At 38.6% G+C, this 121,896-nt stretch overlaps 1 protein-coding gene across 13 annotated transcripts; it reads right to left on the bottom strand.

Annotated features, from left to right (window-relative positions):
- Window positions 1-362: 362 nt before the first annotated feature.
- PEX5L (peroxisomal biogenesis factor 5 like) lies at window positions 363-98,684 on the bottom strand. 13 transcript variants are annotated; one of them, XM_021543354.4, is made up of 18 exons: window positions 98,335-98,353; window positions 97,357-97,451; window positions 36,316-36,381; window positions 34,434-34,538; window positions 33,077-33,115; window positions 22,535-22,646; window positions 20,519-20,728; window positions 19,344-19,470; window positions 18,738-18,834; window positions 18,235-18,309; window positions 12,749-12,844; window positions 6,207-6,323; window positions 5,150-5,293; window positions 4,221-4,291; window positions 3,264-3,461; window positions 1,764-1,929; window positions 1,221-1,378; window positions 363-598 (listed from the first exon to the last, which is right to left on the bottom strand). In XM_021543354.4, exons 2-18 carry the CDS (start codon window positions 97,375-97,377, stop codon window positions 394-396), a joined length of 2,007 nt encoding a protein of 668 aa, XP_021399029.1. In that variant the 5' UTR covers window positions 97,378-97,451; window positions 98,335-98,353; the 3' UTR covers window positions 363-393. The 13 variants fall into 13 exon arrangements, with proteins under 13 accessions (XP_021399029.1, XP_085444111.1, XP_021399073.2 ...); XM_085587985.1 differs by lacking the exon at window positions 98,335-98,353 and adding an exon at window positions 98,114-98,128; XM_021543398.4 differs by lacking the exons at window positions 20,519-20,728; window positions 98,335-98,353 and adding an exon at window positions 98,506-98,684.
- Between the last annotated feature and the right edge of the window lie 23,212 nt (window positions 98,685-121,896).

Below are 121,896 nucleotides of genomic sequence, written 5' to 3'. Positions count from 1 at the left end.
CAATGAGCTCCTAAGCAGGTTCCTTGGATGCACTGCTTGCCATTCTAAGGTGCAATAACCATTATCTAGGTTTCTTCTTAAGATACTTTTCTTTTTACTGCTGTATGTATATAGAGAGAACTAGCTTGCATGGGATGAAGATTCTTCAGAAATTGCTGTTTCATGTAGTACAGGGCTTTGTCCAATTAGCCACAGCTCATTTCAACCCTTTGAGTTTGAATTTATTTACACTACTTTTGTGCTTTTGAACTTTCCCTTTATGAATAATGTCTGAAGGAATTCCCCTACTGATCTACAGTCATGATCTTTTGGAAAATGTGGACATTTGGGGATGTGTAGTAAAAAAGTTCTCTATTTCCTAATACAATTTAATCAATTCTTGAATCCTTTTTATTACGGCTCTAGATTAAAAGCTCTTAAGAGAATGTCTAGATCACCCACATTGGCAGCTTGAAATAGTTCTGGCTGGTCCATCATAGACAGAGCAATCCGAAGTGCTGCCCAAATATTGCCTGATAGAGCAGGGTGGGGAACGTGCTGTTGATTCCTGCTTTTTCTTTGCAAACTGAGAGCAGTGAGGAAGTTGCTGACAGCCTCTCTGTAGGGAAGAAGAAAAGAAAAAAGAAACAAGCAATATAATTTGCTTAAGGACTACAGGCAAACTTTCTAAGGTTCCATGTCAGGATTAAATACACAATTTTACAGTGCAAAATAATAAAATATGTTGTTCTTCCTTGATTTTCATCAAGCAAGAGGGCGTGGCTTGGAGTAACACAAAACTTAGTCTACCCAAACATTTTGGGGGTCTGTCTTCACTGCAGCAAAACTCCCCTTCATCTTCCCTGTCTCAACCTGGCAGCTGGGACCCTGGAATATCACCTTCATTCCTGAAGAATGTTTTTGATGCCATGAACTACTTGAAGCAGTTTAACTCAAGTTTCTCTTTAAAAGACAGGCTCTTACATTTTCTTTTACAGAGACTCTTAAGAGCAGGATTATTTTAAGTGCAAGAACAATCCCACTGATTATGAGTACTTGTACTTAGAGCTACAAAGCTGCTTTTTAGTTCTTTGTAAAAAGTGATGACAACATTTTACAATAGCTGAGATTATGTTGCTATATTCTGATAACTTTTTTCTTAGCTACCTCCAGCTTGAAAATGGATCTTCACTTGGCAGCTGTGATGCCTGACTTTTTGTTTACACATCTTTCACACTCACCTGTATGCCCCTAGGTTGATGCAGCTTATCCCCAGGTTGTATCTGGACCTGATGAAGCCAGGTTGAATTTCCAGAGCTCGTGTGTAGGCCTCCACAGCTTCTTCACTGCGGTCCCCGTTGGCCAAGGTCGCCCCAAGGCGGTTCCACAGCGTGTAGTCCTGGTGAGAAAATGACTTTTCTACTGTAGGTGTCAAAAACCAGACATAATGTCTCATTTTTGCTTGCAAAGGAAAGAGGACTGCATAAAATATTAGTATTGTATCTCAATTGACAAGGAACGTGAGGTTCTGCCTCGTGATCAAAGGCAACTTTATGTACTTAATACCATTAATCAGCACACAGGTAGGAACTGGACATGCATAAATCTGCTTCGAAACAGAGGAATGACGATGTTAATTACATCTTGTAATTAACATTTCTATTTTGTGTCTTAAAATTTTAATGTCAGAAGTGGCATGTCATTAATAATAGCCTGATCCAGACAGGAAAAAGGAAATGGCCTGTAAAGCTAAATTTAAAAAAATAGAAAAGTTTAAAATGTACCTCTGGTCGAACAGTTAAAGCAGCACTAAATGCATCTATTGCTCTGTTAAATTCTCCATTCAGGTGAAAAAGAACCCCAAGTCCTGTCTGCAGGTCAGGGTCTATCATATCACCATTCTGGTGAGCAGCCTCCAGGTACAAATCCTTTACTTCTTCAAGTAATGAGCTAGACAAGGGAGAAAAATAAGTTAAAGATACATCATACAGTTATTTACAAATTTTCAATGTTGATTTCATAGCCTGAAATTAAAAACTTTGTAGTGGATTTATCAGAAGTGCTATATTTCTAAAATTTGTGAATGAGCTTCTTCATTGTGGCAAAGTTGTACTTCAGGGTGCTGTTGTAAACTCTTGTCTGAAATAAAAAAAAAGTTCATCTATGAAATGAGGTCAAAGTACAGCCATGAACCCAAGTGGAATGACATGAAAGTTTATTAAAACTATTCAAATTAGATGAGTTTTTCAGACATAAAACAGCTCTTTACTTGCAAAAATAGTATTTTTAAGAGGAATAGATGAGGGACCAGCCAAGACCCTTGAAGAAAGTTCCCAAAGCATAAGACTTCTGTGCCCACTGTAACTTCTTAAAATCTTTGCACTGACAGCACCAGATGTCAGCAGGATGAAGCCAAAGTAGAATAACACACTTAGCAATTAAGCAGAACCTGCATATTTTATTTTTGCTCATATGAAATTATCTTGTCAACCCAGGACTTGTAAGTGATGAGGGTAAAACATAAGGCCTGTCTTCAAAATGACAAGCAGTGAGCTAGCCTGAGTTGTTTGCTTCTCTAAATCATGTTTATGCCTTTAATGACTTTATTCTGCATCTCACAGTCCAGAGGTACTTGTTTATTGTCCTCATGAAATCATAATGGAGGGCTGCCAAATCATGATTTTTTTGTTATTTAAGATGGCCAAGATAAATCAAATGGCTGTGTTGTCTCTTGGTTAGAACCACAACACCTTTTAAATAAGCAGGTTCCACCTCCCAGTATTCTCAGAGAGCTCATGTTGCACTGCAAAATGGCTTGTTCCTGGATTCTGCTGGGCTGGGATGTGGGAAAAGAGCAGGAACAGTGAACAGTAGGAAACACACACACGTGGAGCTGGATAAAGGCTTAGTATGGAAGTGGAAGCAGCTGAAGGATGAGGGTGCAGGATGTGGGAATAGAAAGGCAGGAGACAGGGATGGAGGAAAGTGATGGGAGTTGAGGGGATACAGCTTCATTTAAGCTGTTTTTTTTTTTTTTTTTTTTTTTTTGGGTTTTTGTTTGTTTGTTTGTTTGTTTTTTAAACTTCCAGGGATGGCATAAAAGACAAAGCCTTCAGTAATTAAATCAAATGTTCTCTATTGGCTTCCCTCTCCTGCTATTAGAGACCTGTTCTTCCATCACAGAGAACAGGCTGGACTTCTAGAGAGCACAGGGACACAGCAGGCACCACCAGTTCCAGGGCTATCATTAGCATTTCCACTGTGAGGATTTCCAGTGCATTTACCTTTCATCTGCTGTCTTAGACATCCTCCTGGTAAGTGCTGGGGAGCCTTTTTTGCTTCTCACAATGTACTTGTATTTTGGATTTTGCTTTATCCAGTTTCTCAGGGATTGGTAGGCTTCTTGTTGATGGCCAGTGTTGGTGTAACTCACAGCCAGGGCCATCAGAGCTTTCAGGTTGTTTGGCTGCAGTTCCAAGCACCTAGGCAGAAAATAAAAAAATATATTGAGATATTTCTGCAGCCAAGCACAATGCTTGAATTGTTCCAAAATAAACCCTGTGAAGAAAATCACAATCATCACTGTGGCTCTTTGAAAACTGGGGATGAGCAAGATCCTAAATCAGAAAATCCCTTGGATTTCTATCCAGGTAAGCTAATAAGGGACATATAAACAAGTTTGAGTGTCCGTAGGTGAAATAACTTCATGGTTATCAGTGTTGATGCAATTGAATATTGCTTCAAATAGAAACATAAAAAACCATTACAGAAAGATAATAATAATGCTCATATTTTGGAGCTCACATTTTATGTACAAGAATTCTGTGATCTTCACATCTCCATCAACCTAAAACTGTTGGCAGTTTAGCATTCAGCAGCTGAAGGGAGCTCACTCCAATTAAGAAAACCTCTTCATTAAAGGACAGACTACAGAAAATATGCCAAGTGGCTGGAATGTAAAAAAGGCACTTCATTTGCATCATGCCTAACTAATTTTTATTAGGCGATGTAACTTTTGTGCATGTACGTAAATTACTCCATGAAATATTTCACTTACTTAATAAAACAGAAATATTAATCACTGGTCATACCTCTGAAGCCACTGGAAGTTTCTATATCTGTGTTAATGCTCTACTCTGCTAAATAAATGCTTCTCATTCCAAGGTAGGAATGGAATTAAATATCCCCAGATCTCCATTGCCCAACACTCATCAGAGCCCAGATTTAGGACTGATCTCTACCTTTGTAGGGCCACGATGGCTGCCTGCTCATTTTCATTTTCTGCCTGTGTTATACCCAGGAACTGCCAGGCCTGCAAAAATAATAATCATTTAGTTTGTTACATATATTCAGCTGCAAACAGAGTAAAACAATATCACTGTTAAACACAGGGGTGAGGAAAAGCAGCAGATGTGTCCAGCACTAACCACAGATTTTTCTACAGTGTGCACACCAACAGCCCAAATCAATGCAGTTCTAAATATCTTTGGGCCTAATAAATATTTGTAGTCAATGAATTCATGGGTATTCTGTCAGTGTATAATCACAAGCTGATTTCTTAAATTTGAGTTATTGTACATTTTAAATTTTGCTGCAATTTTATGGAAAATAGAGAAGAACAATTATTTAGTTGTATATTATTTATAGGGGTTATTATTTATATATTATATGTATATTATATATTAGGGGTTTCTAGAGAGCTTGGGATTCTCCAATTTTTTGAAGTAATTTAATTTAATGTAGGAGGAGATTCAAAGAGTCCTAGATACAGCATAAATATTTTTAATATTTCACAAAAACCAGACTTTAAATATAAACTAGTTAAAAACAGCAACATGGAAGAAATTTATATAACTTTAAAATTTTTTTCAACAGTCTTGTTAAATCAAAAATATTCACCTTTTTGATAGCAGTGTTTACAAGACAGTTTGAAAATACCAGGATGTGAAGGGAAGGTTTAAAGTACTTCAAAAACAATATTTCAGAACCACATTCTCATCATGTGAAGAACTCATTATCTGTTTAAAGGCACCCACAAATTCATAACCCTTAGAATCCAGTGTTTCAGTCAGTCATGCCTGGCAGAGGTTTGAGCCCAGGAATCATTCCCTCATTCCATGCTGCAGGGAGGTCCCTTTTCCTTTGCCAGAAAAGGCACAGCAGTGAATACCTCAGCATCGTTGGGCTCTTGGAGAATTGCAGCCTCCAGGTACAGGATTGTAACAGGCAGGTCACCTTCTTTCATTTTTTTCAGTCCTTCCTCAAAAGCACCAGGCCAGTCTTTGAAGGGGTTGTCAGTGTGGAAATAATAACCCTGGAGCAGGGAGATAATGGACCCGTGATGAATGACGAGTTGCAGGGCATGACAAGTCTAAAAACGCAGCGACTCACTGTTTTCCAAATGGCTGCAGACAACCTTTCCTCTGTGGAAATGGCACGAGCTCCCCCCGTGGAATTTCAATGGCAAAAAGTGTAAAAAGTCACACCAGGGGGTATTTATGTTTCTGCTCTCTGTATTTTTACTTCAGCTCTGGAGTTAAACCTGCCGGTACCTGTGCTGGGCTCTCCATCAAAGGAAATGCCAACAGGTCCCAGTGCCGGGTAAGAGCAGAGCGCCCAGAACATCCAAAGTGGTGCTAAAGGAACACACCCAGCAGCTGGATCCCTGCAGCGCTCAGAGCCCCACGGCTGCTCAGCTCAAATCCTGAAACCCTCAAGTAACCTTCCAGATGCAGAGCAGTGCTGCAAGCACCTGAGTTGATTTTAGTACTCCTTTAAGTTTTGCCTTTTTCTCTTGCCACTGCAGTGTAAAGGGTGTGTGGTAATATCAGCTGCATAATAGAAATCAAATTAAATACAGAGCGGAAGGAATGAAGAAAAGAGATGGAATCACCGTAATTTCTATCATCAACAGTGTTTGAATGTGCCAGCCCAGGTATTTTTGTTTGGTGTTTTTCCTTATGTGCTTGTCTTCAAAAGTGCTCATAAATCCAGCAGTTGCTGTGATCCTTTCAGCTGAATTTAGGCTGTGTGCAAGCCTAAACCTATTCTCCCTGTGGCAAGGTCGTCTAAACCTGCCCCACCCACAGGCAATTAAAGAGGATGAGCTCTTTGGGATAAAATTAAAATTCCATGGCCAAAGAGTTTCCTTGGGTTCCCTGGAAGAGCTGAGGCTCATCTCAAAGCTGCACAGGGGGGATGTACTGCAATAAAAAATCTGGTGTCACCTTCTCGATGGTTGAGATGGTGACTTGCCCTGGTGCTTCCTGGTTCTCTGAAATCCAATTTCTGCGAGCCATTTCTTCCCATTCTGCTTGCATTTTATCCCAAAACTCTGTGTCAGACTAGAAGAAAAGGAGGAAAAGATAAAATTAACAACAAACTTTAAAATAAATGTGTTTTTTTTTTAATTTTGAATTTCTTTCTACCAGTGGTCTGTCAATTTTGCTGAGCATAATTAGTTCTATTAATAATCACACAGACTGAAATGCTACAGCTTCTGTTAGAAATTCCATATAATTAAAGCTCATCTCTTATATTGGAATGCCATTTGTCAACAGAAAAGTCTTTATCTCAGAGGCAGTGTATGTCCTGTTTGAAGCAGGATTTGCAGCAGTTTACACTGCATCTTATTGATGCTAACAGCAAATTGTTACATAATATTTGAAAGTAATCAATGCTGCAGCTCCCTGGACAAAGAAAAGAAAGGAATAAAAAAGAAAAATCAAGTAAGTGCATATGCAAAAGAATAACAATAGATAAAACAGTTTGAAAGAGAGCAAGCATTGCTAACTTTGGTATATTCAGCATAATTTTCAGCTATGAGAAAGAGAAATGCCAAGCTTAGACAGAGGGTGTTTGTGCAAGGAATGTAATACAAATTGGGCTTTTTGACATAGTGGAGAAATCTTAATACTGCATTGTATGCTCTGCTAGTGAGAGGAATCGACAAGAGATTATAGAATCATACAGTAAGATTACTATTCAGCTCAAAGATGAGGGGAAAATGCACATACAAGGGAAAGAGAAATTATGAAAAACAGATGAGATTTAGGATGACGAATGAGATTAGCAACGACCAGAAGGAGGGAACAAATGTGGCTACTAGAAAATGATGCCAAGAAATAGAAATAGAATTATAGGACAGAAGCCAAATTAAGGTGCTACTTTTTCAGCCTCCACACACTAGTCATGGGACTCTGCAAAGGAGATCCATAGCAGAGTATTTGCAGAGCACTACGAGTCTTTCCAAAATTCTCCAGTTCCTACAAGGACATGGCCAGTGTTTCAGTGAGCACACAGCACTGGGGGCACAGTTTCTCAGCTTATTCACATCACACAAAACATCACAAATAAATCTACTGAGATTAAGACAGAACCATTTGAGAGTGATTTGATTAATTAATTTTAATTAATCAGATTTGATTAATTAATTTTAATTAATCAAAATTAATTGAAGGTTTTATGAACTGGTCCAGATAGTTTTGTGTGAGTCTTTATTATAAGGCTGACAACTCTGGTGCAGCTCCACAGCCAGGCATGATTGGAAAAATAGAATTTAGACTGTGATTGCATGGCTTGCTGCAACCCTGCTTAGGTGCTGGGGAAAGGAAAGCATACTGCCCTCCATTCAGGAAGAAATTCAGAATTGTATGAACTCAGTCTTCAGGATTGTCTGAATTATGCAGTTACTGGATCTGTGAAGGTATCTGCTATGTTACTCCATGGAAAAGGAAATAAATTGGGAATCATTCACTCTTGGAGAGGAGACTTCACTCCAGGTAATAGCAGTGAACTGCCCCGACCTCTCTGTTACACCACTTCTGAATTTGCTCTCATTCCAGGCTTGAAGAAAATACTTTCATATAAAGAGTTGTGAGTTTGTACTGAAATGCTTATTTAGGGTCTGAAAAGGCTGGGAAAATAAGTCAGATCACTCCCTCTTTAACTCTTAGCAGCCATAACCAGAGGCAATTGAATCTCCAAAAAAATCCTGTTCAACAGATGCCTCCATCAACTGCTTCTCATTCAGCACAAATCTGCCCAGCACTGAAATAAAAATTATGTGATCATGTTTTAACTAGCAGTAATTTTGAGATTCAGCATGAAGTTAAAATATGGAAATTTCCCTTTCCTTCAGATTAAAATTAATAAAACTACTGAAAACTAATTAGTAATGGCCCTATTTAACCAGATTAATTAATAGAAATACTTAATTTATAGAAATAATATGTATGATATTTATATTAGAATTTTTGCTTCCTTTTTTCCACAAAAATGCCTTATTAATCAATGGTATGGAAACATCAAATCATATTTCTGCAGATAGTAAGCAAGTGGATTTTGGTCTTAAATTCAAATTCTGCTGTTTAATTATATATTTATAATTCTCACAGAAGTTCACTGTGTTTACACTCCACATAAAAAGCCAGTGAATTACTGTGCACTCAGGTAGCCACCCTGAATGTTCATTTACAGAGCCAAAGGAGGGAGGACAATGCAATGAGAGCAGCTTTGCTGTAATTGCTCTCAGCTCATCCTACACTAGCTGGACACAGGACCCAGAGTCATTTTGGGTTTATTTTTTAAGGAAGGTTTGGGCTGGGCTACAGAATTCTGAGGATGCTCAGCACGAGGAGTTACTGACACTGCCACAGCAAAGCTGCCCTGAGCTCCTGGACCAGGCTCTGACCCAATGTGGTTCCAATGTCAACAGCAGAGCAGTTCAGTGTCCTTGAGGAAGAGAATTATAAATATTACACACATTTAAATATTGTAAATATTACAGTCTTTGCTGAAGGCGTAAGTCTATTTCAGCTGCCATTTTTTCATTGAATTCAGTAGCAGGAGGGTTAAATTAGTATTGAGCCTTTCTGAGAACCTGGCTTTGGATCAAGGCTCCTAGGTCTAATTTTAGCTCTATTTGCTACACCAGCAGTGCCTATTAACCTCATTTCAGTGTTTTTGCCACATTAAGCCTAGTGAAGTACTTTGATAAACCAAAAGTTTTCAGCCCAGTTGAACACATTTAACACATTCTCAGATCATCTGTAGCAGTTAAGAGGAATGACAACCAGGATAAATGTTCATACCATCTGACTTCTTCCAAGCAGAAAATTCTGCATTTTGTCAAGGAGGCTATTTTTATTCTTAGTATTTAAAGATATGTTCAACCAGTTAAACAAATGGGAGGCAAAATATTCCCAGGCTCTTTATTTCCTATGATCCAATGAAAGGAGGCAGGGGAAGTATTTATAAATTTACATATTATCATAACTTCTAGAATTTTGCCTATTCTGTATTGCCAAAAATTAATTTGAACATTCCTCATTGACCAATGCATAAGCAAGGCTCTGCCATTGTTCTCTAAATTACTGCATTACCATACTCTTTGATGTGAAAAACACAGTAAATTAAACTTGTGTACTTAACTAGGTAAGCTTTCCTTGGCTGATATAATCTTGAAAAAAATTCCGAAAATTTTCCCGAAGTTTAGTGATGAAAAATGTTTATCAAAGCAAAGATTCCCACTGTGTTTGGAAAGAGTATCAAATGAAATGCATCTGAATGACTCAAGTTCCTGGTTCCTAAGTTAACATATGGTTTGGCCAGTTTTAGGCTCATCCAAAGAAATGTCTAAATAGTGAGACAGGAATGTTGTAGGTGCAGAAAGGATCCAAGCAATACTCATGGGAACCACAAAGCTGATGGTCCTGGAATACATTTTCCTAGGCTAGAACAAATTAATCCCATCTTTTTCCTCCTATTGTCACATAATTTAGCTGTAATGTGCTCTGATGCTTCAAAGCAGTACATTATACAGCAGATGGTTCATGTGACATTGTGTTGTAAATAAAAGGATGCTGGGAAGGACAGCTCAAAATTTCTTATGCATAAGCTCACAAAACAGTGTGGCATCTGCAGTTTAATCAGAGAAATGTGGAATAAGAAAATAAAAAACCAGGTTTTTTTCCATCTCTGAGACTGCTCAGTTAGAAGTTTTTGCACCTTCTTGCTTTTATTTTGTTTATTTTAATTCATCACCAGTAGGATGGTGGTTGATAAAACAAATGTTTTAATGAAATATAAGTACAGGATGGATCTCAATCCCCATCCTGGCATTTTTAAAAAAATCAAAAGTAAAAAATTTTGGTGAAACAGAGCTAATTATCAGAAAGTTTGTGTTAAAACATAGTTCTTATAGCACTTGGAAAATATTGAGACAAAAAATCATGAGGCAAAAATCAAATCCAATTTCCAGATTAACAGAAAAGGTAGCAAGGTCTGCAAGCACCCAAACACTGCAAAGGAATCAGGACCCTCTCTAGTCAAAAAGCTATTTTATTCACCACTTTATTCTTAAAAGATTCCCCAATGGCATAGACATCTTTAAACCGTCTTAATAAAGAATTACCTCACAAATCTTCATTAATCTCAAAGTTTGACATCTTAAAACCATTCCCAAAGTGCTGAGGTGAATACTGGGTGGAGGATAAACTTTGGTGTCTTCATTTACTGAATTGTTAATTAATTCCTTTTGAACTAGGCCACCAAGAACCTGAGACTTACTTCCTTTTCTTGATAGTTTTCTGGCTAATCTTTCTACTTGGAGCTTTCCCAAAATCAAAGAATATTACAGAAACATCCAAAGCCCAAAAGATGAATTTTTGACCTGTATCTATTCTCTGCTTAAGAAAGAACTAATCTTTCTGAGATGGGTTCCAATTTATTTCAATCACTCCAGCTTTCTTACTACTTCATTTTAGCTAGGATGAAAATTCAGCTCTTTTCATATGCAAATGGGAATAACTGCTCTGTAAGGTCTTGAAGGATCCTTTCCTTTACATTTTAACTACCTGGCCCAAGGTTCTATTTTAAGCAGAAAGAATAACTTAAGGCTGCCAGCTACAGCTGGGGAAACATTTAATTTGATTCTTTTTAATAGCCCTTTTGGAGAGTATTTTCAAGTATTTTAACAACCTGTCTCTGTTACCTCAGAATGACCTTTTAGTCTGTAGGGTTTGGGATTTTTTTTTTTTTTACAATATATTCTCCTCCTTACTTTACTCTGCACAGTAATTCAATAATGTCTTGTAATCTGTTGTTGGACTCAACTGATTCTTCTTTCTGCTGAGTGTCTGGAAACTCCCCATCACACAAGTTCCTGGCAGTTGCAGGAGTACTGACATCATTTGCTCAACCACCAGCACTGGGATGTTCAACATGAGATTCCCTGTGCTGCCTGCCCAGGTCACAGCACAGCACTTCCCACCCTGAGGATCAGCCTGCCCTGCAAGTGGGAACATCTAAAGCGTTTCAAGCAGTGCCAATTTGCAAGCAAGTTCCCTCCTTTCCTGCCAGGAGCGAATGTGTGTGATGTGTGACACCAGAAACATCTCCTCTGCCCCAGCAGAAGTTGTTTGTGAAAGTTTATTTGATCTGGAAAGAAAAAATGCCTTTGGTGCTTGGTTTATGAAAAAGCTAATTTACTGATTTTGTCTATTTTGGCCTTGTATGCTGAGACTAGATTTTTTTGTGTGTGCAATAAAATCCCAAGAAACCATGGTAGAAACCCTGCATCTTACCATAGCATATAATGGAAAAAGCCCATACAAATCAGATTAATTACTTCAACAAGAGTTTCTCTTTCTAGCTAGAAGCCAGTATCAGACTTAGGCATAGTTTTTTTTTCTCATCAGCCAGTATTGAGCTAGAGTAGTTCAGCTGTCAACACTGGCATTAGAATGGTACATAACTTGAGCTACAAGAGTATTAAAATACATGACTAAAATTTAAATCTAAACTCAAACATCCCTAAAGTGTTTCTAGATGGTTTCAAGACTAATGAGCCTGCAGTGCTAAAAATGCTAAAAATAACCAGTTTAGAGGAACTAGTTTCACAGCTTCATCCTCTGCACCCTAAGAACTCATTTCAGTGGCTGTTACATAATTTAGCCTGAAATTCTGTCCTTGCTGGCATGGAGCTGTCTTGGCTCTTTGTGGTGATGGGATTTTGAAGGGCTGCCCATGGAACCCCTAAGAAGATAATGAAAATAATGATACTCCAATGCTTACATCCAATATTTTTGTGGAGTTCTGCTAAAAAACCTGTGTTCTACTTTGTGTCTAGACAAGGTTAATTTGAACTAGTGGTGTAAGACAACACTCAAGAGATGCTTTAGATGTTGGAAATGTAGTAGTGAGTGAAAAAACCCCAGAAGTGCAGTAGGAGAACTATCCAAATACTTCTGTCTTTTCAAAGCAGATAGATTTACCAGGAAACAAGAATACTCCTGTGCTTAGCATTCTGCCACTGGTTGGAAAAGTGTGCAAATGGTGCATGGCTGGTGCCTCTGTACAGCTCTGTCTTACAGCAGGTAATTGTGCTGCTCATCAGTGATTCTGAGCTCTGGTTTCACAGGGGAGACTTGGTTTGAGTCTGGGTGTAAAGAAGTGATGGCACACAATTGCTGGGAGAAATGTTTCCCTCTTTTACTTGTGGTTTGGAATTAGCATTTACCCATTTGCTCTAGCAATAAAAACCCAGCTTAAAAACTTGGTTCTCTCTAATGTTTTTTTTATAGATAAGTGTTTTGAATTTCCTTTTTTTAAAGAGACAAGCTGCTATTTTAAATCAATCTCTCCACAAATTGCACATTTTCTTTGTTTTAAATAATCCAATTCCAACTCTCTCCTCTGCTTGTGATGCAGATAAAAAAGAAATCCGTAGAACATCAGCTGAAAATGAAAACAGAAAATTAAATAATACCTCAACAGCTGCCTTTGCTCTTTCAAATTCCTCCTCCAAGGAGTGATTTCTGGAGAGAAGAGGTGTTCCCCAACGCTGCTCCTTACTTGACCGTGCCTAAAAAATAAAAGAATAAATCAGAAAGGGATGATAGACCCTCTGTCACACTTCTGAGTTATTTCCTTAATTGCCTAGAGCCCCAAATGGCCTTTTTCTTGGGGAAAACTACTTGTTTCCCTGCATGAATTCCTCTGAATTCTCTTATGCTGTAGCAGAGACCACTTCTCATGGGAAGCAGAGTAATTTATCTTTTCCAGACTTTTCTTTTCACTCAAGATGTGTGAAAGATAAGAGACATAAGAGAAAAGGCAATGCAAGGGTTGGACTACAAAAGGAGAGAGCTGACTATATTGTATATGACTTTTACTTTCCTTGTTCCTCCTGCATTATGATTGTGGCAGTGCTTTCCACTGACTATGAGCCTGGAAGAAAATATTTTATTTCCTACATATTTTGTGTTTTTCTTTCAGGTTTTCTTTTGGGATCCCATTGGAGAGCCAGGTTTGCCCTGGATACCACTGGAAGGGCAAATAATTTTCACAATCAGCATCTCTTTTATGTACCATAATATTGGTCAATCCCATGGGAAGCACATAATAACTTTTTCCCTGTTCTTTTTCTAAAAACAATGGGATTTTTTTTTTTACAAAACGCACTGTACAAGACCAAACAATATTTAAGCATGACAGAAAAAGCACAAAGTGGCCTAATCTTGCTAAACAAGGCTCTGACTGCTAATCCCTTCCCCAGTGTTTGTCAAGAGGTTAAACTCATTAGCCACTTGTGTGCCCGTGCTTCCATGTGCATTAATTTCCCTGATTGTATTTCTGATGACTGTACTTGTAATATTAAATTTATGTGAACCACACTGCCAAAAGACTAATTTTGATCTGATCAGACTCATTGGGCTGTCTCTGTTGGAATGGGCTCTGCTGGGATGGAACATCTGACACTCATATATGTCACATGTAATGTATGGTCAGACACATTTCTCTGTGGTCCTGAGGCTTTGGTCTCTCAGTTAGTGAAATGCACATTGAGTGGATGGAACACATGAGGTAAGAAAACAAAGATAGAGCACAGTTGCTGTGAGAAGCTTGTGGTGGTGGTGGGCACTGTGGGTGTTCTCCTGTGCTGACCTCTGCACTTGGCTCTGACAGGAAACTCAGAGTGTGAGGGAATGTCCACACTGAGGATCTGTTGCTTTCACATCTTCTACCTCTAGCCCATGTTTGGAGAATACTATTTTCATTTGGTGAGGCCTGGAAGAGGTTTCAGGCTGTCATTGAAAACAAACCAAAACCCAGTCCTATACATAAAACAGTTCTTTTACTGATTAATAGAATTTAGGGCAGAAGAAATAACTGGTTCAGGTAATTCCATTCTTTGAAGAACATAATTTTGTCTGTGTATCACATGATGGCATTTGTCACTCAACACCCATGGAACCAAAATTTTGTTCTTCAGAGAATAAGCTGAGGTTGTCTGGAATAAATGTCTTAGAGGAAGATGCTTGAGTTTAATTTAAAGTTATCAAGAGACCTTAATGTTATCACTTTGTTTTCAATTTGTTTCACTGCCTTCCTTGTTTCTCTTATTAATTTTAATTTCAGTTGTCCTCTATTACTTCTTTTTTTTCAAACTTTTTAATACTCATTTTCTCTGTAGAAATATACTGATGATTTTAATCAGATTTTAGTGATATAAAGACATTTAATAATATAAAAGCATCAAAATATTAAATATTCTCAATATGAAGCATTCATATTTTAACCTTTTTGTGTCACTTTTACTCTCCCCCTTAATTTTCTCTAGTCATACAGACAATCAAAATGAACCCTTTATTCCAGCACCTGTCTTGCTGCTTCTCTATGCAGAGACCAGGTGATCTCCTGTCTGCCACTAATTGTGTTTGCTTCTACAGACTCCTCTTCCCCCAGTACTGCACAGGGAACACTCCTGTTGTTTCAAACTGCCACAAAGCACAGTGGTGTAAGCAGAGCCCGTGTTCTTGCTCTGAAATGTGTGATTTTCTAAGGGACTGTGTTGCAATATGTATTTATACAGTTGCCTTGCTCACCAGCTTCTTTTTACATATCTCTTCTTTTCTTGTTTCTTTTTTTTTTTTTTTTATTATTCCACTCTTGCATCATATGGAAATTCTCTGAGGGATTTGCTTGCATGTTTATTTCATTCTTCAAACAATGAAGAACATTGTTTGTCTTTGGAATCCCAGAACAATCCCTATGTGATTACAATTCCTAGTAAATAACTACTGCTCCTGAGAACTCAGGTTGGCCAGTTTTAATCTGTTTAACAACTGCTTTATTCACAACGTGTTGTGCCAATTTTACAATCAGAATATGACATATTAATTCAGAACTCTTGTAGAAGATCAGACATCAACATTTATCAACTCGACCTGTAATCCGATCAAAGAATTAAATTTGTTTTTCTTGACACAGGACTCTATTGATAGGCTCTAATTATGTTCCTGGCCTTTTCATTATGTATGACTTGGCTCCTGCAAACAGCTTGATTACTTCTGCTTTTTACCCATTTGTTTCCAGTGGCTGCCATTCCTCAGGTCAAGGACAGTGCTGTAAATGAGGATGTTCAGCCTCAGCTGTACTGCAGAAGGGCAGGGTGAGGGGGCAGAGGACAAGAAGCAGAGGTCCCCTCCTCTGCCAGTGACACTTTGTCCCCACATCATCCCCACAGAAACAGACTTCCCCCTCCATTAAATGAACATTACAAAAGCCACATCAGCTGCATTTGCACACAGGGCAATGCAGAGCTGCCCTGTGGGTTGTGACACCCAGAAATGAAAAGCCTCTTAAAAAACCCCAAATTTGCTGGTCCAGGGAGAGGGGGTGGGAATGGAGGGGCAGCCTGGAGGGCTCCAGAGCTGCAGCAGGTGATGGGGTGGGGCTCTGCAGCTGCCCAGGTGGGCCAGGCTGTGCCCAGGGCTGGACACTGCCCAGGTTTGGTTCTCCCCTCTCTACAGTGCAGGTGCTGGAGCTGATCGTGGCTTCTGTGTTCAGGGACAAACCCTTCCCTTCCAATGCATTTGCACACACTTTCCTGCACTTGTATTCTCCTTATGTGCTGTTGGACTTTATTGGTGAGAGGCTTAAATTATCCTAACTTTTGATCAAGTCTTCAAATAATGAACTAAATCTGCCCCTTGTAACTCTTCATTTCCTTAGAATAAGTGGCACATCCAAGGGAAGTTAGGGCCATTAGTCTTTCTGTGATTATTTGGGAGAAGTGGGCAATTAATTTCACATGCTAAATACTCTTGCCTCAAACTGGAGATTTTTAAGTTTTGCAAGATTTGCACTATACCTTTGTCTAAGAGCACTGACATATTAGAATTAGGTACAGATTTTTAGCATGTCAGGGGTTTTGTATACTCTGTGAGCAATGAAATATTTAAAATGCCCAGGAAAATATTTATTTAAAAAGTTAAAACATGAACAGACTTCATGAAGAAAATGGAACATATTCTCTTCCTCTACAGTTTATAATTTTAAGATTAAAATAGCCCTTCAAAATCCCCCCCTTCCCCCAGACACTGTAGGACATCTCAGTACCAGTAAAAGCATAACGAGGAACTTTTCAGAATGACAGATAAAAGAAAGAACAAGGGTACTTTGGGCCAGTATAGTTTAAGAGTTAATAATATGTAAAATATGATGTGAGTAAATGCTGAGAAGCAAGACAGCCACATCCAGTGACAGCCACCAGTGACCACTGCCCATTGCAGCCTTCACATTTCTCCCTTGTAGTTCAAAGCTTGTCTTTTGGAATTTGTATTGGCAAAAGTGCTGGTAAATAAAGGATTTTGTTAAGAAGATTGCATAATTTTAATGAAAATATGACCTAGTTACTTGACATTTCACTCTGAGGAGCTAAATCTAACATGTCAAAGATGAGTGATGAGGTGATTGGGAAACTGCTGATGGAAAACTGCAGCAAGTTTGACAAGATGAAATCTTTAGGGTATGGCAGAATGTGTTGCATTTGCAAAGGCTACCCTTAAATGAGATAGACAAGACCTATAGAGGACAAAGTATGGAAGACATATGCTTTGATAAAGGCTCTAATGTGATTTCTTTTGCAAGCAGATTAAGAACTCGGTCAAGACAGATGAGCCTGAGTGTTGGGAGCTGACAACTCTGACAGCCCAAGTACGAGCAGGATGAAGGAGGCAGTGAACAAAACCACATATCTGAGTAACCTACCTAGCATGAGAATACAATCTCACTTCAGGTCATTTCTGTGCATTAATAATTACCACTTTAACACTTTGTTGCTCAAACGGACGACAAGTTTGAAACAAGCAGGCTACGACAAACCACAACAAAACATGGAATGTACCAAGACAACAGATAAGAAATCTAGTCTCTGCTCTTTTTTCAAGTTGGCTTATTCAACTTCATTATTTTTTTTTTTATTTTGAAGTAATAGTCATTTTAAAAAACATTATGGAGCCTCAACTGACTGAATTTAAACTGAGTGAAAAATGTGGATTTTTGCTTCTGCAGTTATTCTAGTGGAAGAGAAAAAGGAAATAGACCTAATAGACCAAGTAGAAATACCCTGCACTTGCAATTGCTTTTACAGAAAGCCACAGCATTTAAATCCTGTGACTGTCTACTTGGCTAACACACGTCTTGGTTGAGCACAAATGTCCTGGAATTTAGATTTGCTGGGCTGAGAAGCAGCTTCCTAAAAGAGGGTCAGAAGTGCTTCAATATGATCTCAAAGCACATGAGAACACATCATCCATTTCAAGTGGATGGCACTGTGTAATAGTATTTTCCATTACTAAGATGTACAAGTCTATTGCAGAGAAAGGGAAGATATCATGCATCACAACTAGTGTGAGGCGTTCCAGAGGGGAAAAAACCTTGCTTGTAATGTAGAGATGGCAGTGAAGTAAAGAACATGTTTTTGCCTAAGAGAAACCCAAAAATGGATCTGATAACTGGGTTCTGTTTCTAGTTTCTGGGGAAAAAAAAAAAGGTATATTATCTCAGGATATACATTTGGCAAGTAGTATCTATTTTTTTCATTTTTCCATTTTCAAATGAGGCAATTATTTTTCATTAATTTCCAGATTTTCTATCTGACAGAAGGTTTTTGAAGTCCAAGACTAAAAATAGCTGTGGGAGGCGAGAAAATTATTTTTAACTAAAAGCTAATCCATCAGAAAACTCTCTCTTCCCCCTTCCAGTGGCAATGGCTGAAGTCTTCCAGTTAAAAAGTAAGAAGCAGCAAAGAAGGTGTGTGAACAACCTGATCTATCAGAATACACATATAAATGTGCTTGTATATCCCTGTACCTGTGCATGCATACATACATGCAACCCTCAGTAATAATTTCCAACAAGACCTGTCCAAGACACAATACAACAGTGGAATTGGGCAAATCTACAAACCTTTAGCCCAGAGCCCTCCGTATTAGAGTTCCTTTTCCAGCAGGAAAAAGTCCTGTGACCACACTGCTCCCCCACCTGTGGAGATAAACTGCTAATGAGCATTGCTGTAACCATTGCTCCCTGCTTTCCTCAGCAATTTCCCACTTCTGGGGCTCCTGCCTGACCAAGAGACCTCAAGGATAGAATTTAGCATGGGTGGGGAACCACTACAAGTCTGAATTTCAGAACTGGGGTGAGGGAAAAAAGATAGTGCTGTAAATGGTAGTGTGAAGTTTTTCCCTCTGTACAGGAAGGCCATAGTTCACTGCAGCATTAAACTCTGAATGTTTCGGGTGCTGACATATTTTATTTCATAACCTATTCATTTCAGAGGTGTGTGAAGATATTTTCTCTAATGATCCTGAAAATATCCCTTGAACAGTTCTCCCAGGATGTCAGTGATTAGCCAGTGGGAAGTCACTCCTTGCCTTTTTATGGTTAATAAACCTACCAAATCCTCTTACCTGTATTGCAGGTGCAAGTTCTAATTCTGATGCTGAATCAGAGTCCAAGGCACTCTTGACATTGGTCAGCTCAGACTGTGATCTGTTTTCTGTGGACCTGGAAATAATGCATTTACACACTCAGCACTGGGACAGGCTGCCGAATGTCTTTCAGGTTCACAAGCACACAGTGATTAATCAGGCTATTTCTTTCAACTGAATTGTTTAACTTGCAGTAATCAAAATTGCCTGGACCCTTCTTTATGTTCTCACTCTTCTATTTCATTGACAGGGAAACTGAGGCTAGACAAAGACACAAGTGTGTGCCTCAGTCAGTGTCTAAAAATCAACCACCACAATAAAGGATTGCACTGCATGTCCCTGTAGGATTCTCACCACCCTTTATTAAGTAATTGCACCTGCTACTTTCTACAACATTAAAAATTGCTGGCAAAATGGCATTTTATAGTGCACTTGCTTATGATACATTGTCAAAAATATGTGCTTGAACACATTTAATGTCACCATAACAGGTTTAAAATTATGATTTGTTATCAAGCAAGTATTTCTGTGAATTAAGAAAGCTGGGCTGGAAATATTTTTTTTAAGGAAAGCAAAAAGTTGTACCATAAAATCTCTTTTGATGGAGCTCTGGATGATGATGATGTTCTCTCTGCAGAAGGGTGGACCTTGCTACTCCTGTCTCCATGAAAACTGGCATCATCCCATTTCTCTATCTGTGTCTGAATATCAACTGAAAAATGAAAAATAAATATGAATCTTTTAAAGAAACTACTGCTGAGAATTTTATCTTCTCTTTTAAGTGGGTTTTATAGAGAAAATATTGCCACCAAAGCCTATATTTTAATAATGGTCCAACATAAAAAAATATTAGTTGATATGGTGTGAAAATATTTGGAAATTCACAGCATTTTTCTGAATCTGTTAGCATTCATGGTCAGAATGTCAGTGTAACTCTTGACTTAAAATCAGTGATTTGTATGTAATTTAAACAAATTGTAAAAATGAAGCTTCTTTTAGAGACTAACATGTAAAAATGACTATGTAGGCAACTGGTGTTATTCAGTCATGTCAGACTCACTTTGCAAAGATCAGATGTTCAGCTCCTGTTTGAAGATAAAGGTCTCTGAAAGAATTTCTGTGATGATGAATGGAAAATTTGCTGCCTTGGTATAAATTACATTTACCTTGCAAATTTCTCAGTTGCACTGCAAGTAATTTAGTTTGGATGGAACTAAATCAAATTCACCTTTTCCAAAGCTTGTCGATAGATCAGGCTTGGCAGGAAATTGAGTTGTTTTGGAGATTTTTTTTTAGTCTGTATAAATATATCTTTCTTGTCAAGAATGGATTTTTTTTTCTCTACTATGCATAGATAAAGCATTATTTACAAACATAAATGTGCATTTCTGACACCTGCAGTTCTGAAAAGGGCATCAATATGGGCTGCCTCTCATTTGTGTCCTTTACCAATTTCTCATCACACCCCTACAGATTTTTCTACCATTTTACACACCCTGACTAAATTCCTTTTCCAAAGAAGTTTCAAAACTTTATTAGCACACTTAGGGTCAACTTAATAGGCATAATGGCAGAGGCAAAATGTAAAATGTGTTGACAGTGTTTGAGGTTTAAAGGGCCTTGGGTAGTTTATAATGGGGAGCAAAGGCTACACTGCTGAAACGTGGTGCAGCAAAATTCTGGTGTTGCTCATTATTTTGTGATAGTAGCCAGGAGCTAAGCAGGGCAAGGGAGCACTGATAAAACAGCTGCACTCTTACCTAAATCTAGAGAAGACTTGTCTGCAACTCTGCCAGCCTGGACTTTCTGCTCAGAATCCACACTGATCAGGTCAGGATTCTCTGTCTTCTTTCTGTGGGTTGAAGCTTTTAAGCCTTCAGTTCTTGAAGGATTCTCTGATTTCTTTGCTTTGTTTTGGGTTTGTAAGACAGGTTCACTAAGATCCAAGAGATCCAGACCTGTTGATAATACTTAGAGACAAAATGTTAAAATTCAGTGTTGTTTTAATTCAAATAGCTCACTTCTAAAGTTTCGTTTTAACTGGGGAAAAAATTATTGCTGTGTTTGCATTTGGTTAGAGTGAGTGTGTATTTCCTGGCTAAAGATGATGACCAGTATATTAAAATATGCCTGGGGATTTCAAGTGCTTAACTGAATGTAGTTTAGTGGATTTGCAAAAAAAGCTTTTAATCTGAAAATCTTAAAGACATCTGGGGTCTTCACAGGTTTTCCTTTTTTGTGAGGGCTCCCTGTTCAATTGAGCCTTTAGAAAATATTTGATTTATTCTTCGATCTTTAAAGTCCTGGTAACAGCTGCTTAGGGCAGTGTTGTTGTGCCACAATTCTTTTGAGAATAGCTCTGGGAGTGGACCTGGGTCAAAAACCAATGAACAGGTTTATTAATGTTATTTTCTATTGTTGTTGGTGTTTGTCCTTTGGGCCATAACTACTAAATACAAAGTCTAATGCCATTTCTATTAAGGACTGTATCAGTACGAAAGAAATGTTCCATTTCAGCTCTTCTTTTAAAATTTGCCTAAAGAGTAATATTCACAATTCTTTAGCATGTAAAAGGTAGAAAAATTCCTTTTTTATCAGCATGTTACAGAGCAGGTGTTTTTGAAAAATCAGTTTGCATTACCTCTTGCAGTGCTTTATCTACGTTCTTGGAAATCATTGAATTTCATCAGTCTTCATAGAATTTTTTTTATTTTATTATTAAATAAATCTAATTAACCTCCCCACCCCAATCTGATAGATATTCAAAGCAGGTGTAAAATTTACAGGTACAAAAACAAGCACCATTCTTGAACAATCTGAAATAATTCTATTCATCCCTGTAATATCTTCAGCTATATCGCTTCAAGGGAAAAAGCATTACTTACAATTTTTATTTAATTCAGTATTTCAGTTTCTGTCACTAGAACTTGCATGCTGCTTTAGACGCATTAATTGATGTGAAGATAATTATTCAGCTGTCAATTATTCATTTAATAATTTTCATGGATATAAATTTTAATTAATTGGCTTCTAACAAGCCAAGTCCTTTTCTGAGAGAGGAAGAGAGCCCAGCAGTGCAGTGCTGATATTATTGTCTCAGCTGATCTGCTCAGCAGCATCGATTACCTCTGCACAGATACTGACTAGGTGTGGGTTGTTTTCTAAAAATACTTCCAAATGACAATATACTTCAAATAGAATTTGGTATAATTCAAAAGGTTTTCAGGATTCACTCTTAGATTTTACTACCTTCTCTGCTACCTCATTACAACACAAAGAAGGTAAGAAATATATTAAATCCTTTCACTAACAAAGTGTCTGAACTCAGCCTGGATAAAATATTTTGATATCTCCCTCCTTTTTCTCTCCAACATCTTATTCAAGATTTCACTAAAAAAAATCTTTCTAGAGTAAGGAATGTGTTTGATTAAACCAAGACCAAATGTGGGTTTTCCCATAGGTTAAATTGTGCTAAACCAAATACAGAGAATTGATTCAGACTCATATGTACATCCTGTGGGACTTAAACAAATGGCATCGATTTCAGCCCCAAAGATCTGCTAGAATTTATGTGATTTGAATCACATCAGTTTTCCCCTAAAATGTAATTAACAAAGTTTTTCTTTTAACAGGTCAGGCAATTAAAATTCAATGCCAGCTTGCGGTTTTGTGCAGAGAGTAACAAACCAAGAAATCACTTGACAAAAATGGGCCATAATGAAGCCAAAACGAAAACTTTTTTTCTCTAGTGAGGTGTAGTAAAGAAGATTGTTTACCTGCAGTATTCGATGTTACAGGCCTTGCAACAGCTTCTGGCTTAGTTTCACAGAGAAAGTCATCAATGGAGGGGCTCAGGAGGGGTCTGCTCTCCTGTTGCTCATTCACCAGCTAGCAACAAAGAACCCCAGGTCACAGACTGTTCTTGGGATGCAGAATTTACAGAAATAAAACGTATTCTCACAATATCATGTACTTTATTTTTAATTGTGAGAGCAAGACATTGCAATTAGATGATGCACAAATAGCACTGGGATGAAAATAAAATAAGGTTTAGATACTCTTTTGGGGCAAAATTATATTCCAGTTTAACAAATCACACAAAAAATAAAGCAGCAAGATGATTTTTCCTCAGCAGTTATTGCATACTATTGCTTTTAGGGCTAAAGTTACAGGGCCTGATGCAGCTCCCTTCAAATCCGTGGTGAAGTTGAAGTTGCCCTTCTCTATCACCAGGAGGCTAAGCAGGGCTTTTTTTTTTTTTTTTTTTTTTTTTTAAGTGGCCTTTTTTTTTTATTTTGCACAAGTAACATGCTTCCACACAGAACTTCCACAATAGCATTTCATCTTGCTAATAAGCATTAGCCCACTAAACAATAACCTGCTGAGACAGGAAACACTTCTCTGCCATAAAATGATGTGTGAATGACAGTGGATGGAGCCTGGTGAGTGTATGAACTTCCTGCATGAGTTCTGGCTGTGGGAAGAGTCATAAAATGCTTTTTATTTATGAGCAGTTTTCCATTTTTAATTGGATGAATGCAAGGTGTTCTGTTGCCTGTCAGAAATCTCTGTATTACAGGCTATTTAATGTATCAGAATTAAAAAGGTAAAACTGTACAATTCTCAGAAATAAAAGTCTCCTCTTTGCCATCTATCTCTGATTAGAGGATTAAGACCTAAATTGAGCTGGAGAGATGTCTGATGGTGTGCCTGCACTTACTTTATATTAGTATCTTAATTTCTTTATCTGAAAAAATGCTTTCCCACTGTTGCTTTTGTCTAGAGCTTTTTCAGCTTTATTTTATCCTCTCCATCTTCTTATCAACCTTCTGTCCTGACTCTTTTTCTATTGTTGAATTTTCAATGTTTTCTCTCAGATATGTTAGAATTTTTAAATTTAGTATGCTAACATGGACTAAAACTGGCCAAGGAGGGTATTTACTCGCCATCATATTTGTTAAGTACTGGCTGTGAACTTCTCCAGCAGCAGGATTATCTCTAAAGTTATTACAGCAAACCAGATTAGATTCACTGCTGTTCAGTGCTTGATTTGTGTCTTGCAAAGCTGCAGCAAAATACTGGAGCTACTGAAATAACAAGCCCACTATTTCAATGGATCAAACATTTGATATCTAGCACTGATTGCTGTGCTGCAAGTCCTGCACAAATGCATCTGCCCAGGACCTCAGAGCTGTGCACTCAAATACAAATTTCCATGGAGGACAGAGGAGTGACTGCCTGCCCAGCTGAGTGCAGCACAACGTGCAAATGTGGCTGAATTTAGAAATCTGGCAGTGGTGCTGTCCCAAACTCAGGTGCTACCCCAGGCTGCAGATGCACCTCACCAGGGAATTAATCATGGGGTTTAACTCTGGGTTGCCTGCCCAAGTTATTTTCTCATTCGATGCACAGAAGGCACCTGCTTAATTTGGTAAATGTCAACACCTTATTGGAGATTGCATTTATATCAACTGCACACCTTTGATTTCCATTATACCCTGGTCTACAAATTTACTTAATGATTATATTTAGGAATTAAGCAGACATATATTTTCTTTCTATGATTTGGTGACAATCCTTACTCATGACTATTTTGAAAAACATGTGGATGACTTAAGTTCAGAGTTGAGTCTTTTCCAAACTACTTTAGTATTTTAAAATTTTATCCCAATATCAGCAAAAGCTGCTTGTATATATTTTTCTTTTTCCATTTACACGGCATAAAGAAAAGTCCCAGACCATTTGGAGAGGGACAGGAGGGGAAAAAGAATGGGTTCTTTAGGAATCATTGAAAATATAAAAACTTTATAGGAAATACTGTGTTTCTATGTGAGTAAGACTATCAGTAGGGTACATTATCACATAAGATTCAGGTGCTTATCAAATTTCCCATTCCATTCCATGGAAATTTTCTTTGATAAGAAAGATTGGGGGAAGGATGAAATGAAGAAAGATTATGAGAACCAAAGTACCCAAGCTCACTTATTGCAGACAGTGAAGAATAGAAAACCTGAAGACCAGCTGGAAAGGCAGTTTATTGCCCAAACCTGCTGCAGAGGTCAGAGGATAAACTCTGGGAAGACCAGAAATAATGTTAAGAATCAGAGTCATGGAGGGGAAGGAGATAAAACTTAATAAAGAGCTGAATTTTACCAAGGTCTAACTGAAGTATGAGGTCTGATAATTATTTTTCCTTTTCAAAGGTGGTTATCATATCCTTAGAATTTTCTTTATTGTGTTCATTAGATTTATTACATTTTAGAGGAAGACTAAAAGAGTTTGACTTTCTTAGGCTAACAAAATGAAGATTGAGTAGGACTGTAGTTATTATAACAGAGTTCTAAACTGGGCGTGAGAACATCTGGACTGGGAATTAAAAGAACTGAACTATCACAGCAGTGATAGTATGATATATGAACACTTATTTTTTACTGTAAGAGGACAAAATGCCCACCTATTTAAAATGGCTTTTGCCAAACCTTCTACACTGCTGTTTATGATGTGACTGTGACCCAGTGGATCCCTCCTAGTCCTGGGTCCTGTGCTCCCATGGCTAAGGACTAAAAGCTGTAGGAATGTCTTATTGAAAGGTTTGTTCCTGTGAAAAATAATCTGCTTTCAACTCAAATATTTTTGTCAAAACAGATTGCAAAAACATGACCACAGCCACTAATTCAATCAACACAAACTATGTATGTATAGCAATAGAAAATATTAGAAAAATACTATTTTGGCTTGAAGTTGACATTTAATGATTAATTAAGACTTAACAAGTTAGAATGCTATGAGATTATACTTTTTCTGTAGAGAAGTGGGCAGTGGGGTAGGTTTCTAACATTACTCTCTGAGAAATGCCACTTGTTAAGCCTTTGGTCTCACAGTTGGAATTTCATTTTGCTGCCTCATATATTGTAGAAAATTTATCCTTCGCTTAATACTGAACAAGTTATTAGAGTTATATCAGGCATGAATTTGGAGTAGAACATAAAAGATTTATGAGATGAAAACTATGATCTATATTAAACCAATAATTTATGGTTCTGAAGCACCTTTCAGACTGAAAATCACAGAATGCCTTAAATCATTCATTAATCAAGCCTGGCACAACCACAGAGCTGAAGAATATTATCTTTTCTGTGTTGCAGAAGAGGGAAACAAAGTGAAATTAGGGAAGTGACCCAGCATCCCTGGGTGTTGGAGAAGCAGCACTGGGGGCAGGAGCCAATCCCACACCAGATTTATGTGCCCAATATCTGTACACATGCCAAATGGTGCAGACTCAGCCTGGGAAAATGGAGGTATCTCAGTACTAATTTAGCCAGTGGGTGCCATAAATTCTCATAATGTCTCTAGGAACTTAAATTCTCTCTATAAGATTCACTTTAATTAAAGAAGCCCACGCACTCCTTTAATTGAGGGATATGTGAAATCTGTGGAGGCTGATATTTCCTACTACCAACACATCTGAAGACACTCATCCATAGTATAAGATACTCCTAAATTCAAATGAGTCTTTGGGGAACAGCACAGCAGCAAAAGCTGTTTTTTTACTCCAGTACTGCTACTGTAATTTTTCATTCCAAAAAGCATATCAGTGGGGCTTTTGGGTGCTTTAGGAGAGATACGGGGAGAGTCAAAAGTGGTATCAGCCCCACTGCTTCAAAATATGCAAAACAAGGATCATTCAGCAGTAATAAGGTGTGGTCCTTCCACTCCACTTCATATTCCCTCTTACTGTATTCCTGATCTTGATCTGTTAGCAGAGCACAAAGCATGGTAGTTTGTTTCTTTTTAAAAATTTTACTAGGACATAACATAATGGTAGTCTTTAAGATAAATTATTTAGACTCTAAATTGGGAGGGCTTCCAGTCAGGCATGGGCAGATAATTAGCACCTATGTTTTGGGCACAGAGTGAACTAGTTTTCTTAAATTAAGTGCCTAAATTCCCTCCATGTTCAGTAGGGAGAGATAAATGCCTAGAAAAGCTACTCCAGAGGGAGATGGTGCCTGCCCAATTTAGGCTGTCCCTCAGGAGGCTCTCAAAGGCACCTAGCTTTCCCCCTGCTATATATGGGATTTATTTTAGAAGGACTGGCTCAAAAAGCATCCAAAATTTAGATTTAATTTGCTACTGAAGTGAGTTGGATTGAATTTTGGATTGGATCCATTCTGTTGCCTGAGCCTGATTGAATTACTCACGGCACTAATTTAGGAAACCCCAAACTGCTCCTGGGTAATCCCTGTGCAGTTCAGCATCAAAGCTGCTCCTGGGCACTGAGACTTTTTCCTGTGCTGCCACTCAGAGGGGTGAGAGGGTGGCAGGGCTGCTCAGTGACATGAGCTGCTCCAGAAGGCTCAGAGCAATAATGAACAAGGGGTCACGGGCATGGGAGAAGGCAGGAAACATTGAACTCAGATTTTCCATGGAAAAATACTATATTTGAACTTTGCTCCGAGAAACTTGTCTGCTCTTTGGGTGACACTGGAAAAACAGGTGAAAGAGTCAGATTGTTTCCAGCAGCTTGTAAGTGTTAGGCTTAGGCAGAGACACCAGCTAATTTCAGTCACTAATTATTTTTGTGATACACAGCAATGGTTTCCTGACAGACAGGTTCCCTGCTCACACCTGGGACTTTGGTGGCACTTACTGGGGTAAGAGCAAACAAATCAATTGATTTCTACTACTTGGCTCTTTCTAAAAATTGATAAACGGGAAATCCAACTAAGAATGTAGGCTATTGTTTTCTAGAGCATAACTGGAAGTATTGGTCTGACAGTCATGTCTGTGGATCATTATCTTGGCAGAATAAGAACTGAAAAAACTCCTTTCCTGGTCGCAGAGAGGTGTTTGGAGAGGGAACTTCTGACAAGCTCAGTAGTCTCATGATAACAGTTAATTGCATGAGTTTTGTTTTTCTTTTCTCACTTTTATAGTAAATCTATAAAGATTTCACATTCATAATGAATGCTTCACACGCTTTATTTACTCTTGTGTAGTAAGTGTATTACTTCTTGGCTTTTTGCCACATCTTTGTGCCAGAGTGATACATTTATTTTTCTCTGTCACTCGACTATGAATGTATGTCCCAATGAAGCTGACACGAGAGCCAAACATCTGGTTTTCACCAGAAGAGAGAATCCATGCACATGGCACATGGTATAACTGACTTCTGCCTCCCATGAGCTGTGGGAAGCTCTAAAACTGAGATGAGCTCCTTGCACCCTCCTCAAAGAGCACTCAGGTGCTGCTGCCTCTCTGAACACCAGCCCTGCTCACCAGGTGATGAGCAGTGCTCTCTTGCTGGGTAGTAGGAGGTGTGTGGTGTGAATCAGAGGTGACAATTTCTCACCTGAAATCACACAAGCTAAGTCACCCCAGCTCTCAGGGTTTGTGTGAAGCAGAGAAGCTGTGGGAGGGTTGCTGTAGATACTGCATGGGATATTTGAATTCCTGTGCCAGCTGTGTTGTTTAAAACCTTTGTTTATGTTGCATCTCCATAAAGTTGCTGGGTGACAACTCTTGCTGCGATCTCTGTGTCACACCAACACCCTGCCTTGTTTCTACGTGCTGACCCGTGCAAGTTATGGTGTATTATTGTAAAATCAAGCATCTCACAGCTCAGTATCTCCTTCCCTCTGTTCAACCTGGTCTGGTGAAAGGAAGTTGAACATGGGAGTTGTGTCTGGCTCCTGCGTTTTGGCCTGGCTCCAGCTAAGCACTCAAACATGCCCTGCAAAACTCAAGGTTAAGCACGTGCTGCACTGTCCTGCTGGATCAGAGCTGTGGGGGAAGAGGAGGAAAGGTACTCTTGTCATACTTTAACTGTGACTGACAGTTTGGCCTTTGCCCAGACAGAAATGTGATTTATTGTAAATCTGCTGGTTGCATTCATGCCTCCATGCACTTCTTTATGTTAAAGGAAGCTGTTATCAAAAATGGAGTGCCTCTTGCTCCTGGGTGTTAGATTTTATTTATCACTTGGCCATGGGTTTTCTTTGTGATGTTACCTGGTGATTTTTCTTTTAGCCTCTCCCCTGCCCCATATAATTATCTAGGCTGAAGATCTACAGCAGTGATCAAAGACATTTTGTCATCACCAGAGATAATTTGAGATCCCTGCTATATTTTTGCATATGGGCTGTAATTGCTTGAAAACCACATGGATTTTTTTTTTTTTTCTTGTCCTCTCTGTGGACTTTTCTTCTCAAACAAAGTTCTGTAGCATATCTAGAGGTAGGCTCTGTTTTTGGATGTGTTACTGTGTCTGGTCATGGGAACCAAATCATAAATGGTTGTGATTGTTAAATGGCCTTTCCCTGTCATGGCATGTCGGGTTGCTTTGGAATGTTTTCAGCAGATTAGAGAGCTTGAAACTCATAAGCTGTTTGTGAATTGCAATTCAGTAGAGCAGTCTCACTGAAAACACAGCAAGTTCAGTGAATCTAGAACTGTAGCACATGGTTTGCAACTCTTTAACAAAGCAGTATATTCATATTTGGAGTGTTCATGAATGAAGAGCCAAAAAGTTTCTGAAAAGTAACTCCTATTACTTAATATAAAAACCACAGCGAAACTTACGTATTATATTATTCACAAAAAAAAAAATCTGTCCAATCTTTCTGTCCTTTAGGAATAGTAAGGAATTTTACAGTGTATGAAATGGTATGGTTAATTTTTTTACTTTATTAAAAAAATACACCATCAATTCCCATGGTAATTTCAAATTAAAATTGTAATTTTGTGAAAAATGTATTTAATTTATGTGACAGAGCGATCTACATAATTTTAGGAGAGCAGCCAATTTATGACTTTTAAGCATATTGTCAAGGCAATTTTATTGTACTCAAGAGAATATTTCTGCTGAAATTATGCATACAGCCCTAAAAGCAATATTTAACTTAGAGGTAAAGAATAAATTAATATTTGTAGTGCTAAGCATGCATTTATTAATTTTTGTATTTCTTTTTTTGTTTTTGCTCTTCATGTATTTACCCTGTCCTAATAATAGATGAAAAAGAGTTATCAATAGGACTTAGGATATGTCCCCTGATAAAGTACTCAAAGCTTTTGTAATAAATCAGATATGAGATGTATAGTACATACTGCTAATAAATTTATCATTAATCCTTTAAAAATTATCCAAAAAATAGGATCTCAAACATAGTTATCCTAAGATCAGTGAGGAAATTACCACTGTTCTCGGAAGGCAGATTGGAATCTACAATGAATTCCTGCACTCCAGACTTTGATAATGACAATAATTAAAACTGACATGATTTTTACCTTTTTTACCTGAATGTATTCCATTTAGTTAAAATGAAGTGAATTCTGGTTTAGGTTGGTGTAAAAGAGAAGGGAAGCTAATTACATCCCCAGGAACATCCCACCGTTCTGTTTTAATCTTATTGAGAACACATTTATGGAGTGGGCTGGAAGTCAGTGCAAGCCTAATGCTAAGAGGCTTAGAATGAACATGATTGATTCAAATGGGACTGTTAAGTTTGTATGGAAAACTGTGATTATGCAATCAAATTCATGTACTGAGCCCTTGATACACACATCAGAAAATCTACTAACAGCATTGGGAGCTGAATAGTAGCTTTAATATGTTTCCTTGATAAAATTGAATGGAAGCATTTAAAAATCTCCTGCTAGAGACTTTAAAAACCCCAGACAACCCACCAAAACCCACAAAAAAGCCCCAGAACACAACAAATAAAAGCCTAACAGAGCAAGCAAGAAAAGAAAGCTAAACCTAAGCAGAAACATACCACCACCACCAAAATAAGTAAATAAATACATACATACATATATACATACATACAAACATATAAAAAAGCAAATGAAAACCAAATCACCAAAACAGTGGAATTTAGGCAGTGGAAATGTTGGAGTATTTTATTCACAAGCCCTTAAGCAAATATAAATGTGCTTATATCAATTAAGTATTGGCATGAAAATGAAGTTCCCTTAAAAAAATAATAGTTCCTACTTTGAATACTAACTAATACCTTATAGACCATAAAAAAAGCCTTAAGCATCTGGTGCAGTTAATTGGGGTAGTACTGAAGCATATGTCTTTTTCTGACGTCTGCTCTAGCCTGCATTTTTCACAGGGGAGGATGAATTTCAGCATGTTTCTTATAATGTAATTCCAGCTTTTTAAATTTCTTCTTTCCTATTCAAATTCTAAACCCTAAGTGGTTTATGGGTTAACTTTTTAAATTCTAAGTGCTCGAGATTAAAACTGCTCTGAGCAATGTCTGTGTGGTCCCATAAATTCTAAGTAGGCAGCTCCTACATATTTCAGTTAAAAGCAGAAGTGGGGAATGGCTTTCAAGATATACTTTGCTTTTCTTTTTCCTATTGGTGAAGTTTTCATGGACTCCCATTTCTGTTCTGACAATTCCAGAGTGTTTTGGCCACAGGACTTTCATGGACCTGAATCCCCCCACTGCAGATTTTGTTTCTTTCTATTGCCTTTATAGGGATCCTGCCCCGAATCTCTTCCCAACCTGTGTACTCTAATAAGGAATCTAAATTAGGTGTGATGGATCTGGGACAAGTAACTCTGGTGTCACTGTGAGATTTCTTTTGTTTTTGCTGGCAAAGCATTTAAGCATGAACTTTTTTACTGCTCAATAAAGCAGTTAATCATGTTTTAAAGTATAAGTCTGGGTCAAAGTATGTGATTGAATCAGATCCTTTGAAGTTCACTGACCTGTAGTAAATTGGGAATTTCATAGCTGGCTGCACAATTAAACTTTGACTTCAGGGCATATTTAGGTTTAAATTTCTCATTAGGAAGTAATTCTGAAGCAAGATTTTTTTCTCCTAACAAATGCAAAGAAGTTGTGAAGAGGTTAAGCAAAAAATTTATTTTGCAATTAAAACCAAATTTATGCATGATTTTTCTCATTTATTTCTCTGCTTCAGGTAAAAGTAATTGGTTCATAGCTTAATATGCAGGTAATCTTTGAACCTTCAGCAAGCTTTCTTACATGTTTTCTAGGTTCAATTCATATGAAATATTACCTTTTTTTCATTTGTCCCAGTCCCTTACAAATTATCTTTTAAAAGATAAAGGGAGACAGCAACATGGATAGAGTTATATTCTACAAAATCCTATTAGAACTGAAAGATCACTCTCTTGATGCTTAAAGTATTAAATTTTGTAACTACTGAATCCTTTTTCACACCAATAAGTGTGAGGAAAGTGACTTTTATGGAAGGTAATTGAGATAGGAAGACAGGATTACAAAAAATAGACACTGAAAGGTCCATTCAATTACCAGGAATACTCCTCTGCCTACTGTTGTACACTCATTACCCCTGGAATGATGATTGAGATTCCCAGTTGCCATATACTGCCACAGCCCCACAGGAGTCTTCAGTACATTTGTCATTTGTGTTATTTGAAGATTTGCCTTCAGTTTTGATGATATAAAACCATATCTAATGGTATCAAATAATCTGTGAGTTGGAAATATAATTTGAATTTAATTCACAGTACTTATTAAAAAAATAGGTGTCATATTTTAAAAGCTGGGCTTTTTTGCTAGGAGAATTACAATAAAATGGGACTATTTATCTGTCTTGTTCTGTGCTGGATATGTTTTTACCATTTTCCATAGGAAAAGAGGAAAGAGACATATTTTAAATTACAAATGCAGGGGCGTGTGTACATTATCAAAAAGCAGAATTAGACTCTTCTTTGTGTATCAGATTCCAATTATGCTTCCTGTGGAGTCTGTCTCCACAGTCAGACAGATTAGTCCTCTATTCATCAAGGATTTTGGAAGTGGGGGATATCACTTTTTTTGTCTCTTGGAAAAGCCAGTGCTCTGTCTGGGCTTGATCCTTGCATTTCATTTGCAGATTTTTTTGCTTAGGTAGCTGTAAGGTTGGAGCAGCAAGGACACTCAATGCATTAAATTACTCCCTAAGACATGGACCTGCCCACACTGGGTTTGGAGGTGGCGAGAACTTTGGAAGGACCAGGCTTTATTCTCCTGACCCATCTGGCTCGGGAAGTTTGCAGTCAACCTGGAATTTGTTCCACCCCGCGAGCAGCAACTACATCCATCTGTTTCATCATGTAAAGAGCAGAGACAGACACTGGGATGGGGATGGTTGGCACAGCAGAGCGTTTTCCTACGTGGATGAGGATGAGGGGTTCACACGGACACACTGCGGTGACAGCATCCCAAACCAACACTTCAGCCACAGTCAGGGGACAAACGATGTATGCAACGTGGTCGTACAGCTGCACATCACACATACATGATGCAGAGATGGCTATGGAAAATACTCACTTTTTCACTTGAGTCTGCTTCCTTTTGGCTTCTGCACCCCTTTGGTGCATAGCAGGGAAGTAGGTATTTGTGTTTAGTGGAAGAAATTACACTGACTAACAGACACAAGCATTTTACTCATAAATTTATCATAGGCTATTGCTGAGGAGACTGACAGACAGCCACTACAAATGGTGAGTTAAACATTTAATGAACCCAGGCTGAACTCCTGGCCCTGTTGAAGCCAATGGAAGTTTTTGCATGTCAATCTTTTTTGGGGTGCAGTGAAGATTTAGAGAGGGTGGCACTTTATGTGGGTTTCTTGTTTGTTAATCACTTAATGGAAAATTAGAAATGATGCCTTAAGCAGAGAATCTTTTTCCTCTGTGCAATTTCTTCATAGACATTGAAGCTCACCATGAACAAAACCTGGGTTCAACAGGGGCTGAGGAGAGGTGCCAGACCTGGTTTCCAAATTAGTAGATGATATTTCTAGAATGTGTATTAGTGCAGCATATCTACGATGCTCTGCTAGAGAAGTATGTGTTGGTGTGTGTGCATCTTAAAACTTTCTAAGTACAGTAGCTGTTATCCTAAATCATGAGAGGAATAAAACAGGACTGTGGATTTCATTTAAGGCTCTCATGTAAAACCAGATTCCAGCAATTTCCATTCCTGGTGATCTGGGAGCATTTGTGTGCAGTAAATATCGGCAGTAAACTAAATGCACATGCTGGGGAAACAAATTCATGTATATGAGCAGAATGAGGGAATAAAATCCACTCTCATAACAAGAATGCTGTGGTTTACAGTGGTGTTCAGTCACTGTCTTTAGGAAACTAATGGAACCACCAAATTCTTGATGGCTACTCCAAGGTATGTGTAAGGGTTAATGTGGGGATGTACATCCTTCCTTGGACTGAAAGTGTAGAAATGAAAGCAATGAGATATGCCAAGTCACATATTCTGATCCAGACCAGGAGCAGAACCCCAGTGAGAGCTTAGGAATGGGATCTGAGATATCGGAAATGACACGACTGTGAACTGGTTTTTCTCATTTTACATATGCACCGAATGGGAATATTTTATGTATGAATTGCAAATGAGTATTTATGGCGTGACGATGGCATGAATTAGAACCGAAATTTTAAACTAGCTTTAAACAACTTTCTGTTAACTGAACTGGCGGGGAAAAAAAAAAAAAAAGCATTTTTGTTTAAATTTTCATGTCAAAACATCTACACCCCCAATATTCACGCCAGGCTCTTTTCCCCCCTCAGTGAAGCAGCGGGACGCCGCTGGCACGGGTGGGTCACCCAGCGGGGCTGGGGACTCGCGCAGCGCCCGCGGCCCCCTCAGCGCCCCGCGCTCCGCCCACCTGGGATGCCACAGTGAGGAGGGGCTTTTCTTCTGCAGACTCCTCCCTCGGAATCTCCTTCATCACCATGGCCACAGCCTTATCGGCCGCCCTAGCGCCTTTGCCCTACAACAGCGAAACCAACAATGGCGCCAAGTCAGCAGCGGGCTCCGACCGCCTCCCGCGCGCGCTCCCGACCCAGCCCGGCGCCACGCCGCCCGCGCCTGGAAGCCAAGCTCGGTTGGAAGCAGAACACACACACTGGTTAAAGATAGTAAAAATAATAGTAATAGTAATGACAATAATAACAAATGGTCCATCAACCCAATGGTTAAGGAGGCAGCTGGGGTGCAGCCGTGGTCTGGTGGCTCGTTAGAGTTGCCCCAATGAAGTCAACAGGAATCCGGCGCTTTCCTGCTGGGCCAAGGCCTGATGGAAGTTTCCCGTGCCAGCCTTTTGCAGGATAGGATCCCCAGAGCAGTAGGGGTTGGAGGATCAGCCCGTTGATTTAATTTTAGTTATCCAAGTTTTTACCCAAAATACGTCTTCGTGGGTTTTTTGGTTTCTTTTCCTTAAAAATAGCATCAAGTGGAGTTTTCAAATAAAGCACAGTTCCTTGTTGTTCACTGAGGCAAACTCTCCCTGAAATTTGAATGTATAATCTGGACCCACAGAGTTTATAGCTCTAGTAACATTTTAAAAGCAATTTACATCATATAAACAGTCTGGGTTGTTGCTAACAGAACATACGGAGCCAAATTCTGCCATCGTAGGCATTGCTACAGCTCTCCCTAAAATGATCGTTGTAGAAATTGCTGTAAGGATTTTTTTTTTAACTACACTTGTCTTAATCTTCTCTTTGTAAGTTCTAAATATTCTGGACAAGGTTAAGATATTTCGGCATTATTTAATATAAATTAACCAAACAAAACTGCACCAATATTATGTGCCGTGCTGTTTGATGCCATTCTTTTTATTTAATGAGGGTCTTTATCATCTTGAGTTCACATGGGTTTCTGTATCTTGATCTTTGGTCCTATTTTGATCTCTGCCTCTTGCCAGTGACAGAGAAGGTTGGAGCTTACACATAAAGCATCACAGCAGAGCTGTATTATGCCAGTGACCCTGGGCAGGGTCTTATTATTATACTTTAGAAGCTCCCATTGATTTCTATGGAAGTTTTAGCTGTGCAAAGACTGCAGGATCTGGCTCCATAAAATAAGTATTTTACTCTGGACTTAAATATATTAAAATCATTAAAAGTCTTTTAACAGAAGGGGTTCTTTGCTAAGACATCATATACAAGAATTATCTTCACTAGCAATGTATTCTGTGTCAAGTAAACCCCCACTATTGCTTATACCAAACTACAGATGGTTTCAGGAACATTTCATCAATTGCAGGTAAAACCATTACATACTACTGCAGGTTCTCAACGGGTTTTATTACTGGTCAGGTCAATATTAGATTAGCTTGCTTGTGCAACACATCACAGATACCCTACAGAGAGTTCTTTGCATGCTGCAAGAAATTCTCAGAGCAGAAGTGTCATAAATTATAAGCATGCTGGACTTGTGATGCCTTTGATATCCAAAGAACTGCAAAGTCATTGTAAAATTAAATATATTAAGTTCAATGAGAATTACATTTAATTGGTAAGCATATCAAAGGTTCTGGGCCAATTACGTGTTTGTTCATGATTCATATGACATATTCCAGGTCTATGAAGCTTGTTTCCAGTATGACACATGAGCTATCATTAGCTAGCACTAATAGCATGCTATTGGTCTTTGGAAAATGTAGTCCTTTTGTGCTGAGTGCTAGAACAAAATCGTTTATCAGCTAGGAAGGATGCATTGGAAAGCATGCAGTGCTTTTTATTTCTTGCAGAGTAAAAACCCACCAAAGCAAAGGTCAGGTCACTTTTTTGAAGACAGAGCCACTTTTTCTTCAAGGTTTCACCTACTGCCTGAAAAGAGTCATGATACTCGTATTAGTGCCTGCTGTTCATCCTCCACACAAGTAACTGCAAAGCCCTGGGAGTGGCTGACACCAAAGATAAAATCTGTTTTACCAGATTAAAGTGGCCATGCTATAAAGGAGAAAAGCAACACAAAGGATACCTCTGTGATATTTTTAACGAGAAAACTTAGTTTATTTGCTGGGCAAAGCAAGTGGTTTCATGCTACATGCTACCTTTTTTTTTTTTTTTTTTTTTTTAAAGTTAGATCTTTAACATTCCTAAAAGAAAAACACACTTTCCTGCATGTAAGTCAGGTTGACATCTCTGGCTGCTCAGCCTATGCTGTGTGAAACATTTTGAAACTAGAAGTTGGTAGCAATTTCCTGGATGCCAAAGAGAAAGCCAGGGCATTGGAGTAGCTTAAATTGTCAGATTCTGCTGGAGAGGTACACAGGGGAGGAATTCACTGGAAAATGCAGTGTTTTATTCTGTTGACTAGAAATTAAATTGTCCTATGTAAAGTAGAGAACCTTGAAAATTTTGGTCTCTCTTCCGTGCAGTGACCACTGTGTAGCCAGTTCTTGCCTGTGGAGCCATTAGGCTGAAGAATTGGGGAGAAATAAAACCAGATTTTCTATGGTCAGGATGACCTTGTTACTGTTGTCAGCTGTAGCTGAAATTAAAATCTCCAGCACATATATTACAATAACCATTAAAGAATTATTTTTTTAAGGTTCTATTTATTTAGCCTCTTTTGATATTAAATATTGTTTCTTTGCAAGTCAAAGTGCTATATAAATTTACCTGGCACAGCAGTTTATTGCTTAAACCCTGTAAATCTGTAACAGCTAATTTTAGGTATGCCACGACTTCAAAACAAACAGTTTGTTGGTAGTCCAGGTTTGCAAGGTAAGTTACTTTCTCATGTAAACCACAGTTTAACAATTTAGTTAATAAATTTCATCATTCCCTTTTGGTTTTCAATATAGAAATGGAAACAATTGTGATGTAGAACATGACAAGCCATGTGCAAATGATGAAAAATGTGAATTGATGAAGGAAAAATGTATTATTTGTTTTAATGGAACATACTGCTTAAGAGAAACTGAGAAATGTGTCAGTGTTTCATTATTTGGTACATTAAAAAAAAAGCAACCGTTCCTTTAGGTAATATCTCCAAAGCAAAATAAAGGGTAGAGTTCAGAGTATTCCCCTGATGCTAAATATTTAAAACACCATTGGGTTCAAAACTTAATAACAATTTCTCTAAGCTTATCCTTTGGGATCAGATAATGGGTAATAATAGACATTTCCATAGGACTATGCTGATATAGCAGGATTTTGTAAGGAAATACTTTTATTCTGCTGCTCTTTTTGAATAGTTCCAAATTCAATTGTGTAAAAGTCACACTATTTAAATGTGGTACTTAATAATGGCTATTTAATTAAATTACTGTAAGAGCATATTAATGTAAATTTCTAGTGCAGCATAAAGTTGATTTTTTTAGTAAGTGATGCATATTGCATTGTAACCATGGTCATCTATGATAAAGCTTTAAGTACTTGGGACCAATGGATCACCTTCAGGTCCTGATGGGCAGATCAGAATGAGCACATGCTAACACTTGAAACATTACTATTTAGTGCAATACTCTATAATTCTGTAATTATTTTCTTCATTATAGTGATTTGCAAATTTGTTCTTGCATATGAAAAGCCAACAACCAAATGCTTTGTAAATGTTTAACATTTTGACAACAGTATTTAAATTATAATTATTAATTGCAGAAATTCTTTGTTGTCATCTATGCAATAAAAGGATTTTATCTAAAACCATTTTATAATTATAAGTTTGATTTTGACAAATATTTAAGGCACTTGAGTCCTAAATTCACTTTTCAGGAATATTTATATCATCTGTTCTTGTGAGAATATAAGCAGAAAGAAATTGAGTGATCAGATTTTCTTTTTTTTTTTAACATGCATTCATGAAGAAAGTATTCCTTCATTACACAGACCTGTGCTGTTCCATTTAGTTTTCAAGGGTCCTACCAAGCTGTTTCAGCTTTAATTGACACAATTACAATACATCCCTATTTACAGAAATCATCTCAGCATAGGCATGTTTAAGCTTCTCTAAAATAGAAGTTTTAAGACAGCTTTCCTTGTAAAGAAATTTGATAGAATATTTATGTCCGGACACTGCTGGTACAGGTATGGCAGGATTACTGCTTTCATGGGCATCTCCCTATCTAGCTGAGGAGAAAAAGAATAACACCTTGCTGCATTTATAAATGTAATGCCAAAAACATGGCCAGATGTCCTGACCTTTCCCACAGGGCTGTTGAATTGAAGTGTTTGAAAACAAAATAAAAACAAAACCCACCAGTTCAGGACATCTTGAAGTACTGGTCTGCACTTTACATAACCTTAATAGGTTGGAAGGGCCTTTGTAAAGCAAACTTTATGAAAGATGCATTAGTGAGAACTTGGAGTTTTAGGAGCTGCTGTTCTCCTGTGCTGGGGGGAAGAACAGGAGAGCTGCTGAACGTGTTGGTTCTGGGGGGCTTGGCTGCTCTCCAGATCCCCCAGCAGCTGATGTATTAGAGATCCAGCTGAGCAGCCTATTCCAAATGGCTTTTTGCTCCACAAATCTTCCTGGTTTGTGCAACTTCAAAATAAAATTAAGGGGAAAACTTGGCTTTATTTTTTAAATTGTGCAGCGCTAAGGATTTTACCTCTCAGAACGAGCACACAGAGCTATGCAACGGTACCTTGGAAGTTCCAGTGTCCACAATACAGCTGTGAGCTCTTGATTTACATAGGATCAGTTTATGACTTCAAATTTTTCCCTTCTCAGGCTTTCATGTTCATGTTTTCTGTATATGCCTTTCTTCTCATCTATACTTTTCTATTTTTTTCTGGTGGTGTTATAGATTACATTATATAAATAATTAAAAATCATGAACAAACATATGGTGAGGCAGTTTTATGGATGAATACAAGATTGATATTTAAAGAGAAAATTCTGTTCCATCAAAGCTCGTGGTAGTTTTTTTATTATGAGCCTAACAAAGTCAAGTATATATCTAAGATAAATGGGAACACAATTCCGTTAGGCAATGCACGGTTGACCATGGTGAGGAAATGAGAACAAGCTCTCAGTCCTGCACTGGAAGTAGCATTGTCAGGGTAGACCAGCTTTCAGAACATGAGCTATTATTTTGCTATTGTATTTGCATCATTTGGAACCTCTTACCAAGCTCTCTGTTAATGATTAGCTAAACTCTTTTGACTTGTGATCTTCAGTAGCTCCTTCTTACAAGATTATGATGAAATACAGTTTGCTACACATGTGGAAGCAGCTATGGGAAGACTTGTCCGAGATGTAATTTATAGTAAATCAGATAAATCCATATTGGCTGAGTTCACAGTGTTCTACTCCTCTTTCATCCCTTTCCCCATCTTTTCATTCTTACGCTGATGGAATAACAGATTTCAGCTTTAATATGGGAAGACTTTACTGCATTCAAGAAAAATGGCAAAGAAAGGGACAAAAGCTTATAAAAGGCAATCAGCATAAATATTCACATTTAGCCTCTTTGGGTTGTCTCTTATACCCATTTAAATGTCGATAGGGTGGTTAAATTGCACTCCAGTTTGAGAAGCATTTGCATTGAAATGGCACTGTAAGGTTTTCTGTTTATTGACTCTCAGTAACATTTGCATCACGTGTGCTCCCTTGAGAAGCTGTCTCAGTCTGAAGCCTATGGATTCATTCCCAAAGCCAAGTGGGACAGCTTCCAAAGCATCTCTGGTGGAAGCTCTGCAAGGCCCATTTTGCTCTCAAGAATTTGTGCGAAGTTACTTGACTTAACACATCTGAACACAAATTATGACTGGAAATTTATAAACAATTCTTCCCATCTCACTCATTCTCTATAAGCTAATATGATTCCTGCAGGCTAAGAGGAGGAGGAGGAGAATGTGAAATAAGGTTTTTTCTCTCTTAAGTCAAAGAGTTTTATGTAGGGCACAATAGGGAGTGCACAGTTTGAGATACCAGTGAGATAACAACACTGCAATGTTGGAATGATAACGATGATTTAACTGTAAATAGTAATTCCAGCTGGGAATATAGAGCAGGGTTGGGAAGAGGAAGGAGGTCTGGGATAGAACTAATACTTAGAGGTTGTTTAAGGTTCTGCTCCTTTTACAAACGAGTTATATAACATATCTCCTTGTGATAGAAGGCTTGGATGAGACGTTTTGCAGTCTTTTCTTTCTTTGCAATTGTCATCTTTTAATAGGACCATTGTGAATATCTAGAAACTATTTTTTAGCACTTTTTTGATTGACTTCTTAATAATTTGGAATTGCATTACCAAAGGGATGAGTGCTTTGCCTGCACAATGGTATATGACTTCAAAAATCTTAGGGAATAGCTGCAGGATTTCTTTCATCTCTGCTTAGTCTGTGACAAGGAACTTTGTGAAATCATTGGGTTTAGCAACTGGCAATTTTAAATGTGGAAGTCTTCAGCAGAGAGTTAATACTGAAGTATTTTCTCTCCCATAATTTGAGTTCCTTTTATGTTGACTTCAGTATCATGATCCCCAGTCACAACAGAATTACCTGCTATTATTTGCTATATTGCCATGATGATGCATGTCCTGAATTAGAATAAGAGATTCCTCTGGAACCGGTTCCAGTGAAATTCCAGGCGATCAGGTAGCTTTCAAAATAAATAATTGTTACTACAGTGCTGTCTATTATTTAAATGTTTACTGCACATGATGTGCAAATGATGAATTTTGCTCCCTCATTTCCTCCCAGCACATGATGTATTGTTCTTTGAAGTGGTAGGGGTTACTCACCTCTTGATACACAATTTTTATGGTTTTGTTTCATGAAACATTCAGAGAACTCAGACTAACTCTGCAGTCTGTTTAGGAAAAGCAATGAAATAAACTGAGAAGTGTGAAATTTTATGTGGAAAAATCAGAAGCTTATCAGTGAGCACAAATACAGGATAGACTTTGTAGGAAATGCAGAATATAAAACATTGTTGCAAGTTAACTGGAACAGGCAAGCTTTTACAAGGCAGCTGTTTATTTTACACTTTATGTGTAAAAGACAACTGGAAGTATAACTGTGTCTTGAATATAATGCAAGTTATTTTTAAAAGAAAATTATTCAGGTTCTGATGTTTAAATACTATAATCTGTGTTCTGCCAATCTGGAACATAGAAGAAACATGCATTTTTCAAGTGTTTGCAGATTTTGTTCCAGATACCATTATTAAATGATATCATTATTAAATATTGTTGTAAATAAAGTTGTAGGGTTCCATTAGCCCCATATTTTTGTTAGTGTAGACTTTTTCTAGATTGGGCAGACACTCATCAGACATTTAGAATGAGAAAAAGGCAAAGGAATGAACACAATTTAAAAGATAAAGAAATCTCTGACAGAGCTAGAAAAAACATCTGAATGCATAATAATTTGATCATATCCTACAGGTTCAATTCAGTGAGAGTTTTAAGATAATTTTCAAGTCCAGTGGTTTTCTGCACAGAAGGGAACTGGTACTCCTCTAAAGAATATAACAGGAATGTTTATCAAAACTGTTGGAGGGGCATAACAGTTGCCTGTTGTTTCTTCTTGTTTTACATTACCAGACTAAGAGTCCAAATTGCTTATTTTCATAGTCAAGGTTTTTACTCTTTTTTTTGGAAGTCCTTAAGGAAGGTATTGTTCAGCAAAGATGGAGTTCTGTTGAATGATGGTGACTGTTCAGATGACCTGTTATAAAATTCTGCATGCTGCTTTAAAAAATGAGGTATGTATTTAAATAAGTGAATTGGTATATGTCTCTTGCTAGGTACCTAATCTCAGAACCATTTAAAAATAGTATTAGGTTCTTAAATTACTTATTTTGATTATTTTGGGTTTTTATATGAAGGATGACAGCTTGGGCACTGAAGACAGTTTGTGATGCATTGTCACCACTATTAACTCTTATTGAAGATTAGGATGAAAATCTCAGGATTTGAGTTCTATAAATATTTGGTAAACATTATGTGATCAAAATTCATGTCCTCAGTTTAATATTTTCATACAAATTCTTTCATGGCTTGTGTATAACCGTGCAAGATTTAATTCTGTTTAGGATTTTTTTGTTTTTCTTTGGCTTGCCTGTTAAACACAAAGGCTATTAAAAACAATGAAAGTTTTTATAAATACAAAATGCTAAAATATATTTAATCCAAACATAACAATATATGTGATTCTACCATGTAAAAGGATAGAAAGATGATGAGGCAGAGAATTAATGGAACAAAAAAGTATCAAAGGGTAGCTGGAAGTTTGTGACTGGGTTTGTTTTGAAGCAGATTGATGTTACTTTCTCATCATCTGTGATTAGACCTCTACATATTAAATAAGGAAAACATATCATACTGGATGGCAGGTTTGAAAGCAACAGATCAGGATAGTTTATGATGGAAAAATACTTTTAAGACTTGTTTTCTTGACCTATTTGAGTTCTCTCCAGCCATGGTTCTAAATGCTGCCAGGATAAATTTAGCCCTTCCTGTAATACAAATATTTGATTGCCACCATAATATAAATTCTTGATACCATTGAATTTATTATATATTTTGTTGCCACAACCTTAAGATTTGAGCCCTTTCTACAGTGAATGGTGTCAAAGTAGAGCTCTTTTAGCACTTTGGTCATAAAGGGTCTTTATGCTGTATCCTTGACCCAAAATTCATTCTGAGTCTCTTGTGCTGCATGTTCTTTGCAACAAAGGACTCAGAATCTGAGCGTACTTACCTCCAGAATAAAACCCTATTTTTAACCTGTATAGTAGAGTATATTTACCCCCTTATTTTTATTCCCTAAAAAGAGTAAATTGTCGCTTATCAGACAATGGCAATAGCAGATGAGGAATTTGAATAACAGTGTGGCTGCAAAATAACTTCATGTCCCTGACCTAGACATGGCCTCTGCCTGCAGTTTCAGCTTCAGAATGATCTCATCTGATGTTCCAAAGTATGTTAATGCTGCAAATGCAGCATTAACAGCATCATACAAAAGCAGCATTAGCAGCATCATATAAACCTATTTAGAGAGGATTATGCTACTGTCCCTTCATTTACAGAGTTTGGAAACCTTCAGGGAGAAATTCTTAAAATTGAGGTATTATGGTTGTGCTCTTAAAAGATGTTTCCAAATCTCTGATGTGTGCTGTTAGTGTGGAGAATGGATTTTTCTCCTCTAATATTGCAAATACATTGTAATTACAGACGTGAAAATGAAAAAAAAAAAAAAGTAGGTGCATTAGTAGGTAATTACTTCTAGACTTAATCATAAGTTCAGCTGCCTTGGACAACTAAAAGCTTGTTCTAAGCAAAGAGTCATAGAATGATTTGAGTTGGAAGGGATCTTAAAGACCATCTATTTCCAAACCCCTGCCATGGACAGGAACACCTCCTACTAGATCAAGTTGCTCAGACTCCCATCTGGCCTGGTTATCTATCTTGACTGTTTTAAGATATATTATTAGCATAATGGGCCACATCAGTTACATTTGTATAAATCTGCTCTTTTGCATATATTTGCAAGTATTCCATACTCTTTTTTTGCTGTGGTGGATTTAATTTCATTTTCATATCAATGACAGTAATTAGCACCTGGCCTGTTCTACAAGGAGCTGAAAGCAACATCTCTGTTTCTGATAGCCAGCACATCACTGATATCGGATATTCTCTGTACTGTTCTGCTTGAATAGGCATTTACCCTCTCCTATAGATTTTTTTTTTGCTTAGTTTATTTATTTTTTCATACTTATATGGTACAAAAGTACCTATTAAATAAAAACCAAGAAAATTATGTACTTATTCACTCACTTTATACACACTTTTAATATGTTTGCTTTAAGAGTCTATAATGTTTATAAAGTGCAGTGTTTTGCAGTCCACTTGTGCTTAGGTTGGCAGGTTCCTCACTAGGGAAGCAAGTTCTCTGTTTTTGTTTCTGTAATTCAACAGTATCACAGAATTCAGTTGTTAGCTATCAGTTTGAGGATGTCTGCAGTGTAATTAAAAAGGTGGTGAGTCCACACTTTTTACAGCAGCTTAGTTTGGCTGGTAGTGTAGCAATTCTGTTTAATAAAAACTCTGTGGGTATCTACAGCACAATATCCATGACCAAGTAGTAAAAGCAGCTGGTAACAGCAAATGGCTCTTATGGAGAAATTCTTAATTCTCAAAGCATCTTAATTAAGATTTCATATGCAAAACAATTGCTAAATCATCAGTCATATTTTCCAAGAAGCTTCCATTGCGATGACTTTCTTGGGATATAAATGATGGTACTTGTATTTCCAAACTGGGTTCTGGCAGATACAAAACCCCTTGGAAGTACAGTTGCTTCAGTTAATGGATTGTGCCTCTTCAGCTGGGATGTCAAATCTAGCACCAGTCTGTCCTGAGCAGTTAAAGCAAAACTGAATCCCCCCTGCACCCCAGGGCACAGTAACCCAGCGCTGTGGAGGTTAAGCAGCCTGACAAGAGCACAGCAGCTATTGTCAGAAATATTTCTCCTCAGAGGTTCCATAAAAAAAATAAATCTCTCTCAATTGTGAGTGCAATCCTGTACTCTGCTGGTGTCTCCTTCCACAAGATCACATTCATTTACCACAGGCTGTTCTTGAACATCAAAATCGATCTTGCTCAAGTGAAAGAGCAGGGATGAGTTAACCATCTTCTGAATGGCTTGCAGGCAGCCTCGATAAATGTGCTTGTATGAGAGAATTAGCAAGCTCACAGCTGAGGGAAAGGGGTGCAGCAGCTCACTCATGTCTCATGGTACCAAGGACTAGCCCAGGATGTGGCTGAGAAGCACCTGGAGAGGGGTTGGGTGTTTCTGGCACCCCGGGGTGGGTGAGGTGGGTGTTAGGTGTTAGCCTGGGTGTAGAGAATGAATTGTGGAGTTTCAAACACACCTACTTGTATCAAATTTGTATATATGTATGTGTAGATATATGTAATATCCATCTATCTATATTTCTATCTTTGCTTTCTACTCACTGAGATCAACTGAGCCAGCAGAGGGAAGGAAAGGTAATTTTGCTGTTGTAGTACTGCAGTAATCCTGTCTCTTTTGTATTTAGGAACAGAGAGTGGCCTTAGATAGCTTCTCTAATGACAGTGCTATGACTGACTGAAATCAGTCTCTCAGTCAGGACTCTGGATTTTGTATTCACTGAAACACTCTGCTGCTTCATTTCACTCTGAAAATCTTGTAAATAAGCAAGTTTTACCCCGACTTCACTCTTTCCCATTAAGTGTGAGCCACTTCACAGTAATGAAACTGCAGTGAAATGATATGAAAGATGGTATTGTCGACTCAGATCGTTAAAAATTACTTGAAAAAATACACAGGCATATGCTTTGGCTGGCAAGGACTGGAAGTTTCTTTTCAGCCCAGATAGCAGAAGCATAATTGAGGAATAAAAGAAGCTGCCGCAGATGGTGATAGCAGTGAGAGGCCCAGTGACATGTGCTTCAACTCCAAGTTTGCTACAGGGGAGTTACTGAGGTAGGATAACACACCAGAGCTACTGCCAGGATCTCAGGCTCCAAGAAACATGCTTATTAGCTAATTAAAGTTGCATATTCATGAAGAGACAGAATCAAATCCCTCCTTCCCATGGGGAGGTGTTCACGAGTTAAAAGCGGAGTGAGAAACGCGTGTCGGTCCCGAGAGATCAGCACCAGGGAGCACCTGGCAAAGAGGAGGGCAGGAGGATTTCCAAGAGTGAGCAGCCTGTGCTCCTGGCACTGTGTGGGCACTGCCTGGGCAGGGGGAGGAAGAATTACCTATAATTGTGTCAGCTGCCCGGCAGGATCGGAAAACCCCGGTGCTTCCCTGGAAGGGAGGGAGGTGGCACCTGGGTCACAAGGTGGCCTTGTTTGAAACCCTGCCAAGCTGTGCTTGGTCTAAAAGCTGAACTAAGAGTGTCCACAGCAAGACCAGGATTTTTTTTTTTTTTTCCATCCTGTTCACATCTTAACATGAAGTGCCTGTGGAGTCATTGGCAACCAAAAAAAAAAAAAATCAAGCAGCTGATTCCTGGTCAGTGAAGTGGAAAGGGTAGCTTGGGTCAGATTTCACACACTCCTTTCTGAATTGCACTCTCACATTCAGCTACACTTGAATTTTTACACGTTTTGCCTCGTTTCACTAATAGACTAAGTTTTTTTGGTACTAATAGTGCCAATGGTTGGAGAGAGTTTGGCTACAGCAGACTGAGAACTTTTATCTCATTACATAAAGACCATCTCCTTTCAAATATTACCATGTTATCCTGAAAGTGCTGGAAAAAAAAAAAAAACCTTCTCTTTTTAATGCTCCTGTTCTCTGAGCAGTAGAGGAATACCTCCAAATATACTTGCTGAGGCTGTTTCTGTTTTCTCCAAAAAGGTTTTTTTTGTGTTAGTGTTTTTGTTAAATGCTGACATTTTATTTGTCTATTGTCTGTGACCATATAGTTTTACAGTGCATTATTTCCATATAAAGGCTTTAAATATTTTTTTTGCACTCTCTAAATAGCCTTACATTACCAAAGGCTGTGAGTTTCTAGAAACGCACTCAAAGATCTGCTTGTAAATGCAAAAATATGCATGTTCCACACACAAAGATAGCTAGAAATCAATTGCTAATTAAAACAAGGCATTGTCTTCTGTGCAAATGTGAGCTCTTTAAGAGTAGATACAGACAAGAGACACAAAATGAATGCATCAAGTGCTTGCATTTGAGTAAATTTGAAATTTCAGCCTGAATTTTGCAGGTTTATTTATAGACCAAAAGCTCTGTGCACAACTGTTTTTTTGTGCACAAGAGAAGGATCAAGAACAAAAGATGGACTTCAGATTGTCTTGTAGCTGCCTAATTTAGAGCTCCTGTTACTGAGCATAGCTTGTTTGGACTATATCAAGATAACCATTTAACCCTAATGAGGAGTATTACAGATATCACCAGATCAGCAAATTACAGATGACATTTTAAATTGTTACAAATACTGTGGGAGCCACAAGAAGGAGGACTTCCAAAGGTTTTTTTGTACCATTGAGAAAGGGGTTTTAAATTTCTGGGCTGTGTGATACCATGTGATAGAGTAATTCTTAGTAATTCCTAGCTTTTGAGGTTATGATATGCTTTGTGCTCACTTTAGCTGGCCTCATATATTGCAGATAGAAAAAGCCTTTATTTGTTTTGTACATCACTTGTATCTTGCAGGGAATATCCTCTAAAACATATATATATATATATAATTTTTGTGGAATTTGTTTTATTCTGCTTGTGAAGTGCTCTGGTGCTGCTCTTAAATCAGAGGAACATCTTTGCTGACTCTCTGACCTTTCAGCTTGGAGAAAACCAAGCTCTGATGGAGACACTGTTTTGCTCCCTCCACCTTCCTCATGAGATATATCCCCAAAAACCATTCTGCTGTTCACATCAAGATGTCAGCACTTCACTGCTCCACTGGGAGTAGATGGTGGTGAATACTCCCACAGGCAGGGATTTCAGCAGCCTGGAGAAAGGATCTCAACTAATCTGGAGGGGAATGTTTTATTTTGGGAACCTGCTACCTTTCTTCTCCTGGGTTCACACTTCAGGACAGGTGTGATGTTGAGCTGAGAGCATTTCATGAATTTTCAGTTTGCATCTCCCTTCAGTGTCCTTATGATTCTCTGCTGGATGTCCTCCTTTTTTTTTTATTTCTTTTTGATGCTACATTTCTGATCTTTGCAGTGCAGCCCAAAAGGCAGCAGACAGAGCACCTGCTATCACAGGAGTGCTCTACTGAATGTAGCAGTTGAACTCCAGATAATCACTTGCTGTCTGCTTCAAGTGTGATTTCTATAAATCCTCCTAAGAGATAATCTATAAAACAGCAATGATGGCTGGTTTTTGATCCTTAATTTTGCTTTGCAATAAATCTATCAACACTTGAAATTCATCCTCTGAGAATTACATGTTCAGTGAGTCAGAAATGCTGTTACAGAACTAAAATGAGATATTTCTGTTTCACTTTGTGACTACCAGGATGTTTGCCCTGATGTGTATTGCCCTCTATTCTATTTCTTATACAGAATATCATACCTAGAAACAATAGATACTCTTTCTATAGGGGGATGGGAAATATTCTCTATTGGAGCTGCTGAGTTGGAGTTACACACTCCAAACACAAATAAATAGCTGTGGCCTCTCAGGGACACATATCCTGTTGCAGAAGCTATTGTACTGTGTTGACATTTCTCCTACCATGTTTATATATTGATTTAATATCATTATTTAGAAAAATATATGAGAATGGTCTGGAATAATGATCACCTTACAAGATGTTCTGAATAAAGCAGTGTTAAAACATGGATTTATCAGGAGAACTGCTGGAACTTCTGCTCATTTGGCACCAGCACCAGATGTAAATGCCATAACAATACTCTTGTAAATGATCTTATCCAGTCTGCATCTGCCTGTTCTGGCTTGTGAGTCTTTGGCTCATTGTCTGACTGGAAAAACCACAATGAAAAAATGGTTTCTTTGACCCAGAGCTGAAGTGACTATCAATACAATGCAAAAAGAGTAATGAATAGGAACAGCTGTCCCTCACCACTTTAAAGAGAAAATATTTTTCCACAGCATTTTTTAAAACTAATTTCAGCTATTAATGTGAAATCAAAGATTAGATTGTCCTTTTTGCAATAACTGTGTCTGTAGTCTTCTACTTCTTTCAGATACAAAATGCTGGAAATAGAAGTGAAGAGCCACAAACATCAGAGAGATGCTTTGTCTCATCTAGGACGCTGGGAAATCATGATGTAAAACAAGCTATAGAAAAATCATAGCATTTTTGCTCAGAGAAATCCAGAACAGTAGCTGTTGTTCTCTAGCAGTTGTTATCAACTAGCAATTACCAAAATGACTAGAAGCCAGTTTAAAATACTACAGATTCTCCTACTGTGAGGTTTTATACAACTGGTACTGCTGTTTTACAAGCCCCTGAGAACATGAGTATGGTGTCTTTTGGAAGTATTTCCTGAGTAATGCAATTACAAAACCAGAAACTATACCCTGGATTGTAGTTGTAGTTACATGTTACTCTCATATAAAGATAAAAGCTTGTTTAAGACATAACAGCCTATTTTGATGTGTGTAAGGACTAAATTTCATATATTCCAACCCTAAATATAACTCCCTGTGTGTAGTTAGGGATGAGACCCAGGCCAGCCTGGTTATCAGAGCACAAACCTGCAGGCATTCAGGCAGTGGCTGTGGTTTGACATTGTAAGAAGTTAAATGCTCCCAATCCCATTGCCTCCTCCAGCTGTAAGGGGGGCTCAGTAAATCCCCTAAGCAGGAATTACATTTAGCAAAATAAGTCGTCCTACTCTTGTTTTAATCACTTGAGTTCCTGAATTAGTGGAAGTATTCAGAATCCATTAAAAATAAACATCAAAAAGCAGCCTAAAGTTTGTATTCAGTCAGCACAAACCCATTTGTGACTGAAATTTCCAACTTTAGGCTTTGCTTGGTTCCTAGTGGCAAATGAAGCTCATAATTGTATTGTGAATGATGGGGAAAATATGATAATGAAACATCTGGAATGTTTAGGACTGGGAGAGCCTGGAGATAGCATGAGTCAGTGTGCACAGCTGCAGCAAGCCAGAGCTCCTGGGTGGTAAATACTCCTTATCAGTTCTTTGTACAGGTTTAAGAAAAAATAAAAAAAGAGTTTCTGATGAGGTTCACAATCCTATTATCAGTTACACCACACCTCCCTGTTCCAAATCCCATCAGGAATTGTGTATACTTACAGAGAAGTACTTTTCTCCTGGTTTCAGGAGAACAGAGACAGCTGTGAAAACTGCCAATGTCAGAGAGAGGAAGAGAGGACAGATAATGGAAATTGTCAGATGTAAAGAGAAGGAGAAGACTGATGAGATCATCAGCCCCCATGAAGTATGTAATGTCAAGGTGGCTGACATGATGAAGTGAGATAACAAGCACACACCACATACTGAAAGATTCTCTGTCTATATGCTCACATACCTGCAGCACTATTTTAGTATTTCTTTAAACACTTTTCATAGAATTGCTGGATTTGGAAGGGACCTTAAGGATTATCTAATTCCAACCCTTCTGCTATGAGCCAGCAGACCACCCACCAGCTCAGGTTAGCCAGGGTCCCATCCAGTCTGGCCTTCAACACTTGCTAGGATGGGGCATCCACAGATTCTCTGGGCTCAAAAATATCCTGTGTCCAGTCTTTGGCAGTTTCTGGACTACAAATGAACCTGAACTTCCACTTTGAGAAAGTTAAAATTGGTAGTAAACAATGAAAACTGATTTTCCTAAACTCCAGAGCTATAGAGCACAAATCTGGCCTGCAGTAATCCTACAGCTCTGCCTCTCCATGCACTGCACGTGGTAAGAAAATATTGTCTCCAGCTGCTGCCTGCAAAAGACTTTCTATTCTGAGGCACAGCATTTCTCTGTAGGGATACATTAGCTGAATTTATATATATAGCCTGTCAGAAGTCATAATCTAGAGAATTAAGCTTTTAAACATTTGTGAACTACCTTGTATAATGAACTTCTTATCCTGCTTAAATTATTGAAAAGACTCAGTGAAGTAAGACATTTAATTTTTGTAGAGTGAAATATTTTTAAAAGACCAGTTAGGGAGAAAACTCAGTATCTGCACAAATATCAATATCAGAGTTTCAAAGCTTCTAACTATTACATGACTATTTCAACAACATGCACACATTTGCAATAAATCACATTATCCATCATGTTTTCCTAAGTGTACACAAGGCTGCAAATAGGTATCAAAACTTCCACTGGAAAGTTCCATTATTTGCAAAATTTTGCAGGATTTGTGTTGCCATCTTATTTTACTCATTGCATGTGTAAATACCAAATAGAGAGACAAGTAGCACAGGGCAACCTGTCTTCTTGAGAGTAAAGGTCTAGCACATAATCAAAGGTAGCAGTAAAAATTACAATAAAAACTGGAATTGAGTTGTTAACCTCTAGAGTTCTAAATCAGCCTTAAAAGTAGTCCCTGGAGGTTTAGTCTCTGCAATCCTCCTCTTACAGTAGGTTTCCAGCTCGCAGCGTGCAGTCTGGCAGCAGTAAGTGCTCTGTGGCTGGGAGCAGCTGTTCATGATGGTATCCAGCAGCTGAAAAAAACCCCACTGAGAATGCCCAAAAACAAAGTTTTAAAATCTTCTCTAGAAACATCCCTCCATCCCTTTCCCCTAAAGGACAACTTATTCACAAAAATTAATTTTGGATGAAAAAATAAATTAAAACGTAGAGAGTGTTCTGCTTGTTTTGGGGTTGGTTTCCCCATCTCCTCCCCCTTTTTTCTCCTATCTATATCTTTGCACCTTCTGAAACTAATCAGATGCCTTGGCACACCAGATTGTGTGACTCCTCAGCCTTCCATATGTTATAAATTCAGGATCCTCTTTCTGACAGGCTGGGGTGTGATGGGATGTCTCCTGTGAGTCTGTCACACCTGGAAGGCCAGGTGCATCCTTCCTCCTAATTCTGTCCTGGCAGTTTTTCAATTTGACTTTCTTGGAGCTGGTAGCTCTCCAGTGTCAGATATATCTTTGTCAGGAAGATGTACTTGTGCTTTTGTTGCAGTGTCTTTTAGACCAGTTTGAAGCACTTGTGATTCTATATCCTCCTCTTAGAAAATGTAGGTGGATTTTGACATTCCTATAGAAGCCAGAATTGTTGATGGATGGGTTGAAGTCAGAGGAGCACAAATAATCTCTTTCTTTTTACTGTCCTCTGCTCTAAACCCATTTTCTGTAACTTTTACCTGCTAATGCTGTGATCAGGCACTGTGGTCAGTGGAAGTAAGGGGCACCACAGCATGGAGCTGGAATGGAGTAATTGGAAGAGAAACTCATAAAATTATTTAAGAGCTTTCTTCAAAGGAGTTACTAAATCTGCTTTGCCATAAGGAGTGCTTTGGTGCACAGATGCAGGTAAAGAGTTTCATCTTTGTAAAAATGTCGTATTTGATGTGGATCCACAGAAAACACAGCTGAAGAGGTGGCCCAGAGAGCTCTGTTAGGGTGCAGCTTTCCACTGAGCTCCCTCTGGGAGTGTTTGTAGCCAATATTCTGAGTATAGCTATGCTATACTCAATATTGCTGGAGTATAGCTATGGGCACAAAAACTTCTAGTGGCTAACTCAAGTGCTGTACTCTGATCCTAATCTCTCTTTTGAGTCTGGTTTAACTCATTTGCACCAGAAGTAATGCACGACCTTTACCAGATCTGTACCTGGCATTGGATCTTTATATTTTGCTTATTGATTTCATAGCATTTAATGAAAAATGTGTCAGGGTACGTCCTAAGCTATGAAAAATTTTCACAGTAAATGATGGATCTATGGATTTTTAAAAATCATCTAGTCCATTTCTTTTTATTTAACTGGGCTGTATTTCTGTCATAAAAATAATTTTTAAATGGTATTTTTTAATAGAGCACTAATGAAATCTGCAGGCAGCATCAGAAAGCCCATTGATCTCCTGTCATTGGGTCCCACAATACTGGCTGATTATAATTTTCTTTTTATGTCAGAGAACGTATTTCAGTGTAAGCACTCCAAACTTAATTAAAACTCTCAAGTTAGTTTAAATGCCATTTGCATTTGGCTGCTGCTGTCTGTGTGGGGAAGAGTGGGATGACACAGCTTCTTGGTTCCTTTAGCTCTGCTGTGGTGTTGCTGAATGAAGTTTCCTTTTTTCTTACTGTAGGATGGAAGACAAAGCAGAATACTTGTTGTTTTATTGTAACTGTTCATTGCTGCTGTCAGTGTGGGACTTGCATCACATGAGAGGCAGGAAATCATTCATATTTAGGAAGAGTTTTGTTAATACTTATCCCAGGAGCCTGAATGCGTTTCCCAGATAAAGCCTATGATTAGATCAGTCACCAGATATCAAAAAGTACAAAGGTTTTCAATGCTTTTTTGAACTTGTTATAAGTTCAGTTAATTTCTATGTCCTACAAGGGTTATTATCATATATGACTCTCTATAAGATTATCTCCTGCAGATTTATACATACTTCGTATGACATAAATACAAATACCTGCTTTGGTGGAGCTAGGGGGTTTGCACTAGGGGATCTCCAGAGGCCGTTCCAAATGAAACTATTCTATGATTCTATTCCCTTATCTTGAATTTAATCTTTGTTTCCTTTTAAGTGGAGAACTTTTATATTTTAATAGCAGGCCCAAGGTGAGGGAGCCCAGCCCCCGTGGTGGGAGTCATTCAGCACCTGGGTGAGAGCTCAGGATGGTGTTCACCAAGCTGCCCGAGGTTCCTGTTCTGCAGATGCCATCTGGCAAATTGCTTTCTTACAAACAGTGGGAGCATTGGATCTCCAGTGTGTCATCTAGAGTATATACTGTGTGATAATCCTCGGGACACTTGCTGCAGCACACTGGGTCCTGACTCAGGGAAAAGCAGCTGTGAAGGAATGTGAATGAGTTGGGAATTTGAAAACACCCAAAGTGACAGAGTGAGTGATTCTGAGCTGAAGGGGGAGGGTGTGAAACCCATCCCTGCTACTGAACTCGAATGCAAAAACGGAGTCTGTGCAGCACAGGGAGGTGCAGGTCCCAGCAGGATCTCAGGGTTTCCTCTCCTCTTGCTCACCCTCCTGCTCTGTCAGGGCCCTTTTGGTCCAGAGCAGGGAGAGGGACCCCAGGAACAGCCCTCCAGGGATGCTCTAATTGCAGATGGCAGCGGCGCCGCTGGGTCAGCTCCTCTTCCCAGCTCTGTCACTTGGATTAATTTTTGCAAGGATGTTCTGCAGCCTCAATGCTGGTGATTTAAGATTAGCATGGGTCAGAGAAACAAAAGTCTCTGATACATTTCAAGATTGATGGATAGGAGCAGTCCTCTGGTGCAGAGGCTCAGTGGCTCATTAGGGCATTTCCAGAGGAAAGAAATGTTACATTCTGTGTTGTTATACAAGGCAATGATCTTTAAAATTATAAACTGTTTGTTTCAGTATGAAGATAAAATGACTCTGTTTAATAGTTGCTCTCCACTGATATTCTCATTAAAAGAGGGATATCACCCTCTAAAGGGTAAAAAATGTCAGAATAATGAGGAATATGCTGAACAGACAATGGGAGCTTTTTGCTGGCAAGGTGCTAACTGGTAAAAATGTAAATGCCTGACCTTTAGATTTCTGTTGGGAGTTTTGAAATGTGTCTTCGTTTTTGAAAAGTGAAATTGTTACATGGTTTTTGGTGGAATTGATGGCTGTAGAGACAAAAACATGATATCTGTGAAACAAAGGTAGAAATTAGGCTGCTGAAGAAATACATTTGGTTTCTATGTTCTGTCAGAAGACTATAAACAAGAAATAATCATAAATGGTATTGTTCCTTCTCCAATAATTTCATTTTACTGATCTTTCAAAAGCTATATTAAAGCTTCGGATGTTATCCACCCATCAGAAACATTTAAAAGTGCAGGTAAACTCTGAATTCTTCCTCTAAAATAATTGAACCCTACAGAATTGCTAACTATGTTCAGGAGGATGATTCTACTGAAGATTATTGTCTCCTAGGAGATAATGATCATCTTCATTTTCACGCTTCTAGAAAATTCCCAGTACCTTACAGAATCACTGAACTAAGAAATTAATTTCTGTTGCTTGTATGAGAACAATAATGTCTCCAGACTCATTGTTTTCAAGTAGTCCTTTGAGTACTGATGTCTACATCAATTTGATTTTTTCACAGGTAAAATTCTAATAAAAAAAATTGGCCACATGCTTCCAGTTCTTGATTTTCATCTCTTCTTGTGTTGTAGTTGATTTAGACCACAAATTCTTCATGTTGGTGCACATCATTTGGTGTAAATTGTCACAGAAATACTGTAACAAATCCATGTTCACCAAATTTTCTTGCTGTTACAAGAATGCACCCAGTTCCTGTGTACCTGGAGCAGCCAGGCTCTGCCTCTTCTCCTAAATTTAATGTTCTTTCCACTCCTATTACCAGTGAAATAGGCACTGGCCCCTGTTTGTATCCTAGCTTGACATCCATGGTGAGGTATAACATAAAACAAATCTCAGTGTTAGGCCTCAAATTTTGAATAATCTTGTGACTTAATAGTGTGTCACTCACATAACCATTGAGGTAAAACAAGTCTTCAAATAAAGAAAGCATGCCTAAAAGGCTAACAGATTAGAGTGTAAACCTTTTCCTCCAGTGAGTATTTGATATAAATAATGAATCATAAACTACTTTATAAGTGATGCTAGTGATGGGTTGAGTATTCAGTCTGTCCTTCTTGAGAAGTCACATGTGAACAGTTCTTTATTTTCAATTCCAGATTTTTTTATTCAGAATTACTGAATGGATTCTTATGCAAACATATTTCAGTCTACTGAAGAATTACAAATGTGGCTTCAGTATTCAGCTCCTGTGTGATTTGTTGCTTTCAGGATGTGGTGTTGGCTCTCTCTGCTTCGTGGTTGGATGAATGCAGCTCTAGCAAAGCCTGGAGAAATGTTATCAGAGCTATAAACATTTCTTAAAAGCTGATAGAGGAATGCTGACTGAGTAAGGGATCTTTACATATTCTCTTCTGGGTTTCCTGAGCTGAACTTTGCTACAGGCATTGTTACAAGGAGAAACTATCCTGTATAATATTTAATGTGGTGAAATTTAAAGCATATGTATGCATTTGCATTTCTGTGTCAGGACTTAAGCCTCAGGCATTGAGGACACTTTTTCAAGCCCTTCTGTTAAATCCATTAAGCATTAACCTCTGCAATGCTCTGCTAATCATCGCCAAGGTTTGTAAGCTAAAGGTGATAAAACATGAAGGAGGAAAGTATTTTCCAAGCAAATAAATTTAACTCTGTGGCTATAACTCACATTATCGTGTCACAGATATTGGTATTGTTCTGGAATTATGCTGCCTATGCTCAGACACAGTAACTATCAATGTTACTTTTGTTTTTCTTGGGGCAAAATATAGGGAGTAGGAGAATGATATTTAACAGAATATATTTTAAATTATGTTAAACGGGATAAAATATGGTTGATGATGTTGCCAACAGCTGAGAGAAAGAGATGTGCTAGGATGTACTTGGTGAAATTTATAATTTACTGTGAGAAACTAATTTTCCTTGCCTGTGTATACTAGTAATCTGTCCTTGAATTCATCTCCTTAGAAAGTTTGTGAACCAATTTGTTTACTGATTTGCTTAATGCAAATTTCTACTGAGCTTTCAAGTTTTTTCTTTCCTAAACTGGTGCAGTACTTAAAGGGTGATTTGGGCTCAGGCTTGGTGCAACTGTTTGCATATGAACACATGGACTCTATAAAAACACTTTTTTTTTCTTTTCATTAACAAGGATGGGGTTTTTTCTCCACCTACTTAAAGCATTTTTGAGTATTTGATACTGTCCAATTTGTAGAAGACTGAAATTTTATTGAAATTGAATATTTTGAACATATGATCTTTCCTTGAAGGCTTTCAGGGTTGCTTTGTACACACTTTGAATTCTGCTTTGTGCATAATTCTTCTAAAATAATTTATATTGGAAATCAGATACAGATTTTTTTTGGAAAGAAACTTACAAGAAAATACTACATATATCTTCAAATCTTCCTGCATTTCTCCTAACAAAGGTACTGAACTTGAATAAACTCATTGTGAGAGAATTGCTTATTAATTACTGAAATTTAGCAGGCTCTGAAATGTGATTTAGGTCCTGGATTGCATTACAATGCAAGTGTTACTAGGTGAATTGGCATTTAAACAATTTGTAGCTATTTGCTAAAAAATGACTCAATTTTATTCCTTGAAAGCTTTAATTCAGAGAAGCTTTTGAGTTGCAGATGCTTTAAAATTTTGAGAATTATGAGAAAAAATGTGCAGGCAAGTGTTTCTTTCAGTTTAAATATGAGTGTTGGCTGACTACATGAGCAGCTTTTAGGTTTGGGTTTCCATTTGCATATGCAAGGCCAAAAGCATTCATGCTTTGCTAGGCAAAATGAGATCCAGGTAAGCCCATGAAATCAGGCTGCACCATCCCCTTCCAGATGACAAAATTATTTGCAGATGCTTCATGAAGCAATGCATTGTTTATTACCTTTTTCTTTTATAGACCATTTAATGTGCTTCCTGTTTTTCTGCTGAGAAAATGATGTTATTCCAAGACTTGCCATCTTCCTGAAGACTATTCAGCCTATTTTGTATGACTTGAAATAGAACTGAAAATGAATAGCATTGCCCAAGATGCAGAAACCATTTTCTGAGAAGTTTACCGGGGACAGGGAACATTGTATTCAAAGATAAACCTCAGGAAACCTTCCCTACAGAAGTCCTGTATGGTTCTGCTTCAGAAATGTAGCCACCAAGCAAACAAGCAAATAAGATTGTTAGGGGAGGATTGTTAGACATAAAGATGCTAAGTATGATTTATTGCAGTACTTTGTTTCTCAGATTTGAATGTTGTTTTTAATTTTGTGTGTTTTATGGATTACCACTCACATATTTTTGTTTGAATAAGTCAGGATAAGCCCTAGTGAGATTTTTATTGCTTCCTAAGATGTTTTATGAGTGAGGTTATTCGTGTGATCACCTTTCTGTTACTTGTGTTTATCACAGCAGTCTGTGAATGCTTCTCAAATATTTATCTTTGCATTCTCTTACCAGATCTGTCTGGGCCCTGACAAGGACAGCATTAACCCTGCCTGTGTCAGCATATGAATGCTGGCACTGGAAGTTATCCTGCTTGGGCACTGGAAATCACACAAATTGAATTTTAATGCTCTGGCCTGCACTATCTATCACCTCTAAAATCCAGTGCTGCCTGTTCAAACACAGATTTCTGAATTCACAGCTTAGCCAACAGGCAGAAACACCCTGCACAAAGATATTTAGATAAATACACAAGTTTTTAGCAGCCTGGAATGGTTCAATGAGTAGTTGCATTTTTGAAGCATCTGAGTTGACCAAAGCTGTCAGAATCCTCAGCATTATTTAGTGCATTGCAAATCATTTTACCTTATGTTACTTCTTCCGCCCCTATTTAATATATTTTTATGTTGTTTTTAATTTTTGTGCTCTTGGTAGATGTATTTTTCATCTTGGGCATCTGGGAAAAAGAATCCTTGATTGTTACTACCTCCACTGGCAAAATCTTGCAATTTATACCACTTTTTAGCTTGTATATCCTTACTGACAGGTGAATGTGAAAAATAGGGGAGATCTTTTGACACTTTGGGCATCAACATTTCTGCTAGAGGAGGAAATACAGAGTATCTTAGAATTAGCCATGCAGTACTGTTTAAATACTGGAGGCTTTGACTGTCTTTGAACTTATAAATAATTAGGGGAAGCATTTTATTATCATACCTTAGTATCTAGAAACAGTGAAGAAACAAGTTCCTGTAGAAGTACTGTCTTCCTTGCAAGTGCAAAATGAAATTCTTTTATGCTGTGACTGAGCATACCCCAAATAATTTTAAGCTACTGATTGATTTTCTCTTGCTTCCTGTAGACTCTTTGGTTTAATAAAGGGTTTGAGCAGTGGAATGCAGAGCAACTCATTTTATCCTGTGATTAATCTCATGTATGACACTTGAGGGATACTTCTGGCTTTTTTCCCCCATATTTTTTCCACAAAAATCTTTCATTTATTCATAGCTGTCCCATAAATGACTACACAGATGACTAGATGCTGTTTCTAATATTCCTTCTTCCACAGTGTGGTCAATAAATCCACTGGTAATTACAGGCAGCTTCCTTTAGGAATGTTTCTAAAACAATTCGATTGACAGCTGTTCCTCCAATAGTGACACCTATTGACAATAATCCATTTAAGTGCACACCTTCAATGCCATTCACAAGGATCTGAAGAGACAGGGCAGTGCACGCCCTGTTCTGCAGGCACAGCCTGAGGAACAGAGGGATTGATTTTCTAAAGGTCAAGTAAGTGCAAGCCAAGGCAGGGGTTTGAATATTTTTCTCCTGCTCATGATCTCGCTTTCTAAATAATGAATTGTTTCCCTGGGTGGGAAGTGTGGGCACTGTTTGTAAATAATTTTCACTTGTAGATGCATGTGTGTGTGTGTGTGTGTAGGTTGGAATCTTTGCAGAGGGAATTTGGGCCTAACAACTGTGACATTGCTTTTGTTGACTGCATTTCTAAGTCTCTCTAGATATCAGCCATGGATTTTCCTTCATTGTGAATTTTCCCTCTCTCTGAGCCACAGATAGAAAACCACTGATGTGGGTTAAGAAATAAAGGTGGTATTTTTGTCTCTTGTATTTTACTACTGCTGCCTGGATGGCTCTGTAGTTGCTTGGATATTCTGGATCATTGCCCCTGGCTCATGTGCTCCTTCACAATAAATGGTAACTTAAATACCCTTATCTTTACTACCCTTATGATAAAGTTTCATTCCTTTATGCACTTTTTTTAGCTAAGTTTGACCACTATTGCAAGAAATGAGATGAGGTCTTCTCCAGTGAAACGTCTGTCTTTGAGAGGAACTATCTGCCATCTGATCAGAAACCACACTGCTTCCTGTAACTTCACACTTACTCATCTTTGCAGAATCAACCCACTGAAAACTGGCAGAAGAATTTGGGGTAGTTTTAATTAGTGGTAGAAAAAACTTTCTTAGGATCTACTAAGACTGCATAATCTGGAGGTGTGCAACAGTCGCCGGTCTTGCACACAAGAATTTCCACCAGTTCACCTCTTTAAAGTCTATCCTTCACTTGCATTTTGTACTCTAAGAGGTCTTGTTTGGGTTGAACTTCCTCTCTGGAACCATATGAACTCAGCACCAAGCAAGTGAAAAACCAAGCACATTTCTCCTGCTTTTCTGCTGACCTTCCTCTGCTTGCTCCTTCTGTCACTCTCCTGCTCCAGGTTGTAGCAGACTTGTGAATCAGACGTGAAGCAGGACAGAGCTGGAGAAAATCAGAGCAGGGAGATGTCCAAAGATGAAGTACAAACACAATTTCAATCAAAACCAAGCTGTCTGTTTCTTGTAACAAGAATGGATATATATAATCTACATAACCTTCATATATCTTCAGTCATTTACCCCCAACTTAATTCAGAGAGGAATGATGCTTAAATCAATGTGATTAGGTTCAGCTCCTGGCTCTGCTACAATCTTTTCATGAAACTTTGCCCAGATTTTTATTGTTTCCATTTGTCACCACTAAATGGACAGTAGCAGCTATTTTCTGATCTACGAAGTAAGAATAAAAATTTCAAAAGTGGCAGAATTTTTGGCAGTGGACATTTCATATAAAACACAATTCCTGTTAGATTTTTCCCAACATTTTGGTTACCAAAAGATGCAGATAAGAAGTTTTTGATATTTTTAAAGTTATTTACAAAAATTAGGTTGCTGATCCTAAAGAAAGTTGGGAAGATAGTTGCTTGGTGATTCTCTGACTACTGCAAAACCTCATCTTTAGGCACTTAATGAAGTGGGACTAAGACTCAGACAAAAATAAATTGCTTGAGCTGTAGGAAAACACTCCATGTCTGTTTGTCTACCCCAGGGATCAATACTGGATGAACACTGTTAAACATCTCCATTAATGACCTGCCTGATGGGCCACGGTGAGCCCAGCAGGGCTGCAGACGCTAAATTGGGAGTGGATGCCTCACCAAATGGTGCTGCTGTTTAGGGGGATCTCAAGAGGCTGGAAAAATGGGCTCCTGAGCTCAACAAAGCAAAGTCCTGGTGAGGAATAACCCCCTGCACGAGTACAGGCCATGGGGTGTCTGGAGAGAAAGGAGCTTGGCAGAAAAGTGCCTGAGGGTTCCTGGTGGGCACCAAATAGAGTCCAGCAAAGGGCAGTGAAGATGATGAAGAGAACTGGAGAATCTTTAATATGAGGGATGGTCAGAGTCCCAGAACAGGTTGCCTAGAGAGGCTGTGGAGTCTCCATGCTTGGAGACACTCAAAATCCCAATGGACACCATCCTTGGCAGCTTGCTTTAGTTAACTCTTCTCCTAGCAGAGATCTCACAATCCCTATGGGATCCTCCAACATCAATATGTACATGATCCTGTGGAGCTGATGAAAAGAGGCTGAAGTAACTGGGGTTGTTTTCTCTTTGGTGCAGTCTAGGAGAGTGGATCCTTGTAGCCTGGTACATTAACTCACTCATGACAGTTCCATGTGTCTATGCCCACAGTGTCCTTAATTTTACAGTTAATTTTGACAGATTTATGTAAAGTCTTTGATGTGAGAACGTACTTTTTCTTTGTGGGGAATATGGCTCTGAACCCTCCCTGAGCTGTTCATTGACGCTTCCTCAAGAGCTCTCAAATCTTATTGTGATGAGCAGATCCAAATCTTCATGTACTCTCACATTTATTTTGAAAATAGGCATGTTAGCTTTGAAAAGTTTAAGCTTCTATATTTTTATGTACAGTGTTAGCATATTTGTGTGTGAACAGTGGCAGACATGCAGAGCTCAATGTGTGAGTCTGACCTCTGGGGCGTTCTGCTTTGGCAGGATGCTTCTCCCTGCTGGAATAATTAATCCAGCTATGTTTGCCAAGTCAGTTGAGAGGCTTGGATGGGAGGTGAAACAAAGGTGCAAAATATTACAGTTACAAGATATTTACTCTCAAGCTAAAGGGCTCTGAACCCGAGAACCCAAGGGATCTTTTTTATGACAAAAGTAACATTTCATTCCAGGATTTTTGCTAAGCTTACACATCTCATATCTGAGCACTTTGCAGGCCTTGCTGGTATAATTGCATCTGCAGGTGATGAAAAGAAACAACTTTTCCTGCTGAGAATATCACAAACAGATGCTGAATTCACAGTAGATTATAATACATTGAGCCTTTGCAATTTTTACCAAAGAAGACATGAAATTGTTGAGACTACACAGTATTATGTTGGAGAAAGCATAGCAAAAATACATATTTTCCACAGCTGTGGAGTTTATTATTCTAAGCCAGTTAGGTTTACATACTTAATATGATACTGAATATAATAATACTGAAATATATCTATTCTCTTAGGAAAAAAATAATATATATAATACACCAAACTTTCTAATTTACACTAATTTGCAGCCAAATGATTGTTCATGTGAATCCTCCTAATGCATATAGTGCAAATTTGGTCATACAGGATTGTTCATGAGGATTTAGCTTGGAGGAGCTGAATCTGAGAGAACAGTTTGGCAACAAAAGAGAAAACTTTGTACTTCAACCCTAATTAAAGCTGTCGATTTCGGATTCAAATGCTGCTTCTTGTGATTCACATTGAGGCTAGTTATTGATTTCAGCACAAAGAAAGAGCAGCATTAGAGGAGATGTCTGCTGCACACGTGCAGGTGTCTGCCCCAGTGTAGGGGCTGGAAACTTTGGATCTTGGTACCATGGGCAGGGTCAGAAAATCTCAGAAGCTGAAAGGAAGTGGGTGATTATGATGAGACACTAATGGCTGGAAAATGTTTAAAGAGAAATATCCAAAAGCCACACTAATTTATCTGTGCTCAGCTTTACTAATAGAAACTGTTCTGCATATTACATACAAATCTCAACATCCATGCTTCCTGCACTGCAATAGATCTGATACAGCTTTTCACAGCATGCTAATTTGCATTTATTGGCATTCCTGTCCCCTTCAACAAGGGGTGCCTTGCTTTATACACCCATCACAAGAAAGAGGTGAGAACTTGAAAGACTGTTCCAGATTAAAGCCCAGTAGAAATTAACTTGCTCAGAGACATCACCAGTCACCTGCTTCTTGCAGCTTTCATTAAGAAGCAGATCCCTCTTTGGAATGCAGATTTGCTAACAGCTAATTAGTTTATGTAGCTAATATTTTACACAGTCTTTCAGGTTATGAAGATAACTAAACAGGATGAATAGGAAAAAACATCTACATTTTGCTGATAATAATCAATCCCTAGATATTTTCCCAGCTTAATGTATATTGAGACATCTTTCAAAGCCAAATGGTGTTGGAACAGCTGAGAGAAGCTGCAGAAAAGCCTTGAATAGTGATTAACATCTGTCTGCTTTGGACTTAAGTACAGAAGGGCTGCTTACTGTAAGGTGCTTTTCACTGCTTGAATTGGGGGCTAGGAGAGATCAGTGGGAAAGAATGATCCAGGCAATGCAAGGGAGGGAAGGAAGTAACCAGATTAATCTGTCCTGTTGGGTCAGGGCAAGAATGAATGCTGTATTCACCTCTGTGAAGGCAATTTTCAGCTGAGTGAGATGTGGATATGGAAAAGCCCATTTATAGTGAAAAAGATCAGAAGGGATTTTTCCAGCTTGCTGTTACACAGATTTATGTGGCACCAGTCAGGTTTCAATGAACAGTGTCACATCAAAATATTTTGTTCCTTCAGTAACTCTCTCTTCAGTCATTAAGTTTAAAGGTACTTCTACTCTTTGTTTTAAAAGAAAATAAGATCTGTTCTTTCAGTGTGCTTTATTTGTAGTTCCATGTGAAGCAAAATCAAATCAGCTTAAACATGGCTCTTTTTGTTTTTAACATAATAGGGAACAAATACATAATTCTTCTTTGTATGTGCTCAAGCACTCTAGGAGTATGTTTGTGGTTCACTTTGCACAAACAATTATTTTCAATATAAGGAGTTTTCTACTTTCAAATTCCTGAACTAGTCCTACTTGCAGGTCTATATCATCTGAAAATTTGCTCTCTGAAAAGAACATTGCAGATTTAGATTCAGTGTTGTCCTAATGTGGCACTGAAAGTCAAGAATTCCTGAATTCTTTAGGAATACAAACCAACATTACCCATAGTGAGATAGTAAAAATAAAACTGTCAATTATTGTTTTTTGCTTTGTGGCTTGTTAAGTCTACATTTTAAAGCTCCTCTCCACAACCAAGAAAAGCTAAACACATTTTTCCAGAATCAAAAGATGTGCAACTCTAGAGGCTGGCTGTATTAAAAAGAACAGAATGAGACCAAAAAGCAAATTGGTGAAAATGAAAAAGGATGCAACATTAAAAATTAAATTTATGGAAGAAAGCTTCTTTGTGTGGTACACAGTTGTGGGTGGAAGTCAGCTGGCATTCATTGTATGTGGGTATTTTATTTATTAAGCCAGGAGCACGTGTACAGGAAGGGGACAACTGATGCAGATGAGGAAGTGACAGTTGTGTGTAAAAATGTGCATTCAATTTGTGTTTTGTTGAATGCTGTCAGTAGATGGCTTGGTGAATGGTAAAGCATCTGTCTTTTTTAACATAATTAAATTCTCACTGATTTACATCTCAGATTTGTTCTCTTGATAATAAGCTGTTCTGTGGATGTGGCATCATCCATTGAAACTGCTCAGAACATCACACAATTATTAATATATTATCACTAAATTGATAGTGAATGGTTTTCCAAGTCATAAAATGAGGGACCAGATCCTTTCACAAAAAAAAAGGATGTAAAATAGCTAATTACTTGGACTGAATTGCCTAAATGATTTTGTTCTGTACTTTGTGTGTTAAACACTGACAAATGAGGGCAATTAATACAGTACTAAAGTCCAGAGTGTGCAACTTACAGCACATAGTGCTAAGAAAAATTATTTCTTCTCCTTGGTACAGTTGTTTTTCAGTCCCTCTCAGGTATTAGAAACCACCTGTTTGCATTTCAGCCAAGATTCCAACAATAGATAAGTCACCATGATTTTATTGTGCCTGTCCTGGCCCATATGTGCTGGATGTGTGGGACATCCATCAGCTCTTGTGCTGCAAAGCTCATGAGTGCTTGTGAGATCTTCCTTGTTACATGGCCTTGCAGCAAGACAGTCCTTAAACTTTACACAGTCTCCAAAAGAGATTGGTTATCTTTCAAATGTATTAAATATTAATTATATATTGTATATATGTCCTCTTCTATGCACCTACTTTTTTGCTGTGACAATTTCCTTTAGGTGGGCAGATTTCTGATAGAAAATTTCTACTGTAGTCTTGTAAGTTCTAATTTTAACTTCTCTAAACAAATGCTGTCTTGCCCAAAATGCTTCTAAATGAGGTAAAGGCTTTTTATTTTAGACAGTTTGGGTTTTTTTGATGTAGAAAGAAGGTCCTACAGTAAAAGTAATTTTGCAGTTTCTTGATTACCTAGGTTTTACTTCTGGACATTCCCATCTTGATAGGTCTCATTCTGCATCTGTAAAATTAACAAATAAATGGTCTTGTGTCTCTTTTGTCTGCTTGGTTTAACCTGGGAAGCCTTTGGGGAGCATATCATGTTCACAAAACATCCTTCTGTTTCACCCAGGAGTGCTATGAATAATCATCCTCTACCCCATTCTGTCCATTTTCAAAAATAATTTCATTTTCCTGACTCCATCAGGGTGTTCACACACCAAACTCTAGGACACCCTGGTGTAGTGGAAGCCATTCTTACTACTTTTTTATTGTACCAGCTCTAATTTGTATGGAATTAATGTTTTTCAGTGGACTGTAGAAAGCCCTGTGTATGAATATAGAGAAAACCAAGTGGGAGAAAAACTAAGAGGAGAATATCCTGAGTTTCAGACCCTTGCTTTACTGAACACTTTGTTTATTATTTTAAAATAATCAGCAAAAGAAAGATTAAAACTCAGGTGTTTTTCTTCCCAGCATAACTACTTTGGCCTCTGGGTTATATCCAAGTTTGCTTTTATCCCTCTTCTGACTGGGGCCATGAATATTTCATCAACTCCACGCACGGTGGAGCAGATTCGGCAGGAAGGAATGAAAATTCCATTAATGCAGCAGATTGTCCTGCATCTGCTGGCTTGGGGACACCTTGAAGGTGGCAGATGTTGCTGTGGATCCCACAGAACCCTCTGGAGGTACCTCTCTCCTGGAGCCTGAGGTGCTGGAGGGCACTGCTGCTCCTCTGCTTTCTGTAGCTGGGCAGGAACACTTGGGCAGTTCCACAGGGACGTGTTGGGTGTCGGGTCCCCAGGAAGGGTCAGAAGAAATCTTTGCTCTGTCTCAGTGATAAGCCAAACCTGCCTTTTCTGAGCAGTGGATTTCCTGAGCAGCTCCAGCTCTGAAAGGCTGGGAATGGTGATTTCAGGCACACATTCCCCTCAGGTGTCTGGGGCACAGCTTGAGCTGAGCATTTCAGGGCACAGCACAACATTCTGTGTTGCATGATGCCCTGTTCACCACCACTGTGCCTCTGGGCTTCTCCTGCCCTGGTGCTTCATGGAAAGAGTAGAATCCTAATGAACAAGTGTTTTCCAAGGATTTAATCTCTTCCCTCCATTTTTTCTCTTTTTTCTATTTTTTTTTTCCAGTTTAAAGCATTATTTTATCCACAAAAAATAATAATAATAAATAATAAAATAAAATAAATAAAATAAAATAAAATAAAATAAAATAAAATAAAATAAAATGTTGCTCAAATGATCAAAATCACTGTCAGCAGTACATGGAGCAAACTGTGCTTTTAATGATGCAATTTGAAAAGCACATGTCAAAACACAAATAAAGCACCTTACTAAAGATCACACCAGTTGGGGTAGCAGAGCACAGTACTGTTGGATGAAAGGCTGTAAAGAAAGAGTTCTGCCTTCTGTCTCCCTTGTTGAGCAGCACTTCACGTGACCTTCTCCTGTACTTGAGCTGCACAGCCACAGCAACACTTGCAGGTACAGCAAAGAACTTTTTTGGTCCTCTTTTACAGAGGAGATAATTCAAAGCAAAGAGAAGTAAAAGTAGAAAAGCAGAGGACATACAGAAATATCCTTGGTTTCTTTTAGCTCAGAGGCAAACCATTAATCCCACTAGGTGTGCAACAAGGAGGGCAGAGAAGAGCTGGGATGTGTGGGCACACCCATTGCTGATCCTGCCTTAGAGCAAACCCAGGTAAGACCAGACCTCTCAGAGCTGAGCCAGCCTGTCCCTGCTCCCATCTAGATGCAATATTGTTCTTTTTCCTTGGAAGCCTCCAGAGGCTCTTGGGATGCACTGCCTTGTCCCTCAGCGCTTCAGGCTGCGTCTCATTACAAGGTGATAAATAACTCGCCTGCGGTTTCTGCAGCTCGCTAATACCAGAGACAGGAATAAAACCAGCCAGAATTCTTCTCCCTATTCATTTTCAACTTAATGAATAGTGAATGGAAATATTCTCTATTAATGAGCTTTGATGGAAGCTGAAGCCTGGACAGGATGGAAAGAAAATAGAGAACAGTGTCACCCTTTGTACACAGTGACACATCCTCCCACGTAGTCCTAAAATTGTCAGCTTTGATGCTCCTTTGCATCCTTTCTTTCACCTGCATCATGTTCTTCTGCAGCCTTGTGTGCTTAGAATGATCTTTGTGAGATAAGTTGCAAAGCTTCTTGCCTTTCTCAGCCTAAATGCCACTTTCATGGTCCTGCTTTCAGGAAGGAGTTACTTAGCAGCAGAGTCAGAAAGAATTAGAAGACAGCAAAGTTTTGTGCTTGATGAAGATGAATAAAAACATTGTGCTGGTGCAGTAATCAGTGCTGCACTTAATTTGCTTACTGTAGTTTGTCTAATAAATACCTGGTTCTTTGGACACTCACATCTAGTTAGATGTAAATTAATTAAGATAATTTTGACTGACACCGCTGCATTATTTTTCTGCTGACTTACAAAAATTGTTTATTTTTTACTTAGAGGTTAAATTATGTTTTGCTGTGGAAAAATCTAATTGTCAGCTATTAGTGGCACTGCCAGGAATCACCATGGATTCCACTCATTAATGGGATTGCTATCTGGTATTTTCTCTACTCTCATCATTTTTCTCTCCTCTCATCAATTTATTAGTCTTTCTTTACACCTCTTAGCTTTCAGGCAATCTGCCTTTATTCCTCTCCTGACCTTCCCTACTGGCCTCATCAGTTTCTCTCTATTCCTCCTTGGCTTCTTCTCCTCACTTTAAGTGCAGGTTCTCTGTCACTATTTGATCTCCCAATAGTGATGGCTTTTTATTCTCTGCACTTTGTTTCTCTGTCTGGCACAGTCACACCAGCAATCCAGGCTTGGGCATCTCTCACCTGCTGCTCCCACAGCCTTTTCCTGACAGGATCTGCAAGAGGAGCAGGACTGTGCAAGGCAGTGGGATTTCTCTGCTTATTTTATGTGTTCAGGTAAAACACATACTGGCAACAGAATCTTTGCTGTTGCATGGAAACTTTAGAGTGAATATTGCTTTTGTAAGAGTTACCATTCCCAGCAACAGGCACAGGCAGCTCTTTGAGGAGAGGAGCATGGGAGGGGCTGGAACACATCTTGTGCTTTTCCCCCCATAATCTTGACCAAGGCATTTCATTTGGCTTTACATGGAAGTTTGAAATTTCATAAAAAAATAAAAAAAAACTTTCAAAATATCCCTCTTCTTACTTAATTCCACGCTTATACTGTAACAGCATTGTTATCAATGTAATAAGATTAAACTGAAATTGCCTGTATTGACTTAGATTTTGCTGAAGAAAGCAGCTTGTACCCAAAAGCATACTTGCTTTTTTCAAGCTGTATCAGCTAATCTAATAAAAGATACCATTTTCACAAAACTCTCTTTGCTTATGCCCATTCCTCATATCCTCCTAAATCAATAAATAAAGTTAAGAGTACCTAAAAATAAACCAGGCTTGTTTTGTGGCAGGTTCCCAGGCACACCATGCAAAATACCTTCAGAACCTGGCTATCCATCTGCTCAGCACTATTTCATCTGGGAGGCAACTGCTAGGAAGGAAACCAAGGCAGACTCAAGGACCTGTATATTTTTTAATAGAATGTAATTTTCTCACTTTGCATAAGAGTTATTTATGTACAGTGAATCCTAGAGTCATGTAAAATGGCATGGTAAATTGTTTACTGATTCCTTCCCTAAGAGCATAACTGTTGAGAGGAGTACAATTTCACACACCACCTGATGCTGCAGATGTATTTCATTCTTGTATGCTTGATTGGTACTGAAAATTTCAGTATTGCTGTAAATAAATGAAATACATGGCAGGTAAAGAGCTTAGAAGCACATTTCTTCAGTGTAAGCTGGAGGTTTTCAAGCAAATATCTCTTAATGATGTGTTGACTAATCCACAGTCCTGCAGTTAGTAAGGCACTATTCCCCTGAATTTCATACAATGTAATAAAAGTAGTCATACTTATCTAACCTTTAATTCCTCATTTGAACATTTAGGATTCTGAGATGTGATTATAACCTTACAAATACTTGTTCTGTAATTATTTGCATGGAAAAGAAATCACGAAATCACAATATTTTACTCTTTTTCCCCCCTGCCATCCCTTCTTCAGCTTCTTAAGTGGAACCTTCTAAGGGAATGTCAGAAGTTTTGTAAGTCCTTAAAATGGTTCATCCCCAGATGTTGATTTAGTGCCCATTATTTGAAATCAAAGCACTTCCTGGTTACAACAGTAAACATGAGCCCAGTGTGGTACTGGGGATGCTCTTAATCCCCAGGAACTGCCAAGTGCTTCAGAAACCTGAAATTCCTTTGGGTCACTGCCTTGTGGAGCATGAGAAATTCCCACCAAATCACACTGACAGATATTTGTCAGAATATATCTTAGAAGATATTCTTTTATTGAACCTTCCTAGAATGCATTATCCTGTTCCAGAGATGTTGATTGAGATATACAGACATGTAGTGTTTGAGGTTCTGAAATTCTTACTTTTTCTTCACTAGTTGTTACTTAGAACTCACAACTAGATTTATTATTTGAATGCAATTAGTCAGGATTTAAACCAATGAAAGAGGATTTTTTAATTTTGCATTTACAACTGGAGCCACTTGGTTACTATGAACTAAAGGAGAAATCTACCTTTATCCTCAAAAAGACACAGAAACATTTTTTCCCCTAATAATAATTCAATTAAAAGACAAAAAAACCTTTTACAAAACAGTCTGCTTCTTGAAGTTGCTTTTGCTTTTTTTTCCTTTGCACATGTTCTGAGATAACCAAACCCCTCTGAGAAAGCAGGTTATCAACTCCCCACATGAATAGAAGTCTTTTTTCTTTCATCCCTCTTGCCTATGTGAAAAGTAGGCAACCTGGAGGGAAAACAGCATGCCTTTACTGGTGTTAGAACCAATCATTTACATTAGTGCTTGAAGATTGGACTACATTTTCAGTTTTCTCCACCAGCATTCAGACATTTGTGAAGCAGAATAAGCTCAGTTGGGGAAAACATAAGTTTAGAGAGTGTCAGCTGAACCTTTTTTCTTTCAAATCTGTCTCAATGTACTGTAGGAGGAGAAAGCTTTCCCTAAAATAAGGGGGGAAAGGGTATTTACATCGATACTGTAATTAAAATTATAACTCTCCCAGTTTCTCTGTGTGAAACTATCAGGAACCCTCTGGAAAGTGTTAAAGTGGATTTTAATATAAAATATTAAACTGATGCAAATCAAGCATTATATGAAGTGAGCATTTCATAACTCCTCTGTGAGAGCTTTCAGTGCTATTGCTCTCAGATTGTGCTTAACTTTAATATAAATTATGGCAAAGTGTTGTCCTGGGTTTTACACAGTGTCTTCAGAATCTAGGATATTGCAATAAAAGAAATGTGTATAATCTGTTTTTTGTGTTAATAATAAGCTACATCAATCAACGGAGTTGTTGAGAATTTTGACTGATTTGGGTCTGACCTATACCCAGCAGCTGGACTGAGGTCACTGCACTTTACCTGTTTGTGTGATTTCTGCCAGATTAGGAAGCAAAAATCCTTGATGGCCTGTGACCTGAAAATCTGCTCTGCTGTAAAATATAACACAGGCACAGTTTGTGGAGGGGAAAGCCCAAACTACCAGTGCCTATACTCAAGTTTCCTCTCTGCTCCCTGCTCTGTGGATCCAACAAGCACCAGATCTGACTTCTCCCATCAGCAGCAGTGAGCAGTGGTCAGAGAGCAGCATCCTCATTAATTCACCCTTTGTCCTGCTCGTTCCTCTGTGATTTGCACTCATGAAGCAATCACCAGCCCTTGCTGCACGTCCAAAATTCCCATTTAAGCAGCAAGGCATACGGGATTCTTTGCATCAACATTGTTGAGGTGCTTGTACGCACTTACAAGGCAATAATCTGACTGCAGTTATTATCCAATTAAACTGACAGAACATGACAGGAATAATAATATTAGTGTAATAACTCCAAGGGAGAAGGTGTTAGTTAAACATTGTCTATATCCCAAATACTTTTAGAACTTCAAGAGTTAAGGAGATTTTAATTTTATGTTTATTTTAGGAATTACTTGGTACTGTAAGGTGTAAGTCAGATATCACTGTTAGAGTTTGCAAATACAGATGAAGTCTCATAATCAAAATGATGCAAAATAAGTCCTGATCAAAGTGAATTTTTTTACTTTTATCTTTTCTTGCTTTTCCAAAAGACAGTTTTGATCAAAACCAAATCATCAAATAACACAGATTCTGATCCACTCCTATGGCATGAGCTGATACTAATTATGGCATTTGTGACATTTATGTAAGAGTGAAGCTCACAGTTGTGTAAGGGCCATGTTGATTGACGTGAGGCATCAGAGATTTTATTTTTATTGCTGTGCTGAGCAGGCCAATTTAGAAGGCAATTGGGTTTGTACTGGGCTTCCAATTTAGAAATTGTGCTGGTGAGGAAACTGTAATTGAGAAACCAGTTAGGTGACTGTGTTTGGGAAGAATGTAGAGGGAAAGGACCTCCATGTGATTTCTCTGGTCCTCTGTAACACAGCACATCTGCTCTACAGGCTCTTGATCAGTGGATAAATCCTGAGCTGAGCTGGGAGCTCCCACCTCCTTCCCCTGCTCTGTGCCTGTGGCTGCTGCTCCCAAAGGAACCACCCAAATTCCTTCTGCTCTACAAAGACTGGTCTGCTGTCAGGACTATACAACTGATTTTGTCCCTGTGTGGGACTCTTGCTCATCAGGACCTCAGGCCCATCACTGCCTCTGAATCCTAGGACTTGGAGCACTATATGCCAGTCTAGACAGTAACAAGGGTGGTGCATTTCCAAAATATCTTGGAGCTCCCAAAAGCAGCCATGTACTGAAGATGGACTTATCATTAATGAAAATACAAGTGTTCCTTTTTGTGTTAGGACTTCTCTTATCTTCTTAGATGAGTTGCCTGTGCACAGATTGTCTCTGGTGCATGGTCCAAGTATAATGCCTTGAAAAATTTGCATAAATATTAAATAAGCAGCTCAATGATATGTAGTAAATGACTATTTGAGGGAACAAAGCCTCAATGTGATGGATTTTCTGGCTTGCAGTGACAGATCTGATGTCATGCTCTATGCTAGAGTAGTTACATTACTTCATGCTGCTGGCAATGAGAGATCCCAAGCACTTCCATCAGCAGGGAAGGAGGAATTGCTTTGAGTGTAATAATGTTCCCTACAATGTTAAATTATATTGGACCCCTTGGATAGCTGTTTCTGTTGTTTCTCTATTTGTTTTTAGGACACAACTGGGTAGATTTTAGGATTATCTAATGATTAATAATGAGAATCAGTCTTGCAAGGAGGTAATAATAAAAAAGTTTTGTTTGTTGGTAACAGGATTTGGGCACAGAAAAGCAGAAGCTGATGCTGACTAGTAGCAGTAAGTGTCTTTAGTTGACTGGTGTAACCTAAGCAGATATTTTGAGACATAAAATCATTATAGTATCAGTGTTTTCCAGATGGATATAATCTAGGGAATAAACCCTCCCTTTGTCCTAGTCTGAGTAAAAGGTATGTCAAATAAATTCTTAGTGACAAATCTGCAACAAGCACTAGACTGTCTCTGATTTTTCCAGACAACATCACTTATTTTTTTTGACAAAAGAAACTGCTGAGAATGGATAAGACAGCAAAACATATGTATCACCCAGAGACATCAGCACAGTCTACCTGCCCTCTGCTGACTGCTTGTTTTCACATAATTCTGCATATTTTTGCATAATGGGCATGCTATAATTTTTGTAAGTACCTCTTCAGTTTGGAGATTTTAAAGCAAACCATCTTTTTTCTCTCAGCTGTGAAAAGCTTCTTCCAAAGTTGTCATTATCATGAAATTAGTGCTGGGTTATACAATTAGGAATAACTAATTAGACAAAACAGGTAACAGTGCTGAAAACACCCCAACCACGTGTATTTGAGGTGAATGATGCATCCTGCTTAGCTGGGAATGCACTGGGAAATGCAGCAGATTGTCTGCCTCTGGTTTCTGTCAAGATTGCTTGGCTTTCTGAAAGGTGAATTCTGAACAGAGTCTTGGTCTCAGCTGAGGAACTGGAGTCTCATTCTTTGGTTTGTGCCACTGCCACTGGAAGTGATCACTGTCCTCTGCCACCTTCTGAACCCTGCCTGGGAATTGCTTGGAAGACTGCAAGCTAACACAGGGTGAAAGCCTGTCAGGACCATTGTGGCAACCTAACAGAGATTATTCCAGTCCAGCATCCAGGCTCTTTCCCTGGCCTTTTCCCTGCACAAATAAAACCTTTTACATTAACATTTAAACAGGTAACAGCATTCAGCTTAATTTCTCAGACTCTGTGCTCAGGATTACTGCCTGGAGGTTGTTAGCCACCTATGAGTTATTATTTTAAAAAGAGGCTAGATTTTGAAAAATGAAGCTTGAAAGTTCTTTGAGGATATTTTATCCTAAACCTGAGAGGTGGGGAAACACTGCATGCCATGCTGCTTTCTCTGCTTACAGCTCAGGATTGTTCTCCATAACTTTTAAAGCAGACAGACAATGTGTTTCAGAAAGATTTATGGTACAATTACAGTATCCTGGAGCACCAGAATGAGGATTTACAAAGGAAAATGCAACTTGTACGTGTGATTAAATTGCTGACCACAAACTGGTTTGTGTTCCAAAAGCATGAATTTGTCAGATAGTTTCCTCATGGGGGACTGCTGGAGTTTTCTGTGGACCAGCCTCATCCACACATGGCTTTCTGGAATTGCAAATGCCATGTTTTCTTCAGGCACTGGTGTTTGGAAGAGGGAAGGAACAGACTGAAGAAAAAAGGCAGCATGACTGAGTGGGATCCTGGAGTCAGTGGTTGGCTGTTTGCAGAACCCAGCAGCAGGCACTTCACTGCTGCAGGAAGGGAATAGCTGCATGTGCTCTCACAGGGAGCCTGCTGATTTCCAAGGCACCTAGGGAGCTAATTTAGGGACTGAAACTTAGGTCTACGAGTTCTGATGTGTTTTACCTCTCAGTCTGCTGTGCAGAACTGAAAAGTGACTTCCTTCTGTAGCTTTTACCATTTACAAGATTGGAGATAAAACTACTGACCTGATTTCCAATGACATTCCGGAAGTAAGTGAGAATTGTTTAAGATACTCTACTGAGGAAGCCTCACATGTATCAGGAGAGCAGCAGGTACAACACCTGTGTCTGCAGCACCTCAGTGACCCTGGTTTGCACACCAGCCCACACCTGGGCTCTCCCCTCTGCCACTCACTCCTTACTCCCATCAGCATTTTAAGGCAGAATTCTTTCACCGCTGTCACACCTGCCTTCTCTGCCTATGTATGAATGAGAAACTGTGTGTATTTAGTATTTTTTTATTTTTTCTAAGTTATCATGGTGATAAATAGAAGAATTAAAGGCACTTGTATTTATAACATACCTACAGACCAACAAAACCAGAGAGCTCTTTCTTGTTTCTCCTGATCCAAGGGCCTGAGTCCCAAAACAACTTGGAGGAGACCACAGGGTAGTGTATACAGGACATTTGTCTACAAATATATCACCTGTGGTGACATTTTGCAATCATTTTCCTATCAGGTACAATGTAGCTTGAGCCTCCCCATGTATTTTTCAAAAGACACTAAATCTTTGGAGATTTTAATTTTCATTGCATATATGTGTGGAAAACAAGCAGGCCTTTGCAGTTCACTGGTGGGTAATGGAGTTGGAGACATTGCCTCTGCAGCTTTCTCCATCTAACATCTCACCCCAACTTTCATTTTGTTTTTCTCTCTCAGTATCTCTTTGCTCACTACTGCCAGAAAAACAGGCTGAAGCTCTCTAAGATGAAGTAGCTGGGTCACACTGCAGAAAATGCTGATGTGAGCTGTTTCTTAACAGGTTGAGCTGTTATTTTCCCATATAACCCTCTGGATGTGCTGAAACAATAGATTTTTGTTTTAGCCTGGGAATGTATGTGCATCTTGGACTAAAGCTGTGGATATACGGAATAATTTTTAATGGTGCAATAATTTAGTATTTCCTGTCCTATGCCTTAAAATCTAAATAACTCGCCAAATTGTAGTAGCTAATAATTCCCACTATTTTGAGATACTTCAGATTATATCTAAGGATCTCAGAGAAGAATTTGATAGGAACTAGTGAATTTACCCACATGATTGATCTCTCTCAGATGGGCTGGTAGTGTCCCTGAGGTGTTTTTATGAAGAGAGGAACTAAGGCACAGAGGACAGGGGATTGTATTTACAAGCACAGTGAGCCTCGTGTCCCGTGATACTCACTCTTCAAACACCATGGGATCCAAATAAAAGATCTTTGGTGTATCCCAAGCTAACAGCACGCCAATATATATGGGTATGAAAAGTTATTTTCATGTTGATTTGCTGACTCTGTGGTCTGTACGGGGTAACTTCCAGCATGACACTAAAAGTTCATGTTCAAGACAGAGGGATTGATAAGAAAAGATTAAAGTCCACAGACAGAGAAGAATAATTTTTAGAATTATTTTGGAGTTTATATTCTGGTGTTTGCTGGTAGTTTTGGGTTGATATAATAGATCTCCTTTAATTTTACTTTTCTGGTTATGTATATAAAAGTACATATATAAACAAAAGCTTGCTTTTCCAAGATGCATTTTAGAATTTTAGCCTTAGTGATTACCTCTAGTGAAGATATAGCTATTGATTTTCTGGGGACAAGAGTACTCTTATTATGTAGAGGTTATAGTCCTACAAATTTTCATAACAACACAAAATATTTTTCCATTATAGATCTGGTAGAAAGGAAGGGAGAATGGAATTTTTTTTGCAGTCTCTTTCTGTGACCTTCCAAATGATTCTGTTTAAACCTGCATTTATCTGCCTGAAGCATTAGTCATACAGGTTGCCTATTTAGAAAAGTTCTTTACTTATTCTACATACAAAAGACCTAAACTTCAAGTGAAGACAGATTTTGATAGATTTCTCTAGCTCATTCTTAAATCTACCACTGGAGATTAGTCACAAAGTTAAAGCCACATTCCCCAAGTACCTTTGGCTATAGAGCTGAGTATGCTCAGAAGTACTCAGGTTGGAAAAATTCCTTACACAAATAGCTTTATTTCCCACAAGGCTCACATTCTCTTCCCAATTCTACACAAAAACTTTATTCTTTAAATACATTTCATATTTTAGATAAAGCCAGAAATCCTTCCAGACACTTGCACTTCAGATTGCTGCACTGATAAAATAGATGGGGATTTATTTTAAGAAGTTCCAGAAGGGTGCAGCCTCTGCAGTGTGAGCTGCAGCAGTTGTGGCCTTGCCCACTCATTGCCACGAGCTCGATGCCAGCACCCAGAACGTTCCCCAGCTGCAGGCTGCCAGGGAGAGCTCGCTGCTCATGGTGGCAGTTCAAAAAGGGCTGTCTTCCTTCTGGCATCTGCCCATCCTTATTTTTCCTTAGTGCTTAAAGCACAATAGATACAGGATCCACAGTGTCACGTGAAATGATAAAAGGTGGAGTTTCATCGTAGGGTGTTCAAGCTATTTGTTGGAGCCATTGGAAATTTGTTATTTCTTTCTACTGCGTAGTCACTGCTTGAGGTGTTGGTAAGTCTCAGTCACTAAATTAACTCCAGCCACTCCATACAGAAAGCACTTTAGACACTATCTTTTGTGGGAGTGAAAGTGGAGAACAAGTATTTAAAAGAACATGTAACATTGCTCAGTAAAGTGATTTTTTAAGGAACATCTGTGTTTTGTTAACTCGCACACAGCCATGAGCAGTGGGCTCAGACTGAGTTACACGGGGAAGCCTGGCACAATCCAACAAGTCTGACACACTGGGAATCACAAACACCTCACAGTCTGTCTGGGTTATTAACTTGTCCATTCAGTTTCTGTGAAAACTCTTCAGTATAACCTGGTATGCTGAGCTGTCAAAATGTTATTTAAATAACACTGATGGATGGCATGTAGGAGACAGGCTTCCCCTAAGCAAAACACCTGGCACTCAGTAGCTATTGATACAGCTTTTATTTTACCATCTAGTATTTTTAACTGTAATTTCACCCCTAATTGTGTTAAAAGTAAGCTTTAAAAAGAGATTATCTTTTCCTGGGAATTTCCATGTAACAACTGACAGTGTTCTCCACGTGGAACTGTTCCTGTGACCCCCAGCTGGAGCTGGTCACAGGGCAGGACACAGACTGACCCACACTGTGCCCAGTGGGACACTCTGGGAAGGGCTGGGCTGCCAAAAAAAGGGACAAGCTTTAGCTCCTCCATCAGCTTCCAACAATGGCTCAACAGGCACAGAAGGAACAACATTTCTGCCGAGTTCTTTGGGGACCCAGGTGAATCTTAAATCAGCTCCATGTGGCATGAATGCCACATGCCAATGGATCAGCCTGCCCTGTCAGTGAACTGGCCAGAATTCCTGTCTGGGGCTTCACTGCTGGCATCCCCAGCTGAGGGATCCGGGTGGATTTGCTGACACAGTGAGCAGAATGATGTGTCTTGATTAAGGCTCATTTGAACAGCTTTGTTTTGAATAAATACAGCTGCAAGGGAAAGGTGCAGGCACACAACCCTCTCGGTGAATTATTAAGTATCAACTTTTGCTGCTGGAGAAATACAAGAAAAATACTTGAGAGAAAAAAAAAAAGTTGGTCAAAATGTTAAAAATTCAAGGTAAGGCACAGGTCTAGCTAAGTCAGGCTGACAGCATCCAGGCAGGCATTCATTGCAATAAGTTCTGCTGAGTCTGTTCTAAATAAAACAAGTGGGTTCATCTACTGAGTCCCTGCAAATGATTTTTTGCCTTTATATTGTCATGAAGGTATAATAAAAACATCCCTTAAATCCTCATCCAGTATTAAAAAGATGTGGTAGATGTATTTCAGTTTGAATTAATGACACTGAATAATTTCTGTGAAAGGAAGTAAATATATAAGCTTCTGAAATTCAGTATTTCTTAGCTGATTAGTCCAGATAAATATTCAAGCATTTAGTAAGGTACTTTTCAGGCAAGGTCATTCTATTTCTGTTTTATCTGTACACAAAACATTTCCAAATCAGTGCACTGCATTTTGGTATTAGTTTCACAGAAATTACTACTGTTTATGCCAAGAAATAAGAAGGGAATTAGCCCAAGAAACTGGTGTCCTGATGGAGTTAACAGGATAGAAATGAATCCAGATAATGCAACTGGAAAGCATGAAATATTGTTTTAAGTGCTGGGAGTATTGGCTTGGTTATCATAAATAAAGCAGGGGTGGGTGGGAGATGTTTTATGTAATTTCCACTGAACAGAAAATGATAACTTGGTAGTGGAGTCAATGCTTCTGCTATTCTAACCTCTGTTTATTATTACCTTGATTTACCAGCACAGTGTAATTTCCTCTTTCAGCCTCCCTCTGGTCTTTTCTTGGCTTCTAACATTCTCCTGGAGAGAGGATTGTCTCCAACTGTAGTCTGTTCAGTGTCTTTAAATATTGATTATTCTTCTTCCCAAATCAGGACACATGCTAACCTATTTCTTTCACTGACAAGTACAAACTTCCTTCTTTTTCTTCCATTCTTATTGTGGGTAAAAATGGTTCTTCCATGTTTTGCAACTGGTTGAATAACCTTATTACCTTTCCATGCAAAAGAGAGGATTTTCTTATCTGTAGCCTTGTCCACATCACTGTTAATGAGAATTGTTTCCAGGCTCAGAGACTGTCACTCCCTGTTGTGTTAATTGGACTGTAAAACCCCTCACTGGCAGGAACTTTCTGAGAAAATGCTAAAATAGATGGATGATCAGAGGAGGCAAGACTACATTTTGCCTATGGTAATATAAAGATGCACACTCCCGATAAACATGTTAATAGATTTTGTATTTTCTCTGCAGAGCAGCTCTCCTGGTACGTGACCCAGCTGTTTTCTAAGAGTTGATCAGAATTCCCTCCCACCAGACTAGAGGTGAATTCCTGGTTCCTCCAGAGGCAATGGACACTTTTACACTGTAAGATAATTTTGTGCTGTGTACAGCAGGAAGCTGCTGATGCCTTGAGGGTTTTTCCTCCAACTCCTCCAACTGCTACTTTTGACCACTGTAAGTGAACTGGAAAACTGTTCTGGGAACAAGAAGGCACTTCTGACTGATTCTTTGTGTGCTTGTTTACACAGCTCCTGAGTCAGCTGCATGCTTCATGGCTATAAATGTAATTTCAAACCTTTTCATTACAATACAGCCTACCTGCGAGTTCTAAAAATATTATGTTGCTTTATTATATTACTCCAAGGTTTCTAATGTATTTTGTGTGTGTACGAAACAAGTATTTTGATGATGCTAGGAAAACTCTGAAGAGTCTGGAGGACCACTGCAGGAATATCTTGAGCAAGTGATAGTGGATTCCTCATGACTTAAATCTTTAAGCTTAAAATAAATGCTTGTCCAGAGCATGTGCTGTTCCCATTCAAATGATGATGTTGAAGATCAGTGGTCTCAAGTGTGTGAAGTCCATGAGCCTGTATTATGTTACAGTTCATATGACAGGTCAATAAATGGATCCTCCCAGACTCAAAATCTGTCAAGGTGTTGAAACACAATTAATTTTTTGTAACTTCAGGTGTTGTCCAAACGTCAAAAACATTTGCTAGTTTTGCTATTAGTTGTGCACCTCAGTATATGTTTATAGTCTTTCAGTCAGTACAATGTCATAGTTCAATGGGACCTGCTGCCTGGTTTTGTCTCCAGCTGCTCACTATACATTTGTATATAGGTGAAAACTTAAAACTAGTAAAAATTTTGGTATGATCAGCTTAATTTTTCATTTTTTCCAAGAGTATGAGGTTCTAGAGTGGCTAATATGTCTTCATTTCCCTTACAGCTGTTGTTAAATTGGATTAGAATTTAATTTGGAACTCTTTTGTATTTTCTCCTTTGGGACCAACCATATGGAAAATCATAAAATACCTTGCTTGCAGCAAGGAAATAACTTTCAATAAAAATGAAAGTATTGAAGCAACTTTACTAAGTGACTAGGATTGTTCAAATTAATTACAAATGGTATCTAAGTGAAATTTTAGAAGAGGCTGTCTAGACCTACTGAAAAAGAATATGTTAAGTGAAGCTCTACCTTTCAGCAGAGTAGAGCAGAGTACCACTCTGATCAAAGAACAGTTAATTCATTCATTCTTATACATGTCAAGAACAGTTAATTCATTCATTCTTATACATGTCAAATGATTCACTAGAAAAGAAAATTCTCCACGAGGATAAATGGTATGAAAAGGAAAATACTAAGCAAGAATTTTTTTTTTTTGTACATGCAGAAATTTGCAATGAAACTTGAGTTTGCTCTAGAGAATAAACCACAAGTAAACAGGAAGTGGTGGCTGAGGGCTGGTTTATGGCACACTTACTCCAAGAAAAATCTTACTCCATTAGCAACACCATTAAATCCAGCAGTGCTACTTGTACAAAATCTCATTTTCATTCCTTTAACTTGTCACAATCTGACGCTACAGGAATATAGTTTGTAAGACAGCCATGAAATGTTTTTCCATCGCTTCTCATCTGCACATTCATAATACATCAGAAATACCTTTTTTTTTTCAGCTCTGTTATCTATTCTTGGCTATGAGATTTTGATACAGAATTCGCACAACATCCTGCATCCCTGATGTTTTGTTCCTGCCTCCCCAGCTGTACCTGTCTGCAGGTACCATTTCGTTATGTACATCTAAGCACTGACATGGTCAAAAGGTTAATGCGTTGCAGGGGAGGAGGAAAGGGTTCCCAAAAGGTTATGAGCCTCCCTAAGGACTTCACAGAAGCCATGATACTTATATTCCTTTTAGATGTTAATATTTGGCAGCACACTGGCATGCTGAAATTATTATATATGCAATTTCTATTCCCCTAGTTTGCTCTCAAAGCCTCGCTGTTCTGAAGCAATCTACTGCTTGGTGACAGAAGATCCAGATCTCGCTGCTCAGCCTCGGAATGTTTGGACATGACCCTCTTTTTTCAAAGGTGAGAAAACATTCTGATCCCTGCATTTTACAGTCTCTCCTGCAAGCTGCCCGTTTCCGACTCCCTTTTGCATTTAGTCTCTTTACCACAAAATAGAAAATCCTCTTAACAATATTCCCCCCCCAAAACTTACCTTGCAGTATTTTGGTAGCATATTAGCTCGCACTGGACTTTCTCCCCTGGAGCCTGGCATCAGAGTCCAAATGAGGTCATTAATCTAAAAAAGTGGAGTGGTCTCATCCTAGCCCTGGTTCCGGAGGGCGCCGCGCTGGGTCCCGTTCCAGGAGCTCTGCAGCCCGAGCTGAGCCAGGCTCAGGCTCCCTCAGCAGGACTGCTAATGGTCAGGAGTGCACAGCCTGAGCACTGCTGTGTCAGTAGCAGGAAGCTTTTACCGTGCCTGGGTTCCTGTCAGTGCTACTAATTCAATCACTTACATATGCAATAAATTCACATGAAAAATTAACAAACACCTAGCCAGCAGCAGTGCCCTCTGTTAATTCGCTTTTTCCTAAAAAAGCAATGTAGCTTTCTCTTAAGATTGTTGTATTTAATGGTTTATTTCAGCATTTTGTGAAAAAAAAATCCTTTATTCCTAAATAGCTTATCAATATTAATCCATTACATTATTTTATTTTGCTTTTATTATAAATATCTTCCATCAGGTTCTCTTCTAATTACATCTGTATCATCCCTTGAACTAAAAAGGACTGTGCAGATGTCAGGGTGGGGTACAGCTCAGCAGCTTGCAGTGATCTATTCTACTCAAGATCTATTTGATTTGATTCTATTTTCCATTTCTAAGATCCACTACAGATAATTTTTGGTATCATTAGTAGCAATAGCTCTAAAGGCAGTGCAGCCTAAAGAGGAAGAAGGAACTTGGGACTCCTTTCTCCTCCTAAACAAAAATCCCTAGGGAATTGAAGTCCAAGTATCACATCTTTCCTTATTACCTTTTTTGAGAGATTGTTGATGCTCCCTGGAGAGCAGGTCTGGGATTCTACAAGCAGTAGCCTACAGCTCACACAGTCTAATAACAAAGAACTGTGTTCAGAACGGAGAGCAACTTAAAGCAAAAACTGTGGTCTTTAACAGCAGGTTTTGTTGAAACTGTCATTCCTACCACAGCTTGAGAAAAGAGGGTGAAGTGAATGCACACATCCTCTGCCCATGGGGCAGGCTGAGATTTATACCAGCTGTTAAAGCAGCTGGTGACCACAGGATGCCTTTGGCATATTCCTTCTCCCATAGAAGTGCTCCAGCACCTGGGGCCATGTGTGTCAACTGCCTGGCCCCTCTCACAGCTGCTTTTTGACACTGTAATAAACTGAAAATCACGTGGGCATGGATGTGTCCCAAGTAATATAAAGGAATTTATCTTAAATTCCAGTGTCCGCTAAGGTGTTTCCTCTGAATGTAGTTATGGAGATTAAAATACCTTAATTCTCTAGAAAATGCCTCTTTCTGAGGCCTTAAACTCTTTCATTAGGTCAGTCTTTGAGAATGTTATCTCACTATGTTCTTCAAAGTTTCTAGTTGATATGTGTGCTAATTACCATGCTAAGATCCCTTCCATGCTCCAAGTAGTGTGCTCTGTTGTTTGTGACAGTCCTCCCTTTTATGGCCTTTTTCTTAGAGTTATTCAAACTGGTTCTACAGCTTTTCATGAACTCTACTGCTTCAGACTTTTTCAGAACTCTATGTTTTGAAAAGCCACTTTGAATATCTAAATCAGTACAGCAGTTTTTTATTTGCAATATATCAATACCAGTCTGTTCCTTGTCCTCTTGTAATTATCATATTATGTGTTATTAGACTTAGAAAGCCACCCTGAAACCAAATCACCTCATTTTAGAAAAAATGCTAGGGGCAATACATTGCAATTTTTTCTGCATTATATATGAAAAATAGAGAAACCAGAATAATCTTTCACTGTAAGCAACAGCAAATCCAGCAGGGTCAGGTTGATCTGAAGACTCTGCTGGTGCAGCCCAGTGCAGCAGACTGATCTGTGGAAATCAAGAGTGGCCTCAGTCCTTTTCCATTGACTCTATTTCCTTTGTTATGGATTTGGAGAATACAACAGTTATGAGGTAAACATTGAATGAGCTGCATTACAGTTGATTAGGCAGACATAGGTGGGATTAGACTCAGACACAGTGGTGCAAAATCATTTGTTGTAGCTTCATAGAACCAATGGATAAAATCACAGGGTGGGTGCTGTGCTATCTCCTAAAACACATATTCAACCAGCTCCCCTCCTAAAACTCTGACTCCTCTGTAAGCTGCTGAGCCTGGCTCAGAATGGGATTTTCCTCCTCCTCCTCCTCCTCAGCCCCTGTGGTTGGGGTTCAGCTGTGCCATCCTCCCTCCCTCTCCAGCCTGTTCCTGGGCTGGATGCTCCTGGCTGGAATTCACTCCAGAGCTCCTCTGCTCTTTTCAGTTTTCCTTACCCATTCAGGGTTCTCTGTTATTGTAATACTCATCTGCCTCTCTTCCCTCCCACGAATTAGTGTTTTGTCCATGTCCTATCAGCAATATCTCAGAAGGAAAAACTACATTTACTTGGCCAGGTTTCCGTGTTTTAAAGAGACTCCTCTTGAATTTGGGATTGCATTATTGGTTTGTATTTACCAACTCCCCTACTAACTCAGTTATACAGAGAGCACTGAATCCTCTACCATGCAGTTACACTCCAGTTCCTGAGTGAGATCTGGCAAAAAATTTGGATTAAAACATAGAAGTAATTTTACGAAGATTTTTGTTTTTATAAAACAGTGTCCTAATGATTAAAAACCAGTGTTCTCCATAACTGGGTGGTATCTTTTAGCATACATGCTGCCATGGTTCTCTGCCAGTACTAAGTATTAATAAGAAAGTGACACAGGAGAGAAATCTGCAATGGATTTCCTCTGGAAACCATGCTTCTCATATTTCAGAAATTATTTTGCTGTCAATAAACACAAATTCTAGGGACTGCACAAAACTAAAGCTGCAGAGAAACAAATGGATACCAGATGCACTAAAAATTGCTTCTTCTCTTTGTGAGATTCTGTAAACATACGTCAGAGTAGAATTAAATGTCATGTCTGTAATATATTTTTACTTTAAGAAAATGATTTGATGACAAAACAAATCTCAAGTGCAGTTAACACTTAGGCAGTGATTCTGCTCCTCTTCAAGAAGTGTCTGCTATAGAGTTAAAAAAAAATGAAAAATTTAAAATTGTCTTTGACTAGTAAACCTAGAGTATTCTGTAAAGTATTTGCAGTTCTTTGATATGTGAGCATTTAATTTTCAGGTAATAGAGATGATAGACATCATCTCCATGGTTTAAAAAAAAACATACTCTAGAATGTGTTATGTAAGTTTTTACCTGTAGATGAATGTAAATATTTCTGCTGTACTCCTTACAGACTGCTGTCCAAAAGAATGTGCAGTTGATAGAACTATCTTCTTATCTGAAATGCTAGATGGGATTTTAATTTTCAGAACTGTTGTTTTATCAAGAAATACCAGAAATTAAAGTTAGCCTGTTGGCAGTAATATACTGAAAGCACCATAGTTGAAAAAAAAGTTGGTTGTTTATTGTGTATTAGTGTAAGCCAAGAATTCTATTTTCTTGTGAACAGAACTGTATAAAAGTCACTGAAAACATTATTAGTCCTGTGTTTTGTATTTGCAGATATGGGAACACTTTGTGCATAGGTTTCAGCCATTTGCTAAATTCAGGTTTGATATTTGTGGTCTCTCTAGCCTGTGTCTATCATGTCTGGTTGGCCACATCAGTAACACCTACTCTCTAATTCTGCAAATGACACACAGGATGGAACTCAAGCATGTTTGTGTGCATGAAGGAATAGAAAATACTTGCTTGTAAATTCATATAAAATTGCCTTACTCGGTGTTTAGCAAATACACAGAATCTATATGCAACAACCTGAATATACAGTTTTTCTGTGATGATTAATGAGTCTGAGTTAATTATTTGAAGTTTTACTCAAATTTTTATTTCTGGTATTTTTCAGCGACTACTTGAGAAAAAGGCAGTGAAATTTGCTTTCTCTGACAACTGTAAAACACTTTGGAAACAACATTTTTTTCTGTAATGGCAGAAACAAATACTTATTCCCCTGCTCATTAAATTTAATGATATGCTTTTGCATATATTTGTCTAGCCAATATCCAATGATTTCCCCTATTTAAAAACTCTTTTGCTGGTGTGAGTCCTGAAATTCTGAGTAGCAGAGTGATGCTCAGTACACTACAGCACAGAACTGATAATGACCAAGAGCTGCAAGGCTGCAATGATATTATCAGATCCTGATGGAGTGGAGTGTTCAGGGACATCTGTCTCCCTGATACATTGTGGGATGCAAATCACAGATATGAGATGGGACAGGAACTCCAGAAATCAGATCCTGAGATACTTTTATGAGCCTGAATCAATCCAGAAATACTATTCTGACTCAGTACAGGGATGGAGCACTGACTCTAAGATGTGGCTTTGTGATCCCTTCCAAAAGAACTGCCCAAAGTGAGTTCAGCAGTTTTTCCCGACTAGGACTGCAAAACAGAAAACAGAGTTCTCTTATTTAAGACCATATGCTCTAAATAATAACCAATGTATTTGTTTCTGGAGCTCAGGAGAGAAAAGTGAGCTGGTGGTGCCATGGAAAAAGAGCTTAGTCCTGACTCAGCCAACGTCAGCGAAAATATACCTGCTGGTTCTGATGGGTTCTAGTTTAGATCCTCATGCACACAAAATTTGGTTATTATTGAAATATATTTAAGCTTCCTGTTACACAGTGTTGACACAGCTGGTGATTTCCAGCCCTCGGTGCCCACATGAATACGAGATGGTGAAAGGCTTCAATGTCTCTAACGTGAGCCATTGAGTTTAGCTGGAAAATACATTTCCTCTGATTGTAAAGGTTTTAGATGAAGCAAAAACATGAGTTCAGCAGAGTGGGAGACTTGATAAGAAAGCTGGCAGAGAGAATATTCAAACTTTAGAGCTCAGCTCTACTCAAAATAATGTTTTGGACTTGGCAAAGTGGTATAAATTTGTCACTGCCTGTGTGGGTCTCTTAGCAGGAGGTTACTCAAGCTGTGAAGACAGTCAAGCCCTCCACAGCTGTAACAGGAAGACTTTTGACTTTCTGATGTTGAACATTTTGGTCTTTCTAAACCAGACTCGGGGTGTGTTTCTGCTGAAGTCACAGAAATTTCAGACTGCAATTTCTGAAAGACTTCTCAAGAGGACTTCAGAGGGGCAACAAAGAGGGGACCTCATTCATTTGTATAAATGTCTAAAAGGAGGGGGTCAAGAGTATGGACCAGGCTCTTCTTGATGGTGCCAAACAACAGGACAAGAGGCAATGAGCAGAAATGGATTCACAGGAAGTTCCACCTGAACATGAGAAAGAAATTTCCTTGCAGTGACTGTGCATTTGAACAGATTGCCCAGAGGGGATGTGGAGTCCCCCTCACTGAAGACACCCCAGAACCATCTGCACACAATCCTGTGCCACGTGCTCTGGACAACCCTGCTGCAGCTGGGGAGTAGGACCAGGTGATCTACTGTGGTCCACCTGAACCAGGTGATCCACCTGAACCACTCTGTGATTCTGTTAAGACAAGGAAGGTGCTGTTCCTTCCTTGCAGGTTCAATCTTCTGGTCTCATAGGCAGCATATCATACCAAATCTCTCAGAAACTGTGTTTCATCTTTAAAGTAATTAGTTTTTTGCTTCCGCTATTTCAGTTGGAAGGCTACTGGAAGTCTTGATTGCTCTAGTGATCAGAAACTTTCTTCTAATTTCCAACCTAAATTTATTCACAGCTGGTTAATATCCATTTGTTTCCGTGCCAGTTTTGTTCTTAGCTAATTTAGTTTTTTCCATATCTGGTGTTTATCTCCCCGATGCATTTACATGCTGTGATTATGGTCCTGCTGAGCTGTCATTCTGCTCAATGAAATAAGCCAAAATCTTTTGGTCTCTTCTTGCAAGATAGATTTTCCCTTCTCCTTGATCATACTTCTTTGGACCTGTTTCCATGCCTCTCTTCTCTACAAGATTCTCAGCTGAAAATTTGCTACTGGCATTGTCAACTGGCACTGATATCTTCCTGACTATTCTGGAAAAAACTCTTCTAAAACTAGATCTGCATCTGTCTTTTTTATGGATGTATTTTATCGACAACTTACAGCCATTATGTATGTGCAAGTCATTCTTCTCAGTAATTTCTAAATCATAGTCCAGGGCTTAGGGTAGGTTTTCTGTTATTGATGACCAGAACTATATTGTAGTGTTAAATGAAATTGTATTTTTATCGCTGAAGTACAGACAGGTCCCTCTTTCTGGTGACTGGAGCTCAGCAGTACTGAATGTTTCCCAATATTGACAATGTCTTCCAGCACTGAGTAATCAACAAATGCAGTCACCATCTTCCTGCTTCTTGTATGTTTGTGGATGAAGTAACAATCACTTCCAAAAGTGATCCACAAACTTAACTTTCCTCAGTCTGACAGTCCTTCCTTTACTGCTCTATTTTTCATTTCCCCATGAATGAGTTTCCTGCCTTCTTTACAGATTTACTGCTATTCTTTATTTTCTCCAACTTCAATAATTTCTTTTGTAACACCATAACAAATGCTTACCAAAGATCATATAGATCACTCCAGTGATACTTCCCTTCCCTAGAACCCCAGTTATGAACAGAAGATGCTGTTGGGTTAGTCTGACATTATGTTGTCCTGATAAATTCAAATAGCATTTTTTTCTTTATTTCTTTGTCTAGGTTTGTTTAGTTTTCCTTGAAATCTGTTCCCTAAAACCTTGAAGATTACAGATAGCCATATGGGTATCTGGGCTGTTAGCTGTCTTACCATTTGTCTCACCTTATCTTAAATCTGGTATATTTTCTGTTGTTCTGTTCACATTTGTAACTAGACTATAACGTATTTTCTGCCAAGTCTCCAATTTAATATAACACATTTGTAATAGCTGAAGAATTCATATCCTCTTAAACACTTTGGTTTTGCATCATAAATTAGGTTATCCATAACACAGATGCCACTTTGAGTATGTTTTACTTCTCCTCTCTTTTTTTATGAGATAACCAAAAAAATTCCAATTGTTTTAATATACTTGAATATATTTCTAAGGTCTAAATAAGCTTTACTTTAAGAAACATGTACTTTTTCCTTCTGCCTATGAGGAATTATCTTCATCCTCTGTCTGCTCTCCATGCTCTGTGTTAAGGCACAACCTCAACAACTTAATTATTTGTGAAACTTCTTAAAAATTTTTGCTCATTTTCTTTGGGTCCAGGTTTTTAATATAACCATCACCTTTGTTTTTCTGCCTTTCCTGAATAGCATTGGATCCTTTTTTGTGAGTGCTACATGGATTATTGTTCTTTCACTATTTCCATGTAGTATCTACCTGTCTTCTAATAATTATGATTTCTTTTCTTTGCACAGGTCCAGGAAATCCTATGCATCTCTTCCAGCTGTATATAACTTGCCATGTTGTGTATATTACCTGGATTAGGTAAAGTGGTAATATCAACTGTTCAGAACACTGTTCAGCACTCACTTCCTTCCTAGTTGCCATACTTTTGCTCAGTTTTCTCTGTTGTACACCATAATTTTCCCTCTTTCTTTTATCGAACATTCTTTCTTGCGTTCCTTTTACAAAACCTTCTTAAAATTGTCCTGGTTCTTATAAGGATGTTGGGCAACAAATAGCAAAAGATGAAAGATGTCATCAACATCTCAAGCCTGCAGCAGGAAAATTATATTCCTTGTTAAACGGCCATGAATGACAGCAGAAATAACCTGTCACTTTGATAAGACACATGTCAAGCTGTATTTTTTATTTTATTAATAATTTCTGTCACATTTCTGTCATTACTCCTATGACAATGGTGTCCAAGGCCATATTGAGGACAAAGGCCATCTCCTACCTAGCATAAATAATATGAATCTGTTCTTTTGTTTATTTTTTTTCAGATTTTAAGAGGTTGTGATGGATTGCTAACGTATCAAAATGTGATGTTTACTCTCAGTTTTACATAATACTCAGAAATACTCAAAAAGTTTCTATTTGTTGTAGTCTTTGTTTACTCCTACAAAGATTAGCAAAATTTACCATGTGAAATTCTGTGAAGTTACACTCTAATATTTAGTATTATTTATTGAGAAACGTATTTCTGTATTTCAGGCTAGGCTTAAATGGGCAAGTATTTCTCCCTATTTAACTGACTTTTAATTAACAATGAATAACAGTTCCTGGATCTTTTATTGATACACCTACTAGTCAGAAAATGTTGAATTTGAAAATGCATTTTGTGACAGCTTTCCTGCCCCTATCCAGGAAATGCTGTATTCACCAATTGACACTGTAGCTTTGGAACCCAACTGGTGACATTGGGAAGACAAAAATTAACATGAAAAAAGGCTGGAAGAAAATCACTCTGTTTCTTCCAACAGTATAATTTCAAATTGCTTCACTGATACAAAAGTTAAGATACAGCTGGCTCTAACGTTGATGAAGCAAATTTTAAAGTTTGTTTCCTCAGCTTTTGAAAATTATTAGTCTATACAGCGAAATGATTGACAGTAAATGGATGTCAAAATAATTCTCAAGGTTTCATTTTTAAATGTCAGTGGACAAGAGCATCTGAATTTCTTCTATGTATCTCATAACAGCAGTCATAATATAATCAAAAAAGGTAATTTATCTAAATTCATTGCACTGCACTTTCCTTATCACACATGCTTTTGGTGTTGTTCTAAATGCATAGATGTTATTTTGTTCTAAATGCATATTTTATTGAAAAATGCTGTCCAAACGTGTTGGTAACTTGTATTCAATATCCATATTGGGGTAAGAGGTGTAAAAAGGAAATTATATTAAATGAACATGTTACCAGAAGACAGCAGACTGCTCTAACACAAGTGAACATGAAGCAGTAGAGTGTTCCACGTTTTACAGAGAACCTCACAAACACTTCATTTACTGTGGGGATTGTAAAAATAGAAAAGCATGTGAGAAAAGTGAATTTATGGATACCCTGCAAACATTGTAGATAAAATTCAGGTGGTTTTTATAAAGCTGGCTGCTTCCCTCCTCGTGGCAGTCCCTTATTGCTTCGTAATCCTCCCACGGTGTGAAGAGGGAGCTCTGCTGGTGACAAACTTTCCACCACCAGTTCACCTCCCTCTACTCATGTGAGTGAACACTCAGTGAGTAGCACTTCGCTGTGGAACACTTTTGGTTCTGCTTTGTTTTGTGCCCAAGGGGTGCTGGAGGGGACTCAGCCCTGCTCAGGCACAGTGGTGGGGGGTGAGCTGCCTGCCCTGCATGGGCAAAGCTGCACAAATGGGGCAGGAGGCAAAAACATTGCACGAAATGCTCCAAACTCCAGCAAGGAGGAGAAAATCAGCAAGCACGACAGTGAGAGGAGCAGCAGTGGCAAACCTGAGTGTCATGATAGGTAATGGAGAAGTAGAAGAAGAAAACTTAATGCTCACATAGACTATGAAAATCTACAGAAGTTTGGCACAAAATGGTTTTTTTTTGAGAGGAACTGCAGTAATGCTGATGCATGATTAATTGTGCAAACTTTGGGAAAATCACATTCAGTGGCTAATATTAAACTTTGGGTTGTGATTTGTATTTCTGGGCATGGGTAAACTGATGAGACATAGTTTTTTTTTGGTTTTTTTTTTTTCTATTGCGTATTATGAGTTTCACTTACTTGATATTTTAGAATTTACTTTATTTATATGCAAATAAACCACTGGAAGTAAAACTAATGTACCAATGACTCAGAACTTCAAAAGCCTGAGAGCAGAGCAATGAAATGTTAGACTGTTTATAATAATTCTAACCTGGCAGAAAAATTTGCTGAATTTGGTATTTATGATCCTTAGGCATTTTAGTAGAAATATACAATGACAATGATGAAAATCCATAGATACAGAAAGTCACTTCCTAGCTTACATGCCATGACTCTGATTTGGAAGACAAGTGTTTCTCAAGTTTTGCCTTACCTATTTCTGAAACAGACTGTACAAAATTAGACTCCGTGACACAAACAACTAGTATGTACTTTGTGTGCTGGGTAGATTAATTTTAAGTACTATTACAATGCTTTTAACTTTTCATTTTCAACATTTGCAAAAAGTAAGCTGGATAGAGGATTTAAAATGGACCTGGTTTGTACATCAACGCCTTTTCTTTAAAGTTTGCTTAGAAACAAGATTATTACAAATTACAAAGTAATCTAAAGCTGAGCTGCGAGACTGCAATTCCCAAAGTCTAAATTTCTGTATGAATTATTTTTTCCATCCCTTCATGCCTGTTGTTCTATTTGAATAATTCTTCCTGATACAGCTGGTGGGTTTTATTCCAACGTTTTATCCTCCTCCTTTGCATAGTAAATTATGACAATAGTGGTAGATTAAAAAAATAAAGTACAGCATGGTTCTTGAGTAAACAGTGCCTCTTTGGTGAAAGTTATATACTGGGTTTAGACTAACATTTATATTAATATATGACAGACACTACATTAGGGGCTGTTGTTTTTTTATTTTTTTGAATGAACTTAATTCCAGAATAGAGGGGTGAATCCTTAGTTGGTTAGTAAAAGTTCTTCCTAATTTACATCCAGTAAAACACAGCATGAGCCAAGAATTTCTGAGCCTTTGCAAGATTTTCTACTAGGCTCTTGTAAAATTGCTCAGCAGCTTCAAGGAAAGCTTCTCCCTACCAGCATTGCAAATGCTCACAATTTTTACAGTTTCAGTCTGTGCCTTTGCCAAATGCAATTTATCATCTACTTTCTTTGAATGAACTTCATTCTATGAAAGTGAGCTCATTAGTTTTACCTTTTTTTAATTTACAAGCAGTTCATAATCTGCTGTTCAAAACTTGGGAGAACTGCTACTGAAATACTGGCAAATATCAAGGCAAAATGGAAAACATACCACCATAAACACTGCCCTAGTGTTGTGAGTACATTTAGAAAAGAGTTGTAATAATAAAATATTATCAGTTTATCGCCATGTAATTTTACCTAGGATAGGAGTTATGATTCAGAGACACCACAAGTGATCAGTTAGGATCACAGCCATGTGCCAAGATTTTAAAAATTTTGTAGCTTCAAGTTATTAAGTTTATGTTGGTATTAACGGCAGAGCAGAGATTCAATTTAGCACTGAATTGAATTTTACATTGTGCATGTTCTTTGTGGGCCATCTTATTAATGTAAAAATACACGACTTTTTTTTTTATTCATAACTGTTTAATAGTTTGGGGTTCATTTATTTTAGGTAGAAGTGTCACCAACACTGTCACAGTATTTTTAATATGTTTCCAAGTAAACCAAAGTGGGATTTGCATCTGCAGTTAATATTGAGATTGTTCTGCTTCCCTTTCCTCAGTGAGTTAGCTGTGTCTTAAATGTTGAGAAATGAGTGCAAAAATGCCTTTTATGAAATATTTAGCAGTACTTTTCATGTGAAACATGTGAAGCCCTTGAGGTTCCAACTTGCAAGAATTTTCATGTACATATACTTAGTTTTTAATAGACCCTCTACAAACATATAGGCGTATGTTTGACAACTGAAATCATAATGAAATGTGAATGATTAATATGGGAAATGCCAATGGCACAATGTTAAATATCACGACACAAGAATTAAGAGCATGAAGCTGATTGCAATTAAAAGTTTAGGAGACTGAACTGATCTATCTGAAACGATCTCATCTGGAACTTGGCCAAGGCATTGTGACTAACAAGCCTGCTCCTGCAAAAAAGTGCCAGAGGAGCTCTGATACCCCTGTGTGGTCAAGATTTCTGCTTTGTCTAAATTAAGCCATCTCAAAACATAACACTGCCATATATATAATCCCATGCCAACATTTGGCAAAGCACTTCTTCTGTTCAAGCATTTGTGCTGGGGAAGGCTGACTAAATACAGCATCAGGGCAAACAGTTTTGAAAGCATTTATTTTGAATTTCATAGGAAGCCAAATGCTGTGCACATACCATTCTGTGACTGAAATTTTCCCCCTGTTCATTTATAGTACTTTCATAGATGTCAACAGGAGGACTGGCACCAGGTCTGTAATATACTGTAAAAACTTTGAAACATCTTATAGTCGGTTGTGAAAATTACAGCAATTTGAGAGCAGTGATTGGGGGATGAACTCAGCTTATGTTCTTCTTCCATCTGGTCTGCTACTGTTCTGTTGAAGATGGAATTGGATTGCACACATTATCCTGAGAGACAAATACTCTCTTTCACCTGTACAATTTAGCATTTAGACTTGGCTCTTCTGCCTTATCTGTGAATCCCAGGGTGCGCTCCCGTATCCATCTCCTGTCAGAGCCTACATCTACTGAATTAAACAGGATCCTTACATAACTGAGGTTGTACATTTGTGGACAAAGAACCCGTGCATTTCATCAGAAGTTCTCTGTCTGATGCAGGAGCCTCAGCCCCATGCTCAGGAGGGGCAGCTGCTGCCTCAGGACCCCGGCAGTCCCTGTGGTTGCTGCAAACACAGAGAGAGCAAAGGCTCAGGCTCATGAGGATGTGAAAGAGCTTTCAAAGAGCTCCCATGGCACTGCACTCCTCTGCATCCTAGTGCTGCCCGGGCTGCTGGCTCTCTGCAAGGCCACCTCACCTCTCTCCCGGTGTTTTACCTGAAAGCAGGCGGTGCACAAGTGATGGCAAAAGCAAATCCTACAGAAAGGCACCTGGAAATGGGAAGGCAGGACATATCTTCATCTTAGGTGTTTTAAACTGCCTTTGGAATTTATTTTAGGACCGCTCTAGTCTTTCTGTGTTGTGAGGCTTCACTTAGAAAACAGTAAGAAGGAAATCTAAAGCTAGATCTTTGAAATAAACAAAGTGGTTTTCTGGCTTTTGGGGAAACAAAACCAAACCAACAAACCTAATCTGTACTATAAACAAAAAATTAAGAAGAGATACACACATTATAGCATGATGTTGTAAAGTACTTTCGGTGGTGGACTTCAGCAAAGCTTAAATGCAAAGTATATTTCATCTACACTTGCACAATTTACTGAGCTCAGTCAGAAATTCCCTGCTGAAGCTGATAATGATTGATGCCTCTCCAAGATAGGTAAAATCCCAATCTCTGTAATTATGCTTATTACCTTGTTACGGTTGTTAAGGTTCTCCCCTTTTAGAAGTATTCCAAGAATTAGCTGAGTTACAGCAGGTTATTAGTGAAACATGGGCTCTGCAAGCATCTTCTAAAATAAGGGGACTATGGAATTAATTCTGCAGACTTTACTTTTATATCTGAGAACAGAACAGTAGGAAAAAAAGGAAATGATTATTGGAATTCTAAATCAGATCTTATGTTTGACCCCAATAACTTCAGAAGAGCTACTGCTCTAATGCATGTAGGATCAGGCGTTATATATTGGCCCACCATTTTGCATTTGGATGTACCCAGTGTAGTTTACCCAGCTAAACACCCCACCTTCTCTTCAAGAAGTGTGAGTTCTATGAAGAGCTCAGTGTTTTAAAAATCAGATTATTTTTGCTTAAGAGTCCAAGGTGCTGACTTATATGTCTGACTTGATCTACCCAAACTGGGATGGGTTTATGGTTCAGCTTATTTTAGATTAACAGGTAATTGAAAATAGTTCTTCCTAAATTAGTAAAAGTCTTAGAAGAAGCCTTGGATAGTAAGAAAGGACCTATAATGCTTAAAATGTGCCATGTACATTTTTTTTTACATGTATTTGTATGGTAACTTAGCTTATGTTCCAACATGGTTTAATCAACATTACAGTAGATCATCTCATTGCAAAGAAATTAGCTTTTTACTGTCTTTGCCTGACTCACTTAAAGGCTCTAATTAAGGATATACTAAACACGAAAATCTCTCCTAAGGCTTTAGGCTTTGTAGATGTTATCTGAAGCTCATTAATGCTTCCGGTTAGGACAAAAATACATTCAAAAGTTTGGATGATGAACTTTTGGGCTTTTGTTTTTAAAAATGATAAGTGTAATCAACAGGAATAGTATTTTTACTTCAGCATGCCTTTTAAGATAATTTGTTTATAATTTATTTGTATTTGAGCCAGAAAAATAAAAGTATTTGGAAAGAAAAAATTAAAATACACCTGTCACAACATAGTTGTATGTTCTGATCTTATTTCCTACTGCAAGTTTGACTTCAATCTTTGAATGACTCAGAAAATTTACAGTGCTGTGAGACACCTCAGGATTCCATTAGATACCCTTTTATAAAGTGCTGTACATCTGTAGAAATCTTCCAAAATGTCACTCACAGCAAAAAAACTTCTGCTTACAGATGTAAATACCTATTTGGCAATGTCCCGTTCAGTAGCATTATTTATAGGCTTGGTTTTGTGTCTTAACCTTATTATCAGAAATAAACGGTAACACGCATACTCCCTCCACTGATGACATCTGTTAAAACCTGTTTGCTCTCCTATTACAAGCAGTATTATGTCACGTTATTTATCACTGCTGCGACCAGGTAACACAAACATGAAAGAGTAACCGGTGTCATTCAGCTCTGGCAGGCAGTGCTGAATCAGATGCTCTCTTAACTCCCGGGTACCGCGCACTGCCCGCGGTGCCAGGAGCGCTCGGTCGGGCTTTAAACGCTGTGCGAAAAACCGAGCGCAAGTGGCCAGCCCGCACCTCCTGAGGCTGCGGCTCCCCTCTGAACGGCCCCGCTGCCAACACCGCACACAAGGATGTGCGTGATAAAAGCATCTGATCCTTCCTGGCAGTGAGCACCAAGCCAGACTGGGTCAAAGCAAAGGAGGGAATCTGGGAGATCAGTGTAAACCTTTACTCCGCTTTGATACTTCCTCCTTCAAAACAGACTTGGCTTTCCAAGGAAGAGCCACGTGAAGGAGAGCGGGAGTCAAGGTTAAAGCCATCAGGTCCAAGGCAGTGGAATGTTCTTATCAGGGAGGGGTGTATTCTGCCAAGGCAACGCAGATCAGTAGGATCATAAGACAAGATTTCTGCCTAAAATCTTGAAGTCTCTTCGCCGTGTGTTTGAATTCATTCTACAAAGTCATTCCGTGGCTTAGCAAAATTAATCCTCATCCCGTGTCGGGAGGGAGGAATAGAAATCCATCACCTTTAAACACAACACATTGAGCAAATCGACAGTTTGAGTGTGGCGTGAAACCTTTGCAGATTTTGCAAAGCAAGTGCTCTGTCTTTTCCCTTATTGTTTGCCCTTCACTTGACATACAGGAAGAGATGCATCAAGAGGATGGCAGGAGACATGTGTCACTTAAAGCATGCCATAACAATGTTTGCCCTGGAATACTCCCTTGAATCTGTTTGAACAAGCAGGCATCACACATGGAAAAACACACAGAGAACTTCACCTAGTTACAAAGTTGACAGAACCCCTTCGCCATCCTCCCCCGCTGAGCAGCGCCAGCCCCGGGCACGCCGCTCCCTTCGGCCCTGAGCTGGAGAGCCGCGGTCACGGCGCACCGGGTCACTTGTTGCACAGTGCCAGGGTGGCATCTCCCCTCCGCTCAGCCCACCGAAAGTCGCCGGAGCCGCGTTTCGGCGGAGCCCGCTCCGAGCTCCCGCCGCGGCCGCTTACCTGCATGTGTCCCTGGTACATCCTGCCGCGGCTGCTCGGCTGCCCTCGGCCCGGCAGGTGCGCTGCGCTGGGGCGCTTCTCCGGCCGCTCGACTACTAGAAAGAAAAAAAAAAAAAAAAAAAGGGAAAAAAAAAGGCAAAAAGGAAAAAAAAAAAAAAAGCCTAACCCTGAAGGAGCTATTTTTGGCTAAAGCTCCGTTTGTCCTGGCAGCTCCTGTACCGGTTTCAGTAACCCAGAGCTGTTCGCCGCCCTCCTCTCGCCTCGCTGCCTGTTTCCCCCTGCGAGGCGGTGCCGGCACTGCCCGGGAGCGGTGCCGGGGGCGCTGGGCAGGCGGGCGGACCCGGGCAGGGCTGCGGGCGGCCGGGCGGGGAGAGCCGCGGGGCGGAGCGGGGCCGCCGCTGCTGCCGGGCCGCGCCCGCCCCGCCGCGCCTCGTCCCGCTGCAGCCGCCCCGGCCTGGCGGCCCCGGCCCGGCCGCCCTCCCCCGCCTCCCGCCGGCAGCCCCGGCCTCCTTCCCGCCCCCCTTCCCTCCTCCTCCTTCCTTCTCTCCTCCCTCCTTCCCTCCCTCTCTCCCTCCGCAGGGGGAGCGCGCAGCATCCAGGGAACGCGCGGAGCCCCGCGGCCGCCGGGCGGAGCCGCCGGGGTCCCGCTGCAGCCCCGAGCCCACCGCCCCGCCAGCGCTGGCGGATCCCGCTGCAGTCATTAAAAGAAAAAAAAAATACAAAACAAGGCCAAAAACCCCAGAAGAAAAAAAAAAACCTGCTAAGCATAACAGCAGAAATCGGAGCGTCCCGGAGCCAGGACTCGGCAAAACCTGGATGTGGCACACGGAGCCCGCGGTGGCGAGTTTCGGCTGCCCGCGGAAGCGGAGGCGCGCAGGGAGCGGCCCCGGCGCGGGCGCATCCCGGCGATGGGCGCTGCCCGCGGAGCTCCCGGCCGCGGGGAGCCGGGCTCAGCAAAAAGAGCGGGCCGGGCCCTACCTTGTGCTCTGCGTGTGAAGAGCGAACGTGATCTGTTGTAATTCCCAGGAAATATCAGGAGACTCTGGTTCTGGCTCCGTAGTATCGCTTAGCAGCGTTTTTCAGCGCTTGCCAAAGACAGTGTTATATAGGCAAAAAGCTGGCAGCGGCCCGTACGTGCAAAATTCTGACCTTGTAAACTGGCACAACAGGCCTGGCTAAATCCTGAAGGAGACACCTGCATCGTCTTGGATCCAGCTTTTTTCTCCACTTCGCCACCTCAAACCTGAAACTCCCAATCTGCTAAAAGGAGCAGCTGCTTCAATTTCATCTTAAATTTCTGTCCTACCCAGTGTGTCTATATTCAGTAGCACAGAAAACCTCCAGCGCCTGGAATTTGCTAGATTGTGTAATGTCTTGGCTCTGAGCTCTCAAGTTTCACTATTAAACTACACAAAACTTTATGATGCTTTTGATAGACCAGAGCAATCCAGCCTTAAGCATGCTCCTGTACTAGAGCAATGCAAAATAGATTTCTTATTCCTGAGACCAGCACATTTGTATCATCACAGCTCTCATGTCAGCTGACTAAAAAAGCCTTTTTGAAGTGTTCTCATTCAGCTAAAAAAATGGGTTTTTGCAGAACATGAGTTCATAAAGTCTTCAGTGATGGCATAAGCAAAATCTATCCAATTATTTTTTTCACTTAGGCTTAAGAGTTTTATCTTTTAGATAGATAGCAAAAATGACAGTTCTTTTACATCCAGTGAATATGTATCCAGCTCACTGAGATTTTCAGAACGGCCGAGGAGTTTAGCCATGTATTGGTGATAAAAGGAAAGAAGAAATGATTTTTTTTTTTTTTGTCTAAATCCCTTAAGCTGCTTTGAAAACCTCAATTAAGAGCTGATGAGCTTAAAATACATCTTTGGGATTGTTCATACATGTTAGACATATATTACTGTAAAACTTCACAAAGGGTGACTGCACTGATTTGAATTATCGTGGTTTCACTTAAAATACACAATACGGAGAACAGATTTTTCAGATGTAAAATTTTGGCTGCCTTTGTGCTCAATTTATAAGTTTAGATCTAGGTGAAAAAACCCAAGTCCTATTTAAACTTGGAGCCCTGATGTCTTTGCTCTTTGTTGAGATTTATTAGACTCTTTAGCTTTTAGTAATCTTGAAGGTGCAATTCTTCACTCTGACTACAGTAGATCCAGAGTGAGCATTCCTGTGTCAGTGTGCAGATTTTCCATAGTAGCTGAATGTTTCTAAGGCACTTGAAAATATCTTTTCCTTACTGTTTTTTTAATTGTTATTGTTCTTTTAAGTCTGAGGTTCTTGTGTTTTTCTCAGTGGGAAAACTGGGGGAAATTTGTCAATGCCAGTGTGTAGCATTAACTAATTTTTCTAAATCTCAGTATATGCGTCATGACTTAAATTTTTTCTACAAGGTATGAAAATCACACTTATAGTAAAAGAGTTGTTAATTTAGCAATGGTTATTCAAGCTATGTTATTTGTGAGTGTAGGACAAACACTGGTAGAATTTGTCAAGGTCCAAATGCTAGAGATTAATAGTGTAGTGTGTTACAGGCATTTTTCCTAATGCATCTGAAGCACAATTCGTTGCACAATTTGTTGATGTCACATTTTGGCAGGATTTGAGTGATCCAGTAAAGCCAGATAGATCCAGCTTTTGCCTTTTTCCTTAGCAGGGGCTAAATCACTTGGCAGTGGTCAGGGAGGGAGCTGGCAGAGCAGCAGCTGGTGCAGAGCAGAGATGGAGGGAGAGGTGTGCAGGTACACAGGGGCTGCAGGGGCTCCTCCTGCTTGAGGAGCTGCTCCTCAAGTATGGCTCAGCCCAAGGCACACTCACAAGTGTTCTGCTTCCACAGGTGTAAACTCTGCCTTTGCTCTCCCTCTTCACAAGAAGAAGCTTCAGTGAGATTGTTTCTCTCTCCATCCAGTCCTAATCTGGAATCAGTTATTGCTCAGTTATTGTGCAGCGTAAATCTGGGTGCTGGGTGGCACAGAAAGCATTAATGTGTAATTATGTACCATGCATATAAAGCAAGTTCTTTACAGTTTAGAAACAGGTGAGTGCCAGGATCCATAATCTCTCTGACTCTGCTCTGTTTATGAATGTGAAAATCTGTTTTGTTGCAGGGCATAGATAGTCACGCAAGGTTCACTTGCTTAAAATGCTTTGAAAATATTTTTCTTTTGTGCTCCTTTTTGGTCTGTCTGTGTGGCTGCATTAATATTTGAACCAGTGATGTCTGTGTGCTATGATCTCTCTAATCTTTGTTGTTTGTTATGGCAAAACTGGAAAAAAACATGGTAGAAAATATGAAAGTCATAATGTTTGTTAAGAAAAAGAAAAGTCACCATATGGCTGAACAGATTTTAATTAATATTAAATTGCCAGGAGAAATTTTGAGAGAAGTCAAATAAAAATCCTTTATTTTACAAATAAATGCTCAGATTTTGTTTTTGAATACATTGCTGAGGCGATTTGGACTATTGGGAAGCCTGAAGACAGTAATGGGAGGGCATTCTCAGAAATACAAAATGCACAGAAATAGAAAAGGTGATTTTGGGGAAGCTGGCAGCTACCTAGCTACTATCAAAACCCTGACACTTAACTACTCTTGGGAGGTGGTAGAGATTTCATTCCTTTAGACCTTACTGATATTTCTGTCATCCTGTAAACTTAAAAAAAATACTCTTAAATCACTGACTGTGAAACTGGACACAACCATTTCTATAGATTCCAAGCTAAGAACACTTATTCTAACATTCTTCATTAACACAGTGATGGGAATGGCAGGGTCTGTGATTGCCACACCAAGAAACCACATGGCAAGGGTAAGTCACGATTTTTATCAGGAAAATCTTAAACACAGATAAACAGGCCTGCACACTTTGTGTAGAAAAGTGAAAATATCCCCAATGTGTTGTGTGCAAAGAAGTGTTCAGTGGAAGAGTTTGAAATGCAAATTGAGGGGGATGAGTCCTGGCACTGGAGACTTGGAGGGGCCACTCTGGGGAACTTGTGCCTCCGAATGCCCAGCAGGTTGCTGTACCCATCACTCAAGGGTGCTTCTCAGATCCCTCTGAATCGCTGGTGTTTCTCAGGTGTGACAACAGATTGTGTTGGCAGCATCCAAGAACAGCACACATTTGGTCATAAAGATGGATTTACTGCTTTGTTCAGTAATAGATTAATGTTCTGGTGCATATATGTTGTATAAAACATCAGTCTATCAGCTCATGTAACCATGGAGATGAGTAATTTGCATACATGGAAACTTTGGGTTCATTTATGCTTAGTGCCTATATTTTCTTAAGAAATAGATCTTTACAAACATTATTATTAATAAATATTTTCATTAATGCTGTTTTCTGCTAGCTGAGAATAATTGGCCTAATTTGTGAAAACATGGAGCTGATTAAAAATTAACTACTGAAAATAATCTAGCTTATTCTTAGACTCAAGTGGGACTGTAAAAAACTGTCAAAATTAATATATTAATATATTAATAGTGTTAAACTTTATAAATAACATAAAATTAGAATTTGTAATATTGTTAGCTCTGACAGAGTCTAATTACACTTCATACTTTGTTTTCTAGTGGCAGTCATAAGGTATGAAAGGCACAACCACACATTAGTGAAAGTGCTAATTATATTATGTGTATTTACACATTCCTTTCCTATGCTAATGTGTTTATATATGCTTAGGGAATACATATAAAGTAGGTTTTTGAGATCCTTTACGTGCTTTAATGAATAATAAATGTGAACAAGACACAATCCAAAATTAATTTTAAAATGCAAGAAGTTTTGCTAGTGATGCATATACAATGTTTCATTAAAAAGACCCAATGTAGAAACCACCAGCCACAGTAACAAATGGCAATTCGGTTGCAGATACTGCGAGTAGAATACTAACAGTATAATTCTTCATTATGTTGGAATCATACCACTTTTATTGACCTGCAGCTCTGTATCTATTAGTAAATACCAGCCTAGAACTTGTCAGCAGAGTGAAGAACAATATCACATTATTACAGATTGTAACCAGCATAATGACAAACTCCCAGTCCCGTTTCAGTGGGGGTTTCTGTTCCGTGTGTGGCACGTCCCCTGTTTTTGTGCCCCAGTTTGATGTGTAGGGTAGGTGCTGGGAGTGGCACTGGAGGAGCAGCTCAGCTCTGTCCTGGCCAGCTCTCGTTGTGGCATGTGTTGGAGCCAGGTCACTGCTTCACAGAATCACAGAATAATTCTGGTTGGAAGGGACCTCTGGAGGTTATCCAGTCCAACCCCTGCCAAGGCATGGTCAGCAGAAGCAGGTGACACAGGAACATGTTCAGGTGGGTTTGGGAGACTCAGTGCTGCCCATCCCAGTGCTGTGCACCCTCAATGTGAAATTCTCCCTCATGTGAAGGTGGAACTTCTTGTAGTTTGGTTTATATTTAGTCTGTGCTCTCCTGCCCATACCTGAAACGAGTGCTGTGGAGAAATTGTGACTTCCTTGGGAGAGGTGAGCTCTGAGTGGCTTTGCACTGAGCTCACCTTTCCCGCTTGTGATGAGCTCAGCAGGAGCTGGTGCTGCAGTGTGCAGCCACTGAGAGAGGATGCAAGCCATGGCCAGGGAGTAACACATCATGCACATCAAATCATCAAATCATCTGCACAGGAAATTGCTTCCCAGTGGGTCTGTCCTGCCTTTACCCTGCGTGGTTGTGTTTCTTAGCACCATAGTTACTGTTGTTTGTGCAATCCCACAGCCACACACCTCCTAGCACAGGAGGTTTTCTTTGTTTGCAGAGGAGCTGGTTTGGATGTGTAGTGATGCTGTTCTCCACAAAGAAATGCCTCACACAGAAAGGATCATCTGCCAGTGTAGACAATGAAAAGAGGAGAAAGCATGGCTTTCCACTCTCACCAGGCACCTGATTGCAGATCCAAGAAAGTTACGTCAATGGCCAAATGGCCATGCTCTGAAGTTTTCTTGAATTGGACCCTGGTGTGCATCTGCTGAAGTCAACACAAACCTTCCATTGACTCCACTGAACAGAGTGCATGGATAGGGGCCTCATCTACACAAGTGCTGCAGACTTGTAACCTCACCATTCCTCATTTATGGAGTAGGAAAACGTTTCATGGCAGATTTAGAACCCCCAGAAATCCGCTGGTCCTGCAGCTGCTGTGATTGTAGTGTAGCACAAATGTATTTGGGTTGATTCTGCAACCCCATTGAAAGTCTTACAATGTGGGAAGTCCACAACTCAACAGATAATCAGCTCCAGTTTTTAACTATCCTATTTGATTTTTTCCTATTGACCTTATTTAAACATGCATTGATTAAGTTTATGCCCTTTGTTCTACTTGCTTTAGACAAAATTGACATGAAGAAGGATATATTCCATTTTCTTTTGTAGCTGCTCTGTACACATTTTTAAGAAAATTATTGCATCTTCCTGTAATTTTTTTTTTTTCTAAAAGAGTAAGCAATGCCAGTTCTTTAGTGCTTGTCACGCAGATTGGGTTTTCTAGATCTTGATAATTTTTTTGTTACCTCTCTTAGTAATGACCCAAAGTGGACAAGTACCAGAAGAAATTCTTCCTGTGTGTTTTCTGTTTCTACATCTCTCTGTGGTATTGCAACACTAGGATCTTGTTGAGTGGTGTTAAGCTTGTGATCCTGTTACCTCTGGTGATATTACTGAATCATTGAATCATTTTCTTAGCCACTGTGGTTTTTGTGGTTGATTGGTCCTACCTAACTTCAGAATTTTGATGCTGTACTTAACCACTTGTATTCTGCTTCTTCAAAACCATTTTCTACCTTTACTTAGATGTTTCTAAATTTGAGAATATCCTTATCTTATTCTCTTATGCTTTTTCTAGATTTATATTCCCTGTAAATGTAACTAATATGCCTTCTATTTCTTTAGCCAAATCATTAATCAAAATACTGAATTACATGCTGGAATGCGACTCAGAAAAACCCTCTAGTTTGACAGTGAATCATCAGTAACTATTTTCTGAGTAAAACTAAGTAAACATGTAAGTGGGATTTTTTATAGACTATGGTTTTCCCCCAGCTCTTTATGACTAAATTGCAAAGTTCTTATTAAATATATTATTAAATATATCTACTGTGTTTTGCTTGCCTGTAATATCTGTGACAGTGCTGTACAGAAAAATCAGTCTGCAATTCTGATTACTGCTCTCCTTATTTTCATCTAGGTATTAAAATAATTTCTTTGTTACAGTATTTCTGCTGTAACTAGAAATAAGCTTCCCAGCTCTTTTTGCCCTGTTTTTAATGATAAGCACTGTGGTTTTACCTCTTTATAAGTTCTGTTTGATGCTTCTGAGGTTGCTTCTATTTATACTCAGAATATTTGAGGGCAAGTTTTGATCAGATGGTGTATTCTGAAGACAACTCACTTGCCTAAATACTTTCAAGTCTGTGTTTTCCCATCATGACTGTTTGGTCTCTTGTGCTTCCCATTACACCTGATCATCTTAGGTAATTGCAATCTATCTTTTCTTCAGATACCCCTAGGATTTTAGTTTCATATAGCTCACTGATGTTCCAAAATATGTTTTAGAAGCTGCATAAGTATGCAGGCATTTATCTACTACAGACTCCTGATGTCTGTGCTGGATGGGTGACAACATCCAGCCTGGCTGTGATTTACAGCTAGCTTTGGTATATCTGCACTGCATTGCCATTATATCAGTGAGTGCAATTTAAACACATAAATTTACCTTAAATTAGGAAAAATTGCTTAGGTAGAAAACTTGCTTATATAGAGTTCATTAAATTCTGGCTTAAATGGTTGAATATTGCTAAAAATGTTTCTGCTGTACTAGTACCTAAATCATTCTGGCCCTGAAATGAAAGGAAGATTTGAAAGGGTTTTCTTCTGATAATTTTTTTCTTCAGTACAAAAACTCACTTCAGATCTCAAAGTGAAAATTTGGTGCTCTAATTAGATTTTATCCACTAGTGATTGCTGGTGATATAGACGAGACATAGTCTTCTTACTATATTAACTGCTTTTGTTTGTTGTATTAACAAACCTTCAGAAATTACTGGATTCATCAGAACATCCATTTAGAGCATCTCCACATGCTTACTGACATAAGAGACTTCCTGACAGCAAAGGATTTCATGTTGCCATATAAATGCTTGGTAGGTAGCAAGAAAAAGATATGAGAGTACTTTGTTCCTCAGATCCTGTTGAATATAAAGGAAAGAAATCTTTTTATTGAAGTAGGAATATTCTTACTCACTGGAGAGGTAATGCAACACAGAAGAGTTAGAAACCCAAATACCTGGGTCTTAAGAATTTAAAGGTCTTTAAGGTTTAAAGGTCTTTAAACCACGAGGCATTTTGGGAGTAAGTGATGTTATCAGCATTTCGTGCAGGCAGAGAAAGAGATTGGGAAATTCCATCACTGACTGCAGAGGTTGTTAAACAGCTCAGAAAGTTGAGACATTTTATGATCAGCAGTTCCAAAAACATTCATCAGGGAGTATTCAAGGAACTGCTTAAGAATGTCTCTGGACTGTTAATGTTGGTTTTTATTAATTGATACAGCACTGGGAAGGAAATACTGTGCCAGAATTTTAAATGGGATGGCTTCATAATTACAGGCCTTTCAGCCTGGTGCCAATCTCTGGCAAAATAATGGAAGACTGATATGGGGTATTATTAGCAAAATAATCAGGAATAATGTAATATATGGCAGTTCTTATTGGTTTATGGAAAATATATCTTGTTGGACTAACTCAATAACTTTCTTCTGATATATGAGGTTTGGCTGATGAATGTTCTGGTGCTGATGTAATGGACTTTCTTGGGACATTTGTCATGGTACCACACAACCTTTGATTAAGAAATGAGAATAATGCAAATTAAACTGGGCAACATATTAAAAAGACCCAAAACTGCTTATCTGGTAGTCTTAATATGCAAAGTGGAAATTATTATCTAATAGGCTCCCTTAGGGATTGTTGGTTCATGGTCTCTTTCCCATTTCTTATTAGGACTGGGAAATTATTTTGAAAATAACTAGTGGTAAATTTATGTAGATAGAATAAATTTTGGGCCTTTGGAAATAAATTTAGTGCATGAAATAATTAATAAATCATAGACACTTCAGAAATACTGAAGGTATACCCCTGTCTTTTGAAGGGCAAGGAACTGGACTTTGATGATCTTTATGGATCCCTTCCAACTCAGGCTAGTATATGGATCTATGATTCTAAATAATTATTACAGGATGAATGACTGACCGGTGAAATAATCACTGAAAGGTTTGTGGTGGATTGTGATAGATAACTGGGGGAATATAGGGTTTTACTGTCACACCAAAGGCCTAGAAGTGGCCCAAAGAGAACCTTCCAGCAGTGATGGTGGAGCTATCCTGTGTCAGGAGTGAGGTGGTAACTTCCCCAACAGCTGAGTCCATGTGAAGATACAGATTCACGTGTCAGACAGGAATAAAGAGCTGGTGAAGGCTTAGAGGGTGATTTTTTGCAGAGAGGCACTTAAGGACTTGAACCTATTTAGTTTAAGCAGAGGTAATTTGTCCCAGCCTGTCTCTATAAGGCACAGAATATGAGGCTGAGAAACTTCAACGTAGCAGTTATAAGGAAATAAAATGGTGTGAGGTTGGAAGTTATGCAAAGTTAGACCCTAGGTGCACATTTCTGTAATAATGGTAATAAACCATTGAAACTAGTTTTAAAGGATCATTATGGGTTCTCTGCCTGGAGTTTTTAAAATCAAGATTCCTTGGGTTTTATTATTTCTGGAAAATATATTTTTCTTCAAGTAGGAATTGATTTAGACTGAACCTGTAGTTGTGTTATGGGAACATTGTGTCATGTTATTGATTATTGTGTTATTCATCATTGTTAGAACTGTTTTTATAATTTCTAAACTCGAGCCTACCCAGTGGGACACTGAGAGGACAGTACCTGTTCCTACTGATTCCCAGCCTAGGGTTATCCTCTATACCACACAACTTCCTACTAGTTAAGAGAAGGGCTGGAATTTCTTCAATACAGGGTTTTTTACACATGCATGTAGGTGTGGGAGTCCTGCTTCAGTCTCAGTGTGGAGGTTCAAGGGAGCTCTTTCCCCTCCTGTGCACCTTGCCCAGGAGCAGTTCTCAAGCTGTGCTTTGTGCTGGGTGAGTGCAGCACTCTGGAAACCCCAGCCGGGCCAAGCTGAACCTGTCTGTGGCCTCTAGACAGCTGATTCACTCTGGGAAGGCTCTTCTTGGAAGGGCTGATCTCCCAATCTCCCACATCAACCCCATATCAGATGAAGAATGTGCTTTCCTCAGTTCCCTTGGAGCCATCAAAGCTTTTTTCATTACAATTTTTGGCTTTCCTCTGCTACACTGGTTCCCAAGTCATTTCTTTCCTCTGCTGAGCAGGAAATTTGTGTTTCAGATGCTCCTTTTTTTAATAATGCATGTTCAATTTCAACCCCTAACAATATTTTTTATTAATGATGGGTCTTTTTTTTTTCCCCTTTTTATTTTTTTTTTTACTGAAATACCTGTATTGGTTAAATAGTTCCTATCACACAGATCAGGAATTATTTGCTGACAGAAGAAAAGATGCACTGCCTAAAAAGGAAGATATAAGGAAAGATTCTGCTGAGACCTGTTTTTGAGGGATCCTGAATGTGTGTCTGTCCCACAGCTCAGAAGGCCAAATCCTTATGTCCTTGCTTGAATATGAGAGGTGCTCTGAAATTTTTCAGTCCAGCTGGGCCAGTTCTGGAGTGATTCAGTGTCACCCCTTAGGTCATTTGGTATTCTTTATGTTTGATGTGGTGCCATGTGGAGAGGCAGCACAAGGATCTCTGTATTTTACAACATCTCACAGCAAGAGGGGCAGCCATGCAGGGAAGTGTGTCCATCACCTCTTTGAGAAGAGAACAGATCCCCATTTGATTCCAGCACCTGCCAAGGGAAAAGCTGCTGGGTCACCAGCTATGGTAATACACCAGCTTCAGTTCATCTTTTCTTCTGCTGCTACAAAAATGCCAGGACAGAATTAATAGCAAGGAAGTCACTTTTAAATAGAAGGAGTTTGGAAATGTCAGACTAGGCTGCCACAAACAAATTCTGCTGCTTATTTTTTTTTTTTGGGTTTTCTGTCATTCACAAATAATCTGTGTTTCAGGCTCATGATTTAATGGTTCTAGGCATATTCATAACAGATATTAATTTTGACTACAGAGAGGAAAAAACGGCTTCTTTTTTTTCAGTTGCTAGCAAAATATTATCAACATATTGGGATGTGTAGATGGTAGCAGACAAAATTTGACTGGGGTTCTTTGACAAAAGAGAATAAAAAGCTCACTCTGAATTTTAAAGTTCTTTAAAGAATGTACATCAGCAGCAATCAGGTCTAACAGGCTGAGATAGGGTGAGAATAATCATTTGCATCTCACAGTTATGTGAGAAATACCTCTGTAAAACAAGTGATTAAAGTGCACCACTGGGCTCTGAAGTCTGTCTTTTGAAAAACTGATTCTTTGAAAGCTGCTTTCTAGTTTGTCAGTGCCAGGGAAACCAGTTTTATTTTAGGAATTCTTTCATATCTATATGATAAGACTCCAGTGCAGGGGAAATATTTTTACTTCGGCTTTGGGCCAGTTTGACTACCTGTCCTGATTGTGAAGAACAGAATAAAAACCCCACTGCACTAAGAAGAGGTTATTTTCAATGCAAACATGACTGATACAATAACACAAGACTCAGAGAAAGACATGAGATTTACTCTTACAGATCTCTTTGTGCTTTTGTAAATCTAATTCCAAAACATAAGACCTTCTCATTACAACCAGCTATGTCAGAGAAGTTCTGCACAGCTGTGCAACTGAATAAAGCATAAAAATAAAGCTTTACAGCACAGTTGTTACAAGTTTTAATTGTTCAAGTTTTGTTGACTTTAAAATATTTTTTTTATAATTTTCAAAAAGAAACACTTCCTCACTTTGTCAGGGATGTTACCTGGTCATGTAAACTGAGGGCTTAGGCCAGGAATTTATCTAAACTTTCCTAGCACTGCTTCTCTTTAAACTTGTCACTAGCACAGCCTCCCTAGTTCTGCTTTCTCAGATGCAATTATATCATTAGCTGCACATGTCCCAGGGCCAGCAGAGACTTATAAACTCTGATAAAAAGCTCTTACTCACAGCTCATCTTAATGGGGGATTTCATATTCAGAAAGTAGCATGACCAGATGTGATCAGGAAAAAACAAAAAAAAACCCCAATGACTAACAGACACAAAACCAGAGAGCTATAACTATAAATACAAACAAATCATTGTGCTGTGCTCGTTTTCACCATGACAGACAACCTTGCACTACAACAATACATACACAGCAATAAAAGCTGGAAAATCCTGGAGCAGATCCTCAGCAGGGATAAATTCTCACAGCTCCATGACAACAGCATTGTGACAATTTATACCTGGCAAAGCCTTGCTCTTTACAGAACAACTCCACCTCTTTTGGAGTGGAATTCATCTTTTTGTAGAGAGGCATTTACCTTCCCTGGTGTAGGCTTAAAGTAAATCCTGCATGAGGGGTTGGAAGGCAAATAGATCCTGTGCTGCTTTGCTGTGTCAGAGTATTTCACCTGCTGTGTTGTGGCATTATTCAGATGAATAATTTGGCCTCCAAAGAATTCCTAATAGGAAAGGCTTTGCTAACTAATGTCAGAGTCAGCTGGTGTCCCTTGAGATGCTATAATTAAGATACAGCAGATGTTGAAACTTTTCTTCAGAAGGTTCTAGTGATTAAGATATCATGTGTAGTAGACATATGCATTTGCTTAGATACAAGGGAGAAAATAGGGATTAAGTGAGATCACTGTTTCATGAGGCAAGGAGGAAAATGCAGTGTGTGCTGGAAGATTTTGTTTAGACAAACTCATGGCAAAAGAATTGAGAAGTGTCTGGCTGATTAAGAGCAAAAACGTTGCTGATGTGTGAAAGCTGGAGGGCATGTGGAGAACTTGTACTTTGGCAAAATAACTATTTGATAGGTCCAAGGAGGAGCCAACAGCCTAATTTCTTTAATGCATTCCCCCTTTACTCACTTTATTTGGATTACTGCATGCCATCCTGCTTTGCTCTGTAACCAAATGAATAGATGGAGGCACTTTGGAGAAAAGTTTGGGTCTTGTCTTTCTCTACTTTGGAAGCTGTCAAATCCCTTGTCCTTCTCTGAATATGGAGTGATTTCATCTGAATTTTTGCTTTATTTTCTGCATTTCTGCTTGTCTGCTGTTTCCTTTTGCTTAAGATACTTTGCCTAGGGTGTATCTACTCCTTGTGACAGGGTGTTTCTTACTGATGTGCTAAAAATCCTTCCAGAAGCTGATTCTGGAATACTGATGTTCCAGTCTCAGTGCCTCTTCATAAATCAGATCAAGGAAATTGCTGCTTAAGCACTGTTTATGCAAACTTTGGTTCAGAAACTGAGTGGTGTTTCTGTTAAGGATTCAGAAAATGCACTTTGACTGTATAATATTGAAGTCTTTGCTCCAATAATGGATAAAGAGACTTTTAATGTGTTCAATTAAAGCTTCACAATTCTTCTAATGGTAACAGATTGTGCTATCACCCTATGAGAACTGTGAAGTGAGTTAATAGTGATCAAAATATCTACTGTGCCTGCATATCAATTTTCTTACATTACTGGCATGTTGGCTCTGCTGTCTCACTTAAATTCCAGCTAAAAAAATTATGTTCTGCCCACCTTAACTGTAATTCCTTCCAAAGCACTCAGCACTCCCTCAGTGCCCTACTTATCCTTTATTTCTGCTCCAACCTGTTGAGCAGTTACTGGGAGCTGTCAGGCTATGGAGCTCTGCTCATGATTCCTACATGCAATCTACAGGTTCATTTTCACAGCACCTTCTTAGGACAAAAGGACATATGAGTTATTCCTTTCCAATACAGCTGTATAATTTCAGATAAAAATATGAAGAATAAGATAAGGCCAGATAAATGAATGTATCTGGGAGCTGTCTTGGCGCTGTGCGTTTTGTATGCTTTTATATGTGTGTCATTTGCAGTAGAGAATTTAAAATATTTTCAGAGCCAAAAACATTTAAAATAATAACATGTCAAAAACATCCATCTCTTTAAAATGTGAACTGCAGTTCAACCCAGGCATCACTCTTCTATTCTAATATAGCAAAAATGCTTTCAATTTTTGTAACATTTTTCTCTTAAGCATTGAAAAACCTTTTAGAAGTTTTAGAAGTTATGGATTATCATAATTTTCATTTTAGAGAGGAATGTACTGAATCTCAGAGGAAAGTTAGATGAATTGGAAACTTTGAAGTACTGACAACTTCAGTGTTGAAATCATCCTCTTTCTGAAATGTAAAATCATTTGTCACTGAAGCAAAACTGTTCCCAAAATATGACTTTCATTTTTGAAAGGGAGTCAGAAGAGTGTTTATATAAGCCTCTAAATACCTAAATCTCTTAGGTATGACTGAAGCCATTTCTTCAGGCTGGGGAGTGATTGCTTGATCACTTCCTGCAATCAACAGTCACAACCAATTCTTACTTGGCCATACTAGAAACTGAGCTGTTAATAAAAATAAAAAATGTCTGTTTCCTTTAAAAACATGAGCAGAGATAAGTTGAACCAGTTACCTTTTGAGACCTTTTTTTCCTTTGGTTTAGTTATTTTTTTTTTTTTTTTTTACCAGATGAGCATAATAAGTTTCTGACCTATAACTAAGTCTCTTAAGCTGGTTTTGTTTGCCCAAAAATGCAAAGCTGAATGACTGACAGAAGAAATACAGCTTAACTCATTTTTGGTTCAGTCAGGAACTTAACAGAGGAGTAAAAATGTTGAATTTTAGCTTCAACATTAACTAAACAGCATATATTCCTCCATCAACTTTGAATTTTTAAATCTGAGTCACAAAGGGAAGGATACAGCTGGGGAGATGAGACTGTGTTTCCATAACAGATTTTTCCTCCAACTTTGCTCTGTGGCCATGGACTTCCTCTGTAGCCATACCACTGTCACAAAGTGAGTTTCTTCTGATAGGTGACCTCTTCCTTCTCTTCTTGTCCATATTTTAGATTTATTCATGCTACAAAAATTGACATCGTCAAGTGGTTCTTCTGTAAGGTTCCACAGTGTCCTGCTGGGGTCACCAAGCAAAGCTGACACTGAGATACATATGGCCTTAATTGGAGAAAAATAGGTAAAATAAACTACAATAATGTGTTTATCTAAGTGAGTGATGAGGTTCACAGTAGTGCTGTGCAACTGAAAGACTGATACAAAGATATCTTGAGATTCACAACCAGATGTTTCAGAAAGAAGAACAATTCTTTCTCTAGAAAGAAGAGCACAATTACATAATATTTGATAAATATTACATAATATCTAATAAATGTGGGAGGTTGGGAAATTCCATTCCCTCTTGTAACACTTTTCTGTTTTATAAACTTAAAGCTCCCTTTCCCAGAGGGCCTTGACGTGCCTTTAAATTTAACTCCTATTTTGGACCTCAGGAAAGGTTGGCACACCTGAAAGCCCCTCTAGTTTGGCAGCTTGGTCTGAGAAAAAGAGCCAGCTCTGTTTCTCATCCTAGAAGATCGTGGCTCTAACAGCATTTACCATTGGCTTTTCTGTTTTAATGTTGAGAAATTCAACTACATGGGTTTTCCACATCTCAGAACTTACAAAATTGGAGCTCACTGAAAACCTGAAGTGGTTAAACAATGAGCAAGGTAGTTTAGAAAGCTGGTAAAGGATTTAGCTTCTGCTGTTACAGGATGAACTGCTCATGAACCAATGTAAAAAGAAGGGTAAGAATCAATTCTGCGTGTTCATGCAATTCTTCATCTCCTTCATTGGCATATCAGGAGTTTTAATGAGATGTCTCTGGCACTCAGACATGAATGGAATGAACAAATTTGAAGAGCTGTAAGTTATATTTATAGACCTATCATTCACATAAGCCAGATATGCAGTGTGTGCTGGTGAGTTACACTTAGAAGAACAAGGAAATTCGGCGTGATGCTCTGCAGTGCAGCTTTGGGTCGTGGTCATTTTTCAAGTCCTTTATCAATTCAGATTTCAGTGAACAGCTGTAAGGACAAATCAACATCCAAACACACGTTAGAGGTGGGTACCAAAATGTGATGGAACCATCATCTCTGCAGTGCTGAAAGAGTGGAAATCATGGGAAGGAAATGGATTGGGGCTGTATGGTACCAGAGAAGGCAGGTGTTGTGGTGAGCTTATCCCAGCAGTGGGCTGGGATGATCTGTTGCCTTTCCTGCTGGTTCTTCTGTGATGCAACATTCAAGAACATTTCAAAGCAGAAGAATCCACATCCTTTTGATCATAAATCCTGAGATTTTCTGGGCAGAAACCTGGAACATTTGCTGTTTTGTGAAGAATGGGGAACACATGGTTCTTTGTAAATAATAAATGATAAAAATAAAGCATGAGTAACCATGCTGTAAAAAGAGAGCAGCAAATGCATTGAGAAATATCAGCTGCAGGACTAGGATTACCTAATAAGCTATAATTTATTATTTGTCATTTCCCTTTAGATTTTTAACTCCTAAACTTAGCTACTTAATTACTAAACAAAGGGCTTCTACAAAATTGGTTTTTTAAAAAAATAAAGTATGGAACTCCATGTAGGATTTGTCAAAAACTAGAAACAATTGGAAAGAGGGTAATGAGAAAAATACAAAATGCAATAAAATTCAGTTTGAACAAAAGAACAAAGTTTGAGTTCTGTCTACTTACAGCTTATCAGTAAGATAAATGAATTTTGTGGGATGTGGAATGCTCAGATAATCTTCTGAGTAATACTGAATGTCTCTGTCATAGGACATGCATTTAATAAAAGTTTTTCCACAGAGTAAAATGATGTTTTGAGCTGTTAGGGTTTGCCAAGAGTGGCATAGGGATGAGAATAGAATGTGTTTAGTCAATACATATTTTATAAATATTATTTTAATTTTTTGGGGTTTTTTTTTTGTTTTGTTTTGTTTTGTTTACATTAAGAAATTAACTTGATAAAGTTTCTGGCAGGCCAGGCTTATGTGACAGCAGAATCATGAGAAGTTTTTACATGTGAAAGATATATTCCAGTCAAAGTCATACAATTCAGGAATTGTAATATTTAAAATTTTATCTCTAAAATAAAACTATTTTTGTGTTTGAGGATTTTATTGTTTTTTATTTTTTACAAAGAGCAGAGTTCTCTGTAGAACTGGCACCTTTTATTGCAACTTCAAAATGAAATTCAGAGACTCCTGTCCTGTAAATATTTTATATAACCTAAGGACAGAACTGATCCTGCCCATGAATGCCAAATAAACCACTTACTTCTTTCAGTAGTCACATTTACTATTTTTTCCTTCCCATTATGGTATGAAATACATATTTTCAGGATCATATTACAATAATGTCACGATAAAATAATTATTGATTTCTTATAAAAATCTCTTTACTGTGATAAATCTAGCTTGGTTTTCCATGTCCAGCTCTGAGTCCCAGGCTCTGAGTGATGCCAGGAGGCACAGAGCTGCAGAGACACTGCTGTGATAGACTTGCAGGTGTCACTTCAGTGTCTCCACTGTTTATTTCCCTGTATTTTAGAAACATAGCATAGGAGCTCAACAATATGAATATGGCTTCCTGCTTTATCATAAACACCTAATCTAACTTACCTCAGGTGAATTCCACATGCATCCTTTTATTATTGTTTTCTTCACCAGAAAGAAAAATTAGTTTTTATTATTCTGCTACATCCTATTGGTACTTTATATATTTATCTTCAAAGTCTGGAGACACATGAGTCCCATGTGTAGCAAAATGTCATCTCTGGCTGTAAATTTGTCTATTTATCTTTCTCTCTCTTTCTCTCTATCTATCTATGAAAAGAGGAGAGAATCGCTAAAGAAGAGAATTATTTGCATTGGAAAAGATTAATTTTTTTGGTGACAAACTTCAGCACATTATTTATAGGCAGATCTATCCCATTAAATCTTGATAGAGGGATGTGTCAGCAGAATTTTCTGTAATTGATATCCACAAAGTGATCCATACTGCAGGTACCCCATAGCACCTGATTATTTTGAAGGCAGGGAGCAGTGCATTGCATTCTTTTCCATGTAGAAGTTCCCTGTGCAAGTTTTGGAGCAACATCTTTAAGAATATTGTCAGCAAATTCACTATATTTGTATGCTCCTACAAGACCATACTAATGGGAGAGAACTGCTTTGTTCCATGAAAAATACTTCCAGGTAAAGGCTTTACTCACAGTGACAGTGAGTGCTTGTGATAATCCAGAAATAATTCTCATGACTGTAACTTTTTTTTTTTTTGCAACAATTACCTGGAGTCTGCAGAATTCCTCACTGAGGGCTGGAACCATAAAAAGCAGAGTTGACTAATGGAGCAGTGTGTAAGTGATACAGAGGTCACCTACCCATAGAGAAGTAGAAAAAGGTGCTCCACATTCTTTTAACAGCACAGCATTTTAGAGAGGAGTCGAGTATTTCTTCACCAGACTATATTTAATATTCCAGAGCATGGCTTTTTCTTCTGAGTTTCAAATGTCTGACTACGGGAGGTATTTAGGTATTCCACTGTCTTTCACCTAAAACTGGGAGGGCAGAGAATGTGCAAACCCCTTGGCAGCTGCTGCCATCTGGCAGGAGGGTGTTTGACTTGAGTGTGTGATGGCCAGTGGTAGAGATGAGCAGTGTCAGACAGTCAAATGGGCCTGCAAAGTGATGGGTCGGTTTTCAGTCCAGTCCTTGCCTACAACTGGTTTTTCTATTTTATTTTAACCATTTTATTTTTTATTTTAACCATTTATTTTACCCACGGAGCCAGGGTACGGCTCTTCTCACTGTTGGGAAAACTGTCAGGAATGACCCTAAAATCTAAATAGAAAGTTGCCTTGGACTGTAGGAAAGTTTCAAGGATCTGTCAGGATGTACTGGTGGATTTTAGAAAGCTTAATGAGCAAGAATCACCGTGACAGCTATTTCAGTCATAGACAGGCTTGCTCTTTACACCTTACAGCCCCAGAGCTGCACCCAAAATAACTATTTGCATGTTCCAGGCAGGAAACACATTTGAGTTTAGTAATGAGGTGAAAGGCTGTGTTTTTTGTCTGTTTCTCTGATTTCTGCTGCAAAGGGAGGAGTCCTGGTAAGCACATGGATCTAGCAGGGTCTGCCAGTCCCCAGCTTCGTGATAATCAGTGATAATTCTCTGCTAAGGAAATGAGTAATAAAAAACAGGTTGAAAAAGGTAAGTGAAATAAAAATTATATCTTTGGGGCAGTTCTGGCCAAAACACAATTAAATATTGGGAGATTATTAGGGAGCTAACTCGTGTTACTCTCTTTCTTCCAGTGCAGGGACACAGAAATCAGATATGAACTAGATGTTAAATTAGTGAAGGTTAAAGCCAACAGTTTTAGCTGATCTAATTTTCCATTGCATAATACAGAAAATCTCTCTTTTGGGGGTTTCTTTTGAAGGTGAGCAAGGGAAGTGGAATGAGATGTGTCCCTGAGGTTTCTGAAATGTCAAACCTTGAAGGCTTCATATACATTCCTCTAAGATGTACAGTGCTACAGAGGCTCTTTCTGATAGCAAATACCAGAAGATGTGAATGAAAAGTACAAAGTTTTGTTAAGTAATTAAAAGTTAAACAATTGTTCAAGCCAAAACAAAGACTAAAATTGCAGAGGAGTGAGTGTAATTAATGGGAAGATCCTGCTCTGTGATATGACAAATACAAACCCAAATCTAAGTGCTAGACCTGTTATTTCATGCAAATAAAACAATGAGAGATGAGAGAGTTCAACCATGAAAGACAGGAAATAGAATTAGAGATGAACCAGAGTGAAAAACTTTAAACTTTCCAGATGGAAACACAATAGAACACAAATGAAAAGTGATAATAAGCAAATATGGTCAATAGTATAATGGTTCTGGACTTAACAAAATCTGGAAGGAGAGTCTGGAAATTGCAGTAGGTTTCATAGTCCTTTTCTCTGTGAAGGATATGACTCATATAGTAACAAAGATGTTACTTGAAATAATTAAGACTGTGTGGCCAAGCCTGTTTTCTAATGTGCCTCAGTGTTTACTTGTTTCTGCAGGAGCAGAAATTCCAGCCAGCAGGAGACTGAGGCAGGTGCAAGTGTTGAGATCCTTGCTAACCCAGCATTGTGGCTCTGAAAATGCTGTGCTGAGATGCTCTAGCAAAGGGGCCAAGGAACATTTCTGGGGTTAATTATGGAGTAACTCAATCAAGGCAGGCCCTCTCCTAATCAGCTCTGTTAGAGATAGACCAAGGCCCTCCATTAATGGCTTTATAGAATCAGACAACCTGTTTAACACATGCTAGAAAACCTCAGTTAATAATCCTTGTATGCTGCCTACGACAATATAAGTATAAACATACATGATTAAAGTCTGAAAATATTCTTTGAAAGTAACAGGAGGAGGAAGAAGCCAACTGCAATCCTTGACTCACAGGATTGCTGTGAGCCATCCATGAAATAAAATAAAGAACAATTTGAGATGTATGTCAGGCAAGAAATCTCCAGTAGAACTGTGACAGAAATGTCATTTTATAAGGCATTAGAGAGATTTGATTTGGAAAATTGAGAACAATTCTTATCACTCAGGTTAAAAAAAAAATTACTTGCAGGCAATATAGACATCTTTGTTTTCAAAAGGAGGGCAAAAGAATTGAGCTGCCAAAATGAAGATGAAATGTTGCCATGGTTATAACTGAAGCTGCTCTGGACTGCTGTTCATCTTGGGGTTGCAACATTAAAGCACCATGAAAGGATTGTCCTCTACTAAATTCAGCAGCATGGCCAGCCAGGCCAGAAAACACCATATACAGAGTTGTGAGCTACATGCAAATACACTTTGCTATGCTTTTTGAGTTATAGTGGATATCTATCACTGGCTGTAATTACTGTTCCCTTCTAAATCTCTGATTTACCTTCAACCACTTATTTGATGTAATCAATCCTTAAATAAATGCAATTTTCTTAATTTTTTTTTCATGCAACTGAATATGCACAAAATAGGTTCACACACAGACCAGAATATTCAACAGCTCTCCATAGGAGACTTGGCATTGGCAGGACTTTAAAACTCTTCAATACTCAGTAGTTCATTTTTGTGACAAAAAGAACATGAGGTATGAGGTTTGAAAACTTCTAAAAAGCTTATATTTTTCTGAACACAGACTTGTTGGTGTTAAAAAAAAATCTGAAAAACTGCTGCAAGTCTCTTAAACTTTCCAGTTCTTAGTTTCCTTGTCACTTAAATGGAGTTACAATTTATGACAAATTTTCTGGCTCCAGTGGGTCTTCACTTATACTCAGAATTAAATAGGTTCTGAACAAGACCCAGTGATTAATGTTTCAAGAAAAGAAATAATTGCCAAGTATTATTAATTTAATTTCTCTACAGTATTTATAGACATGTTTCATAATTCTGAATCAGAATCCCTTTTCATATAGAAAAGCTTTGCAGGAGACAGAGGTAATGACATACTTCACACACATACCTTCTTAATGTATGCAAATTATTGTGTTTTTAGAAATTGCACACAGCCACTGCAATCTTACAAACCCCTGCAAATTAAAATGAAAGAAAATTACTTTAAAACAGCCTTGTTCATTGAGCATTTATCTTTCTACTAGACAAGAATATAAAGTAAAAAGAAACTCAGAAAAGCCAGAGGCATGAGCAGAACTTCTTATCACAACAAATGATCCAACTACTTAGGACATGCTAGTTCTGAAAATCAATGAATTGTGACAATATCTTTTAAGAAGATTGCAACACTTGATATTAAGTTTTCTTATCTTCCTAAGGACCAAATCCTGGCTCTTGGTAAATCACTGAGAGTTCTGCTAATGCCTCTAATGAGAGCACAAGCAAACCTCAAGAGCCTAATTTGAGAGCATATTAGCTTTCCTGAGCGCTGCTGTGAACAAGTTCAAATTAGTTGCATCACACTATGGAATAAAAATCTGTGCTTGCTTTTGTCTCTTTGTGTCTGTGCATGCATGTATGAAGGGATATTCAGTTTTGTAAAATATCATATCTTTTCAGTGCAAAAAGCTGGCATTTTGAACAGCGAGGGCAACTGCCTCGGCAATCAGTTAAGCTCTCATATGACATCTGATAACTTTTTGTCAGTTTTAGCAGAAAAAAGTGCCACAGTTTATTGCTTATTTTATGCAAAATTCTAATTCGTAGAAGCTTTCCCTTTGGTGTGGTATATCTGATTTTATGGAAGGAGGATGTGTGTCTGGATTCTGTTCTTGTGAATTCTCTGTTTATGCATGGATAATATAATCTGAAATGCTATCAAATTCAAAGAATTAACCTTATATAGTTGTATGCATATGGGACAATAAACTACTTGCTTTATTTTCAGAAGTATCTTCGAGAACTTTGAGAATTATTTAGAAAATAACTTTTCCAGTGAAGACAGCATTGCTTGAAGCCATGTAGGAATCACAGAGGTACTTCTTGGTGTGAACTACTGCAGAGTGAAAACTCTATTTCATGTGCCTGATGTTACATAAGAAAGATCTATTTTAGAAAGGCTACAAACTTTTAATATGCAGTACAACATATGAGAAATACAGAATGATTAAAGAGGGATAACTATTTTGTAAACAAGTTGTGAGTATCATTACAGCATTTGCAGAAATTAAAAGGTTATATTGCTCTACAGAGTTTTAGGGAAGATGTTACATAACTGCTCAGTGCTTTTGCTCTGTTTGTCAGTCTGTGTTTCTCTCTTGCTGCATCTGCACAGAACTCAATGGAATATGAAGTGTTTTTTTATGCTTTCACTCTTGTATAGCTGTAACAGGGTCTCTGTGGATGGGTGCACGGTGCAGTTCAGGGGTCTGGGTAAAAGATTGCTCCTGGCTTAAGGACCATGAAATGGGCATAGATCTGTGTAATTGGTTGATTTGCATGCATAAAAAATGCGAGTCAGAAACTGCTCTGGCTTATGCATCATTCTTTGTCCTCAGAGAGGCTTTTTATCATTTGTAATTTCCTCCTGAGGAGTGCCCCACATGCATTTCTTAACCACATACCCTGGAGCAAAGAGAGGCGCCCAAGAAAGGATGGGAATCTTGAGAAATGCTGAGGAGCTCCAAGCTTTCCAGGAACTCTTTTTCTACATGGGGAAATCCTGCAGAATTTTAGGATTGTTTTCTTTCACCAGAACAGCATCCGCACCCTGCTGTGCATTTCTGAAGCTGAATGTCAGGATATCTAGGTGGGTCCTGGACTGCTGCAGACAGTAGATGTGTGTCACCAAAGGCAGGCTGCATTCCAGTCTGGCTGGTGACCCAGTGTACACAAGAACTGTTTGCCATGTACAATATGCTTGTTTGTGGAAGCTCAGTAGCCAGAGGAAATCAGAGATCAGAATCTGTCATTTTGAAAGAGCAGAGAGTAATTGAAATCTACCTGAGGCTGGTTCACCTGAGGACTGTGTGCTTCCACTCCTTCAGCAGCTGAATTCCCAGTGCACCAGGCTGAAATGCCACATTAGTGCTCGTGTCAGTGGGAATTATGAGTGCAGCACTGAGAAGTCAGTGTTACAAACATGGCTTTTCAGTGTGGGCTTCTGAGTTTTGGCATTTTTAAGCCTGATATTGTATTCATGGACAAAGATAAAATTTTTTCTGCATGAGTTTCAAAAGCAAGGAAGGAATATCTGCAAGCAAAGGCATCATAGGAAGAGCCAGAAAATTGCAGTTCCACCCTGGTTCTGTCACTGATTTGCTGCTGTTTGACTTCAGAGAAGGCTTCCAGCAGGAGATCCAAGGGAGTGCATTCACCTGAACCAGAGATCCTGACTCCAGTACAGACTGAACCAGTACAGACACCAGGCTTAGGGTGTAATTCATTTCTCCCTAAAGCAGATATCTGAATCCTACTGATTCCTCACAGAAATAAAAGGGTGCTTTAGCATTAGTCCAAAGGTGTTTTAAGCAATGTGAGAGAATCACATCTCAGCTCATACAAAGTATATGACATGCACACAACATGTATGGTCAGTGAAGATCTGCTTAGTTAAATTAAAGGATATTTCAAAAGGAAAAAGAGTACCACATTTTTGATTTTCCAGTGCTTGCCTGGGGCTGTAGCATATTTCTGTAATAAAAATTACTAACATTGCAGAAATAGTACTTTTTTTTTATTATTCAGAGGCAATCATTGGACACTTACATTCTTTATCATCAAGGGCACAAAGTAGTCAATGTCATTAATGTACAATAGATGTAACCAAATTGGAATAGTTATATTTTGCACTCATTTTATCCAGCTAAATAAGATTTATGGGAATGGAGAATCATAGATCAGATGTTTACATTATTGAATATGGACAGATTATGAAAACAATTTCCAAACTGCTTTACAAATGAGTGCAATACAA

Source organism: Lonchura striata, chromosome 9 (genome assembly GCF_050655825.1).
Source record: "Lonchura striata isolate lonStrDom1 chromosome 9, ASM5065582v1, whole genome shotgun sequence".
Taxonomy (NCBI): domain Eukaryota; kingdom Metazoa; phylum Chordata; class Aves; order Passeriformes; family Estrildidae; genus Lonchura; species Lonchura striata.
Note: the sequence above shows the minus strand (reverse complement) of the source record. Positions and strands in the feature narration are given on the sequence as shown.

Bases quoted from the DNA above. Each gene is read 5' to 3' on its own strand.
- PEX5L (XM_021543361.4), bottom strand. From the start codon at position 98,557: ATGCAGGTGTCTCCTTCAGGATTTAGCCAGGCCTGTTGTGCCAGTTTA. The intron at 34,539-36,315 runs GTGGGTTTTTAC...TCGCTGTTGTAG, and splicing joins GTGACCTGACCTTTGCTTTG to GGCAAAGGCGCTAGGGCGGC. The intron at 1,930-3,263 runs GTAAATGCACTG...TCCCTTGTCTAG, and splicing joins TCTAAGACAGCAGATGAAAG to CTCATTACTTGAAGAAGTAA.